The 144,179-nt window shown below is 47.5% G+C and overlaps 1 protein-coding gene, 1 long non-coding RNA gene and 1 pseudogene across 2 annotated transcripts; 2 read left to right on the top strand and 1 right to left on the bottom strand.

Moving 5' to 3' along the window:
- LOC149360122 (uncharacterized) overlaps nt 1-4,711 on the bottom strand; it is a 10,152-nt pseudogene extending 5,441 nt beyond the window's left edge.
- LOC149360123 (uncharacterized) lies at nt 2,798-3,873 on the top strand. Its single transcript, XR_016288309.1, has 2 exons — nt 2,798-2,961; nt 3,756-3,873. It is a non-coding gene; the product is annotated as an uncharacterized LOC149360123 (long non-coding RNA).
- A 19,979-nt stretch (nt 4,712-24,690) lies between the features above and the next one.
- On the top strand, nt 24,691-127,726 carry LOC149360121 (uncharacterized). The gene is made up of 5 exons (XM_089567790.1): nt 24,691-24,716; nt 26,163-26,301; nt 119,726-120,058; nt 122,187-122,283; nt 124,488-127,726. The coding sequence occupies exons 1-4, from the start codon at nt 24,691-24,693 to the stop codon at nt 122,253-122,255; spliced, it is 567 nt and encodes a 188-aa protein (XP_089423916.1). The 3' UTR covers nt 122,256-122,283; nt 124,488-127,726.
- The last annotated feature ends 16,453 nt before the right edge of the window (nt 127,727-144,179 follow it).

The raw sequence follows: 144,179 nt of genomic DNA, 5'->3' as shown, positions 1-144,179 counted from the left end.
ACGCAGTCCCTTTCAATCTCAGACATTGCAGCCACTTTGGCTTCCATTAAGGTTAGAATTTCTGTTAGCACACCAGGTAGGAAGGTTAAGTGTTGCAGTCTCCGGCACAGAGTCCTTCTAGATGGAAGCGGCTGCCCTTGTTCCAGTAAAAGGTTGTAGCCGGCCGAACCACATGCAAACTTAAGCTGTAGCGCCTTCTTGATCGTGTTGGCACCCCAGGAGCAATTCTTCCGGTTTTTCTTTTCTAAGGCAGCCTTTTGGTCCTGGTTTAGGAAGCTCAAATTTGAAGTCAACGTTGTAAGGTTGTCTTCGAGCTGCTTTGTTCTTTTTGCAGCTTTTTTCAGCTTTTTGTTTGCCTGCAACAAACTTCCTTCGAACTGGCTGCGTTTTCTTTTTTCGTCTTGCAGCTCTTTTCGCAGCTCACTTGTGGAAAGCGAGAAAATGTCGATTTGTTCTCCTGAATCTTCACGCGTGTTTTCAGGCATCGCTAGGGTCTCTTCCTGGTCAGGTGGCGTCTCAGGGGTTGGCGAAGAGCCTTTTGTAGCGTCAGGTGTAGAACTACCAGGAAAAAGCCGTGGTGCAGGCGGCTTTCTTCGCTTCGGCTGAGCTGTTCGCGCAGGAAAGAAAATAATTCATCAGTACCTAAATATATCCGAGGCTCTAGTGCTCCTCAGATTATCTGATGCGGATACTAGGCTATCAAGCCGAATGTGGGCAAACACTTACGTCTGAAATCAAACAACGTCGGGACAGCCGTTGACTTGAGGAGCCGCCGTCCATCCACTCTGTTGTCCTCAAACTCATCTTCCTCGAAGTGGCGCTAAAATGAGAGAGACGATAAAACTGTCATTTCGCGCCTCTGGTCGTGTGCACGCAAACAAATGAGGTAATAAAAAAGCGTTAAGGAAGCGGTATGATATTACAAGCACAGGATCACGAAGTATTTCTGTGGACGCCAACCAAGCGACAGCACTAATTCGGGTGTCGGACGGGCAAATTTAACTTCACTTAAATTTGGCTTAACCTCGGACCGGTATTTGCGCGTTTGACGACGGTGCACTTCGCCTCGCGATGTGTCATTGCATGGAGAAGAAAGAGCTGTATTCGGGATGAACTTCTGTACTGCGTAGGCACCTTGCTTCCTCGCGACCGCTTTCTTAAAGCGACGGCCAGTTCACAATAGAAGTTTCTTCGCGACTAGTCGAATTGCCAGCCATATACTGTAAACGACTTAATTTTCGCGAGGGCCTAACTTTCGCGTTCGTTGCGAATCGCAAATACCTCGAAAAATTATTCCCGTGAATAATTTGAGAAAAGGAAGGTGAAGGGGCCTATTATTTGTGCTGCGCAGAATTTAGCACTTGCGAAAAGACCACTTGCAAAATTCTAGGACGGCTAACTCATAGGCAGGTTTTTGCAACCAAAACTCCCTATTCATAACTGCATTTTCACTTCCTACTCTGGCCACAAAAGTGGGTAGGTAGCACGTGGGAGGTTCACCCGTCAGCCTCTATTATATTCTTTTTTGAAACGGAGAGAGGGGAATTCTCCTTAATCTGCGTGAACCGGAAGCCTCGACGGCTGCTACCAGCTTTCAAGATCGAGTGTAAAGGGCAGCTGTTGAGAGAGTACAATGGCGCATTCCTTCGACAAATACCGGGCTCCACCTGCTTCACGTGTTTTCACCGCGGCTCTGAACAAAAAAAATGTGCGATCGCGAGAGAGTAAAGATCATCGTGAGACACTCCGTGAATGATACGGAAGTTGAGTGTAGCTCACTGAAAGTGAAAAGACGCAATGATCCATATATTTAGCTTGTAAGCCTTCACATAACTGGTAATTCAAAATGTTCCGCCTCAAAAACAAAGCGCGCTACTTCGAATGCCAGGCAGTGCGATGCAACACGTGCTGTACCCAGACAACACCAAACATCCTGAGGACGTCCTCAAATGGTCCAAATGTCCTCAAGACTTCTAAAACATCCTCAATATGTCCTCATAATGTCCTAGGTTGGATTGTCCTGAAAACGTCCTCAAAACGATGTCCTCAGGTCATACGGGTGGGTTCGTGGTCCTCAAAATGTCCTCTCGAGGACATATCTGCGAACACGCATGCATGAAAATCACCAGCTAAATAATGCATGTAATCTGCATTCTACTATATAGCTCTATATGCTGTCCTAGTTTTCCAGATGCATTACTGCGCGGCGCTAGTCTTGAGTCTGAACAGTTTCTCTCCCTTTGACAACCTCATGCAGAAAAGGTTTGTTTGGGTAACGACAGCAAGCGTAGTCCGCAAATTTCTGAGCGCGGAAACGAGAGTAACCGCATTCAGAATGCTGCGCATTCATGCAGGCTTTTTAATGTAAATACGCTCTACTTGAACAAAGAGCATGTTTGCTGCGCACGAAGTGCAAACGACACAGACAAAAAAGTTTGGGCCGCTCCGGTTCGGGCACGGGTAATGCAACGTCGTACTGAACGTTATGCCACAACCCGCATCGCTGCTGGTTTCTGGCGTCTCGCAGTTACGAATGCCGTTCTTTTATGCGATGATGATATCGTGCTTATCATTTCTGCTAATCGTTTCCAGCCCTCCATGATGTAAACAGTGCCGCTAGCCATGCCGCTAGCTTTTCCTTCGGCGAAAGAGCCCGAGCCACAGGCTTGAATTCTGGTATGCCTGGGACCCATCTGTGTGTTGCTTGTAGACAAATTTCGATAAAAAGTTTGCATTCTCGCGATAAAAAATTGTTTTTCATAGAATCAAACGTTCCGTACCTCATAAAATCGCATACCGACCGCAAAATCATCATCATCATCATTATTGTGTGCGGCCAGTTTGAATTCAAGCCAAGCCTAGTCTGCATCCACAACATCGACTCACGCAAGACTAGCAAGACGCAAGTGACTCGCACGTGCGCGTTGTGGTGCGCAAATCATGGATACACGCAAAAAAAAAGTGAGTGATGCCTTTGTATATTTTCACGATGTGTGCCGATATTCATGCGCGGCAATTTTGCCGCACAAGGAAACGAATCGTTGACGCTAGCCTGTGCTCGCTGCGTGTGCCGAAGCTGATCCTGATCAACTGCCAAAACAGTGCAACCAGTTTGAGTGTGAATTCTGTGTGTAAGCAAACATTCTTTGCCAGACAGGACGTGTCGAGGCCTCGTTTCAGAAGCGAAGGCATTGAACCTGGGGCAGTATTGATTTTGTAGATGCAAGCGCTGATTGCAGTCAAGACCATTTTTCTCAGGTTGATGGCTAGGTTGGTTCTGAAGCGGATTTCGAACGCGATGACGAGGGCATAGCGACTTTTCGACGTAAGCTTCAAACGTGGCAGTAGAATCTGGGTCGTCGCATGCCGCTGCCACGTCGCTTTTGAAAGTGCTCCGTAGCCACAGGTGTTTTTCTGCGCTTCCTTCATCGGCGACAGCTTAGCGGCTTAGCTAAGCTCTCCGAGCTCTCTAAACTCCGAAAAAGTCGAGTGACCTTTCCGAAATGTCGGGAGAACAGTACCGTCGTTTAGGTGTAGAAGCAGGGATACATGTTGTAGTGATTAACTTTTATGGCAGTTGCTCATGCTGAAGGGCAGTGTTGCACTGTAAGTTGTAACTTGTATGTTCAAATATTAAAAGTCATATTTGCAGCACATTATTGTACTAGTAGCATTAAGAACTTCTTGCTTCCGTGCTTATGCTTGAACTGAATTACACATAATCAACTGCTGACTTTCCATTTATATTTCTTTAGGCAGCACAGAAGACAGCAGCTCAGAAGAGACGTAAAAAGACCGGCACAGCGCACAGGGATGGCGGCAAACAGCAGTGAAGCAACTGAAGAGCTCAGCAAATAAATGATTTTCATGAATTTTTCGCATTTTTTTCATGCAGCTTGACCAGCTATAACCTCCTCAGAATGTACTCAAAACATCATATAATACCCTTCTGAGGCTCTTCTGAGGATGTCCTGAGGCCGGACATGAGGACCTTTTCAGTACATTTTGAGGATCATTTGAGGACGTCCTCAGGATAAAGAATGTCCTCAGAAAAATATCCTCAGTATGTCCTCAGGATATTTCAGTGTTGTCTGGGTACTCACGTTTCTAACTAGGCTTCGAGCTGCAGCTTTGAAGGCACACAAAAATTCCTGTTGCGCACAGTGCGAGATTGGTGAACAAGGCAAAAAGACATATTCAAACCGCACAAAGTCAGTGCTTACAAGCGGATGGGCGAAGCTGTGTGGTATAATATTATTCCTACTGAAAGCGCATAACTGTGAGCGACATTTAGAAAAAGATCTAAAAGCTTTAGCGCAGACAACGACCACTAGAAAGACGGCACACAAACACAAGCGCTTGTGTTTGTGTGTGTCTCTCATCTTCCTCGTGGTCTGTGTCTGTTCGCGCTAAATTTTTTTTCATTATCTATATGAACAAACTAGCCAAAAAAAGAAGTTTTAATGATGCATAAAAACAGCACAGACATTGCGGCTTACCTCGCAGATCTTCGCGTTGTCATTCGCCTTCCAGTTCTCACGCTTCACTTTCGCCTCCCATATTTTTATCCGTCCCTCATCCCGTGGAAAACGAAAACATCGCGCTCCTTTCTTCGCCGAGCCGGCACACAATGGAACACAACACCCTGGCATGCTATTTTTCGTGAATTAAAGCGGTTCATCAGCTCAGCATCCAGCGCAAAACACAGCTTCGAACCCTCCACAGCAGCGGCACGAAAAGCGACTTGCCCCAAGATGGTAAGCGAGGAGAAGACGGCGGCGCGGCGCATGCCAAAGCGTGTCACCACCCAGGACGGCGGCGCTGGCATCGAGGCACCCTACGCATATCGTCTAATCGTCTATTCTCCTCGAACTACGGTATCTGCGGCCAGGCTCCGATTTATGTAACAATATATAACCGGTTGTAGGAATTAACCTCTCTGTTCTCTTGACGAAACAAAAACAACCTGTATTAAGCTGAATAAGATCTAAAATATCGTTTAGAAGCAGATGTTTCCTGTTTCGTAATTTGTTTTACGAAACCAGATTTATTTGCTGCTTTCACGAAACGGAACTCTTCTAGAAAAAACGCACTGCGCAGCTGTGCACCATTTTAGTTCATTGGATTTGTATCTCTGTGTTCATAAAGGTGGGAAAAAATCAGCCTTCTATCTTTTATTGTTTTTGTAATAATGAGTAAAATCTAACAAATGATTCCAATTGGGGCATTTAATGCCAGGAAAAACAAACACATATTAAATTAATCTTTTTTCAGAAAAACAGCATGCATTGCAGCATCTGTTTAGTATAGCCACTAGCCATGTAATCAGTACCAGCGTCAATTTTAGGCTTATTTACTTGACAGTTCACTTCTGTGGCCTCCTTTATGTCCGGCATCTCTCGCAATTAAGTACTTTCGAAGGCGGTAGACCTCGTTCATGCACCCCGGGATATCCAGAAGGCTTTCGGATATCTGGGGGCATCGGAGGATGCTCAGCCGCGACATACCTGTCACTGAATACGAGCGGAGCGTCCACCGGGAGATGTGCATCTGAAGGAAGGCAATCTTTGGTGTGCCTTCTCAAATATGGCTCAATGACTCGATGTAATCATGGGTGGTTCGTGACATATGTCACCTGTCACTGAGTGCGAGCGGTGCGTCCACCGGGAGATGTGCATCTGAAGGAGGGCAATCTTTAGTGTGCCTTCAAAGTATGGTTCAATGACTCGATGGAATCCTGGGCGGTTAACCTTTTAAAAAGTTCTTAGAAACTCTTGCTGAGCTAGTTGCTACGAAGCAAATTTCGTGATGCGAAAAGGTGTCTGGGGCGAGTATTTTTGCACGGAAGGCTTGGTCGTGGTCCCCTAGCTGCTCTATGCGTTCCAAGAGCTGGGACGTTTCGTACACAGCTCGGAACAGAGGTCGCATGAGGGCAGCCAACACTTCTTGGAAATACAAGGCCTAACAGCTTTACTCATGTTTTCTGCTGTTAAAAGACAAATATATCTTTTAAAGTAAGCTCACACAAGCGAAGAAATCATGGGCCTCGCATCAAGTAGGCGGTGCACAAAGTTAAACGTGCCACCGCTCTATATAGCATACCATGTACTTTTTAGACAGCTGCTCTTAAAGGGCACTGAAGACAACTCTATCAAATTATTTTTTAGCAAAATTTGATATTTCGACATTTCATGGTTTTGCAGTCGCTTGACCGGCGGAAAAGATGTAGTTATTACTAAGAGACTTGGATTCGAAGTCCGAAAACTTTTTCCCGCCGCTCTGATCCAAATTGGAACTCTCTGATGAGGAAATAGCCTAAATGTGACGAAAACTGACGAAAACGTGGACTCCGTGACTGCTGGTCTCAGACGGTGATGGCTAGCTGCGGTCGAAATGAAAACTACTGCCAGCCGTACGTTATAGTACTCTAGAATATTCTAGAGCACTGTACGTACGTTGAAGACGTCGCTAATGTTGTCAGCGTCGCTTGTTAGCACTAGCGTTACGATGAATCCCGTTCCCGGTTCCGAAAACGAAGTTCTTGCAAAGTACTGCAGCCTTCACTTGAGCGACCTTAACCCCACACAGCGTGCGATGCTTTTGAGGGCCAAGGCAATGGGTCTGGCAGGATAGTCCGAGCGCCGAGGAGTCGGCCGCGTCGGCAGCAAGGCAAGGTGCGGCAGTCATTACTGGTGATGACTACAAACTAGTACGTGCGAACATATTCAAATTCTGTAATAATATACCTCGTAGTGCTTCTTATGCAGCCGAGCGTCTTGGTACGTTGAGGAAGCGAATACACCGAGCGGTGCGTTTACTAACTTGGAGGCTCGTGCAACATTATAGCGAGCCACAGGTGTTTTCCTCGTCGTAGGGCATGCATGCCGCGACATGAACTTCGTCCGGGGAGCGCTTAGAGAGGCACTTGGAGTCTTATCTGCTGCTACGCACTTGTAAATTGAGGCGCGTCAAACACGAAACCGCACGGTCGCGCAAAGCGCATAGCCGCAAAGCACCAATACATACCGAAACAGCTGGCCGCTTGCTGCGTCGTCAAGTATGGGTCTTCCTTGGCTTTCAAGATCAGGCTGTCTTTTTTCCATCTTCCTCGTGTAATAAAAGAGCATTAGCGGTTCCAAACCAAAACTTATAAACTTTCGTATCCAAATGCGTACCCTTCATGCACCTTTTTCAGCCTCAGAGATCCGGTGTTTCTCGGCTATTTCGTGATCGCGCTTGTACTTGCAAGATTTGCCTGGGGCGGCGATACCTCTATTTCGGTTCTTACTGTTTTCTACCTTAAAGAACTTTGTTTTCAGAAAAGTAAGAGTGGTCTTTTTGTCTTTAGTAGCTGGTAATCTATCGATACAAGCCGACTAGAATTTCTCCTCAGCATCCCTTTAAGGGCCCGTTCCTGCATTGAGCGGCGTCGCCTTCGCCGTCGTCCCTCAGCTAAAGTACGCTTTACCTCGGCATATCCAAGCGAACGCACAGCGGAGAATGAAAGACAGCGATAGTGTGAAGATGGGCTCCGCTTCCGCGGCGGCAACCCGAGATAACGCTAGTGTAGCGTGCGCAGCCGTCCGTTCGCCCGAGGCGAGTCTCAGCGGCGGTGGATGGCTGAGCGCGCTGCCCAAACCGAAACCTAGAGCCGTCTTCGTTCGGCACTACGTGTTCCGTGTGCGATCACCTACGATCCAAGTGCCGCATCTGCTGCGCTAAAAAAGTCTCATTACTGGGAAGCGTAATCTAGGATGATTTTGTCGCTGTGCCTTACTGCTGTTAAAAGATAAGATGAGCCGGACGATATATACTGGATTCTCTGGGAATTCGCATACCCGCACACACTACAGACTTCATCTGTCTCCCTCGCGCCATACACACAGCGCTTATCCTCAAACCCCTTCCTAAGAATGTCCGCCCTGAATACCATAAATCCCGCCGAGTCGCGCGAGCCAAAGCTCGCCATAAAGAATATGGCACTTCAGAGGACGTGCGCTGGGTGGACTCCGCGAGTGGTCCAGACCGTTCAGTAGCTGTGGCTTACCATCCAGCAGCCCCCCCCCCCACTTACCCATTTTATAGACCCCCCTTGTACCCCGGAAGAAGCAGAGGAAGCAGCTATAACAATAGCCATTGCCGAAACCAATGCGGCTTATATAGTTAGCGATTCAAAAACAGCAATTCTTAACTTCGCCCGCGGACGCGTCCATCCCCCCGCGTGGCAGATATTGAGAATGTGCACCCTAAATTCCGATAGGCGTATTGAGCTCGTGTGGGTGCTGGCTCACTCTGGCAATCCTGGAAATGAGGCCGCCGATAACATAGCCCGAGGACTTATTTGCCGGGCAAATGGCGACCCCAGCCCGGATTTCTCGAGGGAGCGGGCACACACGTTCTCAGAACTGACTCAACAAGCACGCCTTGCCCGCCGACTCTATCCCCCTCCCCACCCCCGCCTATCACACTCCCAACAAATCCTCTGGAGGCGACTCCAGACCCGAACTCTTCCTACCCCTCAGCTTCTATCCTACTTCCGCCATGTTTCCCCAGAGTGCACTCTCTGCGGAGAATCGCACGCCACCCTGGACCGCATCCTCTTCGGCTGCCCTGCCGATCCTCCCCCGCAGGGACAGCCCGCCATCGGTACATAGGAGGAATGGGAGGCCCTCCTTGCGTCGCAGGACCCGGTCACGCAACTTCGCTGTGTGAACCGGGGTGCCAGTGCCATGGCCCTACGTGGCCTGGACACATGCGCGTAATGTGAGGGCTGTGGGGTGGCCCTGAGACCTTGCACGGTCCAAACTCGCTTGCGTAATAAAGTTTTTCATCCATCCCAGGAACATTACTACTTCTGCTTTCGACAGCGCTTTCTTACAGCACAAGTGCTCTTGAGTGGGCTAGGCTGCAGCGGCACCGGCATCATGTTTAACCGCTGCTTGCTCTTCATGCAGTTCATCGCTTGTTTTGCTGACTACGGCCCCTGCGGAATCGTCTCGTCGGGTTTGGTTTCTTCGCTCTTGAATGGGCACGTGGATACCACCGTGTGCTTGCCCTTGGACTTGCCAGCTGATACCCTGCGTGATAGCGTCGGGCTTCCCGCTTTCTTCAAATGTCTGCAATCCAGTCACCTCGCCAACTTCTCGTTGGACCAGCCAATCTCGCTGCACTGCTGGTCTATGACGTCACCTGCCAAGGATATAAAAGCCATGTGCATGGACCGACTCTTCAGTGGGCTAGGCTGCAGCGGCACCGGCATCATGTTTAACCGCTGCTTGCTCTTCATGCAGTTCATCGCTTGTTTTGCTGACTACGGCCCCTGCGGAATCGTCTCGTCGGGATTGGTTTCTTCGCTCCTGAATGGGCACGTGGATACCACCGTGTGCTTGCCCTTGGACTTGCCAGCTGATACCCTGCGTGATAGCGTCGGGCTTCCCGCTTTCTTCAAATGTCTGCAATCCAGTCACCTCGCCAACTTCTCGTTGGACCAGCCAATCTCGCTGCACTGCTGGTCTATGACGTCACCTGCCAAGGATATAAAAGCCATGTGCATGGACCGACTCTTCAGTGGGCTAGGCTGTAGCGGCACCGGCATCATGTTTAACCGCTGCTTGCTCTTCATGCAGGTATGTTACTATTCTGGCGCTGAGTGTATCCGATCTGATGATCGATATTTGCTGCTGTACCCTTGCCCACGTACTCTTGTGTCCTGGTGCATACACGCGTTTTATTGTGCAAGTCATCTCCTCCTGAGTGGTGACGTGGAACTCAATCCAGGCCCCCCATCAAAGCCAGCGAGCTCCAGTAAAAACAGTCAATCTGGTAGCAGACCTTTAACCCGGTCTGTGAGTGGTTCCAGTCTCACTCTCGGGGAGGTTGACGATACGAGTGCTTCCACTGTAAATCTTGACAGTGAAATCTCTTCAAATTCCTCAGTGTTTGACATGTTCTCTAGAATTCTGGCAGGGCGGGATCAGTTGGCCCGTGACATTGCGGACATTAAGCAATCTTTTGCCAGTCGCTTTGATGCTTTGGAGTCGCGTGTGGCTGCATTAGAATCTTCACCCACGCCCGAAAATACCAATCTAATTTGTGATTTACAGGCTGAAATTAACTCTTTAAATTCCAAAGTAACACAGCTGGTGCAAAAAAACGATGACCTAGAAAATCGCTCTCGGAGAAATAACATTATCATACACGGCATTTCAGAAGATCCGAACGAAACCGCTAACACATTGTTGACCAGCATCTCATCTGTATTTACTGATAAGTTGAAGATTAGCTGCCCCAGTATTGAGCGCTTCCACAGGCTCGGTGTAGCTCGCAAGGGTTATATTCGTCCAGTTATTCTAAATCTTTCTAGCTTCACCGACAGAAGTGTGGTTTTCAAAAACGTGTCTAAACTCAAGGGCTCTGCCTTCTTCATTACAGAGGATTTTTCTGCAAGGGTTAGGTCCATTCGGAAAAAGATATGGGACGCATCAGCGTCTTTTCGTGACAACGGTTCTGTAGTGAAGTTAAGTTTCGATCATGCCTTCATTGACAAGGTTCGTTATAATTGGGATGAAAGTTCTAATTCATTGGTAAAAGCGTATCATGATCCTCTTTGTTCTGGGCCTGCGTCCTTGACTGCCGCATCATCGTCTCCCTGACTTAACTCTGGCCGTCCTGATAAGCTTGTCGTCTTAAATATTAACGCTCGCAGCATTGTTAAAAAATTTCATGATTTACTTTCCCTTATCTCTATTCACTCTCCCCATATTATCGGCATAACGGAGACCTGGCTGCATAGTGGAATTTACGACTCCGAATTCACTCCACCAGGATTTGTTGCCGTGCGCGTAGACAGAAGTTGCAGTACTGGTGGAGGTAGGCATTGCTGATCAGATCGGATTTGCGATTCTCAGTGTTACCTTCTCCCCCTGACACAGAATCCTTGTGGTGTAAAGTTTATCTAAGCAATTATAGTATTATAATCAGTGTTATTTATCGTCCACCTGGCTCATCCGTTGATATCGTTCATGCTGTCGCAAATTTCATGAGCAAGATCGACATTGCTTCATCAAGATTTATCTGCATGGGAGACTTCAATACTCCTGGCATCCACTGGCCTTCGTTGTCTGCATTTGGTCGTGACATTGCAATTTATAGAGAACTAATAAACATCTCCTTATTGTTTGGACTAACTCAGGTTGTATCTAATGCTACTAGGCTGAATTCCATTCTCGACTTAGTTTTTCTAAGCGCTTCTTTGGCCCATAATTCCTTCTCCTGCGAAGTAATTGACGGGCTCTCAGACCATAAAGGCGTGTTAGTTTCGCTCCCTTGTCCAGTCTCCAAATCACCCTATTTGTTTACTACTTTTCCTGACTTCACTCGTGCTGACGACAATTCCATCATTGATGTTTTAGCTGATCATTTCGATACGTTCTTTGCTTTCTCAGCAAGCCAAGACGTAAATTTTCTTGTTAATTACTTTGAATGTCTTGTCAACGATTGTGTCCAACGCTTTGTTCCTTTTAAAACTAAGAAAAAAAATACTAATGTTCCTTGAATGACTCGAGACATCTTGCATTTATCTCGTCGCGTTCGTAGGCTAAGGCGTTCTTGAAGAAGCAACAATCCCATAACCTTGGAGAGATTTCACAAGGCAAAAGAGGAATTTAATCTTAAGTTACATACCGCCAAAGATTTCTTTTTTCGTGTCCACCTGCGCGATCTGTTAAGAACTAACCCCCGAAAATTTTGGTCATCCATCTTACCTCGCGATACGTCATCCACTTCGTTCAGATTAGATAATGACGTCATCAGTGAGCCGGCAGTAATATCAGATGCTTTCAACAAATATTTTCACTCAGTGTTCGTTCCCGATAACAATGTCATTCCACCGCTCACCAATATAATTTCTTTTTCAGCAATCAGTGATGTTGTGGTAAACCCTGATGGCATCCTAAATCTTGTACTAAACCTCGATGTTAAGAAATGTACCGGTCCAGATGGAATATACAATGCGTTCCTGGTTCGTTACTCCATGTGGTCATCGAAATACCTGTCCATCATATTCAATAAGTCTTTATCATCTGCTACTGTCCCTTCTTCATGGAAATTAGCCAAAGTGCTCCCTCTTTATAAATCCGGTGATAGGCAATGCTTGTCGAACTACAGACCGATTTCTTTGACATCACAATCATGCAAAATGTTGGAACACGTCATTCATAAACACATCATGCTTTTTCTTGAATCCAGTAATTTGCTATCTAACTTTCAGCATGGGTTTAGGCGCGGTTTTAGTACGGTAACACAATTATCAGAATTCACTCATGATATATTACTTAACCTCGATATCGGCAACCAAGTTGATGCCATTTTTATAGATTTCTCGAAAGCGTTCGATACTGTTCTACATTCCAAACTTCTTGCTAAACTAAATGCTGTACTAAACAATCCTCACTTGGTTGATTGGATTTCTAGCTTTCTCTCATCCCGTTCCCAGTTCGTATCTTATAATTCTTCTCATTCCGCTGCTGTTGATGTGACGTCAGGAGTGCCTCAGGGTTCCGTCCTTGGACCGCTACTCTTTTTAATATATATAAATGACTTGCCACATAACATTTCTTCTAACATTCGTCTTTACGCTGATGACTGCGTTTTATACGAAGTAATTAATGGCCCTAATGATCATCGTCACCTCCAAGAGTAATTTGCTATGTTTTGTAGTTGGTGTAGTACCTGGCAAATGAGAATTAATTTCGACAAAACCGTCCTCATGTCCTTTTGTAACAAATCTTCCGTTTCCCATTTTAGTTACTCGTTCAATGGCCGTGTGGTAGATAGGGTCTCTCAGTATAAATATCTTGGTGTCATATTCACGCATAACATGTCTTGGTCTAAACACATTGATTACGTATGTAATAAAGCACTAAAAAAACTAGGTTATCTACGACGCACGCTACCCAATTCACCAAAAGACACAAAGCTACTGTTGTATAAATCTCTAATCCGCCCTGTTCTTGATTACGCAGCTGTAGTGTGGAACCCGTACAAGCAGTTTGAAATTAACATGTTAGAAGCAGTCCAGAAAAAAGCTGTGCGTTTTATATGTCATCGTTATGATCGCGATTTCTCACCCTCTTCTACACTTCTCTCATTGAATTTAACCACGCCCTCCGCCCGTCGCCACACTGAATCACTAAAATTCTTACATTGTATCGTCAATTCATCGGTAAGGCTCTCAGTTAACCACTACATTAACTTTGCACCTTTATCATCTACAAGAAGTCATCACGAGCTAAATTTAATACCGTATTTTGCACGTACTAATTTGTTCAAATTCAGTTTTTTTCCCCGTTCAATAGAAGCCTGGAATTCTTTACCTGGATCCATTCGTTCATCTCCAGTTCAAAGTTTTATAACTGCCATGGAAGACACATAATACCTGAATATTCCGACCGTGCCATTAACAGTTCCTTTTTTTGTTTGTTACTTTTTGTGTGTTTTGAACTTCATTGTGCTCACTTTGTACATATTGTTGTATTTTGTTACCTTTAGTATTTTGCTTTTTGTTTTTTTTCCCACTCCTGCCATAGCGCATATAATTGCGCTGCAGTATGTATAAATAAATAAATAAAAATGCAAGTGAGAACAAGAGCGAAAGAAATCTAACTCGCCTGTTCATCACTTTGTTTTGCAAACCGCGCTGTTCTCGCTCTACTAACGTGCGGTAAGGCATCTGAGTCGTTCAGTGACGTCCAGAAACGTTTTGGCAATCCTTGACAGAAAACTAAAAATCTATACACATATATTGCAATTTCAGCCTAACTCAGAACCGTGTAAGACGTTTACAGTGACATATATTTTACAATGGGTTCCGTGGCGGGTGGCGGTGTGACGCTAAATCGTAGTTGGGCTTCGTTAAAATCACTGGAACAGGGACTCTGGGCTTCGTGGCCTTGTGTCGCCATCTGCCGGGAGGGTACGCATTTATTAAATAGAGCCGTAGCAAAACGGCGCGTCCGCGGCCTCAGCGCGTGTTTTGAAAACTGCGCTTGGCGTTCTCGTTTCGTCTAAAGCGCGACAAACTACTTCTCCGCTCAGTTTGGAATGAAAGAAACAAACAGCAGTACCGTAGCGCCTTCGCGCCGCTGCTCCTTAAGTTGCCACTTTATTCCGGCAGATACGGACATCCATTTTTCACGCAGTTCGGCACGCCGTGGACAAATCTCGGATAGCTGGTATTCCGTCCTGGGAAGCGAGTGTGTGACCTCCAGCGCTTGTTGCGTCTATCCAATTTAAGGAAAACCACAGCCACTTATGAAACATAGATTCGGCGCAGAAATAAACGCAAAAAATGGTCTTCTGGGTGGGTGCAGCAGCAACAAAATTTTGTCAAAATTTTTAGTTGACAATCAGCTTCGTCCTCGTTCTGAGTGTTTCTTTTTGCGTCCGCATTTTGTTCTACCTGACCATAACCCACATTCTTTGTGACTGCCCTGCCTACACCACCGAAAGGCAGTCTCTCAGCCGTGCGCTGGAGCGCCTAGATACACGCCCTTTCACGGAAATGAAGATTCTCGGCCCCTGGCCGCGGCGGTCGTCGGCGGAGAAGGCCTGCAAGGCACTGCTCCGCTTCTTGAGAACTTCTGGCCTGCACGATAGGCTGTGACTTTAACGAACAGTGACGTTTTATAGTGACTTCAATTTTCTGTTACTCTCCTTTCTCTTTCTTTTTTTTATCCCCTCACCCCCTTCCCTCCGTGTAGGGTAGCAAACCGATTATTATTTCGGTTAACCTCCCTGCCTTTCCTCTTCTATATCCTCCTCCTCCTCCTGCTGTACCCACCCAGAAGTATGAACCAACTAGCTCAGTTTTCTACTCATAAAAAAAACCGTCTTGAAAGAACGCAGCAGTGCTGTATAGCTAGCACAATATGTTATGTTTTTGCAAATGCCCAGTGGTCGTTTTTTAACGGCTTGGAATGGACACGCAGGAAGAGCATGTTATAAGTCTTCACCATCTAGAAAATTGAATATAAGTTATATTTTCTGCGCATGGGAGACCGGACGAAAGGCTCCAGCGAGAAACTCCAGCATCTCTTGGAAATTTACGCTTTTCTCAAAATTTACCTTGAGCTGCACAAGTCTAAGCGCAAGGAACGGGAATGAAATGCGGCTGGTGCACCTTCCTGATCTTGGAGAAATGAGTGAAGTTGGGGTCGACCAAGTTTAGTCTGGCATAAAACGCACTACGGTGAGGTTGGTTGCGGAGATATCGTTGGTGAGCAAAAAAAAACTATTAGTCGATTCTCGGTGGATTGTTTGAATGCGTTCACATTTTCGGTTTTATTTATTTATTTATTTATTTATTTATTTATTTATTTATTTATTTATTATTACCCTCAGGGTATAAACATTACATAGGGGAGTGGGTTGTAATCAATAAACAAACAAAAAATATGCACAGCAATAAGAACATACAAGTAACACTGTAAGTGACAGTTGAGGTTGGTTACAAAATGATCTAAACAAAGTCCCATAACACTTAATTAATATCACACAATGAAATTCGCGATAACGTTTGAGTGTACACAGTGGTAAAATTAAATAATATATGAACACCCAGGAAGAAGGGTAGGTTTTATACAATGTTAAGAAAAACTGGCATGGTCTATATTGCGCACGGCAGACTGAAATAACCAAAAATTATTGATTATTGCAACTGGAGAGGGAAGGCGGTTCCAGTCTTTAGATGTGCGGGGTATGAATGAATCGGAGAAACATTTAGTGTTGCATGAATTTACGCCAACCTTGTGAACGTGGTCAATGCGTGATGATACATATGAAGGCGCAATGATCAATTTACCGTGTAAGTCATCATGGTAAAATATCTTATGAAAGAGGCATAACCGTGCATGCTTTCGACGAGATGTGAGGGGTAGCAGATTGAGATTAGGCTTCATTGAGGATACACTAGCGGTGCGGTGATAATTAGAGAAGATGAAACGAGCTGCATTATTTTGAATCATTTCGAGCTGGTTAATGAGATCAGTAGTTCCCGGGTCCCAAACTGACGATGCGTATTCAAGTTGCGAACGAACTAACGTTTTGTAAAAGAGAAGCTTTGTACTAGAAGGGGCCGGTCGAAAGATCCGTTTTAAGTAGCCTAGCATGCGGTTAGCTTTGTTGACAATGAATTCTGTTGATTTCATTCTGTTGTGGGTTCGCCTTCAGGATGTACGAGATAGAGTTAATGGGCGAATACCCATCTGTGAGGAAATGGTCGTGCTCGATTTTGCGCTCATAAATCGCTGGGAGCGCTCATGTCACTGCCAGTGGTGCAGCGTTTAAGTCCGTGCCCCAGCAGGTGGGTGCTTAAAGCACAGCCGTGCACCGGTATGGCTTTTGAGACCCAGGTTGCTCTTCTCGAGCAACTTCTTGCGACCAATCATTAATTGAACTGCCATCTGCCACAGTGGGCAGTTTTCCCACAATCCGGCAGGCAAGTGTCCTCGTGCTACAGTGAGCAGGTTTATGCTGCAACGATGCAAGCCCGAATGGGGCTGCCAACTCATACCCGCAGACGGTCCTACATTGGCTACAGCGGGGCTAAAGCGGCCGGCGTGCTTGCATCGTATTATGCATGCATTTTTCCAGCTCATTAATCATTCATAACTTACTCTTATAGATAATTTCTAATATAATTCTCAGAATATTTACTCGATTACTTAAAATTACATGTTTTGGACTCTCGCACTAAAAAAAATAGTGTAAAATAATCGTACCATGCGCACGAATAACTTTGCCGAGTTTCCAGAGGCACTGGACTACCTGGCACGCTCGAATGTCATTATACTCGTAGTTCGGTACACAAACGTGGGCTGTCCGCACAATTCCCAACAATAAGGTGGGCTGCGTGGACAGGGTGCAGCATGGCCTCAGTGTGGGCATCCCATATGGCCCCCGTGTTTACAAACAAAATTTATTTGGGTTGCTTAGGTCCGGCTAGCATTAAAACAATTAGAGCATGATATTATGCCTTCAGAGTACAATGAGGGTATTTGCAGCTGGGTCTGCCCCAAAGTATCCACATCGGCCCTCACTAGGATTGCCCCTTCAGAACCCTGAGATGAAAACCTAATGTTCCACCTCAGGGGCTGCACACATCTAACGAAAATAGGACCGATGGGGGAGCTGGGTGCGCTACCCACATCATGGAATGCAGACCAAGTGGAGGTAACCCCGCATGGCTGACCTTCATCGGTTCCAAATGGGAGCGATTGAGGCTTCGTGGGCAGCTGACTTGGGGACCGACGAGGGCCCGCATTGCAGAACTCCCATTGGCCCCACTGGGGCTCACATGGGCTACCCACATTGAACCAACAGGGGTCCTCACTTCAAAGTCCTTTTTAGGCTACATGGGATATACCAGGTGATTGAGGAGAGCTGATCACTAATTTGAAATTGAATTTTATCCCTAATTGAAGTAAATAGAATCTTTTTGCAGCACAGTAGTACAAATGTTGGCGGACGTCAAAAAACAGGCGAATCATGTTAATTAGTAGTGTTTAACTAAATTCTAACAGTTAAGTTTTTAACTATTACCGATAAGCACCTGATTGCAATTAGATATTTGTAGCCTGCCGTTAGTAATAGCCATATCAGTTTCTAAAATTTGGAAAACGCTATTACCCTCGCCGATGTGGCTGTACAAGTTCTGGCTACATCGTGCCAAATATACAGGGTGTCCCAGCTAACTTGGGCCAAGATTTCTTAAAAAGCTAAGCGTTTTTCACAACTAAAACCGCGTGGATGTTGTTAGAGTTTATCGTAAGTTACAGTACCATTTTTTCTCGTCCTATTTGAATAATCAGTCGAGGTAAATAAATTAACTTTTAAAATATTGCTTGAAACGTTCAGGCGTCAATAGGAAAGTTGTGGAGCTCCACAAGTATTGTTCAACCCAGGCACTTCCAACGAGATAGACTTAGCGTGACCGTTTTGATTCGGGAAAAAACGAAAGCCCGCGGAGTTTAAAATATACCACGTGACAGCGCGCTCCGTGCGCCCAGATGCGCCGCGAATACAGCACACTCATCCGTGCTATGCAAAAAGCATCACTCGCTTCGCGCCTTTCGAGCTGCCAAAGACAGGGCTTCGCGATGTGCTTGGTTCCAAGATTAGCGCCAGTGGGTACGGGCGGCAACTGAAAGAAAGCACGGCTCCCGTTTCTGGGGCGATAATCGCGCTCCCACGTTAGTAGAATGCATGCGGAGGAAAGTTGACAATCTCATGAGTTTGAATTTGGAGCAAGATCCCAACAAGCAAAGAGGCATATAACAAGTCTGATAACTTCGTGTGAATTACGCTGAAAAACAGGAGCCGCGCTTTCTTTCAGTTGCCGCCCGAACCCACAGGCGCTTATCTTGGAACCAAGCACAACGCGAAGCCCTGTCTTGGGCAGCACGAAAGGCGCGAAGCGAGTTACGCTTTTTACAAAGCACGGATGAGAGCGCTGTAATCGCGGCGCATCCGGGCGCACGGAGCGCGCTGTCACGTGGTATTTTTTAAACTCCGCGGGCTTTCGTTTTTCCCGAATAAAAACGGCCACGCTAAGTCTATCTCGTTGGAAGTGCCTTTGTTGGACAATATTTGTGGAGCTCCACAACTTTCCAATTGACGCCTGAACGTTTCAAGCAATATTTAAAAAGTTAATTTATTTATCTCGACTAATTATTCAAATAGGACGAACGAAAAAATGGTACTGTAACTTAAGATAGACCCTAACAACATCCACGCGGTTTTAGTTGTGAAGAACGCTTAGTTTTTTAAGAAATCTTGGTCCAAGTTAGCTGGGACACCCTGTATATACGCTTTCGAAAAGCATGCAATCATAGCGACCCCTCCAGTGGACGCAACTAGTCGAAATAGCCAAATAGCCAAAGCCTTTCATGATTTGGTCTCTGAGAGAGCTTGCGGTATTTTGACTAATCACCCTATCGCCTTCTACTGTAAACTCTGTAGAGCTATGAGATTATCGTTTATTGCTCGAAAATTAAGATCGTCTTTCTCAGTTAAAGCCGAATATCTGACTGTTTTGAGTATCTGAATTTCAGTGACCGCGAGATTAATGAAATTAAAGCGTCTATTTAGAGAGAGGGAAGAGTTCCGTAGGAGCGGCTAATATTTCCTGCCGGCTGCTGAACGAGCCACGTCTGAAGCAGCAGCCTTCAGCGTGGATTTGGCTTGGTCTCCAGCTCAATAGTTCTGCCAAAGTCTATCCTGTGGTCAAATGCATGCCTTGCAGTGCTCGGCCCTTGCGCTTCGCTCATTCTGACGTCAGCTGTTTGTCAGCTACGAGTTTTGGGTGCGTGTTTTTTGGTTTGAGGTGATACTTGGAGGGAACAAAATGAGGTGCCATTTTCTTTGCTGGTCAGTGAAAAAAAGAGTCGCCATAATCTCTTTTACAACACAGCGGAAATCTGCAATCTGCACTCAATGCCCCGCCGTATCCATGTCGGCTGCTTCTCAAGTCGTCATTGTGTCGTCACGACATCTTCACCAATCAGAGGCGGCGGTGCGACCCACGGTGTGCCTCACGACGCTGGCTGCAGACTTCAGCTAAAAAAAATAATTCTTGATTGTTTTGGCTTAATCTGGATTGGATATGCGACTACGCAGCATGAAAAACTGTAGGACCCCGCTGAAAGACCGATCTTCATAAAAAGTGCAGAAAAGCCGGCATTGTCGTCGTCGTCGTCTGTGTCGTTCACCGTGAGCGTAAGGTCTACGAGAAATCCTCAGAGAAGCAGTCTAGGTGACAGGTGGGCCACTTTGGTCACGTGATCTTGTGGCGTCATCGCACCTTCCCATCGGATTGCGAGCAGACTTCCCACCGTGGCAAGAGACAGTTTATTTATTGGGGATGAGGCTGCTTGCGAAGAGCAACCTGGTTCGCACAAGCCGGTGGCAGCTCCTGCCGTCGCAGGGCAGTGGCGCATCGATTAACTGCTCGCCACTGTTGCACTGCACCAGGAGTGGTTTGAGGACTCCCAGGAATATATGAATGTGAAGTAGGGAATCACCAATTACGCGTATATGGGCAATAACCAATTAACGCTATTGAGTCATACCGTTAAGGCGGAGCTTGAATGCCCCCTTCAATTTTTATCCCGGTTTAGTTTATTAAACAGCAGTTCCAGTTTTCCGCCGCGTTCTTCACCAAACTGTATAAGCCCTCTCCTTAGAACTTAGACCGAGCAGACCTTGCTCAGAGCACAATCAGTATTCTTTAATTTGGCACCATTTGAAAGGACAGGTTCTTATCTTGAAAAGAGAAGAATTGAACAATCAGGGGCCTCTTGTATGGAGCATATCTCCCTAGTCTGTGCACCAGGGGGATCTCGCCGTACGTACAACCGCGTACAAAAGTAAACCGAACACGCTATTGGCTTCTAATACATTTCACGAATGGCTAATTGAAATTGGTTTGTTTCTGGTTTATGGGTGTTTAACGTCTCAAACAGATTGAGGCTATGAGGGACGCCGTAGTGGAGGGCTCCGGAAATTTCTACCGCCTGGGTTTCTCTAACGGGCACTGACATCGCACTGTACACGGGCCTCTAGAATTTCACCTCCATCGAAATTTAACCGCCGCGGCCGGGATCGAACCCGCGTCTTTCGGGCCAGCAGCCGAGTGCCATAACCACTCAGCAACCATGGCGGCTCTAACTGAAATTGTCAGATACTGTGTGTGCATGCTGATAGTGGAAGCTAATGCAGTTTATCATGGCCCAAAATGTTTATTTCCGATAGGGATCGTGTGATTGCACTTAGAACGGAAAGGCGTGCTCCGTTTAATTGGGACCGCACCCGATCGCCCCTCCCCTCGGCCCTGCTGGCGCGGTGAAAGGTAAAACAACGCGGCACGGGAAACACACATTTGTACACGGACGTGGGCTGATGAACAACCGGTGTCCACACTACTTTCTTGTGGGCTTTTAGTGATTGACCTCTGCATGGTGCGCTCGCACCGATCACGAGACAATCCCATCAACGGGCAACATCGTCATTCTGAGTCCCGAACTAGGGGAAGGCAGCTGTGTCGTTTTAAAGCGATAGCGTTAAAGGCCCCCTTCACCAGAAAAATTCGGTTTCGGCGTTGGCGCCGTTGGCACTGTGAGCGAAAAATCACGAGCAAGGCTTTGGCAGGTGGTCTGTAGAAAGCAACCTAGGAGACCGGTGGGCCACAGCACAATCTGAGATAGTGAACGAAGCTGCAAACCGCACAAGTGGCAGCTAAATTAATGATTGGTCGCTCGGAAGGAGCAACCTGAGTCGCACAAGGCGACTTCTGGGAGCACCTGCCATCGCTGGGCAGTGGCGCATCGCTTAACCGCTTTATCAGTGCCGCAGGAGGGTTATAAGGACTCCCAGGAATCCATGAGTGTAAAGCAGACAATGACCTTCTGCTTATATGGCAACTAACACATTACGCTATAGCGTCGTATACTCTTACGGCGGATCTTAAGTGCCGAAACCAATTTTTTCCGCTCAACACGTTTCTGAGATAATTGCCATTCACCGAAATTCTCTGATCACCCTCTATCTGCGAGACGGAGGACATTTTCTGCAATGTTTCGCCCTGGTTTCGATTCTATAAGACATGTGCATCTTCATCCATGCTGGCCATACACCGGAAGTCACGTGTGCACTTTCCCACACTGAGTGTCACACCGTTTCTGAATCCTTTTCCCGCGAAGCTTGACTTTGGAACATTATCTTAGATAGCTTCGCCGCCACCCTCTACTTGCTCACTGGCCACAATGCAGATTTTGAGTGTGGCTTTCTCAGTCATACTTTGTGACATTTTTTGTTTGCGTTCTTCGAAGTTACAATATCCTCCACAACCACAGCTTTCGATCAAAGCGATAGACGTGCACGTGCTTACCAAATGACGCTGTGTGCGTTTTCGCGTGTTGTGTGGTGTCGATCATGAACTGCCTGCCAGTAACTGCACACGACGTGCAGCACTCCTCACATTCGTCGTCTGTGAAAAAGCACCGGTTAAGCAACCTTGACGAAGTACTACTCTCGTAGTGCATGGAAGAAACCTGTACCGTCCTTGCTATATGTGCACGGTCCGCACCAGGGTGCGCTGTCGAGCCGGACAGTTGTACAAGGCACCCTTCAAGCTCCAGAGCACAGCATGGTTGAGGGCGACAACTCTGTTCTTTTTTTCCGGAGATCTGAGCTGCTGGGTTGCCGCAAGTGGCCGATACAGTGCTCCACAGTGAACCTTGAGAGCAGGACAGTTTCGAACAAATCTGCACCTTTGATGAGTGCGCTTTATCTCGCCGATCGCTAGCGAGTCTGGAGCGGTGCGTGAACGAGAATGCTTTTAAGCTCGGCTGCGACTCGCAAGAAAGCTGTCGGGTCCCCGGAACCCCGCGGAATAAAACTGCCTGCACTTCGCAACACGCACTTCACTCTCAGTGGCGGAGCTGGGTTAGAAGAAATCCGTCCCCGACCGCGAGGGGACCGGCTTTTTCACGCGTGCTGCCTCCGTGTTCCCCTCCGGCTGTGTTGGCCAACTGCGCCTGCCCCATTTTACCACGACTTCGCATGCCAACGAGTGAGTTCATTGCCACACAAGGCGCGTGGCCGGCTCAATTTGTAGCTGCCAGCGCAAGAATCAGTGCACTTGCCTTTACTCCGCTGTGGGGCCCTGGATCGTCAGAGTGGTCTAAGGTATCTCAGTGCTCAGCTTGGTCGTTTTAAGTAAAGACAACTACACGCAACTTAGGAGAAAGAAAAATGATGGGTGTAACGTTAAGGGATCGGAAGCGGGCGAAGTGGGTGAGGGAACATACGCGGGTTAATGACATCCTAGTCAAAATCAAGAGGAAGAAATGGGCTTGGGCAGGGAATGTTATGCGAAGGCAAGATAACCGCTGGTCCTTAAGGGTAACGGAGTGGATTCCAAGAGAAGGCAAGCGTAGCAGGGGCGGTAGACAGTTAGGTGGCCGGATGATATTAAGAAGTTTGCGGGGTTACCGTGGCCGCAGCTGGCGAAGGACAGGGTTAATTGGAGAGACATGGGAGAGGCATTTGCCCTGCAGTGGGCGTAGTCAGGCTGACGATGATGATGATGAGGAGCGCATCCATATTATTCCAATTTATAGCAATTTCGACCGCTTGGGCATAGAGTTAACACCACTTCTATGTATGCAAGCTTGATTTGATTAATAAATTTAGCAGTTCCATGTCCGCATCAGAGGTCTGCGCATTCATTTTAAACAAAATGGTATGTCCCGACTAAACAATGCTAACTTAACTAGTGGCGCTGGCATAAAGTAACTGTACATTGGTTTGACTTGTGACCGTACAGAAGCATCGGCTAATGACTGCTTCGCTTCACTTTACGGGAAATACGACGCGTGAAGTGTGAAGAACTGTTTGTGGAGGTTTAAATTTAAATCCGAAAGCGACTCAAGGTATGAGGGACGCCGTAGTGAAGGACTCCGGAAATTTCGATCACCTGAAAGTTCTTTAACGTGCATTGACATGGCACAGTACATGGGCCTTTAGCGCCTCCATCGAAATTCGACCGCCGCGACCGGGGTCGAACCACCTTCTTTCGGGTCAGCAGCCAAGTGCCACAAACCTTATCTACCGCGGCGGCTGAAGTATGCAGACCGTACAGCTTCTAGCTTACAGCTTTTCATTTAAATCAAACGACTTTTCGCCACCGTGTTTGTTAAACCTGACGACACGTTGGGTTCGAAGTTGGCAGAACCAGGCGCACGTTGCTGCGGCCATGCTAAAAAGCTAGTTTTGTGTGTTTTGGAGGGAGGGGGGAGGGCAGATAGAAAGAAACCTGCAAGTGGCGTATTATCACATCCATCCCGTCGCCTTTGGAAACAGCTAAAACTAATGTGAATGTCGTGAGTTTGCCGAGAATGACAAGGTTGCACAATTAAAAAATCCAGTCGTCCTAAAGGCCATTTAGATTTGACTGATCTTGGTGCAGAGTAAAAGTAATGTCAACCTCTTGAGACAACTTGTCGTTGCTATAAAGTTGAGTCACACTGGCAAAATTTTCGTCCATGTTTTAATTAGTCAGCATATATTTAACAGAAGCTGAAGCAATGAAAAAAGTTCGGTAAATACAAAAACATTTCGTAATCGGAAAGATAAAAAGAAAACAATCTGTCTTTTTGCTTCCACTGTTCGTACGTTGTTTGCTAAGTTCTCCCCTACTGCTGCCGTAAAATTACGAGGTGCAAACGTTGTGCGGCGCTCGCATTTTCTCAATTTATCGGCTACTGCATGGGACTTTACACCTACGAGCGTCGGTTGTTTTTTTTGCTCGCCCACAAGGGCACGTATTCTTCCAGTGCAACACAATGAATCCGCGAGATCCGTTGAATGATCCAATAAGAAAGAGAACGGTGCGGTTTTCGGTGAACGCGGCTGGCGCATCCCACGCGGCAAACCCCCTCAGCACGTACGGCACGTACTTCGAGTGTTGGAAAACCTCTCCCGCAGCAGCACGTACGCCCCGGTTGCGTGCCCGCTCAGACTGCACGGCGTAACCTGGAAAGAGGCGCTCTATCGAGCTTGAAGATCTGCAGCCGCCGAAGGTTCGACGTCGTCGTGGTGTCGCAATCCTCATGGCGCTGGCGGGGGATCGGGATGGCGGTGCCGGGGCCGGTTGGCGGGTATGTTGCGTGCACCAGTCGCTGAGTTCAGCGTCGTCGCCACAGCAGATCCGCATTTGAGAAAGAGGATATGTGTATTTGAAGGTTAAGACACACAGGGAAGACGCTTGTCAGCGTAACTCGTTCTGGCTGAGCGGTTGCCTAGTTCGAAGGTGTAGATCACGTTTAATGTCCCGGCGTACGGTGGTACGTGGCGCACTTCGTTGACTGTACGTGCTGTGCTGACCCAGAAGGTTAATGCCCTCTTCACGCTGTCGAACTTATGAGCGTGCTGCTCCAACTAGTTCGGGGTAAAGTTTTTCTGAATGATACCGAGGTATTATCGCCTAGGTATTATCCCCAAGTCATGAGGGATTGCGATGTGCTGTTCGCAGATTCTCCAGGCTTTGGTGTGCTTGTACCTCCTCGTTATATTTGATTTATACTGCCGGAAATTTTATGAGTTAGTAAAGTGCAAGGAATGAAATGCAAGCGCTGCCATGACTGGCCGATTTGCGAAGTAAATCCAGCGAATCCCAGAGTCTACGCTACACCGCCATTCTCTTCAGGACGGCAGTAAGCTGTTTTTTTTTTTCGGTAAGGATGTCAAGAATTTTAATCTGCTGGTGGGAGGATTTTAAAATCTAATTTTCCCAGCGATGAAGGCGCCTTTCGCTGCCGGACAAACATCACCGAAACCAGAAAGAGCCGCATAATCCATTCTTACTGACGACAATAATTGGATGGAGTTGTAGATATGTGCCCCTTTAATTTTGAGCTCAACCGAAGCCTAAGAAGTGATAGCTATATACGGCATGTGCGTAGCTTTCTTTGGGTGCCGTCCCTCACTTCGAGAGGGTCCACACTCTCCGCCATAATCGGAGGACCTGGATCGGAAACCTACAATGGTGCATTGTTACTGGTTTTTAGGAGAGGTCATTCTCATTGTTCAGGTGATGATGCCGGGCCCCAAAGTGGTGACATCACTGAAGTGGCTTTCATGCTCTGCCGCCGACTTCTCGGACACGGTTAAATCTATCCGGTGCTGGTCGCCAACTTTGTTAAAAACCGAAAAAAGGTCGGTTTCGGAAACGCAGCGAGAAGACCACTGTTTGCGTGGTAGGGACCAGCGCTCTCACTTTCCTGGGCGACAAAGAGCTCGAAGAGTGTCTGGACTTAAATTTTCAGCCTCAAGTTTTCCTCCCTCCCATTTACCAAACTCGCTGTCTCCTGTACTTAACGCGGGCTTAGTTTCACGTCTTGTGCGCTGCGCCCACTACATTTCATGGCAGAATTTTTTTCCGGTATCATTTATTTTCGTGTTAACAACTGCACATGTGCATCTTCGTTTCTAATATTGGTTGTATGGTTTGATTTTGGTTCTTGGTCTAGGATTACTCGGGAGCATTCCTACCGTGTGTTTGTTACTTGTGCATTGCCGATTTCGCTGCTTTTGTCTTTCTCTAGGTGCCAGCGCCAGAACCTTCCAGTCTGCCCGCCCTCCTCCGAGGTGACGATGTGGCAGGACAGTCTACACAACTCCCCTCCTTTCCACAGCCCCGTGAGGCCTGTGGAAGAGGGGAGCCTTCCTGGAGAGGAGGTTTCCGTGCGCTGGTATCTGGCAGGGACAAATCGGCCCATCTGCTCGTCATCGACGGCGCAGCGCTGCTGACCTGGCTTTTGCGCGGGTACGTTCCCTCAAGGGGAAGCCTTCTGAACAACCTTGATAAGGGGATACTAGAAAACCGTTACATGCAGACACTCGTAGCGGGTTTTTGGGCAAAATCAAACTTCACTCCCTGCGATAGCTTTATGTTCTCATTCGGTCCCCTTTTATTAACAATGCGCCCAATGGCATAGTCGTGGAATACAAAAATAAGTGTTGTAAGTTTCTCAATAAAAACAAACAAATTCTGGTTTGCCCAAGATTTTCGGGAGTGCGACCTCAGCGGGTTCACTTAAATTCGGAGTACTGGATTAAAGTATTCAGTCCACACTATCGCTCTACAATGATTCGGCAGACACTGCTATGGATGAATCATGTAGTATTCCCCTACAACCGCTAAAAAATTTATAATCGAAATTTTCTGTCACCCTGTTTCGGTTTCAACAAACGAAACGTAGCTGTAACGTCATGTGAGGTATGAAAAAACTTCGATATAATCGCTCCTTCATCGTTTTAATTCACTACAGTGCTGAAACCAGCCTTCCTCAAGAGCCCTCACTCCACCTGTAACCAAACTTCGACGTCACAGACATTGTTCGTATGAACCGAATTCGAAAGAGGATCGATGAGAAATAAATTCGGATATAAATTATTTAGCACTCGTAGGAGAATGCCACGTGGTTTTCCATGTATAATAATGCCTTACGCATTATTACAAAGAAGAAAACACGCACACAAAGGTTGTGTCTATACTCATTTAACAAGGGCACGGAAGACCGTAGGGGCTTAACGTAGTCAAACAGAGTAGACATGCGAAAGCAGGTGTTGCTTATTCGATCGGAGGGGGCACGTAAGCTCAGCCTTCAGGATATTGCGTGATTTTTTTACTGGTTTAATGCCCATGTATGCAGAATTTGCCATTCTCGACTTAGTACTCAAAGATGGCGGCGAGTCCTCATGCACCACCACCGGCGCAGTGGCTAAGAGATGCGGCACTGCAATGGCAGGTGGCTCTTCCTGTCACAGCCATCAGCCGGTATGGATTCTGCGACCCATGTTGCTCTTCCCGAACAACCTCTGGCGACAAATTATTAATTTGACTGCTAACTGCCAAGACAAACCGAGATGACAACATTCTTGCTCGGAGTCGGCACGTCTGTAGTAGTGCTGTCGCACCAATACGTATAAAGGTCGTTTGCCACTTCTACCACCTGCTTATATGCCCGCCTTCAAAGCTGGCTGCCAGTAACGATGTCGGTCTTAAATAACACCATATGCCGCACGAATAAAAAACTGCAGAACTCTGCGACCTTTCCCTGTTACTCATACACTTTCCAAATTCCACCGCAGTGGTTAAGTGGAGGCCAAATACAAAACTCCCTCCACTACAACGTCCATCATGGTCGATGTGTCGCTTCGGGACGGTAAACAACCGCCTATCGTCTTACTTGTTTTTTCATATATGGTCAAACAACTGGTGACGGTACATTTCAGGTGAAAGCCCACGAAGCCAGGGATGAGCGCTACTTGAGGCAAAAAAAAAAGAAAAACGCCATGATGATTGCCACTCAGTGAAAAAAATAATAAAGAGGAAACAAAATATCACCTCTCCCTGCAGCACGATAACCACAATATTGTTTAGATAACTATGAACCGCGGTACAGGCGTGCAGGTCGAGTCAGACGCAAACAGAACACGCTTCCGGCATCTGACTGCAGCGGCATATACACTGAGTAACGGGAATTTGGGGGGCGTTGCATGCTAGTCCAGAAATGAGACTCCGAAACACACACACATGAGGACAATACCAGGGCTGACGCAAACGTGTCACGGAATTTCGATCTCGGCGATCGTGTCAACTTACGTTAGACTCCGTTGGCACTCCGCCTAATGACCGCGGGGAAAAAAAAAACGCTTACAGTTACGCGGTTCTTTTCCACCCGTCACCCTTGCACTGCCCTTCTGCGGCGCCAGGAAAAGTGCGCTCTATTCTAATCAAGTGTACAGTACATTCGGACTGGTAGTTCAGTCCGAAGGAGAAAAAAATTTAAGCAAATAACTTCAAGCATAGACTTTGCCGACTGTGCTGAACATGAGTAGTAGCCTCTGCGACGGCTTTGAAAACCTTTCCACTTTAGGTCCACATCAGCCTTTCTTGCAGGCGCTTTTGTACGGAGCCATAAGTCCTAACAGGCGGCGCCAACCATGGACAGCAGGCACGAAGAGCCTCAGCTGTTTCGTGTGCGCCCATGTGACGTTCCCGCCTTTCCGGATCTCACCTTAACACAACCGACTCGGTTGCTCGAAGATGGGCAGTGCAGAAGTATGGAGAGACAAGCTAAGACAGCGTCCAGCGGGTCAAACATACATGAATGAGGGAAGCGGAAGGACAGCTCACCACTGGATGGACTGAAACCTAAATCTACATCTGGTGGACAGCGGTGTCACTTCTGGTCTCTGATCACAGCTGGCTGGGTGAAGGGTCCCGGTCATAGAAGTCCCGGTCCCGGCTGGGTCCCGGCTGGGTCCCGGTCATAGAAGTCTTCGTCACCTTCTGGGCGTTCGTCTGCACGTTTTTATGTATACTGAAAACGTGGTTGTGGCTCAACTCAGCTGAGCCAGGCAATACAGAGCGAATGCTGTGTTAAGCATGGTTAGACATGGTTTAGCTTTGGTTTATCTTTATTTTATTTTTTGAAGACTTCAGCGAGAGCAGATCACATGATGCATCACGTACCACAAGTTCAAGAGCGAGCGTCCAGAGCGGCGGTCGGCGCAGCAGCAGACGTGACTGCCAACCACGCTCAGCAATGGAGTCGATGGAGGAGGAGATCGAGGCACCTGCCACGCGTGATTTTGCGCATGTGGCGCGCCTCCCGTTAGAGGTCAAATCTAAGAGCCATATGACCTTCAGGCTCATCATAGGAGGAGTAGTCTTTTCGGTTTAGTTTGGTTTATGGGGTTTAACGTCCCAAAGCGACTAAGGCTATGAGAGACGCCGTAGTGGAGGGCTCCGGAAATTTCGACCACCTGGGGCTCTTTCACGTGCACTGAAATCGCACAGTACACGGGCCTCTAGAATTTCTCCTCTAGAAATTCAACCACCGCGGCCGGGATCGAACCCGCGTCTTTCGGGTCAGCAGCCGAGCACCATAACCACTGAGCCACCGCGGCGGCTCAGTAGAGCTTTTCTCTCTAAAACCAGCAACCCGCTGATCTCGCATGGCCAGTGTTGATTGATTCGTTTCGGTCGCTGACGACTGGCCTGTGATATCGCAAGCGTAACGGATCGATTAAAACCGGTCGCGCGACGTCCAGAACCCACCGGTGTTAACATGCCTTCACATGCGATGGAGGTTTGAGATTTTTGCTCTTTTGATGGTATCAATCATTTGATAAGCGCCACACTTTCGGCCATCGACCACATTGACAAAGTAAAGGGAACATCTGCAGGCATGTTCCTCACTCTCGCTTGCCCACCCCAATGTTTGAGGAAAACGCGTTATCCTCTAGTCCCAACAGGCTGTTTTGTCCGGAAGAACCATATTTGGACTAGCTCATTACACCACTGTACATGTCCGATCTATCAAAAAAAAGGAAGGGTGCTTTGCGTTTATTCTCAAAACGGCGTTCCTTCTTTCCCCGGTACCCTGGCCACCGCACTCTTTATCCACTACTCCTCTTGACTGGCGTGTTGGCCGAGCGTTATCACGTCTATTTACGACCCTACCCCACTTTATAGCGTGGAAATTAAGCACTGCAGTGCACACCGCTACTATTGACTAGCGCCCCAGGGTCACTGCAGAGCTCAACTGGAAACGTGCTTTTGCATGAATTCTTGCTTAATGAATGCAACCCACAGGGCGCTAAACCTCGTTGCTTCTTGGCGAATAAAGGCGAAAATGGCGTGTGCGTACCGTTACAAGTGTATGCTAATGAGTGTCATTAGAAAAGGAATCTTTAATGAACCTCGCAACAGAGATCCCGATGAGACAGTGTTTTCGCATTCAAAGCACGTTAAGTAGCCATAAGTGCCCTCAGTGATTTAATTTGTAGTTTCGTCATTGTGCTGGCAGAACGTATTTCGAGAAGCCCGAAGGCGCTAGCCACGTCAATGCGTGTACTTCACTGGCCATCTTGTAACTGTTGGAATTGTTGGCTCAAAGGCAGAGAGATGACATAAGGTTAGAAGAGTAGGCTGAAAATGTATTTAACGAAAATGGCAATTTTATAGACCGATTTATAGTGCCATTAAATAAATATAAAGAAAAAGTGGATGAAAAAGAAAAAAATGAAAAAAAAAGCTGAGCATGGTGACAACTGCCAACACACCGTTTCAAAGGGGAGGCGCCTGTCTTCCGTCCGTCCGTCCGTCCGTCCATCCATCCATCCATCCATCCATCCGTCCATCCGTCCATCCATCCATCCATCCATCCATCCATCCATCCATCCATCCATCCATCCATCCATCCATCCATCCATCCATCCATCCATCCATCCATCCATCCATCCGTCCATCCGTCCATCCATCCATCCGTCCATCCATCCATCCGTCCATCCGTCCATCCGTCCATCCGTCCATCCGTCCATCCGTCCATCCGTCCATCCGTCCATCCATCCGTCCATCCGTCGGTCCATACCTGTGACAGCCAATGGCCTGTCCTCGTAAGCAGCCACGTCTCGCAGAGAAAGCCCCGTACACGGACACCGCTGCAAAGCTTCGTAAACACGGGGCAAGCCGGAGGGCGGTTGAAGATGTTCTCTATTTCTTCCCGCACACTACCTCGCAGCCCTCTCTTTATTTACAAACGTGCTGTTTGTGTACAGGTACGATGAGTTTTTTAATGGCAAGCACGAGATACATGAGTTCTGATTACTAGTCTATACGCGCCTCTGACCGTAACGCCACTGTCCTGTTACGTCCTTGTGTCCAGGCCCTATCGGGTACTGCTCGCACCGAAGGCCGCTAGGAGTCTGACGCATAAGAAAAAGTTTCTTGGTTTTCGTTCCTGGTCAGAGACGCAAGACGTGAGTGCGAACGGACTCTTGCGTCTCCGCGAGAAGCACTGTCTCCTCAGACCCACAGCTTGGTTCATTGAGTCTTGCGTTATGCATAGCGCGTCATGGTTTATGGTTTACCGGAGTGGAACGTCCCAAAGCGACTCAGGTTACGAGGGAAGCCGTATAGTTAAGGGCTCCGGAAATTTCGACCACCTGGGGTTCTTTAACTTGCACTGACATCGCACAGTACACGGGCCTCTAGAATTTCGCATCCATCGAAATTTGACCACCGCGGCCGGGATCAAACCCGCGTCTTTCGGGTCTGCAGCTGAGTGTCATAACCAATGAGGCATCACGGCGGCTGTGTAGAGCATCATGTTCACACGGCGCAAAAAATAGATAAAAGGGTCATAGAGGCGTAATATCAGGACAAAAGTTTGCGAGACGCCAGGTCTTGAAAAAAGTTTATTGTAATTCCACCCCGATACCTAGTCGCCTGATATTGTGCGAAGGAATTAAAGGCTTAAATTATCCTTCCGCTGGTAACAATATCAGGTAGAGGTGGAGCTAGAATAAACGTTTTTCCAAAAACTGGAGTCGCGCGAACTTCTGGCCCCGATATAGTACACATCACGACGGCTACCAGGTGAAATTTTTATTCAGAGAACGACGAGATACACCGCATTTTCAGGACTACAGTCCGCACCCTGTGCATAATCTGCGGGGGCAAATTTCAGCTTCAAATAAAAAGTTTTTGCTTAGATACGCGCACGTGATGTACAGTTCGCAGAGACGAATTGCGCCTGAAAATAAGTTTTTTAGATTGTTCAAAGTCGTTTCAGGAAAGAAGCTCAGATTTCCTTCAGGCCTTTCAGCGTAGAGCCCACATTCGTGCATATTTTTCATCGCCGTAAAATTCTTTCTCCGCTGCTGGGTTCGACTTTACTGCTCGCGCACGCTCGACTACACTGAGATTGCATACTGGCTGCAAGGCTGTTCGCCTTTTCGGAGCAATCAGAAGAATTACGACTTCCCATATGGCGCTACTTCGGCGCTCCTGGCGCATTACGTAGAGGTTCTGCGCATGTGCTCACTAATTCAAGCACTCAAGAACAGCCACTCTAAGTACCGCCAGCGGCATTTACTTGCATATCGACGCTAGTAATGTTTTCGCATTATTAGCCTCATAACCTAGAAAATGCGGGTTTGCGTTGAAGCCTCGAAGTTAGTCACGTGATGCGAAAAATGAAATAAGATAGACTTTGAATGAGGGTGACCTTGGCCAACGTGGACAAATGAAACAAATATTGCCACGACTGGGTTTCGAACCCGCGACGACGCGAACAGATCAGCTTCGCTGGCCACTGCACAAGAGCACTATGCTATCGACGCAGCCGAACCATGTGTCGGTTCTTATCACAGCCACCGGTAGGGATCGTGAGGACCCATGTTGCTTTTCCCTAGCAACCTCTGGCGACAATTATTATTGTTATTATTATTATTATTATTAATTACGTCTGGAGTAGTGCTTTCGCACAAATACGTATAAAGGTCGTTCGCCACTTCTACCGCCTGCTTATATGCCCGCCTTCAAAGCTGGCTGCTAATCAAGGTGTCGATCTTACATACTGAAAAAATTGCGTGGAAAAACGAGGACGAAGCAAAGACAAGACGAGGACGAGCGCTTCGTCCTCGTTTTTTCTGCGCAATTTTTTCAGTATGCATATCAACCAACTTGCCCAACTTTCTGCTCTCCTAAGTGTCGATCTTAAATAACACCATATGCCACACGGATAAAAAAAACCCACAGAGCTCTGCGATCTTTCCCTGTTACTCATACACTATCCAAATTCCACCGCAGTGGCTAAGTGATTTTGGCTTTCGGTGCTGCTTCCAAGAGCGCGTCACGATACCGGCTGCGGCTGCTGCACTTCGGAGTGAAAATACAAAACTCCCTCCACCACACCGTCCATCATGGCTGCTGATCAGCAGATCAGCAGTTCGCTTCATATATAACCGGTACCGTCGACATGACTCCCCATCTGAATTAATGAGAATCAACAACATCAAACCCTTAGAGTACTGGAGAAAGCTAGCAAGAATTAAATTCCTCTTTAAACTCTACCATTCTCTGTTCCGTCTTGACCCTTCATTGTATGTGAAACCTTCAACAACTAGAGTAACAAGGCATTGCCATCCGCATAAATTATCTCCTTTGTTTGCCCGCACCAATAACTTTAAATATTCTTTCTTTCCTCGAACTATAGCAGAATGGAACAACCTACCCTCTCACTCATGTGTTTGTATCCGAAAATGTGCTTTCCGCCATTGAACAAGTACTTGACCGTTAACTATTGTCTCTTGTTTGTTGCGACTTGTTTTATTTCCATGCTCCGTATTTACTACATCGCTTCTGCTGAATTCTGCTGTTGGCGTCGTCTTCTGCGGGTCGTCGGAGTTCTCTGTATGTTTATCCCACTCCTGCTTGGGCCTTAACGGCCTGCAGTATTGTATAAATAAATAAATAAATAAATAAATAAATAAATAAATAAATAAATAAATAAATAAATAAATAAATAAATAAATAAATAAATAAATAAATAAATAAATAAATAAATAAATAAATAAATAAATAAATAAATAAAGTATGTGTCGCTTCGGGACGGTAAACAATCGCCAACCATCATAGCCCTTTTTTTTTATCTCAGATGGTCGAACAACTGCTGACGGTACATTCCAGGTAAAAGCACACGAAGCCAGGAATGAGAGCTAATTGAGGAAAAAAAAACAGGAAAAACACCATGATGACAGCAACTGAATGAAAAAATAATAAACAGGAAAAAAATATCACCTCTCCCTGCATCACGATAACATTGTGTCGAAAAATTTGACCCGCGGTACAGGCGTGCAGTTCGAGCCAGAGGCAAATAGAACACGCTTCCGGCATCTGACTGGAACGGCATATACACGCAGTAACGGGAATTGGAGGGGCGTCGTTCAACTGCAACACACTCTTGCTCTGTGCGTTGTATGTCGTCGTCTTCATCAACTTCCATCGGTGCGCAAGTCTCGAAATGAAAAGAAATGCGCTTTCAGCCAAGCTTTTAGGTACCTGGCGTTGGTATCCACCTGTCAAAATATGGCGTACATAGAGAGCCCCCCCCCAAAAAAAAAAAAAAAAATTGCAGTGGATGATGATGATAACAACTTTTATTTCCACCGATGTAGGAGGCCCCCTACTCCCCGTCCCTGGCACGCAGGCCTAGGGGACGGGGGACGGGACCTCCGCGACTAAAGACTGGCGAAGAAACATTGTCTCTTCGCGGCTTCAGCCGCCAGGCGGACAGCTCGTTTCTGGTCGGCGGGGACCTCGCTTCGCAGAAGGGCCTCCCAGGTTTCTCTACTCTTAATATTGTCCTCAGCACCCGGGGATCCAGGGCATTGCCAAACTATATGGTCAAGGGTCCCCCTCGCTCCGCAGGTCTTACATTTGTCATCTTTTTTATCATCTAACGTGGTTTGAAATAACCAGACGGGTTAACGAAATTTCCGGCCTGTAATCGCCGCCAGGCGATGGCCTCTGTATTGGTTAAGTTTGGATCTGGTGGTGGCATTAGACGCCTGCCTAACCTGTAGTGCACGGCGATTTCCGCGTACGTTTGCAAACGTTCGTCCATCCCATGGGGGTCGGGTGGCTCTACAGTTACCCGGAAGTAGAGATCTCGGGCTAACATGTGGGCAGTGGCTTAGCTCTGCTACGCCAGTATATACGTAGCGTGAGCAGTAGCGTCACGTGGCTCTGCGTCGGCGGCAGCAGCGGCAGCGGTGAACGCGCGCGGCTAGGGTGCCTCGATGCCAGCGCTGCTGGAATCGAGGCACCCTCGCATGGCGAGGCGCGCCAGCTGTGCGCAGTGACGTCACTCGCTCCTCGCGCATGCGCAGTATGGTCGATGAAGGGAGCGCGCGAAACAGCGAGACTGTGGTCAACGTAGCTCACGCTACAAAACGGCTTTGCCACAATGTTTCGGACCTCGCCGTGGTGGCTCAGTGGTTAGAGCGCTCGGCTACTGAGCCGGTGTTCCCGGGTTCGAACTCGGCGAGTCGGCCGCGATTCGATGAAGGCGAAACGCAAAAAGGCGCTCGTGTGCTGTGCGGTGCCAGTGCACGTTAAATATTCCCAGGTGGTCGAAATTATACCGGAGACCTACACTACGGCCCCTCTTTCTCTCTTTCTTCTTTCACTCCCACCTTCCTTCCTTCCCTTACAGTGCCATAGGATAGGATAGGAAAACTTTTATTGTCCAACAGAAAGAGGGTAGCCAGAGGGCTACCCGCCTAGACGACGGCCGAAAGGTCTTGACTCTCGGCGGCGGCTTCGGCCAGTCGTACGAGTTGTAACTGAGTCGCCGGGTCGGAGCTCAGTAGCAAGGTCTCCCATTGATCTTTTGTGTTTATACCTCGTCCCTCCCGGGGAGCATGAGGACATTCCCATAGTATGTGGTCCAAGGTGGCCCTAAGTTCGCAGTTTGCGCATGTTTCTGAAAATTGCCCTGGGTACATAAGACTCCAGAGGGCCGGGTTTGGAAAGGTGTAAGTTTGTAACCGGCGCCAGTTGATGGCTTGGTATCTGGACAAGGATCTATCCGCTGGAGGAAGTCCAGCTCGTTGGAAACGATAGTGTTGTGTAATTTCTCTATAGGTCACCATGCGATCCCTGTCCGTAAAGACCACCTCGCTCGGGTCCGCCCGGAAAGAAAAGCCTCGGGCGAACTCGTGGCTTACAAGGCAGGGATGCATGTGCTGGTGTCCAGACTAGTGTAATTTTCCGGTCTATTACATGACGGCTTAGAATTGTATTTGTTAGAGGGGAGACCCGGCCCCTGCTGAAATTTAGTATGGCGACTTTGGAGTCACTGATGATGTATCTCGCTTTTGTGCCTACACAGGCCAGTGCTATGGCAGCTTCCTCTGCAGTCTCTGGGTTACCCGAGAGTATGGAGGCACTTATTTTGAGGAGTTGTTTATTATTGACGACCGCGACGGTCATCGTGTTCTTACCATACTCAGCGGCATCCACGTAGACCACGTCCTCGTCTTTGTAGGAGCAGAAGCGTTTCTCTAGCGCCTCTGCCCTCTAGGCCCGGCGCACTGCGTGATGAATAGGATGCATATTCCTGGGTAATGGGGGTACAACTATATTGTCTCGAATTTTTCCGAGCATGTCAACTTTGGCGGTTGTTCTGTTATCTCGGCTCAGATTGAGTTTTTCTAGAATGGCCCCGCCGGTTGTGGTCCCGGTTAAGCGTTCGATTTGGGACGTTCTCACTGCTTCCGTAATTTCTTCCAGGGTATTATGCATTCCTAGCTCTAGGAGGCGGTGAGTGGATGTACGGATGGGCAATCCTAGAGCTTGTTTCGTGCATCGCCTGATAATTCCATTTATCTTTTCCTTTTCTGAAACTTTAAGATCAAGGAAGGGGGCAGCATACGAGATACGGCTTACTGCGAATGCCTGTACCAGCCGTAGGAGATTCTGCTCTTTCATGCCGTGTCTTCTGTTGGCAATCCGCTGTATGAGCCGCATAGTTTGTTGCGCGCAGTTTTCCATCTTAGTTATTGCATCACCGTTATACCCGTTGCTTTGTATAATCATTCCTAAAATTCTGATTTTTTCAACAAGAGGAATCTCCGCCCCTTGAGTTTGTAATTTGATGTTAGGGATGGTTCTAGTTTGTCTTTGATGCAGAGGTCGATAAAAAAGAAGTTCAGACTTCTGCGGCGAGCATTGCAAGCCCCTACGGCTGACATAGTTTTCGACCTCATTTACGGCCTTCTGTAGCGCACTTTCGATGTGCGCGTCGTGTCCACGGGTCATCCACATGGTGATATCGCCCGCATACATGCAGAAATTCAAGCCATCTATCCCCTCCAGTCTCTTCGGTAGCCGTATCATGGCCACGTTGAAGAGAAGAGGGGAAAGTACCGAACCCTGAGGGGTGCCTATGCTGCCCAAATGTATGTTTTGAGACTGACTTTCACCAAAGTGGATGCGCGCTATCCTGACCGAAAGGAAATTGGCAATGTAGTTGTATGTGCGCTCCCCGACGTTTAAAAGAGCCAGGTTTTCTAATATCGCCTCGTGTTTTACAATATCGAAAGCTTTAGTGAGATCAAGTCCCACTATTACTTTCGCATCCAGCGACTTACTGTCTAATATGTCATGTTTGAGCTGTATCATGACATCTTGCGTGGACAAATGCGATCTAAAACCTATCATCGAATGGGGGTATAAGTCGTTGTCTTCCACGAAATTGTTTAGCCATTCTGGTGTCCACCGAGATGTGAGACAATTACTGCACCATTTCCTTTCCTCAAAAGTTTTTTTCTCCTATTTCGTGGTTAGCAATTCAGAAGCAAACTGTCTTCATGGACGGTGCTAAAAGATACGAGCGGTTCCGAAATGGTGTCACACAGAAGGGTTCCGTCGCCTTCGTAGCTCAGGCAGCAAAAACGAAGCAAATAGAGGTGTGCAGCGGTTATCTCTCCTGAACAGCATATACTGTGGTCCTGCTTGTAGACAGAGCCATCCCCTCAGACTTCTGGCGGCGATGCCGGGGAGAGACCTGCGGACACAAGTAAGGAAAACTGAATCGTGAAGGCGCATTCTAGGCAGGCTTCACGGTGCCGTCTGCAAAACGTTGTTTTTATTCCTGAATGCACTTGTGACAGGGACCAAAGAACGCCGCCTCTGCCGCCGTGAACCTGCATGCTGCCGCGAACGATTCCTGCTGCTTTGAACCGACCTCCAATCTGAGGTCACTGTCACCGAGTTCTGTCATCGGACTCTTGGCACTGTACAAGCAGAGTCCGCGCAGACGCAGGCCAGCGCCTCTACCAGATGAAAGAGCGAGCGTCCGTTCGCGGCAGCGTCGGCCAACACGGTTGCATTGCTAAATATTTACTGCCCTCCTTGCAGGTTAGTGTGATGTTACGTAAAACTTCAATGCAGTTTTATTTCTGCCGCTGCTGCCATCCCAGTTGAAGTTCACTGTTCGTGACGGCGTGTTTTATGTAGAGTTTAAAGGTCAGATTCCGTGGAAAGAAATCTAGCACGTGTTCTTCTTGAGTTTCAACTATACCCGGAAACATGCCGCATGTGACCTGTAGTGAATGTCAATGCGCATACCATTTTGGCAAGTTTGCTGGAGTAAAAGAGAAATATTTTCGAGCAAAGCCTGCTGATTCAAAAAAACTTGGCGCTGTCGCACTTGCCGTGAAGGAGAGACTCCCGTGACGAGCCAAGAGGGCAATGTCTCTGAATATGGTGCTCGGCAGGCTCTTGTCGCTATTGTACAGAAACTGCGAATGTTGCCAGTACTAACAAAAAAGCGGAACAAATTAACAATCTATTTAACATATGTCAAAGGAATTTCATGGCTTCGAGAGACAGGTTTCTCGCGATGAGAACGAAATCAAGGCGCTGAAAAAAAAAAAGAGTAGCAGAATTAGAAGAGAAAGACGATATGACGCAGGTAGTGAAAGCACAATTACAGAAAGATGTTAATGACCTCGATGTACGCAGCAGAAGACTTAACCTAGAGATACACGGTATACCGGCTGCATCGGGTTAAAACCCGCTTTCCATGCAAAACAACCTTGCCCCCCAGCTTGAAGTCCTGCTTCTAACAGTAGCAAAAACATTCAGATCAGAGAGTGCACATATTGCCTGCCCGAAAAGATACGAAGCTGGAATAATCACTCGTTTTACCAGACAAACGACTGGTGGTTCTTGGCTGAAAGCCAAAAGAGGATAACCCGCCTATAGCCCTACTAGAAAATATGACTCGGTATAACAGACTTGCTTCGACATGTGAAGGACTGGTCAAAAGGAAGTGGTTATTCTTATGTCTGGCATGTAAATGGGAGAGTTCTTGTTGGCAAAAGTGAAGGATTGCATGGCTTTCACATCAAAGGAGACGACGATCTAGAACAGCTTAATTGGGCGCGGCGCTTGCTCAGTAGCTAAAAAAAAATGCCAACTCCATATCACTTTCCTACTGAATTAAACCGCATTGGTTCCTGCTTTTCGCTAACATTGCTTAAAGCTTTCTTTATCAATGCACGATCACTAATCAATAAAACACAGCCCCTAGAAAACACAGCCCCTAAATGTATCTTTCAGAGTTCTCTAACCCGCAAACTAGCGCGCAGAAACAGTCTCGTGTACTTCAAGTGCAGTGTGATAATGTTCAGTAAAACATGAAGCACCAGTGCAGATGATATTATCAGAATGACCAACTATAAAACATATTTCATGAGCAGGCCAGTTAGCCGTGGCGGTGTGTCTGGCATTGTGGTGCTAGATGTGAATGAAAATTGTGAAATGCTTGATTAATGCAGCTTAATTACACCTTACCACGAGGTCATATCAGTCTCTGGGAAAATTTATCTACGCCGTTTGTTATCGCCCACCCAAAAGGGGTGCCGCCGTGTTCTTGAAATTTTACGACCACATTTTATTGCTTGTAACTACTGAAATTTCGACCACCTGAGGTTCATTAACGCGCACTTACAACGCACAGTACACGGGCCTCTAGTATTTCGCCTCCATCGAAATGCTACCGCCGCGGCGGGAATCGAACCCGCGTCTTTCGGGTCAGCAGCCGATCGGCATAGCCGCTGAGCCACCGCGGCGGCTAAACTAAATTTATTATTATTGTCATTAAACCGCTAGCATTTTTTTTTTCCTTTGAGAGTCATGCTAGGCTTCTTCCGCTCTGAACAAAGATCTAAATATTGAACCATGCACCGTCTGCACCACGCTAAAGTTCGGCTTTTAAACATGCATAGTCCGCGGACTACAGTCTTGCAAATACGTATACGCTGCTGATAGAACCGAAACTGCAAAAGAACTCAGAATTCCTGCATGTGCCGAGAGAAGGACTTCTCATTTCTTTTGACAAGTTGCGAAACTCCTCTTACAAAGCTACCTTCCCATATCATGGAACGTAAAAAAAAAAATAGCAAGAAAAACAACTCATTCTCGTGCAGGCTAACGGAAGGTATTGCGATGCACGTGTCCGGCTCTTTTTTGATTATGCACGCTTCGACCAGCTCTCGACATTTCCAGGCGTACGCGATCTGAAAAGTTGAACGTGAATCACCACCAACTCGCCCAGTTTTCTATTCTTCTTATGCAGCACAGTTCATTAAACTATCTGCATGACTGAAATGACGCAAGTGACCGAGCTGGTAAGCGTACTGGTAAAAAAGTGATTTCAGTTCAATAGCGGCACACAGCAGTTATCTGCGAGTGTGAATGGGGTCGCTCCGATCCCGAAGTCCAGATTAAAGATGGCGTGACTGTAACGTCGTCGTTCTATGCGTTCGCTCTTTGCAGGAATCGAGAAATCACTAAGCCTCAATCGCTTTGTCTGTAAGGTGCTGACGGAGGACGCAGCCATTGCTTACATTCTTCAGATTTATTAGAAGGAAGCGAAGTGTTTCTTTGTTTGTTTACGTATCACTGCTGTGTTGGACATGGCCTCTGTTGACAAAAAGAACAAATAAATATATACTTCATTCCTGTGAAGCGAGGCATTACAAAGAACTGTCCAACAACTCTGCTCAAGAGCGTACAGAGAGCAATGGCGTCTTAATGCAGCCCTTGGCGATGAACGTTACGAAAAATCGGATAGAAGTCCTTTAATACAGTATCGCACCGAGGACAGCAGGAGCCCGCGTTATGGCAGCTAATGCAAAAAGAGGAAGACGAAAAATCGTGGACCCACTGCTGCTGAGGCAGGGGTGGGTTTACTTTCTTGCGGCAGACAGTGGACGGATGTTGCTAGAGGTGGCTTTGAAGCCATCCTTTGCCGTCTTTTATTATGCTTTCCGGTGCCGTTTTTAGCATAACGTATGTTATTATTGACAAAATATTTCGTACTAATACTTTGGACACTTCCATCTACTTTTACACGCAAAGCTTCAAATGGGACTCCTACAATGACAACTACATGAAAGCAAACAAGAGAAGGGGAATGAGGGGCTCGTTATAAATATGAGAGAAGCCAACAGCCACAGAAACCAAAGGACCGAGGGGATTTTTTTTAATTTATTTACTTTGTGCTGTTGTTCGATTTAGAATATTACTGAATGTGTTATCGCTTAAAGCTAATTGATTAGAAAAGCAGAAGAAAAAACAACCACATGCCGCCGGTGGGATCCGAACCCACGACCTCCGAATTACGCGTCCGGTGCTCTACCGCTGAGCTACGGCGACGGCTGTCAAATCTGCTTTCGGGGGTATTTATGTTTAGAAATAACCTAACCTTTAGTGTTCACCACTCCCTCGTGTCCCTTGGTTTCTGTGGCTGTTGGCTTCTCTCACAACTACATGAAAGACTGGTTGTGAGGGTGTGAAGATTGCAGGCTAAATTTACGTGTTACAATTCATGCATTAAAGGTAAGAAATAAACGAGGACGCATTTGGAGGAAACGAAACTCTAATTTAATTTAAGTATTGAGATGAAAAGAGGAAAGAGACAAGAGAATAAACAACAAGAGGAAAAAAAACGGAAAACAAAACAAAGCACTCGCGAAAGGTACGGAGGAGAGTTGCAAAGGAAAGGCACACTTAAGTTTCTTTCGTGTCCCAGTGATGAGCCTGGTGCGTCGAGGGAGGTGGTGTGGCTGGGCGTCGGCGCAGTCTTCAAGCAGGGGTCAGCGTCCCAGTGTTAATGCATGGTTGGCGGCGTTGTCCACGGAGGCCCTAACGCTGCCGCAGGAAATAGTCACGGCTGTGTGCTCCGGGCACGGCCCCCAGGTCAGGTATCCCGGGTACGCAGCGAAGGTGCCACAGGCGGCCCGTGTTGAGAAGCTGTCGGCTGGGAGGGGAGAGAGGCGCCTGGGTCTGGTGGCTGAGGCTCTCGACGACGGTTGTCCGGGTCTGGTGGCCCGGACGTCTGCGGCTAGGGCCCAAGCCTGGGAACTCGGGGAGCCAGCAGAGCTCGTCCACGTCGTCGCCGACCGTGCTCTTTCTCTTCTCCCCTCGCAAGCTCTCTACCACGTATTACTTTCCTTTTTTTTTTCTTCTTTGTTCGCCACGCCGTGCGTCTTATGTAGCCGCAGTGTGGCGCTGGCTCCTTACACTCGTTTAAACGGTCCCGGTCGGCGTCTCAAAGTTGCAACCCAAACGCAAGTGGTTTGGGTTGCATAAAAGACAAAATTGGCATGGAATAGATGGCCCTGGGAGTGTGTTTTCCTTCAGCACATATGACAGAGACCGACTCAGGATCGAATGCAGCTTCGAAAAAAAAAATGTAAGCAGGTTGGGGAAGGGGAGATGGCCCTGCAGTCACTGTTCAGTGCACCAATGAAGGCGCGTTAATCTGTATGTGAGTTTTCTAAATGCATCAAAAAACGCTTTTGAAGGGAGGGGCGATGCCTTCCAGAATAGGTTCAATGCCCCGTGATTCTTTGCGGGAGGTTAGCAACCGAACCGACAGTTGGGGTTGTCTGCTTCTACGAGCGCACCTATCAGCGGTGTACTAGGCCATCTGTGAGCTCAAGTCATGATTTAATATGGGTTCATCTTTTTTCGCTCCATACTTGAGCGCTCATGACATCATGTGAGCAGAATGACACTTCAATCAAACAATGTAATTATGGGCGTCACCTATGTCGGTAAAGAAAAGTACATGGAAGGATGGTGCTCGACGGGCCCTGTTGAAAGTTCAGAATTCAGAAAATAGAAAAGCTAGAGATAAAAGCGCACCCCTTAACATGCTTCCATATCAATTGCTGTCGGTTGAAAGGTGAAACAAAAAAGCGCGTTCCTTTTGTCCGTTCCTCATATCGTGCAAAATCTGAGGTTTCTTAACGCCCTCTTCCTTGATGCCAGCACAGGTTTTCATTTAGATGCTTTCCAGCGGACATGAAATGGGGTATGGAATGAGTGTGCTACAAGGTGCTACATTTTTATCCGTTGGGATGTGTTTAGAAATTAGCATATCGGTGGATCCAAAGTCAATATGGTGGCCCCGATTGTTTTTCGCTACACACGGTGCGAATACAAAAAGGGCAGTGCGCGATGGAACACATATATACGTTCCACCGCACAATGCTCCTCTGGTAAAATTCATTTGTTGATACATGTTGATGTCAACACATTAGGTTAAACAATAAAGGAAGGAAAACACCACTCAAGCAGCTTTTTCGCAATTACTCTTCCTATAGAAAAAGGTACTAAAATCCGAGACTGTACACTCTCTCTCAACAGCTGGAGTTGTTGGCTAAGCAGGGGCCGACTGTTCAAAGCTGATCGCGCTTAACCACGGTCCACGACTGCCAGCTGCTCGATTAAAGCATCAGTTGAATACGTCCAACCTGCAACTGTTTGCAGTTTAAACGAACTCCCTTATAGAAGCCTCTGATTTGTTTATGAATAATTTTGGCTTCCTCTATGGCGCGCAAATCTGATGATACGCAGTTCGCTCGCGTGGAATTTTTTTTATGTATTTTGTGTTCTCACATGGCCCCATGCGGCACCTTTTTCAGGCATGCAATCTTTTACCACGCACGATGGTACTGTTCAGTTATTGTGCTGGTCTGCGATGAAATGACTCCAGCGGAAAGGCTCTTCGGAAGCTGAAAAGCTGACGTCGGCGCCGCGAACCAGCGGGCGGCGGAACTCTTGCCGTCGCCTTGAACATCCGGAATTTCAGAACGCGTGCAATGACAGCGTTCCGTCGCATCGCGCCGTCAGAGAACAAGCCTTCCCGCCGGCGCCCGTAGTCAGCTGGTCGCATGCCTGTGGCAACGAACTCCAGGCTTAGCTGTCGGTGTGATCGAATGCACTGCACCGCACATTGTTGAATGCAGCGGCTGACGACCTTGTGCGTCAGGGGGCGAATGAACTCGTCTCAGGGCTGTCGCTGAGGGTGCGAAGACGATGAACTATGCAGAAAAACTAACGAATCCATGCAGTGTGAACCCGCGAGTATAGCACGACTCTTCCTCGGAAGTTACGATCGAGCTGCTTAAGTTTTGAAGTTACTGAATAATACATGGCCCTTCCAGCCATTTAGACTACCAGACGACCACTCCTGGCTACTCGTTCTCGTAGGTTACCGCGTCTATACTGCCTTGTCCCGTAAACCTGCCCATTCCACTGGTTTAATTGCATATTGTTAAAGACCCTTCTCTGTCTCTATGCCTCTCTTAATTTGGGTGCGTTTCGTGCGCAAGAATCGGCGGTCCAAATGCGTTTACGGACGTGAAACGTATCATAATGCTAGTTGAATTCTGTTTAGAGATAACTGAAGAATAAAAAGTAGAGAAGAAAAAGAAATTAGTTATGAGTTATGAAAAGTCAGAACACCAACTGTGAAATATGAATTCAAGCTGACGTCGAAAATTTGAGGTTTCGACGCGGACCACTTTGTACGAGTAAAGATTGGTTCGCGGGTAGGTTGTTCAGCATACTTTTCAAGTAAAACAGCGCAAACACAGAGGGCCACAGGAGTACGACAACAGGGCACTCAACGACACTTTAGCGTTGTTGATTCCCGTGCTTGTATCTGCCTTGTTTTGCTTCAAAACAGTTTTGCGGACCTGCGGTCGCAGATCTCGAACATCTATTTCGACATCAATGCTGTTTTTCCGACTCATGCTTATTTGTTACGAACACGTTTCCGAATTGATTAATGTGTGACATTTGGCGCAAATGTAGTACACTCAAGACGAGGTCCAGGGAGACGGAAAACACTACAAGTCCTGCATTCTTGGGCAAAAATTTTAAACATTCGAATACTGTTTGCTTTGTCATGAAAAAATTGAAGGTATTAACTCATTCTTCCAATACATAGCAAAATCTTTCTTTTGAAGTTTTTATATCGCTCTCATCGAGAAGTTAAGACTGCCATAGAAAACTAATCGGGAATGTTTTTGACGGTTGGAGAAGGAGGAGTAAGGAGTGCCAGCATTAATAGCAAAAAATGCGAGAAAGTGCGGCCCCACTACTCGAATTGAGTAAATGGCACACCAGACATTCACTGACCACCGGAATAGGTGGTAGTGTTCCCGGAGCCAGTGCAGATTCTGATCAGACCATTAGTGGGCGTTGAGTACATTGACTTCCCCATTACGGCATAAGTAGGCCTCGTCTGTCCACAGAACTTCCCTAAAAAAGTCTGAGTCTTCGCCACATTTCATCAACAGTTGCTGAATTCATACAGCTTTTTATAATCGTCTTCACTGAAATCCTGATGCAGTGATATGTGGTAAGAATAAAAGCTATGCTTCTTGAGCACTCGATTCAGCGGCATCGACGATTTGACGGATGCTGGCTTCGGGGTATGCACGAACGTAGGCGAGAACATCTATCTCGAATTCTTCACTCAGGATAACTCCCTTTGCCTTCCTTGAATTAAGCACAAATCCTGTGGTCCCGAAGAGTTCGTGCATTTTAGCATCGTATCTGACGGAACCGGCCGGCCGGCATTCTCGGAGGCGTAGAGTCTTCAGGAGCGGCGAGCGTTGCCATTCGTTTATACACAGACGTCAACCATCTGCACCTTCTCAATCAACGAGTAACGCGGTTGCAGCTGCCCTGCCATTCCAACGCGCATTAAGAGTTCATAAGTATAGTATTGTAGCAGCCCTGTTCGTTCCCTTAACAGAACTGACAACCGGCTGCGGGCCAGTGAAGATTCCGGTGAAAACTAATAAATGGTAAGCCGGTTAGCCACCGTTCCTTTTTTGGCCGAGCCAGAGCGGGAAGAGAAATCTCGCGCGTTATCACCGTGCTGCTTTTTCGGAGCCACTGACGGCAGGAAACATGCCTCCAAGTTCAATGCCAATGACGAAAAAAGAGCGCGTGCTGCTCACGGATGGATGGATGGAAAACTTTATTAAGCAAGCGAGTTTGGACCGTGCAAGGTCTCAGGGCCACCTAACAGCCCTCACATTACGCGCATGTGTCCAGGCCACGTAGGGCCATGGCACTGGCACCCCGGTTCACACAGCGAAGTTGCGCGTCCGGGTCCTGCGACACAAGGAGGGCCTCCCATTCCTCTTATGTACCGATGGCGGACTGTCCCTGCGGGGGGGGGGGGGGGGGGGGGATCGGCAGGGCATCCGAAGAGGTTGTGGTCCAGGGTGGCGTGCGATTCTCCGCAGAGAGTGCACTCTGAGGAGGAAGTGTCTATCCGCTCTTCTCTTCTCAAGCGTCAGCCTGCCGCAGTGGCAGCTACAGCCTTGGTGCCGTCGGTTGTCGTCATCATTTCGTCAGTCCCTCACGTAGTATCGTGGGCGGGTTTTCCGGTGCACTGTCAGCCTTCAGTTCCCGAAGCGGATCCGTAAAGGCTGAAAATTCAATCACGAATATCTCAATATATGTTGCACTTAGGGACATGGTGCAAATTGTATTAGCTCTGAATCTTTACAGCCTTCAATATTGCGATTGCAATATGCGGCGCAAGGTGAACAGTTAAAAAGATAATTAACGAACTTTGGCTAATTAATGAAATCAATAGGACCGATATGTCCTTATCTTCTGTCCGCTGAGCCGGATATACATTCCGTGAAGGCGGCATTCACGATGCTGTCAGAGCCTTTTTTTTTAATCTGTAAACGGTTAAAAAGAAACACCCTGTACGAAAAGAACTACCTTAATAAACTCTTTTTCCTTTCAAAAGTGTTTTTGTCCAGAATTGCTGGGTACGAGGGCACTTTAAAAATTTTGCTATTTCTATGGGAACTACCGCATTTATCTTTGATTTACATGCAGAGCTACATTTAATTTTATTAATGTGTAAACATTGTGCGGCTATGAAGGCGGTTTCGACGCGGTCTATAGATAATCTCGGTTCTATAACAGATGAACTAGTTCCTATATAAAAAAAAATGGTATCATCGGATAGAACATCGAAAGAAGGTGTGCAATTAAAGAAATGTTTAAGGTGGGTTAATTAGGTAATTAATTAGAACCATTAAGGTCAAAAACCCTTCTGTGGACACCCGAACGGCGTGGACGGGAACTTGTCCGCGCTGTAAAAGTGGAAAATAGCATCAAAAAGCCGGAACCAGAAACAAAATGGTCGATGTGGGTTAATTAGGTAAGCAATTAGAGCCAACTAAGTGTGTAATTTTGATCCAACATTGCCGCCAGCCGACATCCAGTTTCGGTTTGAGACTTCCGGTCCCGTGATTTGTGGACGTGAAATGAAAAAAAAAATGAAAAAGAGTGTTATGTCGACATGGTGTGACGTCATAAGGTGCGACGTGACGTCATGGAAAATTCTGGCGGGGGGAATATAGGCGCTTACGCATTTCTCCAATGCGGGTGCCGTAGTGATCTCGAACGTTTTTTTTATTATTTATATATTTACATGTACCTTAGAGGCCTCACGAGAGGCATTACGTAAGGGGGGGGGGGGGGGGGGGCTCTAGTACAAAAGTCGGTGCTGTGTAGGTAAGAAATTAAAAACATAAAGGTGAGTACAGCAAAACAGACCGAAAAGTAGTGAGCTCAGATGACAGGTTATCGCAGTTCACAGCAAGTAATATTAAGTAGAAGACATTAACTGTCAGTCTTGGAACCCAATAGATGAAATGCGCTAAGTATGATACATATGCAAAAAAAGAAAACGATTGCAGGCATACGCGAGGACAATCGCGCATAAACAGAACCTAATGAAGCAGTAGTCTCAAGTGGCTGTAAACAAAGTTATATGAATTATCAGTACAGATACGGCTTGCAAAGCGTTATCAACGGTTTGGGTAGATGCTCGAAAAGGTGTCTTGAATCAGTTGCGGGGCGTTGCAATCCAGAAGATCGTTTCACAGCGGGCGGGAGTGAAGAGAAATCATTGTTTTGTTGTTGAGTTCTACGGCGACGGAAACCTAAAAGCATACGCACTGGTAAATTCGGCTGTACTACTAAATGAAGGCGCCCACATAGCTGGTCATAATGAATTCAAGACCACCATCGAAAATCATCTCTAACCGTTACCGTCGTTTTTGACGCCCACCCCTCATGCAATGCTACTTAACAGGGCCTTTGACGAATGAATAAATAAGTAATTAAAAATTATGCAATCTATGTGATAAGTTGGTTGAACAAAGTAAATGTTCTATGGATGAACGAGTGGCAAGGGACATATTTATGAAAGAGAGACTAAAGGACACCTTCTCGACGAAATTTTAACGGATGTAATGAAAGTTCGAGCTTTAGTTTCGCTATGCTGAACTAGTAAATACAATTTCGCGAATTTTTTTCAGGTGTACTGTCAAGTCGTACCATGTAAGGATAATCAGAAATTAGCATACAAGGTATGTTGCAATTATCTATTTTGGTGAAAACGCAAGAAAAATTGAGTTGGATGCCTGTGGGCAGTCAGCATCGGAGTAGGTGGCGTTGTTGACGTCATGTATTGAAATACATTTACTCACCCTGATCCACTGCTTTCCAGAACCTGCTTGCATTATTCTTTAGCGGTGCAGGAAGCCTGAAATATATTTATCCTATGCGGCACAAGAGCACAACAATACAATTTTAGGTATTTTCTGTATTTATCCTACGCTCATGGTGTATGAGGAGTAGACAATAAGGCTTTCAAAGCACACAAGACGAAGAAAGGCGGTGGAAAAGGCGATGGCGACGAGACCGGTAGAGCAAGGTCGTTCGAGGAAAGTACTTTCGCGTAAAATGTTGTGGCTGTCGTGTCAGCCATAAGCGTGGTGACGTTTTCATCAAAATTAAAAGCCATGAATAAGCCCGTCTTCTTGATTTTGATCTATTCACACTTCAAGAGCTAGAATCTACAATAAAGAGATAAACATATACAAAAAACTGGTGGGGACACTTAAGCTCCTTCTTAATGGTATGATGCGATAGAGTAGTGGGTTAATGCCCATAGATACTGAATTTGTCATTCTCTACGTTACATTCATAGATCACTAGGAGACCTCATGCCGCTTCCTGCGGATGGCAGGTGGTGACACCGGTGGGCCTTGTGCGACCCGGGTTGCTCTACCCGAGCAGCCGATCATCACTTTAACTGCCACCTGCCACGCGGTGGGCAGTTTCATCCCAATCCGGTGGGCAGGTTGGGATGCCGCCGCAATGTCACGTGACCTAGGTGGCTCAATGTCTCTTGGGTTGCTTCTCAGGGGATTTTTCGGGGATTTTTCGCTCGCGGTCGCCGACGACGCCTACAACGACGCCGCATATTCTGCGACACGACCTCCTTAACGTTATCGCGTTAGAACCGATGGCTACTAATGAACGACAACAGACATCGACACCGGTCATTATTCCGGGCGTTGTCGATGCCGTTGACACCACGAAGCGTGTACGCTTCAACGCCTACACTAAGGCTGGCCGCGGTTGCTAGGCTTGGCAGCAACGAGTGCCAAGTATGTCGGCTCTTCGATGGAAGCTGACGGGTATGTCGTGCTGACGCGACGATTTCCCGCACCTGTCATTTCGCAGGTGCACGGAGTCCCCCTCCCCTCCTTTCAACACCCCAGGAACTATAACCCGGCGGTCTACAACAGTTATACAAACACGATAGACGACCGGCTAAACATACGAGGGGCTTTGTCAATTGCGCCGCTTGTTGCGTACATCATTACGTCGTCCTGGGCGACAAATAATATCAGACGAGCGCATGTGCCGGCTAAGAGATGCGGAAGCACAAGCACAATATGCGGAACAGTCAATCTGTAGAGAAAAACAGGTTCCCACAGAAAAGACTCCAACGGATAACCGCTGTTTGGAAAGGGCGTTATGTTGGCCGTGCATGCCCCCCACTTGTGTTAGCTGCGAAATCACGCGGTTGAAAGAAAGGGACGTCCGCGCACCATCCGACCCGGTGTCTCTTCGATAAGCAGTTTCATTGCCTAGAGCAATCACTCTGGCAGTCAGCCGAGTACTGCAGGGCAACAGCCATATGCCCTGAAAGCACCAGACGTTTATAGCTCTCTTTTCTGTTGTACCTTCCTTGTTTGGTTTGGCGTCCATTTGTTTCAGTTCGTGACGACAGCCTGTGCATTGCCGACAATAAAGCCTTAGTCATAAGTTCCTCGCTTGTCGCTTTCCTGGATGTCCTTGTGCCAGTGTGCTCAGCACCCGTCATTTCACCGTACCACATTGAAGGCTTACAGTTTGGGCGATGTGAGCGCTCGATAAACAAGGCTGCAGTGCATAGTGTCAGCAGCAGTAAAGATAATTATTGCTCATTAAATGGACATACTATACCGTTCCGTACAAGAAAGAAAGACAGAAAGAAAGAAAGAAAGAAAGAAAGAAAGAAAGAAAGAAAGGAAGAAAGAATGAAAGAAAGGAAGAAAGGAAGAAAGAAAGAAAGGAAGAAAGAAAGAAAGGAAGGAAGAAAGAAAGAAAGAAAGGAAGAAAGAAAGAAGGAAAGAAAGAGAGAAAGAAGGAAAGAAAGGAAGGAAGGAAGGAAGAAAGAAAGAAATAAAGAAAGGAAGAAAGAAATAAAGAAAGAAAGAAAGGAAGAAAGAAAGAAAGAAAGAAAGGAAGAATGAAAGAAAGAAAGAAGGAAAAAAAGAAAGAAATGAAGAAAGAAAGAAAGAAAGAAAGAAAGAAAGAAAGGAAGAAAGAACGAAAGAAAGAAAGAAAGAAAGAAAGAAAGGAAGAAAGAAAGAAAGAAAGAAAGAAAGAAAGAAAGAAAGAAAGAAAGAAAGAAAGAAAGAAAGAAAGAAAGAAAGAAAGAAAGAAAGAAAGAAGTAAATAAAGAAAGAAGATCACCTCTCTGTTCAAACAAGCGCCTCTTATCATCAGTGGGCGCTGCTCTGGAGTCGCGGCCTGGTGACTGTTAACATCGTGCTAGACGAGCGTTGCTCCATTTTCCTTATTGACCGTACATTGAGGGCAGAGAAAATGTTGAGAACACAAATGAACAAGGGGCAGGAGAAGACCCTCAGCCCTCTAGCCAATGTTTAGACAAGAGCACTTGTCCCCCCCACATTTTCCATTTGATTGTATTTTACGTGACGGCGTTAGGCTGCCGTGCAGAGGAGGCACCGCCGTAGTTGGCGTTGGCGTTGGGATGTCGAAAAATGCTAATTGGTCGAAAAGGTTGTGACGTCGTACGAAAAAATGAGGAATGAAAATGAATAAAACGTGTTAATTGTGATTACGAGGTCGCAGCATGCCTCCAATGTTGTGATGACATGTAAGGATGTAAAGTAAATTAAATACGTTTAACTGGAAATTGGCATACTTAGTTCAGAATCGAACTCATGACACTCGGGTTGCGAGGCATGCTACCCAGGCTATTGAGACACGTTCATCTGACTGAGTGAAAGGGAGACTTTGTGTGTATTGTGCTGTATCACGTGGTGTAGTACGCCAACTGATGTATGCTAATGAGTGTGGGTAATTATAAAACGGTACTGGTTAAGAAGAATAGTAGAAAATAACTATTAACCCTGTCACGTGATATCCTTCAGATGGAGCTTAAGCATTCCCATAATTTTTTATTGTCATATTTGAGGCACGTGATCACCTGAATATGTTTTCCATTGTGATTATTAGTTTCATGACGTCCTATGCCTCACCATGTACAGCCGCAAGCGGTGACTTCTTGGTTATCGAATGTACAAAGTTATTTAAGCAGAAACTAACTGAAAGAAAGAGGATTTGGGCGGGCACGTGATTCGGCGAATAGATCAGAGATATTTTGTTGGGGTAACAAGACGTACTCCAAGCAACTGAAAACATTGCCGAGAGCAGCTACGGGTCACGTGAGGGAACCAGAGTAGGAACTTTGGCGGGATTGGTCACTGCGGATGATACAGGACGGGGAATACACGGAGAGCAATGGAAGAGACCGAGGACACTACCAGACTAATTATGATGATGATGATGATGATGAAATAGCTGGGACAAAGGCGTACATGATTTGATTCCTCAGCTGCCGCACTAACTGCGCACTAGTCTCACTTAATCAAAAACAGAGGAATAAAAAGAGTGCCTCAGCAGTACAGGTACCACAACCGCACATGTTGGCTCCCTACTTCCTCGGTGCGTGCAAGCGATAAGGGGAACACGAAACAAAAGGGAAGTCACGGCCGGTTTTTATCACCTCACCTGACATTTATGACACCGAGTAAAGTTCGGCTGTGATTCCCGGTGACGCCAGGGCAGAGAAGTGAAAGGCAAACTGTTGTTCCTCATCCGAGCGGGAGAGCTATGGAGCACTTATATCTCAAAGTGCGACGCCACATAAACTAAAACACTCCCAGTATTATCGTTCTTTTCCGGGTCAAACAGGCAGCAGTGCTAGAAGGAGTCGCAAATTGCATTGCTTTCCTTACGGGCTCTCCTGGGCCGGGTCCATTTCAATCACGTGACTACAAAGGCCACATTCTTGAGGGTGTCAGTGTAAACGCCTCACTCAATGTGCCAGTGTTTGACACCTAATTCAGGGCAAAAGAAGACTATGACGTTTGCCTTGAGGGAGATGCCATATACGAGGGGGTACCGAAAAGTATCCGGACTAAATTTTTTGGTCGGCAAAGCTTCTGTGGTACCGCGTTTTGCCACTAGGAGCGCATAGAACGAACATCCCAGAGTCAGTAAGCCGAGTGCCGTCGCTGAAGGAGGTCAGACTAGTTTAGGCAGAGTTTTAGAGTGACGGCTGTTTTGTGTGAATGTCGTTTCTGCAATGGATGATTTTCGTGAACAGCGTGCGCTGGTGAAATTCTGATTTTTGCTCTGAAAAAGTTGAATGGAAACTCTTGAAATATTAAGAAAGACGTACAAGGACGATGCTGTGGGGACAACTCAAGTGTTCCTGAATCAAATCCTGAATCAAAGCAAAATCATACCAATGGTAAACTTCAAATTCACCTCGCCTCAAGAAAGCTCGTCAGGGGAATCCAAACCTCAAAACAATGCTGATTTGTTTTTTCGTGAGAGGAGTCGTGCATTCAGAATTTGTTCCGCAGGGTCAGACAGTTAGCCAGGCTTTCTACTTGGATGTTTTGAAAAGATTGGGCAACAGTGTGGAGGTGGAAGCGGCCTGATTTGTGGCGGTTGGGTGACTGGTTTTTCCATCATGGCAATGCCCCTGCTCACACAGCCCTGTCTCTACAACAATTTTAGACCAAAAATGGCATGACCCCTATTCCTCAACCCTCATACTCTCCCGACCTTGCCCCGTGCTACTTTCTTTGTTTCCTAGAAAGAAAAAATAGGTGAATGGAAAGCGTTTCGCTGATGTTGCTGAGGTCAAGAAAAAAACAACGGAAGCACTGTCAAGCATCACAAAAGATGAATTTAAACAATGTAATGAAAAATGGAATGAAAGATTGGACAAGCGTATCATTGCAAGTGGGGAATACTTTGAAGGAGATTGAAGGTCTATGCTTAAAATGTGAACAAATAAGTACAAACAAAAATAAGTTCGGTTTCTTTTGTGTACCCCCTCGTACTACTATCGCTGGAATACTAACAATTTTGGATTGCGCTTGGCTGAGCCTCTGGTCCACGTCCTACGCGCTAGGTAGGATGAGGGACGTATGACAACCAATCATTTATTTTGAATGTGGTTTCAGCTCGTGTCAGACGGAACCCGCGCAAAACCTTTCCCACTCCTGGCCTAATCTCTCTGAGTCGTCCTTATTATCTACTAGGATTATATTCCTCACAGGCCCACTCTTTGCGTATAACAATGGCAAAAAGTCGGATATATAATTCGGGACAGTGCTGTGAGATTCGCAGACAGCTTATCCTGGTTGCTGCCAGGACGTGTCCCGCACAGTAGGGAATATATTGCTAGGAAGTGCGCCAAGTATCTAAGCTAGAATAATGACTAATTGCCCCTTTTCGGCCTATTGTAGCCAACATAGCCGTAAAGCTGATTGAGAGGGACACGTGTGCCCTAGAAACACATTCCGCACAAAATACGCAGCACTATGCGCCTGATCCTCCGGAGGCCTTCGCCATCAAAAGAAAAGCCATCATAATTAGTAGCAGTTTGTAAAAGCCCCTGACTTTTCTTGATAACTGATCAGCACATTTAGTTAGTGACGGCAGAGTTCTAACAAGCCACAAACATACGTAACTAGCGCCTTGAGATAACCTAATCGTACAGAGGGCAAAACATATGTCTAGAACGACCAAACTGTGTGTTCCGCAGCTCCTAAAGCCACTGCGACTAGGAAGGCAAAATATGACGATGAAACCTTATATAAGTTTAACTGCACGTGCTTACACCCAGACCATTTTTAACCAAATGTTATCGCTAGACATCATGTGTTCAGCCCTAATCGCGCTCACAACGTGATTTAGGCAAGCATTTCTCCCTCTGTACATATAAATGATGCTTTGTACTGAAAGAAATATGTCTCATGGTCGTCAGAAGTAAGGTATCGGTACTGTGAGAGATCGAACAGAATTAATGGCCTTTGGACACTATTGTTATAGTTGCGATTACTCTGCGCGCACGCACGCACGCGCACGCACACACATACACACACACACACACCTAACTTTCTGCCGCCCACTGCTACGCTTGCCTTCTCTTGAAATCCACTCCGTTACCCTTAAGGACCAGCGGTTATCTCGCCTTCGCATTACATGCCCTGCCCAAGCCCACTTCTTCCTCTTGATTTCAACTATGATGTCATCAACCCGCGTTTGTTCTCTCACCCACTCTGCCCGCTTCCGATCTCTTAACGTTACTTCTATAATTTTTCTTTCCATAGCTCGCAGCGTTGTCCTTAACTTAAGCTGAACCCTCTTCGTTAGCCTCCACGTTTCTGCCCCATAGGTGAGTACCGGTAAGATACAGCTCTTGTATACTTTTCACTTGAAGGAATATTGGTAAACTGCCATTCATGATCTGAGAGAACCTGCCATATGCGCTCCACCCCATTCTTATACTTCTACCTATTTCCCTCTCATCATCCGGATCAGCGGTCACTACCTGCCCTAAGTAGACACATTCTCTTACTACTTCCAGCACCGCGTCATCAATTGCGAACTGCTGTTCTCTTGCTAGAGTGTTGAATATTACTTTGGTTTTCGGCATGTTGATTTTTAGCCCCACCGTTCTGCTCTGCTATCTAATTAATTGGTCATGCTTTGCAGTTCATGTCCTGAGTGACTTAGCAAGGCAATGTCATCAGCGAATCGCAGATTGCTTAGGTATTCTCCATTAACTATTATCCCCAATTGTTCCTATTTCAGGCCCCTGAATACCTCCTGTAAACAGGTGGTGAATAGCAAAGGCGAGATTGCGCCTCCCTGCCGGACACCTTTCCTTACTGGAATTTTATTGCTGACTTTATGGAGAACTATGGTAGCTGTGCAACCGTTATAAATATCTTCCAATATTTTTACATAACACTCTTCTACACCCTGATTCCGCAATGCCTGCATGACTGCTGAGGTTTCTACTGAGTCGATGTTTTCTCGTAATCAATTTATTATCGCCAATTCAATTTATTGTAACATTATTGTATTATCAATTTATTGTAACAATTTATTGTCGCCAGGATTGAGGCTCCAGCTCGGCAAATTGTTGTCAGGGCTGTAAAAACACCTGAAAAGTAAGGACGGTTCCTGGCTTGGACCCAGTACTTCAGCAGTTGTGAAAGCGCTGTTTAGGATGAACGAATCACCAAAGGTATACCAATGAACCAAAGAAATACGTGGAGAACGATATAGCTGGTATCAGTTGTGTGCTTGCTACTTCACTACCAGTATGTGAATACAGTATGTGACGAACTACCGAAATGTAACCGGCACACGTAATTTTGGCTACAGGAGTTTGCTGTCAGTAATGACAGTTAACTGGGGTCCTTCTTGGCGCGGCATTGAGACAATAAATACTAGTGTGTTTCACTGCCTACAGAATGTGAAATCGCAAAGCAGGCCGATTTTTTTTTTTTTGCATGAATTCTACACTATCCGCACTTATTCCAGCGATTTTCGATGTTGTGAAATTAGTTGATGGCATTTATCTCCTGATTATTTGTCGCAAGCAGGGACTAACGCAATGAGCCGTTCGAAAGTGGATCTTGGTTTCTATGGCGACGCGTTGCTTTTCACAGGGAATGAATTCTTATTGCAGTGTCTGAGAAGGCTGCAAAATTATTCCTTACTCCTGGCTGTTCAAGGCGGCCAACAGATGTGTGCTGTCCAGAGTGCTCGCAGTCGGCCATGTTCTTGTGCACGGCACTATTCCCGCCCGTGGAGAGAGTAGTGATAAATTTCTTCGGCTTGGGTGTGGCACAAAGTCTGGTCATTCCTTATTCCAGAAGGCTACGATCTGAAACTGGGTCAGAATGCGCAAGTAAAACGGACAGTCTATTCTTAGAACTACTGAAAAAAATATTTTTGGTTTGTATAAATTCCGCTTCCTGCGATCCACGGAACCAGCCTACCGTTACATGCGGCCGCCTGGAATTCTCTCCTACTGTAATGAGCTTCCGCAAGCAACTTATTGAGATGTAAATATCGTCACTTGTTCTAGCAATACAGTGCCTGCTTTGCCCGAACATGTCGGAACTGCTCTTGGCCCGTTGTACCTTTAATATTTAGCTGTTCGCTCAATGTCCCGCAACCATCCATTCAGCCCTGAAGTGTGTATCACGAATTTATTCTGTGTGTCGAGCTCGTCAGACAAAACATGTCTTTTTTTGTGGTTAAAATACTTAAATACAGACTTCTAGCGTTCGGCACACAAAATATTATATGTCCTTTTTCTGCGGCAAATATAAACCACCTGAGTTTGAGACGAGCTATAAGACGCTATGCCTTGTATGGGTGAACGTAGAATAAATGTTAATAATTTCCATGAAAAAAAAATGAACCATTGCCTAAATCTTCCTGGTTTTTGATGAAAGCGTAAAGAATTCAGCTTTCGGTGAGGTCACATGAACCACATCTTAGGTGTTCTTCTCTTAAGGGCGTTGCCCTTTAAAGTCGTACCTCATTAACGTAGGATCAGTAAAAGAATCAATAACAGAGCAAGCAAACAGCGGTGACAGGTAAGGTGTTGTGGTAATATGAAAAAGTAGCAGAATGACATACACCGCACGCCGTTATGTTCAACCACATATACATGCACCAAGGCGCGAAAGGACGGGACTTTTAGGAGCGCTTTTCGAGGTTCCTTTCGAGTTAGGGCAGCTACTTCAGTTGAAACTACCCCAGCGAAGTGCTTATGTTTAATGTGCTGTCAAGGCGACGACGTCAGTCGTGAACGAGACTCTGTAGACGAGTTATAACGTATGGTTATGCATAACGGAGTTTCCGAACCAGTCTTCCGTACAGCGCCATCCACGAGAAAAAAGAAAGCGAACATCGTCGCACCGCCATTTATAGGTCGCGAGCAAAACACGTACACGAGCCGTATGGTGATGTTACGCGCTTGGCTTAGCCAACAGGGTGGAACTAAACTGGCGGCTGCCATTCGTGCGGCAATACAGCTCATTCCGTATTCCGAAAAGAAACAAAATGCAGAGGTGGTGCGGGAATACCGCAGCGGTGCGAATTGCGCACGTCGGAAAAAAACTGTCGCTCACGCGCATAAACGAACACAGAAAAAAAAAGTGAATGGCTCCTGAGATGTCTCTCCCATTTCCAGTGGAATTCCACTCCTCGAAGTCGGCGCACATCGTACGTCAATGAATTGCACCTGTGGAGGTTTATTCGCCTTTCATTACCTATTCGCGATACTTCTGCGGAGAGTTCAGTAACGTAGTTTCAAGTTCCATGTACCTGCACTTACCAACGTATACATGCCTGACAGTTAGGAAGGACTGGTACAGGACTTCCGTAGTGTGTGGAACATTTCGGGATCTTTCACTTTTTTGTGTTATTTCTATGTGGTATGAGGACTCCCAGGGATCTATGAATGTTAAGTAGAAAATGGCTAATTCTGAATATATAGGCATTAACTCATTAGCTTCGCGTTATACCCTTAAAGCGGAGTTTAAGCATCCCCTCAATTTTTTTTGTTTTTAATCTCCATCAGACGCCAGTCGCCTCGGTAGGCTGTGAAACGTAGGCAGTCAGGCAAAGTAACAGAACCACGGAAACGTCTATTATCACAGTTCAGTTTAACACTGAAGTAACGTTGTGACGAGCGTGGCGAGCTTGGCGTACCGTGACACCGAATGGCATCGATAAAATAGATACTTGCTGCTATGCAGGTTTCAAGAAATAAAATTTAAATGTCATTTCCCTAGTCTGCTTACTTTTCCAGCAGATAGTGCGTCCTTGCGCTAAGCAGCGGCGCGCCATGTCCGCTCCTCAAATGTGGCGGGTATTTTGGTGAGCATTTAGTAAATCCGAAACCAAGACCTTTAATGTTCGGATCCGCATAATATCTGCAAAGCTTTAGGGGCCCACGGAATAGACTTCTCAGTATCGTTCTTATGCTTCTATGAAACTATGACATCTTCCTTGACTCCTGCCTGCCTGCGTAACGTCACTGATAGTGGAATTCCACCTTAGGCCGATTTCCTTGCACGGTTGTGAAGTTACCTGAGAAGACACGCCCTTTTACGCACACCTGGTAGACGACTGTACGCGCTCCCCGTTCTAAATGGAGGAGTTTAAGTCTCATCGTAGGGAAAACGTTAATGCCCGCACCTGTCGCTTATAGTTCAGCACTCCGATGCAATCCCGAAACCAGAGGAAAATGCTCAGATCCACCAAAAGTTCATAACGAAATAGCTGTCTTAGGGCCTCTTGGACGCTCTAAGGGAGCGCAAAAGTTGCCCCTTATAAAAAATGCGCCAGGCACGGCCGACAAAAAAAAATAAAACGATGCTGTAGACATAGCACTTCATACAGAAGGCGTTGCGTAACAGCGTAAAAACGTTTTGTAGCGTCGTAAGCCACATTCCTAGGGCGCTTTAGCCTGCAGCGGAACACACACTTCCCTGTGTTACACCTCTATGGGCTTCGTTGCACGCAACTGGGAAGTCGTCGGCGCGCGTGGTCGCCCGCGTAAAACGGCGAACCCAGATATTGGAATCTCGGCGTGCCGATAGCAGCGGTGGCGGCGGCGCTGCCGGTCTGGCGAGGGGCCGGCGGTCGACGCGTTAACGGTGCGCGGGCGCCTCGTCGTAACCGTTACGACATGACGTCGGCGCAGTCACGTGGTCGCCGCGGGCCAACAAGAGGCTTCTGCGCCAACGCGAAGCAGACGACGCGGCAGCGGCAGACGGCTAGCAGACGACGCCGAGTGAGCGCGACGCCACTAACGATCGAAGGCTTCGAGCGCCGGTACAACACCTGCACCAGCACTGCGTTTTGCTGCGCTCGACTCTTTTTGGGTTCGCTTCGAGACGAGCCACTTTGTGCGGTACTCGTGCAGCGATTTCCGGGCCCGCCCTTCCTTTTCCCGCCGCTGCTCGCCTTCGTCGACGCAGGTGCGTTCGCGCCGTCGTCTAACCGGGCTTCGCGTCAGTGCTGCCCCCGGCCTCGTGGTCCGTGCAGTGCCGTAAGTCTCCTCTCCGAGTTCAGCTGCTGCCCACATCTCTCAACCGCCATGAATACAGCAAAGATGTCTGCAGTTCTACTGCTGCTGGTTTGTGCTGTCTTAACGCGTCCAGCCGGGCTTGCCTTCGCCGAAGGCGACGCGGGGGCAGAAGCATCTTCGACGACGACGACGAATGTAAGCCGACGCGCCACTTTGTGACGCTGATTTCTCTGCTAATTACCCCCTCCCCCTTCCTTTTTTTTGCACTGCATGCGTGCGTTGTTCCAGTGTTATTCCGGAAACATTTTTTTAACGAATGAAAGTCGCTGTTGTGGACCGCAAAGCAATAATACCAAACCAAAAAACAAAATTTTGGAAAAATAGACACCCCGTTATCTAGCAGAGCAGTGACTACACTTCTGCAAATTACTCAAAGCCCGTGGCAAATCCGTGGTGCTAAAGCTCTTTGCCTAGACAGTCTCATCCGCTCGTGGTCCTACAGTCGCCGCAAAGTTCTACTCTCTCCTGGGTAAATGTTTAGGCAAAGTTACCTTTGATTGACCCCTTTACCACGGGGAAGAGTGTTTAGCACATTTAAGGCAGCGGCATTTTTGACCACATACGCCTACTGTCTGGCGCTACAATTTGGTTATACTCTTCCCGGCCTTATTCACCAAAACCGGGGCTTACCAATTGCGATGAAAAACGTCGCAGAGTTGCAGCTTGGTAGTCATTACCTGAAGAATGAAAAAGCGGTTAACCGCGGTAATTCACACTGCGGGAGGTATTAGGCAAACAAATAAACGAGCAAGCCACTCTGCGCATTTGTGCCTTGATGCTTCAAAGACGGAGTTCATTAGTCTTGCTCTGGACAAGCCAGCGTAGAGAAGATAAAGCAGTTTCGGCGCCGGCCAGTTTCGGCTTTCGGACTGGAATCGTGACCTGGTTTAGCGACCTGAGTGCGCCAACTTTGTGAATCGTTGGTCAGCGCGGGGTTGGAGCTCGCGAAACGAACGAAAGGCTACTAGGCCGCATTCTCCGCCAGAGTCGATTTTCTCTTAGCAGAGACTATCGATATGTCGCAGACTCGCTGAAATTACTTTTTTGCAAAAGCGGGGAGGACCTTGGGGCTATGCTGCGGTTACATACATCAAGTTGCGTCAGACGCGGACTGAGCCAGAAAAGACGAGAACAAGAAAACGCGCAGTTTCAAAGCTTGCGCGGCAGGATCCGGATAGGTGCCCTCGTGTGCGGTAGCGGTGCGAGACACGAATAAATTAAGCGGAGTCTGGAACGCGCGCCTGGAGGACCAGCTGCACGCTGTCTGCGAAGCGAGAGAGATTAAGGCTCTCTTCAAAGGAAACATAATGAGAAGTCAAGTGGCATTTGTAATTAAATGTATATAGCGAACGCACCCAAATACGTACCACAAACAAGAAAAAGGGAGAATTAACATAAGTAGCGTCTTTGTCAGAAGTAACCAGGCTGCATGGTTTGCTTCTAGCTTGTATAGTGGAGCCCTTGTGGCTTTCTTAAAGACCAAAAGGTGTTGGAAGGTAAGAAGACCCCCAGTCCATACTTTTAACTACCATTTCAGATTCAGATCATCTGTAAGGACTCCGATGTACGAGGTTGAAGCAAACCATACAGCCTGGTTACTTTTGCCAAAAACTGTACATTCCAGAAAACGTGTACGGGTGGCAAAGAAACTGCTAACTTTCGTACCTATCTGCTATAACTTATTTCGTGTTCTCTATCTCTTTGTTTTGTCGTTCCGAACACCGTAAGAAGGTGACAGAGAATAGTGAAGTCGCTCCGTTAATTAAACACTCTGTTGATAAACACTTCTCTCAACAGAACCTAGACGTTGCTTTGGTTAGTAGTGCGACTGGATTAAGGGTATGTGGCTTGATTCATAGCTTGCCTGGGACATAAACGAACAAAAATTCAAGCAGTTCACTGACGCAACTTTCAAAATCTGCACGGCCCCAACGTTACCAATGGGGCGATGAACATAGTGGATATACTTGCTATGACGCAGTAGACAGATCAGTATTCTCTGCGGAAAATCATTACACGTAGTCAGCGCCTGTGCGACTGTGGGTCTACGACAACGAGAGCAACCAAGTGAGCTGAACTGTGTTCGGTTGTTCAATGTATTGCAGTCACGACGGAAATCATATCCTTGGGATTTGCCAGTGTATCTTGCTCGTAGCAGTGTCGTCGGTGTGGTTTCATGGCTGCTAAGCCTTGTCGGTCTGGCTCGTACAAGCTGCCACAAATTGTTTGACACTTCGCCGGCGATGCTCGATGCAGCATCAGGCGGCGCCACTTGGCACATTTTCCCTGAAAGTGTGATAAAGGGACGGCTGAGATCGAGTAAAACAGCGAAGCTTTCGCTACAGCACACTGCTAAGGTGTTAGGTAATCGCAGCTGACGGATGCGCTCATGGAGGAGGACTTTTGCTATTGAAGTAGAAGCTTTTATACACCATTGTTTCCGGCTTGGGAAACTCGTTCGTACCATACTGCGTCAAGGCGTAAGTGCACGTCTGAGCAAGAAGCGACATTAGGGTTAGGGAAAGAAAAAAAACGCATTACACGCACTAGAACATAAGAACACATGCACAGAGATTTTTTGTTTTCAGCGCCGTACGCGGTCTGGTTACTTCGTTATGTCGTTTTTTCGCTTTGTATTCAAGGTGCCGAATGTACAAACCAGCAGACGGCGTGTAATCCTGAGTGATCTCTGGGTTTGGTCTGTGAATACGTGCAGACAAAAAGTAAAAGAAGAAATTGTGAAGTGTTGCCCAGTGCAATACCCGGCATGCATGAGAGTTCTAAAGGACTTCTTTGAAGGCAGTGCGCCTATGCCTCCCGGGTTCTAGTTGCTTCCATGCAGTTCCGACCTTTCCGCCACCAGGATTAGTCAAGGAGATCGATACCGTACACTTTGGACACCTGTCAAACTTAACTCGGTAATTTTCGAATTCTCTAGGAAAGAAAAATAGAAGGATCGCTTGGTTGCTGCGGGTGGGCAAAAGAAGTGACCACACCCTGTCACTCTACTTGCAAAGGGCACTGCTACCTGCCTGCATTGTATTGCTCTCGAGAAGAGCCGAGGATAAGCCCAGAGGCTGAAAAGGCACAAGTGGGATGGACCGAGTGTGTGCGGAAAGCACTGTTTGTTCGGCAGGCAGTATCGAACTTTCGATCAACTGCAGAAACCTCAATAATAATGAACTGTTTCTTTTTTATTTTTGAGAGTATGCCACTTCTACGATCATGGAACTTCGTCCCATTCTACCACGTTAACTAGGCCATGTATGATAGAGTTTTTACTTATACTCGCCATGTCTAAGCTCTTCAACCTACGACGCTCATCCTACGGCAAGGCTCACACAGTCAGCTTCCTTGTGGTTGCTGAACTTTGAATGTTTCGTTTTAACATTTCCCTTCCTGGTACTACTTCGGTGCTGGCAAGGGACATATTACGAGCTAACAATGATTCAGTAGGTGCGAACACAGATGACGGCATCGCTATTCCAAAATAAAGAATGTATCGTCTTTGCTAAAACTAACCAGGCCATGGGGTTTATTCCTTATCTGTGTAGCGAAGCACTTATGCCACCACTTAAGCTATAAATGTGTGTAAGGTAAGGAGAGCTCTTGTCCTCACCTTTCGAGACCTTTTGGCCTCTAGAGGTGCCGCGAAGGCTCCGCTTTACAGCTGCGAATCAAACACCGTTTTATGGTTATTTTTGGCAAGGACTGCATACTCGATCTTTTTTATCACAAGAGCGAAGATCTGCTGCGTACGATGGTGAGTTGGTTTAGTTAGTGACAGTTTATTTTGGGTCGTACAGCTAGAGGACAGGCGTTCTTTCTTCACCTTTCGTCCGTGCTCACACTATTCTGTGCAATATAAAATGAATGTGTTTTTCTAATCATGCAAATGGCATCGTGAAATACTCAAATGCGTCTGAATCTCGAAGCACAATTAAATTAGTTGGCTAGAAGTTGAAGTGACGTTATTCAATTACGCACATTACCCAGTGATGCGGCTGAAGGACGCGCGTTACTTACAAATCTGGGACTAGAAGTGGCCACTATATTTACTGCAATTTGAATGCCAGCATGCCATTATCGTCCGCATTGATGATAACCATTTGAAAAGGCGTACATGAAGGCGTACATTTTCGCTGTTTAAAAACTGTGATAATAGCAATAATAAGCAGTATATGTAATGCTGCAACCTTTATTTATTTTATTTATTTATTTGAACATACTGCAGGCCCTTTTCGGGCCCATGCAGGAGTGTTTACAATGTATCATTGATCAAACAGAGTAAAAACAAAAATTGAAATATACAGAGATGTTCTCTGACCCAAACACAAAAAGATTAGGAGAGAATTAAACAGAAAAGTCAATTTTTTCGATATAATTAAGAAATAGTTCCACGGACGTACACTTCACCGCATCTTCAGGCAATTTATTCCAATATGAAATAGCATCTGGAAACAGGGAGTACTTGTGGATATTTACACGGCTGACTGGTTGACGAAGTGTTTTACTATGGTTTGTTCTAGACGAGTGTTTGAATGGCGGGTGTAAGTATTGTGAATTGGCTATTTTGAAGTGACCGTGAAGAAGTTGGAACAAAAACTTTAATCTTGAAATGATTCTTCTCTGTGACAGGCTTTGTAAATTTGACTGAACTATTAGACGGGTAGCGCTAGTTGGGCGTGAATACTTTGAGTAGACAAACCTCACTGCTAGTTTTTGTATGCGCTCTAATTTGTTGATTAAACTTTTTTGATGGGGGCTCCAGACTATATCCGCATATTCTAGGGTAGGTCTTATAAGAGTTTTATAGGCACTGAGTTTAATATGGGCCGGCGTGTTACGGAGCTTTCTCCTTAAATAATGTAATTTAGCTTCAGCTTTAGAACAAATGGATTTGATGTAGGGCGCCCAACGCAGGTTAGATGTTAGGATGAGCCCCAGATACTTCAATTGATCATCTTTTTTACCTGTGTGTCACCAAGTGTGTATTTAAAACTTAGAGGATGCTTCTTATTAGTGAATGTGATACTTTTGGTCTTATCTGCGTTAAGTTTCATTCCCCAGGTCATACACCAAGCGTGGATTGATTCTAGGGAATTGTTGAGGAGAATTTGATCGTCAGATTTTTTTACAGCTATATATACGAGACAATCGTCTGCAAAAAGGCGAAGCTGGATCGATGAACTAACACAGGAATGAATATCATTTATATAAATGAGGAACAAAAGAGGCGCAAGTACTGATCCCTGGGGTACACCCGAATACACATCCAGGTTTTGCGAAACGTATTCACCTATTTTAACATATTGTTTTCTGTTCTGCAAATAGCAGGAAATCCATGACACAATGTTGCTATCAATGCCAAAAGATAGTAATTTTGTTACAAGGTCATCATGAGGAACAACATCAAACGCTTTAGAGAAGTCTAAGAATATAGCATCTATCTGGTAGCCTTCATCACCTTTTGTCCACGTTTCATCACCTTAAAGCAGTGTATCGCGGTAAGGTGCTGCCTCAAACATATTCATACGCGAGAGTTAGTGTAATGTCTTGCTGTATTAAAGCGGGGAAAAACTAAAAGTACAAAGTTATGTTACATTAGCTACCCCCCCCCCCCCCCCCCCCCCCATCTTGTTTGTTCAAGTGACTCGTAAACCGCCGAGGGTAGACACTGGTAATGCATAGCGTATCGAAACTTCCTTCGCGTTCCCGTTTGCGAGGCCTTCGGAAGTCTCCCCCACGTCAAACGGGCACAGGCAGTAGTGATACGTGTTCGGAGCTTCTTGCAGATCTCGGCCATCGTTCGCGCGGCTGCCGCCGGGTGACCTTTGAGTAGCAGCAGCTGCTGCTGTCTCGAAGCTCCATGGGTGGGGCAGTCTACGCTGCGTCTGCGTGCAATGCGCGCAAATCTTTTTCAGCACGCACAGTCTGTCACGATACGTGTACCCCCTCCTGGTAATCACGCGTGCACATAAACTAGACGAAGGCCAGCCTGGTCTCAGTGAGATCCCCTTCGCGTACTCGCCGTTGCTCGTACTAGGTGCATTCAATTTCGAAACCGCTAAAGACAAAAGACGGTGAAAGCGAAAGGCTCCAAGAGGAAATGAACTCCAGTGGTATGATTGGTGGGCTGCCTCAAAACCTGCACTTTTAAACGAGCTGGAAAAGTTAAAAGGATCAGCGTCGATGAATTTTATCGCCGGCTGTGTTTTTCTCTGCGTCTTGCTTCCGATTTGAAATAGACAGGCATGAAATATATTGGATTCTTTGTGCTTTTTACGGAATGTGTTTTGTGTTTGCACAGAAGGTTTGGTACTGGCGGTTTGTGCAAGAAATCCTCTGTTTTAGTTTTTGTTCACACTCACTCACCGAAGAGCTTTCGTGTTTAGTCGCTTAAACTTCCTTTCGTGGCAGACAGCAGCAACGGCTGCCTGAAACAGTGACGTGGTTGTACTCGTAGAAAACTCATACTTGCTTTTGGTCAAACATACTGTAATGTAAAACAGGTGCTCGATTGAGCTTTAAATAGTTAAGAGGGGGCACGGATTTTAGCAAAACTCTTTTTTATTTCTTGATGCATTTGCATGAATTTTTTCAAGCATATTGGATATAATTTCATCTCTAATATCACAGGATTTCACTGGTATATATCCAGAAAATTATCTTCTAGCATATATTTTACCTCCGAATCTTGTGAAAAGGCTGCAGACTTAAGAAAATATTGCAGAAGGTTGGTTCAGCATTCGTTGAGTTTTTACTGGCGTGCTACAAGTCAAGCCATTCTTAGAAATGTTTTTTTTTTCGCAAAGCGCAAATTATGCTTAGGAATTTTTGGGTTGCAGTGTCCGTTGGCATATCTGGAGTGGGAAGGAAATTTCCTACAAGAAATTTCAAATTCAGAACTGTGAAAAGCAAACAAATTCTTGACCTGCATTATAGATCTAGCAGTGCAACAAAACAATCAGGGTCAAAACAGATAAAACAGTTGTGACGAAACCTCCTCCACAAGGTGAATATCTAGGCAGAACATCGTAACGGAGTAAAACGCCCATTGTTCGAGCGTATACCGCAATTCCGCTCAGCCGCCGCGGTTCACGAACGTACATCCCGGTCTATTACAGCGATGAAGCTTCGCTACAGCATAAGAAACGAGGCGTGCTAGCGGATGCAACTATTGTCCAAAACATTTTTGGTCCTTTTTTCGGATTTCAAAGCTGCGTCCCCCCTCTGCACTAAGATGTTTGTGAGGTATATGAAAGACTTCTCTTTCAAAGTACAGTGCTTCACAAATAATATCACGCTGCCCGTTTCTAAAAAAAACTGTGATTAACACTTCGGATGTATTGTCTTGCGGCAACCGCACGGCAGAAAAGGGTTGTATGGGCGTGTGCATATATACGTGTCGCAACACGGGTGGCTGACAGAACCGCTGTTATTGAATGCGTACCATCTATTTAAAGAACAAGAACCACTGCTTGAAAATATCAAAGCTTTGTGGAAACAATAGGCTATGGTGCGTCGCCGAGGAAAAAAATTCTTCTATGATCAGGTTACCATAAAATGTATTGCGTCACTAGTGCGTGGAAGTGACAATCACATCTTCATTGCAAGCGACAGCTTTACCCATCGCAACAGAATATTTGCGAGCGGCAAATAGCGCCTTCTTGTAGAAATTGCCTTGATCTTCCAGCATTGTCTACGCTGTAGGGTCTAGAACGTCCGGCCTTGTGTATTGTAACGTCTGAAACAAATCTACGCACTGAAATCATACACACATTTTTCATTCGTCTGATAGTTGTCTCCTCAAAGCTATATTCCTAAGCTTTCATGTTTTCGATCAGATGGTAACATTTGGTACACACCAGGCTGAGCCAAACCCCAGCGACCCCCTGTGATGTAGCTAGAGATTAAATGCACTCAGCTTAATCCATCTCAACGAGCGCCATGCGATCACAATCTTGAGTGGCCCAATGTTACATCGGTGAACAGCAATAGCTAAGCAAATGAATTACAGTGCTGTAATGGTTCCAGCTTTAACTGCGGGCAACGATCAGCAATGGTTCCTCCTCCCTGCCATCTGCTCCATTAGTCAATGGTTACGTAATCTGTTTCATGACATGGGCAAAGTATACTCATCCCGTCTTCGATTTTCTATGCCCTTTGGGTGCACTGGAATATCGGCAAGAGGCGAGCTAATTGGTAGCAAACGTCCAATACCCGCGCAGTATGTTGCAATGAGCAGCGAAGTTGCTTCTGTTTCTTGTGTGCTTCCATAGCCGGATTTGTTACTCCCACCATGTGCAATCGGCATAAATCGAAGCTTCTTTCTCGTCGGTCGTGTGCTTGGAAGCACCAAGGAGCGAGAGAGACAATGGGAAGCTTGCAACGATTTCGCAATCTGTTTAACGCCTTGAAAAACACAATTTCTTCTTGCCTTCTGTCTTCTCTCACAGCCAGATAAGTCACGTAGGTTGTTGCCCAGACTTGGTGCAATTGTTGAATGTAGTTTTAAACTGTTTCTTTGGTCGGTGTACTGGTAGATGTCAGGATGCCAGTGCAATGGCGACGAATCTGCATTTCTCCAATGTGTAGGGTAGATGTAACCAGCATCAGGAGACAGTAGCTGCCTCCATCCTCTTTTCTTTTTCTTTTCCGGGCAGATTGAAAAAAGCACAGTTTGGAGTATTCTAGAATGGACAGCGGCACGTATTAGAGGACACGCCTTTAAACAAATCGGCATGCACGAAACGATACTCTAAAGAGTGGCAAACAAAAAAAGCTTTAACATGATTCACACCATTAGGTGTTCATGCAGAGGGCGCGACCATCGTTTCACATCTTTCACCAAGGTCAACGATTGCCTAGTTATCATTGGATCAAATTGCTGTTTGCACACGTATGTACGCTAATTAGGACGGCCGCTGCTATTTACACACGGTCTCAAACATCTGGATACACGTCTCGGTTGTGACATCTTGCTATGGACTTCAATTTCTCTACCTCAGCGCCATAACCACGTGGTTCTTATCGTGCATCATTGCCCCAAGGCCACCGCAGACGGGTCCTTTGCGACAGATGTTGGCGTTGCGCGTGCGTCGATATCGTTACTTCTCGGTCGGCCGCACCGTTGCGTTCGATTCTTGAGTTACGTGAAGAAGGATCGACCTCTGCGCGCACGACGTTCCGCAAACAGAGCCAAGCCCCCTGAGACATTCTTTGCGCGTCGTGTCTGATGAGCTCCCGACCGAGGCCACGCACGACCGGTGACGGTCACACTGTCGTCTCAATGCTTGACGAATGTTATTGCGCGGCGAGACGGCAGACGACGCTGGGACGCCTACGCGGCCCTGAAAGCGTCTGGGGTCGCGGTCGTATAGGAGAATCAGCGATCGACAGACGTCCGGGTTCCATAGGAGTCATGTGACTTGTTGTCAGCTTTGATAGGTGTAGACATTACTTTGAGAAAATCGTTAAGGTGAAAATCTTATTTTGTTGGCAACCAGTGAGACGGTGCCATTTTTATAAGCTTTGTTGACCGCTAATCAGTTGCTCATACTATGAGGCCCAATTTTTTCCTGTGACGCGGCCATTGGTAACGAGCGGTCCCTGCTTCTAATACGCTGTTACGTCATAGCAAACCTTGTCAAGGTGTGCAGGCTGTAGTGACGTGGGCCGGCAGACCTCTGCCTTGCCGCCTCCCCGCCGTTGTCGTGGGTCAGCGATCAAGGACAAATCAACCCTTGGCGTCAGCAGTCCTTGCTGAACGTCACAAAAGCTCAGCAGACGCTTCATTGCGTTTCGGTAAACTAGTTTCGTCATACGTAATAAAATACCCCATAGTTATACTTGGGGTGGATGCGTGCTACAATATCCAAAAGATATTCTGTGTTTTGTTCGCTGTTGGTATTTTCTGGACGGGAACTTAGCATGGACGCAAGTCTAACTACCAAAACTATGCGGTCTCTTATATTCTAGACCAACCGTAATTGGAGCCGCGGGACTGAAGAGGTGGCTAAGAGCTCTTAAGACCTTAACTATAGATTCTTGACTGGTTTGAGGGCGTACTACCGGAAACATTAGCCTCCAAGACGCGTGAGTGGCAAGCGCATCCCGTAGTTCCGTTATTAGCTGGTAGCTCAAGACGGACTTTTTGAGATGAATGTCGCGGTCACATGCCGTAAGGTATGGTAGTTTAGTGAGCTTATATTTAGCAGTTTTGGGCGCCAATGCTCTTAGATCATTTCTCGCATGTCCTAACGACAGTTGTCCCAGATAGTACGTGCCCGTGCAGTTAAAAACGTACAGTGGTAAGCAGCCTTGTCTAGAGCGCTCGGGCGGTGCACTTCCTTGCAAACAAATCCAGATTTTGTGGCAGCCTCTAGGGTCCAGCTGCAACGCTTGCACGGAAGTAGCGCCAGATAGCCTCGTAAACAAAGCAGGCACGAAAACTTTGCCCTGTAATGAGGGGCTGCTCTCTAATTTCGGTTTTTGTTACCAAGTGCGCACTGCTCAAGCGCTCTAGACAAGGCTGCTCACCACTGTACAAGCCGATCCCGAAGCTTGTGCGCTACTCTACATCGTAGGATCTAGTGAAGGCCAGTCGTTCATACCACGGATTTTCGTTTGTTGGCGACTATGTTAAGTGATTCGCGCAGCGATTTGAGGGCTGGTATGCTGGAAATTGTGCTTGAGATGTCTGACATTGGATTTGGTGGGAAGGCGAGCGCAAAAGACATAGAAACTTTTAAAACCTAATGAAACTTTGTGTTTCGTGAGCTCAGAGACAGAAAAAGAGTAGCACTTGTCAAATACCGATATTAGGAACGCCAGAGAGAGGAGAACAATTGACTATCCTGTTCTTTTTTAGTACAAAGCAGTGACACGAACAGAGGTGTCATGACTAAACCCTATGTCCACTACGCGAGAGCGCCCACTTCGATGAGCTAGGCCCACATAAACCACGTGATCACTCAAGACACAGTCTTGCGAGCACCACGTGGGTAATGTTTTTAGTGGCCTACAAAAAACGCGGGACTTTTCGCTTGCGACATACCTCGATGACGGCGCTGGTGACACATACGGCACTGCCGAATGCGTATATCTCGAAGATACCTTTACGCGTATCGTGATGACATATGTGGTTGTGGCTGTCACGAAGTGTTGGGCTCGTTCCATCAGCGGGGTACACGTTTTCATATCACATGCCGAAATGTCAGTTGTTCGTTGCTAGTTTTAACGTGAGTATTTCGCAAGCTGTCTAACCGCGTTCTATGCAGATGCCATCGGTTTGACGCAAAGTTCCTAAGATACGGGCTCGTACATATATAAGGAATTGTTCGCTTCAACATGCAAACATGGCGCTTTTCGTATTTCAGACATCAAAGCTTAACTCAGGCTCCGTAGATGCGTATTTCTAGAAAGTCTGCATGATTGATTTGCTGCGCCGCTCTGACGTCCAGTAAAGGCCACCGTGACACAATAGCAGGATGTACTCTCGGACCCCGAGCTGCACGTCGCCACGCAGTGGCCACAGCTCAGATGCCAAGGTTGCGAAGAACACTCAGCTGGAAGAGAAATGTCGAGCAGCTGGAAAGAGACACTTGGCGATTGTTAGCACGTGCCGTACTGCACTCATGAGTCACGGCTCAACGCAGTTCGCTGACGATGGCTTCAGCACCTGCCGTTAGCGCTATGCCACAGAATCGCGAGAAACTCAGGGACCTTAGCTGCGAACTTACGCCAATTAAAACTGCTTAGCGCGGTTCCAGAGAAACCGTTCGGGAGACTGTCCTTGATGATGAATTACTGAAAACGCCTTGAAACTGAGACAGGTCACAGAACTCTTACTTATTATGGTCGTGAAAGCTTACTGCGTGGGTCATGTGTAACGCACTCATGAATTCCGACTTAGATTATACAAATGCTTCGGACACACTTCACTGCGCTGGAATACTCCGTATTGCACTTCCGCGGGTAATGGCGGTGAATCGTTAATGATAACGATGATGACGACTGTGAGAATGAATCCATGGACTCAAGAAAGCCTGCTGTGTTAACGGAATTTATATGCAGTCCGCAGCACGAACAGACAAAAATCTAATCATATGATTACCTCTGAATGAAATGTCACAATCAGTAATGGCTGAAATGAGGCTAAACGTAAAGGAGAGACAGATACAGTTAGGCTCCAGTTGAAGGACATATTTGTTTTTAGAGTTTGGCTTCGGCGAAATTTGAATCTTGGAAGCTTTATTGCTCGTTGTAAACTTAGCGCGAAGGAAAGATTTTGCGCATAATTGTGGCACATGAGCTGTTAAACCTCGTCACCATCATCAACAACACCATCAAGCAGGTAACGTCTGCTGTGAGACAGTAGCCTCTTCCGTTCATCTACAATTTTAGTGTCCTGCGGCAGCTGCAGCCACTTTACGCCGGCAGATTTTCCAATCTGCTGTCCCAAGCTGACTCTCTGCCTCCCCGGCTACGTTCCCCCTTGGCTTGGAATCAACTCGGAAACCCTAAAGACCCGTAGGCTAGCTCTTCTACACATTGCATGTCCTGTCCATGGTCATTCGGTTCTCTTAATTTACGCTAGGATGTAAACAACTCTAGTTTGTTGCCTTACTTTCGTTGCTACTTTTCTGTCTCTTAAAGTTATCCATTTGAGACTATACCACCTTATAGAAACCTGATGGCGACTTTTAGAGCCGCTAAGAAGTCCCCGCTGATCGGGGAAAACCACACGAGGAACATAAACTGAAACCCAAAATTTATTCTATTGAGAAGTTCTCTTCCCTGGGCTTCAAGCACCGATTCCCTTGGCCTTTCGATTTCGGAGAATGTAGCATTGACAGTCCAGCCAAACTTGAACAATATCGTAATCGCGTTTTCCACTCTGGCACGACTGGCTTACCGAGCCGTCCTTTGTACAAAACAACCTCATCTTCGACCGTCATCTGTCACGAGTAGTGTGGGTTGGGATGTTTTATATGTCTGCGCTCTGAACCATACTATAGCAGTAAACCCGACCGGCATGCCAGCTCAATTAGAAGCCACCCCTTCCACCTCTTTGCTCTCTCCATGGTGAGTTATGCTCCAGATTACTCTCTCGTAACCAACATGGCCTCGGCTCGCCGTGAGGCCGTGATTGACACAGTCATTGCCTCAAACGTGCCCGGAAATTAGTAGGGCAGACGGCCCATTTCCATTTGTAGAATGAAAACCATTCCGCAGGCCGACTACTAATAACTTTGAGTAGATGCAGGCGACCTGTCTGCTTTCTCCTCTTGTTCCGGCGACGGAATGGCCGTCCTGTTACGGTAGCCTATACCAGGGTGATTACCGGTGATGTTGCATGATTTATTCCATGCCAGCTATTCTGCTGAGTTCGTGCATTCCCGAGTGGATTCTTCCCATCGGCCTGTACTCTTATACTACTACACGTATGCCTGTATACTATACCCCTCTAAACACGAAATAAGCCTATATGGGATTAAAGAGGGACCTAGCTGTCCTCTAGCGCAATCCCTTTTAAGGGAAGAGTATGCTCTCCAAGCCCGGAGTAGATTTCTATCACTAAATAAACAGAATTCTTACTCTTTGCAACTGAGGCATATTCCGATTGCAAAACATGGTAACATGATGCCGCTACAGCTATGAAACGGCTTTTAAACGCGGTATTGGAGTTCATATTGTTAGCAAATAGAGGAGGGCGAAACCTCCGTTAACAATCTTCCTAACTGCTAAAGCTTCGCATGTTCTGGAGAAAGAATCTGATACCCTTTCCAACCGTAACTGCATACTCTGCCCCTAAGAGGGAGTGCCCTTGAGGATTCCTGACTGTCATTTTACTCCTGTTGAGGTTAATTTGTATTCATCATCATCATCATTTATTAACCATTGGAGGTCCCATTAGGGACATTACATAAGGGGTTGGAGGGGAGGTGGCACAGCGGTGTTCAGCAGTGTAGTAGAGTTTAGTAGCGATAATCATACTTATGCTGGGTTGTAAAAGTATATGAGAGCGCCTGTTAGAAAGATCAGTGCTGATCTGCCTTGCGCACCGAGTGGAAGCCCGGTGAATCCACTCGCCCAGAAGGAGCGCCGGGAACAATGGCCGCCGTGGCACTTAAGAGTGTGGGGGCCGCGGCGCACAGATGTTTTTGCCGCCGCCGCCTCTGTGCCCCGGTCGCATCTTTGCGAGCCGTGGGCGGGGCGGCAGAACAATGAGGGGCGCACCAAGATGCGCCAAGAAAAGAGCAGCTGCACTGCGTGAAGCCACGGCGGCGGCAAACTGCTCGCTTTCGCGCCGCAGCGACCGCACCGGGATCTCGTAAACAGCGCCTCCAGGGTCAGCGCGCCGGGTCTCCGCCGCACTCCTTGTTCGGCATCTGCAGCCGGCGCCGGTGCGTCGGCCTTCTCGATCTGCAAATAACACTCGAGGGAAGCCAAGTGGAAAAACAAGGCCACGGCGACGAGACGGGATTCGCGGAATCGAGAGCGAAATGCGAAATTCTTTTCTGTCCTTTTTTTCATTATTATCATGTCCCTGTCTTTCTCCGCGCGTGTTCCGGACTGTCAAGAACAGGTGGCTTCGGACCGCGGTTGCGGGGATATTTAGAGCAGCGCAGTAGGCCAACAATCGTCGGGCCAGGGAGTGTGGATTCTTGTGCTAAGTCAGGTGCTCGTTACCGGGAATTCGGGATAATTCCCATCCAGTATCGCTAAGCCTAGTGGCCTATCACTCTCTGCTCGGCAGCTATTCGGTCATTATCTTCCTTTCTTACGTCATGTATGAAGTCAACGCGTTATTTTTTAATGTTCAAAGTCAAGAGCCACACGGTAGCAGATAATGACACTAGAAGCACTTGTCCCGTTTTCCTGGTAATGCTAACACCCGTGGACGGTGGTACCCCAAAGATCGTAGATGCGTCATCATTGAACAATACGCGTGGGGTAGCCAACCTTCAGAAAGAAGAGAGAAGTAAAGGGAGATTAAAGGACATGCGGAGGACACAAATTAGTAATTGAGCCACTAGTAAAACCAAATTGTCATAATTGTTCCAGGAAAGACAGGTGGGTGGTAGCTGCCACCGGCCCGACCTTACGCTGCAGCTGCTAATCAACCATCTATCAAGACAGGCTTCTATCTTGCTTGCGCATCCCTGCGTTCATTTGAATATATGATAGTTCTTCGGGGCTTATGCATTACTTCAGAAAGGTTAAAAGGTGTCATCGGTCCGTTTCGCACCACGTGACCACAGCAAAAAAGAGCACAATCAGTGTTCAATCCTCTTTTGATAGGATGAAAATGACGCAGTGCAGTGACGCATGATTGGCCAAGGATGACGAGCGTTGTATGTGCTGCGTCGCCCTGTCCATGGTGCCTCTGAGGAAGCTAACAGTGTCCAGAGGTGAACAGAAGTCTTTTCAGGGCCCATTTCAGATCAATCTATAGCGCTTGCCCAACAACGACCATTACCCGCTCGGATCGAAGAAAGCGGTTGCAACAGGACGGCTCTGATGTAGTACGTTTGGCTCCGAATGGGTGGATAACGGTAAGAAGGTTCTGAAAAACTCTAGATGTTTGTTAAAAGAACGCAGAGCCTTTGACCTCCTGGTAAAAATCGACGGAATCTCATGGCATGCATATGCCTCTGGTGCGGCTAGCCTGAGTGAATGTTCGCGTGTGTCTTTACATAAGTGACTGCTGCGATGTCTGTGCTAACAGTGATTGCGATGGTGATTAGAAGATGAACACAGTTAATGGCATTTTAGCTGAAATCAAGAACGATAAATGAACTTGAAATGCGGAGCCGAAGTAATCGATGGTCCCTATGGTAGCAGAGCGGCTTCAAAGAACTAGCGTGAGGTGGGGTGATGAGATTCAATGGGATGCAGCGGAGGCAGCTGGCTTGGGACGAAACTAATAAGAGACCAACGGGAGTGGCCTTTGTCCAAGAGTGGACCTAACTGTGGCCGACAATGACGTTGCTGTTGTTTATGAGGATGATGCTGACAACATCCAGGAAATGTCTGCGCACTGACTTAAACTGTGCTTCGTTGCACCAGGCTTACGGCATACTGAATTTCACCCGTGGATCATACCTTGGCATCCGGGTCAGATACCACTAAACAGTGTCATATGCATGTGACCGCGGAGCCTGTCACATGTTTGCAGCTTTACCTATTAAAAAAGGGGGAGGCTGTAGTCAGGAAAACGGTGCATATTCGTGAGCAGCTTTACACAACCAGTCAGGATATCCTGAGTCAGGTATTGCGGAGATCTGAAAGCGCCTGTTTCTTCTAACACACTTCACATCCATTTCGTCTAACGCGGTACTCAACAAAACGTGTTTTACTTGAAAAGTTGCCACCTAACACAGACACTACAAGACATGTGTGTCCCTTTTGTCTGTCCTAGTTTCTTACAACTTCTGACAGTGCACGCTCTCGTAAGATTGCTTACATCATCGTCAGACACAACTTCCTTGTTAGACGCCCACCAACGACGACATCCGTCGTTAAAACGCCTGCAGGAGCTCAGCCTGAACGGAGGTAGTGAACACGCGTTGAAAGCGAAGATGCAGCGGCTGCGTGACAGAACACCCAGCCTCGTCTTTTTCGGCTGTCAGTTGCTACTCGTTCCAGGTGACTCACTCCAAGCATTGTCCTGTCGACACTGTTTAGCCGGGCTCCAAGTAAGAAAGCAGATCCAGACGATACCTTGAAGGCGTCGCCTAAATCCCACAAACGATGAAACCACCGGACATCCTTGCAAAATACTCCGCAATCACATTCGGAACACATGTACTAAAATTTAAGGCGCGTGCTAAAATTAGCGCTTTCACGGTCATGAGATTGCCGCTTGCGCTGTGCAGTCGCAACATCAACTCATTGTTGTTCAGGCAAAGCAAATATTGCTTCATGTGCAGCATCACTTTTTGAATCACGTGTTAAATAGTTGTCGAGCTTCATAAACGCGCCAGTGATTAGGTGACGAGACGACAAAAAGATATTGTGTTTCTTTCGTTGACTTCAAATTCAGGATATCTTGCCTCAAAACACATAAAAAAACTCGCAGATATCATCTTCGCGTTAGATCAGAGAAACGAAATCCACCTCTGGTGTCTTCGCACTACGAAAGCAAGCGGTGGACAGCACATTCGCACTATACCAGCGAAATATGGTCGCAATGGCGGCCATTATTTTTGTTTAGCTTGATCTTTAACTCTGTGCTTTACGACAGCAAATTAAGCGTTCTAACACACCAAGGGTTTACTCGATGTTGTTATGAGACGCCCGCAGCAACGACTGAAGGGCCGGTTCCGGTACTGGAGTGCGTTTTCCTCCGTGGTCAGCTCCGCTGAGCGCGAACGCAAGAAAGCTGCACCTCTTCATCTTATCGTGAAGCACAGGTGTTTGCGGTCGTATGACACTGCGTGCAGCTGCGAGAGAACCGCTTCGAAGAAAAAAAAACCATCGACACTGCAGATGGAGCTGCTGCGAGCACAAGCGGCGTAGCCGTGCATGAGGCAGCGCATGCGCATTGGCCTCACTGCGTACCAGGCACGTCATCCTCGCTCTTTCCATTCTTAAGCCGGAGTTTATGGCACTTGTAGTGACCTAAGAGCACGCTCCTCCTAACGCATGTCTTCGCCTCGGCGCACTGCAGTGGAAAAAGCAGGTGGCGCCAACAAAGCACGGGCCGAGCATTCGAAGATGCTCTACCGGCAGAAGGGTGCTTGTTTGGTTGGCGCTTCCAAGGTTGATGACGTCACGAGAATCAGCGAGTTACGAACCGTTCGTAGGCGAGGGATGCCTCGAACATTCGCCGCCAATATTCTCTGCGGCCAGCCGTAGGTACCTGCACGTCGTCAAGCAGTGCGTAGGGGATACTGCGAGGTGACCTATACATGCCTGAGCGGTTTCCACTTAAACTTCTGGAATCTGTGGCCATATTCTGAACATTGGCTGTCCTCAATGAAGAAGCCAAATGACAGATAGCGATGAGGTTCTTGGAATTCACATTCTTGGAAAACGTGTATTTGCTCTATTTTACAGTGCTTTTTGCGGCTTCAGATGGAGTCTTCCATCTTCTCTTCGGGGTCGGTTCCCCTAGTCCAGGGCTCCGCCGAGGGTAGCTGCCATACGTGCACGCCTTACTAGTCCTTTTTTGAACTTTCAGGATGTCGCTGGATAGCATCCTCTCCCACTGTTCCGTACTCGGGTTTTCTATTATTCCTAGCTCGTCTATTTTCTGGCAAGCCCGTGTGCTATGGTATAGGGTTGGTTTGTCTCCACACCACGGGCACTCGCTCTCGTACTACGTGGGGTAGATTTTGCTTAGCATGTTTAGGCACGGGAATGTTCCCGTTTGTAACTGTCGCCATGCTACGCCGTCTTCTCTATTTAGCTGGTTGTGTGGGGGCGGGTATTTTCGTCTGGTCCCTCTTGTCTGTACGCAAACAGCCAGGCAGCCGAGTCAGCGGAGACCTGCAGCCAGCGCTATAGGGTGAGCAGATGCAAATATCTATCTCCGATGATATTATAGTACACACGGATAGAATCTGCTGTCAAGTAAAAGACAAGCATCGCGTCAAGGGCTGAGTCACAGTCAGAATGCGCATTGAAAATTCAGTACAGAAGTGATCCATTAATGAGAGCGCCCTGTTTAGACGCGCTAGCCTTCTGACACAAAGTGAAGGCTCAGTGGACGTTAAGCTGGGTGCGGAGCTTTGTCAAGAACCCTAAGTTGCGAGCGTGGTCCTGCGACGTTGTTTTGTGCGCTGTTGCTCGCTATGGCTTCTTTAAGTCCTCCGCATAATTACCTCTGCAGGAGATTACACATTCCTGTGCACGCATAAGCTCGAGGCAGAGAGGCATTATATTTGTTGATTAGCAGACAACATTAATCATTAAATGCGACAATATTTGACCCCGGCTTCTAGTGAATATTAGTTTGCATCAAATGAAATTGGAGTAATTTTAATGTCTGGGAGTATCTCCGAAAAAAAAAGTTATCTTTGCGGCGCTCAGTGGTGGCTGGTCTCCTGTAGGAGTCCTCAGCCTACACAACGCACTAATCGCGCCAGGTGGGCAGACATGAACTTCTTCCCGAGTTCAGTGACTGGGAAAAAGGCGACTGGGAAAAGCGGGGACCTCAGCTCGTGAACGAATCGTTAAAGTTCGCTGCGAGCCTTGTAGCAAATGATTTTCAAAGCACGAAAGTACAGCATCGGCATATGGCAGCCAAGGCAGCATGAAAATCTTGAGTTCAATGGTCATTCTCAAATCTCTCGGGCTGGCGTGACTTCTCATATAGCTATTGTTGTAAAAAAACGTATGGGTATAGTTTTGGTGACGGTTAAGAACAAATTAAGGCACAACCGGGTGCGTGGTGATGTTGTGTGCGGGTGATTGAGGGTCGCGGATGAGCGTGCCGTTGTCCTATGAAGGCCCAATTCCGGGGCAGAGGATGGCGATGGTAAACAAGGGCGGCAATCGAAAGGCTTCCATGCAAAGACCTTCTGTCCCCCCTTCCTCCCCCTGCTGCTTCTCTCTCCCCCGTGTCTTCTCCTCTTTTCACCCACAGCAGCGGTCCATGTATAGCGTGACGCCGGTATATTCAGGGCGGCTGCCCGCGGCCGCGCAAAAAGAAATCTGTTGTTTACATTCTGCAGTGCGCTGATAGCAGCTCTTCTCATATGGAGCCTATATGGAGCAGTACCGTGCGTGCCTAGCGGTGTTATTGTTAGGCCCGCAGGGCTGGGTTATTGCTCTAACCTCTTTTACCACGGGGGCAAGGTGGCGTGCTCCAAAATGGCCGTGGTCTATTCCTCCCCGAGGAGTTTGTTGCTGAGGTTGAGGGAAGAGATACGAGAGGAGAAATAAGCATTGAACGAGCTGTTTTTATGACGGGGGCTCAGGACGGGAGACAGCCGGGGTCGAGATCGCATGCGGCACAACGAAAACAAGGTTTATTTCTTGGCCGGCCCGCCGTTACTGCTTACGCAAGAGGTGTCACGGCCTTTACGGCAGCATCTACCCCTAGTTAAGGCCGCCGCCTGGGGGCTGTTTAGGTGAGAACCGCCGACCGGTAGAGTGACAGTTGTAGCACCGAATCGGCAAGGATATATAAGAAGCCGGTAGAAAAAAATGGCAGCATATATTTCCTTCATGATGCCATCCTCGGGTCAACGCCACCCTCAGTCCTCCCCGATCCCTACCCTATACCGCTTTCGATACACCTTTATAAAGCGATGTTCCCAGAGGAATGACGCCGCTGACTGACTCGCTTTTGGCGTGTCCAACCCAGGTTCCCGTCGCAACTCCGGCCATATATTTCTCAGCGACCCCTGAGATAGGTCTTCCGGCTTGCCCGAAGAAGACTATAGCCGGAGCCCGTATTTGCATTCTGCGACGTGTCCCTCCATATTCAAAGCGCTGTGCGATAAGAAGACGGTAACGGCATGCTATTATTTCCGTAAATCGATCCAGCGGTAGCAGGAGCTCTGAGAGTCTGATAACCCGCAGCTGTTCCTCTTCTCACGTCCCTTCTCCTTGCGCACAGACACAAGAAGTGAAGGCACAGAGGTGTTCGCTTTCACTCGAAAATCGTATACCGTCAGGTCGCCATGGAACGGGCGTCCATTAGTGAGCGATCGGGCTAAGAGGAAGCCGCATTTTGGGAGAGGGTGTCTTGCACTTCCCAATGGCTACACCCTCTCTTCCATCGCAATGGTACGTGAAAGACACAGGCGTATATATATACACACACACAAGCACCTAGCAGTGCCCATCGTGCAAGAGACGGCCAGGGAGCGGACACGCGCTCTGGCCCGCGGCTGTTCCACCCGTGTGGCCCCGCGCGGCACGGCACCATTGATTCCCGCAGCGCCCTTGACGGGTCGCGGGGCTTGCTGACGACCTGACGCCGGTCGGCCCGATAGACCCGCATATTCCGCGCAGCGCTGGGGAAAGCAGCGGTGAGATGGGGCAGTCTGTCGCGGCCGCTCCAACTCGCTAAATAATAATGCCAGGGTATGAAAGCCAGGGTTCATATCGGCTAAGTGCGAGGTCATCTGCTGGATTGCCTAGTGCGAAATTGGCAAGCACAGAGGACTTCTTAGAAACCTCTCGATGGTAGGCGATGTGGAAGCGGTCGCTAAAAAGAGCGCGAAGAGAGGCGGTAAGCGCAATTGGTCACGGGCCGAATTCTGGAAAGGAAGAAAGAACATTTCATGCCCTTCGGCTTGTTGAGGAGCATCGTTGGGTGATCGTACGTTGAGACTGTACGTAGAATCAGCATTCACGTATTAATTCCTGATATATCAAATCTAACGAAACCTTTTTAAGTTGATCGGGAAGTGAATGGCGCAAATAATGTTAGAATTTCCAAACCTTCAGAGTAGGAAGTTAGAGCCTGGAGTCGCAGCGCTGTGAACCCCGTCAAGCCCAGCTAGAGGCTTTTTGTTCACGGTCCTCAGCATCTGTAATGTTGATGTTGGAATAAAATGATGATGATGATGATGATGATGTGATATCGCCCAGAGTCATGGACGAATCAAGGACAGCTTACCGCCCTGGCAGTCAGTTTGTAGAGAAAACTCACGATGTTCTAAGCACACTAAGCGAAGGTGTGTTGGACCACTTGGACTTAGTGTAGATGGCCTGGAGGCGCTGGGACGAGACGCAGGTCGCCAATATACTGCTTCGTTGGTGTGAATCGAGGCACTCTGATCACTCAAGAAAAGCGAAGAATGCGCTAGACGACCCACTGTTGCAGGAAACCGTTAGCAATATAGGAAAAAAAAAATCGCACAAGATAAACTTGTCTTTAAAAAGCGGGCTGTTTCCTACTGCTGCTGTCCTGCTGTCCTTAAGTTGCTGTCCTGAAGCGAGAAATGGAACGTACCCACTTCGGCGGATTTTCACTCTGTGTTATGAAAGCTGCCAGCTCTTGTTTTTTTAACTAGATTTACCAAATCAAGAGTTGTCGTTCGCACTCCTCCTGTGTTTCATTCACCAATCGTGCCCCTAGCCGGCGTCACCAGGGACCATGCGCCAACTGGACGACGAGGTTCGGTCACTTCCGCAGTGTCCCGAATTACGGCACCCGGTGCACGCAATTAGCGCCAGGGAGCGCCAGCGTCGGCACCGGCGGACGGCCCCCCGGCACGTCACGCGCCGATGGCTGATTGAAAGCCGCCCCGGCGGGACGATCCAGCCCGGGCAGGAACGCTTCAAACGAGGGGCGGGGGAGGGCCGCAGGACGTGTCCCTTTTGCTTTCATTTCCCGCCCTCGCCTTGACTGCTGCCCGCGGTGCGGTTCAGTGCGCGCGCCGACGCGGGAGGAGAGGCTGCTGGGAGGGTATGCAGTACGAAAACCCTTGCTCTCCCCCTTTTTTCTCCCTTTTCCCGCATTGACGGGCGTTCGATACGCGGGGGCGCCTTTGCATTGTTTCCGCTTCTGCAGTTGCTTAGCCGATAGGGGCCTATAATTATGCCAATTTCTCCTTTAAAGCGCCGCCGCTATTAATGGAATCGCTGCCGGCACGTGGAGTCAATTTTTTCAGTTAAGGCCGGACATATGCGTTTTGTTGAGCTCCTGGCAGTTGTGGGACTGCAGCAAAGTTGATATGCAAATGCACTGTCTTGGTGGCCCCCTGTCTGTTTAAAGGTTAACTAAGGTGTTCTCTATGCACGCCTTGTTCTTGTCTCACTGTAATGCTAGGTGCAGGTATTGACCCATCTTGTTTTCCTCGCAGTCTACCTTGTTTCTGAAGTATTTTCGGAATTATCAGTGTGGGCAATCGACTTGAGCGAGGAAAGCGTGCGTGTGGTGCCAGAGTACCTCGCAGTAAATTTTTAAGCATTGCAGCGGTACAAGCAACTGGTTCAGTTGAGAGACCCCGGTGGTACTGCCCGCTTCAAAACTAGCTCAAAGTGTGATTTATCACATCTTGGAGTGCAGCGAAACACCACCAGGCTCCCAAAGGTCACGTCCATACTCTACAGACCCATGCGAAGCAAAGCAGGCTGTGAAGTCAATGTAGATTGTTTTGAGCGAAAAAGGGTCCACCGGCGGACGTTATTTCCCTGCCCGTCTAATGGATTTTAAGTCGCACGAGAGTAGTAGCGCCGGTTCATCGAGTTCAATGAAATTACTTGTGTGATGGTACTAAAGGAACAAAAATCTACGACGAAACATTTGGTCGCCTATATTAAGTTGTACCTTTGAATCATGCCTCGGAGACCAGTTTGGCATATATGTGCCCCTTGCGCTGAGCGAGAGAAGAATTGCAAGGCTCTTTGTTATCTGCACTGTCCTTGCTGAAGTCATCGTGGAAACGAATAGGTTATCAAAAAAAAAACGAAAAAAAAAAGAGTTTCATTCCGCTTGGTGGCTAGAATATCAATGTAACAGAAAAAGAGCTTTACAAGAAGCGGCAATTGAACCCACATCGGTTAGGTGCGAAATTAAACAAAGCTAACGAAAACAGAGCTGCGTACTGACGTGCAGCCACCTGTTGCATAGAGTGTCTTGCCTATTGTCTCCATAGTCTTATCAAAAGGGATTCAAAGCGCCACTGCAAATAACTGCGTAATACGCTTTGGATGCGTAAAAGAATGTGTTGGCGTCAATAAGAAGCCGTGGAAGTATCAGCGTCTCGCTAACACGCGCAGAAACACTGTTCAAAGCAGGCACGCAAACAGGAATTTTTTTCGGATGGGCCTAAGGTGATTTTTTACGTCGAGAAAAAGAGAGGGTGGGGGGGGATACGTATGGATACGTGCCTAGTTTAAAGGCTGCTGCGAACTAGTCTCCTAAGAAGGGCCGCCACCAAGAACATTGCAGCTGCAAGTTAAAGCAGAAAGTTTGGGGGAAGCGGTTTTCAATGCCGCATCTCTTGAACTTCGGACAGCGGTAAATCCAGTTCGCATTGTGAGCGGCTTACGTCAATACCTCATGCAAAGTGAAGCATACTGGCGTGCGCTTCTTTCGAGGCTTTTCATCTGAGTAATAATCAGGTCTTATAATGACTATGAAAGCATTTATCACTTTTCAATGACGGTTAGATTTCGTTACTATATCTGGAATGCTGCTCGAATGCAACAGCAACACTAAGAAAATGTTTGAACACTTCTGGGGACCTGCACCTGATTTGGAGAACGTAGCACCTCTCGTGAGAGCCGAAGTAAAGTGGACAGGATGGAAGTGTGAACTTTTTCACAATGTATAGCCTTATAATTGAAGAAACTCAAGATGTCCGGTAACCCGTGCCATGAGAATGTTGTTGCAGTTAAAGGTGCACTGAAGAGGAATCTGAACTTGTCTTTTTGCCGCGTGAACTCGATCTAGACGGTCCGAGCTTTCTTAGAAACTGCGATTTACTGCCCTGTGTGGCCGATTTCCCCAATTAAATCGAATTAACGTCCGGCTCCCGCCTTTTTTTTTTAATTCTGCCTCGTACGATGGGCGGAGTCGACCAACGCGTGGAGATCCTTTCACCCAGTCCCGTGGCGGCTTGCCGCGCTGCCATCGGCGGTGTACCGTATTTTTCGGTGTATAAGACGCGGCTTTTTTTCGAAAATCTTGCTGGTGCGTCCTATACAAGGGTGCGTCTTATATGCGAATTTTTCATCTTTTTTTTGCGAGTTCATCCATTACTCCGGTTCATGCTCAAGCTTTTTTCACCTAAAAATATCACTGCCAATAACGCGGTTGTAACACGGTTAATACTTCAATACCGGGACCGCCGTGCGCGACATTCTAGGTGATCTTTATCATGAAACGGCGGGGATGACGACTTCCGGGATCACAAACGCGCGGCTGTTTCGGAGGCCCCAAGCAAAAGTAATGAGAAGCGCCAAAAGATGGTGACAATCGCGCTTCTCGCCATTGTCAACAAGCCGGCGTTCTTTTTTAGTCACCCTTTGCAACGTTTTTTGCTCCGTGTACGTAGTGCATGTTTCAGCCGAGTCGCTTCCAGAAATGGGTGAACCTTTTGATAGCGCATCTGGAGATGAACACTTCGAAGGTTTCAAGTAGAAATAAAATGTTGTTATGGACATATGGGGAGCTGTATCGTTTTTTCTTTCTGTTTTGCTAAAACGTGGGCGGGTATGGCGTGAGTGTTGCCTTTCTCGATCACTTGGCGTTTCTTAAGAATTGCTCACAGGTACGGTGCATTTCGCGACAGTCGCGCAAGCGTCTTTAATTAAGCATCACTAGCCAAACTGGGTAAACTGGGGTGCGTCTTATACACGTGTGCGTCTTATATACGAACTTTTTCATTGACAGCTTGCATATATGGCAGGTGCGTCTTATACAAGGGTGCGTCTTATACACCGGAAAATACGGTAATACGTAGTAGTCCGTAGTAGCAAATAGTCCGCGCGTATTTTTATTTCTTCGGGCTTATTTTGCGGCTATATTATCTGCGAATGAAACTATTTATTCATGTAAACCTAAAAAACAAAATAAAGCGAAAGCAAAGACTCCAGGAGACTGAGTGAAAGGCGCTCCACGCGTTGGTCGACTCCGCCCACCGTACGAGGCAGAATTCAAAAAAAAAAAGGCGGGAGCCGGACGTTAATTCGTTTTAATTGGGGAAATCGGCCACACAGGGCAATAAGTCACTGTTTCTAAGAATGCTAGGAACGTGTGGATCGAGTTCCCGCGGCAAAAAGACATGTTCAGAATCCTCTTCAGTGCACCTTTAACAATGGCGCCCCGGAGGCGGTTCTTCAATGTTGGGCGTACTCAGCGGCACAACACTGAAAAAAAAACAAGGAAAAATAACGTCTCGAATCACGTGTGGGACTATTGCAAGCTTCTACAAAGCTCACTCTACCCTTCCTCACCAAAGCGGTAGTGGTTATTTAGGTATTGCGCTCTTCACCGAGAGCCTAGCAGGCAGGCAAAACATTTCTTTTTCGCCCATAAGTACATGTGCGAGTGACATCAACAATGAAAAGCAACACTATTCAACAAAATGCGAACGATAAAGCATCCAAAATGGGATAAAAAAAGGCAGAAGAAAATTAATAAAAGCGCGGGCTCATCGTAGACGAAACATAAGAGGAAATGTTATGCAACAGCAAGTGTTTTAATTTCAGTTCTACGTATTGTCCGTGTTACATAAAAGAGATCTAGTTCTTTAGATCTAGAGGCCTAAAGAGTTCTAGTTGTGAAACAAACTGTGATAATGAATCTGTCTTTATTATTGACAAGCTCGGTTCATTCCATTGTCCTAATACCCACGGAGTCCTTACCCGAGCTCGTGGTTTCCTGGAGTCCTTTGAAATCTGGGTCTTGATAACCATGCATGTGGTAACTTCGAGAATTATCTCAAAAGGAAGTCCGTACTGCTGCGTGCACTGCTTAGTTTTAAGTGAAATTTTATGTTGCAGCGAAGACTGCACTAACTCGCACGTCGTTATGCAATTTTGACTTGTCCCCAGTAAAAGAATGAATTATATGCTTCAAGTCACTACAGCAGCTCAGCTCCGGCCATGGTGATGGCTTGCTCTGCTGGCATGGAGCATTTTTCTTGTATTAGCGACGGCTTTTATTCTCATAGAGGGTCGTTATATCCTCTTCGACTCTCCGCATGGAAGTTGCGACACGTGTACCGTGCTTAACTGCCCGCAACTTCTTTCCTCGCGTAGGCTGTTGACCTAAACCTACGTCAGTGATCAGGAAGACAACAAGCTAGAATCTCGCAAGGCTGCACGGAAGTGTCTCGCATTACCGGTCTCACAGACGGGTTATAATTTTCATCCTTGGGTTGCTGAAATAGCGTGAAAAATAACAACAGTTCCAGTGCAACTAGTCTAACCAGTTTGCTTATTCCACCTTGTTGACTGTGTACGCAGAACATGCCTTTGAGAAATCAGTTCTACGCTTGCTTCTTCATGCTGTTTATGCGAGGCGTTTTATTGCATTTTCTTTCTACGTGCTTCCTCCAAAACTAATGTCTACGCTGCCCGAAATAATATGCGCTCTTGCAGCAATTACGCCTTTCCGATTTGGTCACTTGCTCTGGTAACAGCTGCAGAAACTCATCTCTGTGCAATGCAACTGGGAGTGTCTGGAATCAATATGCTTGGGGCTGGGATTTCAAGGCTCTACTCCAGATGTCTCGTTCCTATGTTAGCAGAGCTCGGCTTCTCACAACTTAGGAACTCCTGCACACTGAAGAAAGATCACGTACACCTTTCACATACATCTGCTGGAAAAAAAAAAAACAGCGCTGAGACAAGGGACAAAAAAAGAAAACAACAGGACCGGAGCTGTTTTTTTAGACAACAGGACCGGCGCTAACCCTCGTCTCAGCGCTGTTTTTTTTTTTTTCAGCAGTATGCACCAACTAGCTCAACTCTCCATTTTATTGAAGTTTCACGTACATTCTTAGCGCGCATGCAATAGTAACTAGAACCTACATCGTCCTTCACTTCGCTCGTTCTCATCGAATCTGCCTTCGAAAGAAGCGTTTACACGCATCAATTGGCTTCCGTTAACGCAGCTGTAAGAAGGTCGATTCCGTCGACGCTCCTCTAGACGCTGAAAGCTTCCCCCGCGGCGAGCTCGAATCAGCCAAGCCGGCGGAGTCCCAAGCGAAGCAGGCTATCATCGGGTGGAAAAAGAGCGACAGAGAGGAGACAGCGCCAACTGGTTCCGAGAAGAATCGGAGAGCGTGCAGAGTGAAAGCGAGACGGAGAGGGGTGGGCTAACCGGAGGAAAGGACGGAAGACGAGTGCGGCGGCAGAGAAGAGCAGCAGCCTGTTTCGCATGCAAAGCGAGCCCGCGAAAATAGATCAGTTGGGCGGCCCGCACCGGGACGCCAGACACGCAGCCACCGCTGCTGCTTCCCGGTCCGCCGCCGCCGCCGCGACGCGCAAGGTCGACGGGCCACGCGACTTGGCAGCTGGAGCCAGGAACGGGGCCTCTTCGTACTGTTTCCGATACGCCATTACGAAGGCATTATTATTACAGACTAAGAATTTGCTAACACGCTAACGCTGGACTAGGCAACTGCGGGTGGTGTTTAATGATTTGGCATAAATGCGTTCAACAGATTGACCTTGTTTCTAGGCGAAAGCCTTTAATGGCTCATACTGTCGTCCGTTAACACAGCGTGTCACACGCGTTTAAATCGGGAACTAAAAAAGACAGAAAGATAGATATAGAAAGAAAAAATGAAACTAGAAGGCAAGTTTGATGACTGTAGATTAATTAGTTAACTAATTGTAGGCAAAAATGTCGAAATTCTTTCTAAATAGCGCGGTCGTCGACATAGCCACATGAACGGTGTGACATCAGAACCGGAAGTCGTCCTGCGTTTTCTCGTTAACTCCTGCTTCTTGTAAACGTAACACTTGTTGTTTTTTTGCCAGAGCGCCGATAAATTTGCGAAGTGCATTCCACACTCGAGAACTTTGTAAGTGTATGAGCGCCATAAAATCAAGCTCAAGCACGTGTTAGTGTCATTCTTCTACTGTTAAACTGAATGTGCAGCTGGCTCATAAAGTTCTGTTTGCAGCCTTGATCCCTTTCTTCCTAGTGTTAAATTTATAGTAATCACTAACTCACCTAGTTTTGTTGTTGTATACTATTCCTAAGGCGAAAAGAATGTCTTCACAAGAGTGCAATTGTGTACCGCCTGTAAGGCCTCGGAGACAGCGGGTTTGAGCGTAGCTTCCAACTCAGATACAGAATTCTGAAAAGCCACAGAACACAGGAACAAAGTTCAGATTGGGGTAGGAACGCGATGTTCGAGAATACCTGGTGGCTGTTTCAATCTGCTCAGCTTTCACATTCAAAGCCAGAGCTGCGCCGCTCTGTGTCGACGAAGCGATGGGCTCTTCTGGCTATGGTTCGAATAACGCCGTAACCCTGCCGCATGTTCCTGTTCAGCGTTTTCAGCTATTTCATCGCATCCTCCAATATAAACTGATGGCAAGAAACGGTTGAATATTTCCCCGCCAGCTAACCTAATCACCATCATCAGTGACATGATCGTCCCCAGTACTACATTATACAAGAATGCGCAATGCGACGCGCTTCAGAGGTTACGCAATTCGAAGCATGACCTCTCCAGTCCCAAACGAAGCGACAGCGTTGGAGTCGCCCACTCTTGGACACCACACATTGCCGAGTTGGGATCTGCAAACGATCTGCATCCCCAGTACTACATTATACAAGAATGTGCAATGCGACGCGCGGCAGAGGTTCGAAGCATGACCTCTCCAGTCCCAAACGAAGCGACAGCGTTGGACTCGCCCACTCTTGGACACCACACGTTGCCGAGTTGGGATCTGCAAACGAAATGGCAACTGCCGTTTCGCCGCGTGTCTGGTGCCTAAAAAACCGAAATATTTGTTTTCGATTACGCATCTAGTGGTCCTACGGTGATTTAGGCGAAAAAGTGCCCCTGGTAGCGAATGCTCGAACGCCGCGGTGAAACGGCTCCTTTCTGGTGGCGCTGCGATCGAAAACTATTTAGAGCAGGCTTCTACTGGCAGCGCGGCTGGGGTCACGTAGACCCCGCCCGCTGCACTGTCTATTCTAGTTCACTATACTAACACCATCGCTAAAATCACACCGCTTCCAGTACCAGACAGCATACTCTCACTTTACCAAGAAGCGAGGACCATACTATCTCGCTGAATTTCACAATCTCATCTGCCCACCTGAGACTGTCTGCCGCCCCCGGCCACATTTTGCTTCCCTCGGAAGCAGCTCTATTAATCTAACGGGCCATCGGTTATCTCATGTGTGCATCACATATACACCGCCCAACTCCGTTTCCGTCTCTTTATTTAAACTAAGAGCATAATTAACTCGTTCTTGTTGTCTATTGCACTCTCTTACCATCACCGCTATCACTTTCCTTAACGTAGCTCGTTGCTCTGTTGTCAGTTTAATTTCAAGCCATTCGTTAACACCCGCGTTTTTGCCCCCAGGCAAGCACTGCCGCGATAAATCTCACGCAGTTATATTCTGAGAAATACCAGCATGTTAGGAGTCCATAAGCCGTTAGTACCACGGCTGTTTATCTTCTCTGCCCCTTCTTGGACCTGTGTTTCCTTCTACAAACGTTTCCATAAGCGTCAACGCGACCAGGTCAGAGCGTACAAGATCTCCGGCGAAGAAAACAGCACGCGTCTCGCAGACAGGAAGACTCGGAGATCACTTCCTGCTCTCCGCCTCCTCCACTTCCCCTCTTTTTGCGCGCCGATAAGTATGCAGCCCGTACAGCGTTGCGGAATCGTTGCGAGGCGCCTTGAGGAGTTGCCTGGCGAGGCAGCGAGGAGGCTAAGAAAGCGCATAGGAATACGGCGCTGCCCTAAGAGGGCATAACGAGAACAGCAGGTTTGGAATCCTCCACTGGCATCGGCGAAAGTTGCGCGGCGAGCTCACGCGACCGCTGGCACGCTACCAGCAACCTGTTTCGTTTTCAGCCCGCCTTGCAGCCCGCTTGCGTTGTTTCTACTGCGATACCATGCGTGCTCTACATTTTCTTAGCATGTCCAACATTTCTAACAAAACTTTTGAAGATTGAAAAATTGTAAGGTACTGTTATGTAAATATTTAAGGTAATTGTCCAATCTTGCGTTATTTTGCAAAGTCTTTCTTTTAGAGTGTTTCCATCAATCGCATCGAGCAGTTAAAACAGCCATAGAAAACCAATGGGGGAAGCTTTTGACGAAAGCAGAAACCTTAATAGCAACAAGATGCAATCCTGCCGACGAAAGATCTGCGGATATAATGATTGTTGTGCTGAAATCCTACAATATGTGAAAAAATAGCGTTCAGAAACTCTTTATCGTTCAAAAATGATTTGTTCAGCATTGTTGGGTATGAACCTATTTCAGTTCGAAAGGTGGTTCTCAAAAGGTGTAGGATTGGTCCGAAGTTCTCAGCCGCAGTGTCTACTTTTGAACTTTCTATTGGGGTGTTCGCTACTACTCCGGATCTCAAAACTTGCGAGGTTGGTGTGAGGGGGAGGGAGGAGAAGTCCCTTCCTCACCATCGAAGACCTTGGTAACTTCATGGGCGCCTTAAGTGCTCGGCTGTAGCAATTGAAAGGAGACAGTTTGGCCTCCAGACTTTTGATCAATCCTGTGCTTTTACAGGTTTGTTCTGTTATCTATTTTCTGCATAAGAAATGGTTTATTAGCCCGCATCTTGCCGCAGCCTACTCAGCAGACCTCACTTTCGGTTTCATAAACACGCTACGTGCCACAAATTGATTTCGAGTACAAATATCACGCCAACGCTGCCATGGACTTGACTATATGTTTGATTTCTAGAACCCTGGTTTGCGGTGTGCCTGCGTTCCTTGCTACATTCCGCCAAATTCTGCGAACGACCTGATTTGTTATTTGTACTTCACTGCAGCAAAATGCGTTGGCTGTTTGGTTTCGGTGATTTCACACCACTGCGCAATCTATGGACGCCCATTGGCCAGCAAAACTTTCCAGCTTCTATACATTCTGAAGAAGGCAACGCAACCGCATCGGATCCCGCACATGTCTATGGATTCAAATTGCACCCGAGCTGTCAACATATATCCTCTCTTCGATGGCCTCCGTATTTTTTGCATTAAATGAGTGTGACAGGTGTGCTGACTCAAGGGCGAAGCACGTCGCACGCTATCGCTATAAATGTTAACAGCGCTTTTGTTTCTCACAAATGTAGAAATGTTCTGGATTGTTTCCTGCAATTCTGTTCCGAGTAGCGCAAGGTTTGCGTATCCTCCGTGCGGGTGAAAACAATGGACCATTCTTTTCGTCCCCGCCAGGTGCGCTAGGGCCCACGTGGCGCTATGCTTAGAGCCCTGTAGCAACAAGAGCAGGGCGCGCAGTAGTCGTCAGAAACGTCGATTGCGATGCTGCCACGCTGGTGTGAACCAGAGTTCTTTGGTAATACCTGCTGCCAAACTTCCCATGTGGCCGATTTCGAAAACCAGTGTAGTCATCATCATCATCAGACTGACTGCGCCTACTGCAGGGCAGAGCCCTCTCCCATGTCTCTCCAATTAACCCTGTCCTTCGCCAGCTGCGGCCACCGTATCCCCGCAAACTTCTTAATCTCATCCATCCACCTAACTCTCTTCCGCCCCATGCGGTAGCAGTCTGCAGCAACCAGTGCAGTCTGGTTAGGCCAAAATTCCCAGGTTAACCGACTGTCACGCCCCTTGCGGCGTTCAGATGAACTGTTCCCCGCTCCACAAAATGTAAATATCGCCGAGAAAAAAATCACGGGGACACTTAATTTCATTCTGTGCTGGCAGTGCGATATCACTACCAGCTTTTCAGATCTTTGCCGGTAATGACGTCATTTCATGTCGGGTGGCGTCACTTTCCATCAGCCAATGGGCGAATTTTATCACAGACGGCACATTTAGGCCCCGTAGGGCTTCTAACGCTCATAAGTTTTTCACGGCGCCGCAGGCAGCTAACCGCCAAGCTTATAGAGGGCACCACCATCCGCTGACCTCTACATAGTGGCTGCGTGGAATAGTCGCGTTTTGAAGGGCAATTTTGTAACTTTATGATCAAAGTATTCAGGTTTCAACGTCAGTTTAGGTCACTTAATGAGGAAGGCATTTTGCAAATGAATAGATTGCTGTAGTAATAAAAAGGCTGCTGAAGAAGAAAAAACTAACACTGCGTTTCAAGGGAGAGGGGGAGAGGTAGGCGGTGTGATCGAGGTATTGGGAAGGGTCGAACGACATTCATCTGCCCGGTTATGTATACGCATTATATTTTTGCTTTCGTTATTGACTTTTCTTGCATTAAAAAATAAATATCCGTAGGTGCGTGCCTGATATGCTTTGTTGTTTTTAGTGACTTTACTGGATGAGTTTATAGATCGAGTGAGTGTAAGATTGCAGGAAATCTGTGACGGTTACGGAAAGCGTAGACGTAAGAGCGGCCTGAATAAAATACTTCTCAATAACTTTCTTTTTTACATCACGAATAAGCGGTAGCTAAAGAAAAAAAAAACAAGCTTTCCACATAACACAAGCGGCTAGAAACCGAGTAGCGATATGGGTAAATGATAATAACCTTACTTCTGAGTCGTGAAGTTGTTCAAGTTAGCCACCCAACTAGTGGCCACAGTGAGGAAGAGATGAAGAGAAGAATAATGAGAAAAAAAAACATGAAGCGATGTAGTTGTTGGTAAAAACGCTGTTCCCGGCGTATAGCCCAATGATTCAGGGAAACCTTTTGGCAAGGCTTCAGTTATTCCACGTGCACTGAAAAGGTGACGTAGCGTGCACATTGAAATTCACAGTGTATCACATCATAGACAAAGAAAGAGAACCTTTTTTTTTATTTTTGCGCTGCTCGGCAAGTTCCAATGCCAAAAGTATAACGGGATTTCCAAACTTTCAGCAAGAATTGGTCAAATGTTGAAGGGGAATCCCCTAGGGCGAGCGGATTTGTAATAAGGGAGCAATTACTGATTGGCGTTATTCCAAGTACAGCCATTCGGCTACAAAGAAAGTCTATACAGCTTCTACAGACATCTCGTAGCTAAAGAAAATTCGTTTGGAAGCTGTATAGCTTTCCTTTGTATCCGCATCGCTGTGCTTGGGTGGATACCAACGAGTAATTAGTCCCTTAATTTTTCAGCCATAATGTACGTCACTCGCCGTTTTCCATTACGTGTGAGATGAACACTGAATCAGAACGAGTAATTGGGCAGTTCAGAAGCTAACTACACTAGAAAGAAATTTCACAGCGCTCCTTTCTAGCCTGCTGCCATAGGAGGTAATTGCCGTGAAAGTTATCCAACCAAGATTCTGAAACTTAGACATTAGTTACGAGGTCACTCCAAACGTTATTAGTTATACATTACTGCAGAAAACTAAAGTCGGAATAGGTTCGAACGTAAGCACCGGAGGTAGCAGGGAAGAAAATTTGTTAATAGAGAAGGCCGAAATGCCTCCTGAGCGGACAACCTCAGATTTCGTTTATGGGCTGAGACCTACTTGAACCCTCAGCGGTGGAACGCTCAGGAGAGAGTGGAAGGCAATGTTTGGCATCGTGTGGCTTGTCCATGATTGCGTAAAGGGCCCGTCCGGCCTGTCCACGTAGTTTTCTACGCTCCAGCAGCGTAGAGACACGGACGAAATCATCGGAAGCGTAGCAACTGCACCGTTCACGAATGGCGTACTTCATTTCTATTCTACACTTTTGCAAGCAAGTTTAAGTTGAAGCATACGTTTGCATTTTTTTCACCCTTAGAGAAGAAAAAAACGTTCTCCTGATCGATTTAGGTGAGGAATGTGACTCTGTAATTTGAAAATCGTCGTAGGCAGCGTAGTGGAGCCGCTCACGCAAAATAATATCTAACACAGAAACAGAGAAAACAACAAACCCCTAAAGGGAGAACGATTAGAAGGCAGCAAAGAGGGACGTTGATAGAGCGCAAGCAACCAGCGCCATCTTCTGTTGACTTGCGTCTCTGTGTTTGCCCTTTTATACCCAGTTCCGATTGGTCGTTTCAAATATTCACTGCAAGTGCCCTTGCACTACTTGCACTGGTAAGGTGATACGTTGCCAGGAAAGGTGCTAATGGCAGCGGTTCTTGAGTCAGAAGCGCCAAAAACCGGTCTAGAGTACACGTGCGGACAAAGATACGGATTTCTAGACCCGCGTTTACATGAATGCGACAGAAAGCGTCTTGAGTCGATTTTTCGAGAGAAAGAGAAGGTCTTGAGAAGGAAAGGCATGACTCGTCCTGCACTCTTTTTCTCGACATTTTTGCACTTTCTCTCAAAAACTGGACTGGAGTCGACTTCTGTCGCATTCATGTAAACGGGGCTCATGTGCGTGTCTATGCATTCTTGATGTGTACCGTTTGCCTTTTGGCACTTCTGCTTGAAGGCCATGCGGAACCAACTAGCCCGACAGCACGCGTTATCCCAACATCTGTCGCGCCTTCCCGCGTCATTGTCGTGGCCACGTTGTTGTTCGGCTGCGGCGTCTTTTCGACCCCGTGTCGTTCGTGGCGTAATCTTTTTCTGCACCTGCGTCCCGAGTTTGAGCGGCGCATTTTCCCACCGATAACAAAGGGAAGCGGGATCAATATTTTATCCGCCTTTCCTCGTCTCCGTTGCTTTGTGAATCGTCCACAGCACGCGCTCGGAAAGAGACGCTCCGCAGCTCGGCGACCTTTGGGACGAGGCACAGCACGCTGCAGCTGCGACGTTCTTGGCTCGAGGTTCCGGCTGCTTTGTCGTGCTTTGTCGCCACGTATTGCGTCGCCGACAGAGGGCGCCGGCTCACTGTGAGGATAACTTGGAAGGAATAATAAGAAAGGTTATGGGCGTGAGCGGCGATAAAACAGCGCACGAGTTCGAGGGAACTCTTCGGAGAGATAGGAAAAGCATGCACTGCGCAAGGATGCGACGGAGGTGGTGCGTTTGCTCAGCAGTAATACCGGCTCTTACGGCGAGCTTTCTCCGTAGCTCATATCTCTGCGGGCGTTTTCTTTCCAGTGCAATACGCCGTAGTCAAAAACTTCCGCGTGCACCTTACTGCCGGCCTCTGAGAATGTGACTGATGAGCCACATACTGTGACGTTGGTTTCCCGGAATCATTATCTATCCTTTCTCTCATCGCTCAGATCCGCCAAAGATACCGGAGCCAAAGAATGACAATGCAGGTTAGCTAAGAGTCCTGACGTCACAAGCGGCACCGAGCAAAGGTAGAATAGGGAAAAAATCCTGGGCCATAAGTGCAGTGAGCTGTAGACATGAACTTCACACCGAGAATGGCAAAGAAGTCCGGTGTCTTCTTGCTTCCGATCTTGCGTTCCTATAGCACTGTACCAAGTGATGCGGTAGGCGGTCCTATTTTATTATTGTTTCAATTTTGTGCAGCCTGAATTAGAATGGTATACTGGACCACACTGCTTTCGTTCAAGGCTTAAGCGGTTATATCGAACAATATAAATAACATACCTCTACTAATAATTCTTTATATATACGATATATGCGTTTCCTAAGTTACATTTCCTAAGTTACATACCTAACTGAATATAAATTGGTGATTGCATAAAATCAGGCGCAAATTTATTATCGCTCCTGTGATGATAGTTTGCAGAAAGCCTGAAAAAGTATTTTGCTTGACTTGTGACAGCAGACTCGTGTACGTTATCCCTACTTGACGATTAACGTGACTGTGAAGTAAGCATAAATATGCATACGATAAACATCTCTTTGCACCACTAAACGTCACTACTACGCCGGCGCTAACGTCAGGGTGGTATGCAGTCGCCTGCAGTGCATTGGCCAGGGCTTTGCCATACACCGCCACCCGCTGCTACAGCCTCGCACGGATCAATGACTTCAGTGGCGGCGGCATGTTCTCGAAAGAAGTCATCGCACAGCGTCGAAACCTCTATAGCCGTTGTAGAGTCAGGAACCTAGCCGTCGAAAGAATAAAACCATTCCGAACCGTACAATGACACTTTGCCTTAAGACAGGAATGAAAGCTGCATTATGGAGGAGAACATACGGCAATAAACAGCGCCAGAGGCAATAAACCGGGCATTCGCGCCAAAGTTTCGTGTTTTTTTTTTCTCCAGCGCTACCTCCAAGTGCAATAATAACGGTACACATCAACTTTAACCTGAACATACGTACTACAGGGGAAAAAAGCGGCATACTCAACGCAGCGGGAGCCGGAGCAACGGAAAACTGCGGCATTTTGGCGAACTAAAGCATGAAAAATTAAAACGAGCCAAGCGACATGCCTGCTGATAACAAAGATCACGCATTGGCTGTCTTGATCCCAGATGGCGCCTGTAGATGGCGTTGCAACGCAGTTTTCCGTTGCTCCGGCTCCCGCCGCGTCTGAAATTGCTGCGCATGGGCGCGATAAACCACAATTGAGTGTGTTTGTTGGAACGAGAGCAGAAAATGACTCTGCTGGGCTATTACATGACCTGCACTCGTAATCAGTCATCACATACGCACAAGGAGTTGAAAAAAAGGCGGGGGGGGGGGGAAGGCTTGTCCACGGAAGTAATGAAAATATCAACGGCTCAAAAAAGCTGAAATGGACTGGCGGATAAAGGGTCATCTGGACGCCACTTATCTCGGTTTGTGACAATGACAACATGAAGAGTATGGCGATAACGTAGGTCAAGAGGCCGATAAGCGCGGCGACAACACAGTGTTATTTGTATGGGGGACGCTGCCAGTTTTGGAAGCATCCAGATGACGAAGACGCGTGCGAAGAGAAGACGTAGGTTTGAGTTAGTCGGTGCGTTGCGTAGCAGTGACGAAACGGTAATCAACGGCGACAGGAACATATGCCATCGACCACTGAACGTCACCGAAGAGTGCGCTGTATAGAGTTTAGTAAACTACCTCAGCGTAAATGTTATGCCTTCATATAGGCGGATTACTGATGTACCCCCATGAAATTAAGAACACGTAAAGGGCGGCGACGCAGTTACGTGCACGTGTAAGGTGTCTGAGAGAACTTCTCAAGTTTGTTTTGTTGGCCTACAAGCACGCGAGACAATCGTAACACGTTCACTGCGGATTTTCGTTACCCCTAATACTTCTGCAGCGTGACCCCCCAGTGAGCCTCCGGCGAAGTCAACTTATTGGAACCGACAACAGACGGCAATAGCAACCTGACATGTGTGTTTTTCGCAGGATCCTTTAAAAATCTGAGCTGTCCCAAGGCTTCATATCGCCATTCAGCATTCTTGCCGCACAGCAATACACGACATGACCCACCGATGACCAACGAAGCAGTGAACGTTTAAGGTGCTCTGCTCAGTTCCATCCCTCGCCAAAAGATACAGCGCTAAAGACACGTTCCGCCGCGGTGGCTCAGTGGTTATGGTGCTCGGCTGCTGACCCGAAAGACGCGGATTCGATCCCGGCCGTGACGGTCGTATTTCGATGGAAGCGAAATGCTAGAAGCCAGTGAACTGTGCGACCTAAGTTCACGGTAAATAAGCCCAGGGAGTCGAAATTATCCGGATCCTTCCACTACGGTTTCCCTCATAGCCTGAGTCGCTTTAGGGTGTTAAAGCCCTTAAAATCAAGCTAACGACAAAGGACACTGTGAGATAGATGGACGTGTCTCTGTGTCCCGTCTCTCCTGTGCGGCATGTCTTCACTATTTCACATCGTCTAGCCAAAGCGCCACCTAAGAGAATCCCATCCTTCGCCATCTTAAGAGTTGTATCAGGACGATGAAAGTATGATGCAACAACGACTGATTTTTCTTCCGCAGGAGATGAATGGGTGAAGCTGTTCACAATCTTATTAAGGGAAAAAAGTAGCAAAGACACAATGCGTAGACACATGATACTAGTGCCTAAGCACTAATCCGATGGGTACCAACACCGAGCAAAATTGTCCGTTGTCTGACCCGTTGTTTGATAACGATGATATCCTCAGGTTTAAGGGCACATACCCGCAATAGTGATTGGCCATAACCAGGCGGTGACTCCGTGTATAGCAAATTGCATGCGACAAACATAGGATGATCTAAAAAAAATTGGGCAACTCAGTTTCCGTGGCAGAGATGGTTGAGGATGGTAAAGGGGGCCCACTAAGCTTAAATTTATGAGCTGGCCTAGCGCGAGCGCACCTTCCCGCGGCACTGCCCTCTCATCGTTGTCTTCTACATAGCAGAAACCCGTGCTTTCGCACTGATTCGAATGTAGTAAACATTCTCTGTGGCTTTTTTTTTTATATAAATCACCGATGGACATGCCTGTTGTCCGTGCTTTGGTAGACCTGTGGGTGTAGTTTCGAGCACGCTATAAGCACCACCGAGAACAGAGAGGTACAAAGAGTCAGACAGAGAAAGGAATCGTGCATGAAACGAGGGTGATTCATGGTCTTCTTTAAAGTGCGCGCGAGATTCATTCTGGCCGACCTTCAGCCGGACAGCAACCAGCGTCTCGAAATAGGCCGATGGTTGGGAGTGTCGGCGGTTATTTCTCTAGAAGCCAGTGATGGCCATCGGTGCAGAACTGCGCCTTATCAGCCGGTCACGGAGGCTCGCTCCGCCAACAAAAGGCAACGCATGCGAAGAGAGTAGAATGGTGGAGATGTTCTACTCCACAGGGCTTCTTCCAGGGCGCCTGCAGGCCGGTGCTTCGGTGCTTGCGACGGTCATCGAAAGTGCCAGAAGGACTTACCCAGCTCCTCCATTTTTGGTCTCCCCGTCGGCAGTCCATCCAGGCTTCGAGAAAAAGCATCGCGAGAATTCCGTTAGGCTTTATTCGCTGTTTAGCTTCATTTCTGTTCTTTTTAAAGAAGTAATGACTTTATGGCACGGTCACCGTTTAAAATAAAGCTTTGTTATCTTTGCTGTCTTCTCCAGCTTTCCTTTTATTTTTCGTTTACTGAACTTAAAAATGCAGAGACTAGGTTACTAAGCAAGCAAAGCACTTTTTTTACGCAGCCGTGTAGAAGGTCTGAGCATTCTGCGGCCCCAGCACCGGCACCGTTGACGCGGCCATCCGGCTGAAACCGCGTCTATTCACCAAGGTATAAACAGCTCGGACAGGGTTAGTGCGTTGAATAGGCAGCTACGGCAAACCAGCGCTTTCTATTTTGGATCGCAGTGACATGCAGCTTGGGTAACCGAATCCCCGTCGTTTAGCCGAAGACGCAGGGCTCTGTGTCATCGAATATTCAGAAGCTCAATGATCGTGCGTGCCGAGTGAATTCCGAGTTCGACATGAAGGAGACGATAGACTTATTCGTAAGGCGATCTCTAATTGTCTTGTGTCGGCTGCGTGGACACGCTCTGGATTTTTATCAAATTCCGCAGTGGGGCAAGTATCTGTTCAGCGCACTTTCAAGGAAACATTACCCCATTCTGTGCCACGACTTACAGCCGGCCAACCAGAACCACCATAATGGCTATGCACTGCGTTCCTATGCTTCAGACGGTCGTGAGGAATAAAACTCAATCAACTGCGTTAATAGGAAGTAGTTAGGTTATTCCGTGTTTTGAAAGCTTCATAAATCAAAAGCGTCAAGGACAAAACGGTCAATCGCCTCTCAGCGCTATTTCTCTCGGCTGCTGTCTCACCCACTTGAATTCCCCTCGAAGCTTCCACTAGTGTCAACAGGTTACGAGATGTAGTCACTTTTCGAGTTCTTGCTTCCTACTAACCTTGTGTTCTATTCCTATAGCCGTTCAAATTCGACATTCCACAGAGACGTGGAGAGCCGCCGCGGTGGCTTAGTGGTTATGGTGCTCGGCTGCTGACCCAAAAGACGCGGGTTCGATCCCGGCCGCGGCGGTTGAATTTCTTTGGAGGAGAAATTCTAGAGGCCCGTGTACTGTGCGATGTCAGTGCACGTTAAAGAACCCCAGGTGGTCGAAATTTCCGGAGCCTTCCACTACGGCGTCTCTCATAGCCTTAGTCGCTTTGGGACGCTAAACCCCATAAACCAATCCAAACCAAACAGAGACGTGGAGAATAGGGCGCTTTGTGATCAGGGTAACAAGATTGAACGCAGAAGATTTGCACGCCCTTGACTCTGAAATGCTAGCATGCGACACTATTTAGCAGACTTGGGCAGAGACATGAGAACGGAGAAACGAGCTCGGAAGGTTGCTCGGGGACTCTGCAATTGTCGCACCATTTTGCGCGCTGTAATTGAACCGGGCGCCGGCGGACAAGAGTGCACTGATGTTGATGTTGACGACGACCAACAAGAGGCGCGCGCGTCCCCGGAAGTCAGCACGTGCAACTAGCCAGTGCGTTCAGCTCGCCACAGCTGCGCGCTTGTACGCCTGTCACGACCGCGTACTACATCGCCGAAGCCAGCGCCTAAACATTACACGAACCCCTTCCCACGCCCAAACCACCTTTCCACTTGCCCTAAACTGCCATTGTTGTCCCTGCCAGTGTCAAGAGCACGTCACTGTCGCGACCTGCAGCTACTTGCCATGCAGTTCAATGCACTGTCTATGATACCGCCTGGCCAGACGTTGGCGGCTGCGAGCGAAGCGTAGATCATTCCGCAGCTGAGCGAGTGATCAGTACGCTGAGCAAGCGAGGAGCAAAAACGGCGCCGTGTTCTTATGCCCTTTCGATTCTGAATGTCATTATTTTGAAGACAGCGCCGCATGTGAAGGTTGCTCCTCACAGTGCACCACAAGCTTTGTAGAATTCAGTGATCCACTCCGAAAAAGAAAAAAGAAAGTGAGGGCCGTAATTCGGAAATGTGCCGTAGCATTGGGATATGTAATAGTATGTTTCCAAAAGTATTTCGCAAGGTGGCTGTACTGACTCTTGTAGTTCAAAGCTGTTTCCTTTTCTAATCAGAATGTTCCAGCGTTTACTGCCACACCGGCATCAAAATTCACTCATTTCGAGGCCCCGTGTTCACTGCAAACCAAGAGAGGGGAGGTGGTTACTCTGTTATGGGGTAAGTTTTAACCTGTATGAGATTCCACATGATGGAGGGGTACAGAAAACAGCGCAATTTAAAGAAACAATCAAATGCAGAATTATTTAGAAAGCTGTCTCACAGGTATAGGTTTATTTTGAATTTGGTTAGGTGAAGCCCACATTAACAGCAGATTACTTCTCTTAACTGCCACTCTATGTAAAAATCGCCTTTTTAAAATACGACTAAGCAACACTTCAAGCCTCCAACTACTGGCTTTTTTCAAGCCACAACCCTACTACGAATTGCATTTTTAAGGCGTCAGCAGCGCTTTTTACGATGGTTCGCTAGCCCGAAATACAGTTGAAATATGCAACATAATTATACAATGGTATTTCCTTGTCATACGAATGGCATGCTCATGTCAAGGATAGTTAATTTTCTCCGCAATCACAGCTACCCATGCTAAATTCAGTTGGGTGACATTGGGCTGTTGGTTCAGTTGGGCTTAACGGTTTATAGAAACCCCTGAGCATTATCACAAGCATGTTGCCCTCTTCAGACACATTATGAACTCCACAAAAAGTAAAAGGCCGAGGTGCGATTGATAAGTAGCGGCCATGTCAGTTTGGCGTCCTTACTGAAGAAGGCATCAATACCACGCTATCTCAGTTTTTCCCATCAAACCTCTGCGGACTGCATAGAAAGCTCCATCACCCACTCTGTGAAACCCTTCCATAACATGTACAGTCTAATACAAGAGCTCTTCACTTCGGCGCTGTGAAGTACTGCTTCGTTATTGCTAAATTTCCAGCCATGATAAATACTTTTTCTTCCTATTAGCACGATCTATCCTATTTTTTTCGACGTGGTTTGTTTTCGGTTTCGTTTGGTTTATTAGTGCTTAACTTCCCAAAGTAGCTAAGACTATGAGGGACGCCGTAGTGAAGGGCTCCGGAAATTTCGACCACCTGGGGTTCTTTAACGTGCACTGACATCGCACAGTACACGGGCCTCTAGAATTTCGCCTCCATCGAATTTCAGCCGCCCCGGCCAGGATCGAACCCGCGGCTCTCGAGACAGCAGCCGAGCACCATAACCACTGAGCCACTGCGGCAGGGCGTGGTTTGTTTTCAGGATGCCAATTATTTGTTTAGGTCTGCATGCAGCGCACATTTTTAAACGCTATGTAGCCTTGCGTGCCAGAGATACGCCCATGCCGAGAAGCAGGTTGCATAAACGATTGCTCTGCATTGGATCTATCTGTATGAAAGTTTGTCAAACTGCACCTAAATCTCGGTATTTGGGTGTTTTTGCGGCTTCCTTCCATGGATATGGATATGCGGCCTCCGTGGAAAAGAATCGAACGCATGATCTCGCGTTGCCAGGAGAGCTCGACAGTTGCTGATGGGGTTTATACGTGGTGCACTTTACTACGCATGAATCACAGTCACCACGCGTGACCCACACGTATTATATTTAATAGATCGGAAAAAATCAATCCCATTCATTGATGCACATCTCCATGCTCCTCTGGCCAGGTATGCAGGGTACGTCAGTGTATTCAGCATTTAGTATCCTACGTCGCGAAAACATGGTATACGTTCTGCAGGTTCAATGAATGGTTGCTGCAAGTAACCGAACGGTGAGGCCAAGAAAGGGCCCGGGAGAGAAGAGAGGCATAGATGTTAATTATTGCTATTTGTAAGCCGCCTGTTAGATCTTCGCTAATGACGTCTGCCAATCAACCCCAGCATTTTTTAAGCCTTGCGACCCTAAGTGCCGCCTAGGAAACCCTTCCGTAAGTGCTGTAGAACACGAAGTAACCTTTATTTATTGATGTCACAGTTGGGAACGTTATCTCTAGCATAACTGTGGTTAGAGTGTCGGCCGGGCACTGCTATTCGCATCGGACGAATAGGAAAAGTGACAAAGTGACAAGATTCCTGCGCCGCAAAAATGCCCTCACTGCGAAGCACCCGCTTCCGACACCAATGTCCACCACCTTCTGTGGACATGTCCAGGAACTTTACTGGTGCGCGCTCGAGTTCTTCAAGAGGCAGGCCTGTCTGCCAACAATGACTCTACTTTGCACGTGTGAATAACGAAAAACATTTACGCCTGAAGCTTATGTGACTTTTTACACGCAACCGGACTTCATGCGTTTTTGTAACATATTCTACCGTTAGTCACTAACACCACGTTTTATGCCGCGCGGCACACTCAGCGTCACAAATAAATAAATAAATAAATAAATAGGGAATATCACACTGTACTTCAAAAACCAGGGGAAGAGCAGTCGGAGTAAATAGGCTAAACACTACGCACTCTGCAACTGCTGTTTACTCTTTGGACAAAGGTCTTTCCTTTGTTTTCATGTCCTTACAGGCATTTAAGCAACACGAAGGGACGGACTTCTACCAGCCAAGCTGATTGGAATGCTACCCCACCCCTGGTCGTGCCTGAGAATCAGTGTGCAGCCTTGTCACTTAAAATAACTTTGTATCATATTCTTCACCTCGCCTGCTGGCTTGCTATGTACACATTGTTATCTCGTGGTTCAAGGCTAGCTTATAACCCCTGTTGAAATGTCTGGAACTAAAATAAGCTGAAGAACAGCCTTATCTGAGCATAAGAGAAAGAACGGCGGAGGGGAAGGGCTTTTTTTTTTGTGGGCAGCTAAATGTACTAGTGCCAAAGCGCAAGCAACGGAACCTTAATCACTATTGAGTTGTAGGCCTTGCATCTTGCATAGGAATTCGGTCAGTAAATATTTGGCTTGAAATTTAGTCCATTGAACGAGATGTCATTCTTAAAAATTGCTCTTACGATGTTCCTAACAAGACTTCCACAGAGAAGCGATGTGTTATAAAGAGTGGTAATTACATTGTACATTCACTGCTTGCAGGTACTTAGCCACGTTAATGAGCTTGTATTTGAACAAAAGGAGAACAAAAGAGTGAGTGGAAAAGCGAACGGCGAGAAATAAAGGTCACAGAAAGAATGACGTCAGGTCTCTGTAAGCTGACGCACATGCATGAAGAGAAACAGGCGTGAGCCGTTTCTGTCGGTGCTTGTTTAATGTGGCTAAAGGTAGCGGATCGTAACGTGGAAACAGCAGTGGAGCCGAGCATAAGGGGAATAAGGTAGCATGCCACAAGCGAGGATCTCGGTGGCCACTCGTAAATGGCACGCACGCCACGCGTTGCGTGCTACCTCGGTCAGGGCGAGGACCCGGTGGCATTGCACCTCAGCTTTCGACACCCGTTCTGTCATTGTCACTCGGATCGACCCTCTGAAGCTGGGCTGGCTGCGGAACGAGGCCTTTTCGTCCGTCCACGTGCTGTGGTTCTGGCAAGGAAAGTTTGCGGCCATCATTCACTCTTTGACGCAGGGTCCACGCACTACGTTTGTCAGTGTGTGCGCAGTAAACCCGATCAGCGTTGTACACGTGTTCGCACGACACGTATAACACACTCATTCGAGCGCCGTGCTGCCTTTCGGCACTTTGTTTGTTGGGAAGCCGCTTTTATTCTTCACCCGATAAAGCACTCATTCACGGTAATAACGAAAGAGTGTTAAAACAGCCGGCTTCGTGAGGCGGCGTAAACCCATTGATCCCTGATATAAATGTTCTTTTCTCTCTACCCTTCTTTCTCCGCTCTTGCCCTTTAAGAACTTTTGTAATGACAAAAAGGTCCCCTTGAACTTATCATTACTCCAAAACAACACGCAATATCTGTACCCATGTCCTAATCGAAACCTCTTAAATGTACCAGTTCGGCAGACTTTCCAGACATGCAGGCTCAAAACACATGATTCTGGTCGTGTTGGGCAACTGAACATTGAGGCATTTTGAGAGCCTTGATCGGTTGCAAGCCTAAAGCCTAGCGAAATAGTCTTACCACACGCAGCGATATTGGCACTTGTGAACACACACTATGACCTCTCTTATGCAACTCTGAAATGGTCTAAGTAAATCCAAGCGTTACGCTCACAGGCAGGAGCAGAACATACTGAGCCTTACCGACATGCGTAGAGCTTCGTACTCCTTTAAGATAGGGAGCCCCAGTGACGTTTTATATCAAGTGTTTTTCATTAAACGACCCTCTGTTAGGCAGGCGAGCTGGCTGGGAGCTGTGGTTGTTACCCAAGTGGAGTGCGCACCGAGAGAAACCCGTGTATTAATTCGAAGCTATCTTCACCGTCATCAACTACACCTTTTTTCCACGTCACGTTTTTCTCCCAAGCGGGTAGATCGATAACCTACGCGACCATTTGCACAGTGTCCGCTTACAAAGACTCGGATGTCACTTATTGTTGTCCACGTCTTTTTACTGCATGCTTGAGAAATGACATTTCAGATTGTGCTGCACCGGAACGTAGCTGCCAATTCTCAGCATATGCTACTGCGACCGGTGGTGGCACTCTTCCAGACAAAGGGCAGGCCATGTTTGAGCATGAAAGAGAAACCCTGGCTACGAATGTTGACACTTTGAATGGGTGACGCGCTCAAAGGACTCGGCCTTTTGCATGTCCCGAAAAATTCGATTGGAGAGCACAGCAGTCCGCGTTCATGTTTGTTGAGCGAAGTGCAATCGATCGGCTCTGAAATTTGTACTTGTGCAAGCAGTGCAAGTGCAGGTCTCTGCTGCCGGTTAATGTGACTCTCAAGTGGAATTTACTCTTCAAAATTGGTTGCGAAGCTTCCGTGTGTTGTAAAACTGCGACCAGACCGTTGTCATTTTATGTCATGTAGTGTTTATATAATAAAATTTTAGTGGGCGTAATCCTGAGAAATGGGTACTTATAGTTGCACCTACAAACATTACAAAATAATAGTGTGTGGCATGACAACCTTAAAGCGCCTTTGATCTGTTGCAGTTTTCACATTTTCAAAGTTTTTGTCTCGCCTCAACAGTGCCAAAATAATGTTTCCAAATAGGCGGCCAAGAAAAACGAATCAGCCAATTTGTCAGAGGTTCCTATACCGTTTCGGGAAATCATTTAGGCTCATCTAGAGAGTCTGAAGCAGCAACATCTATGCGAAGTGGCTCACTGTGGCCGTAAGTTATACACGCTGGATGCGTACGCAGTTGGGAAGGCTCTAACACCAACATTTCATGCATGTTCTGGAGTACTTCAGGTTTCATCATCATCATCAGCCTGACTACACCCACTGCAGGGCAAAGGCCTCTCCCATGTCTCTCCAATTAACCCTGTCCTTTGCCAGTTGCGGCCACTGTATCCCCGCAAACTTCTTTATCTCATCAGCCCACCTAACTTTCTGCCGTCCCCTGCTACGTTTGCCTTCTCTTGGAATCCACTCCGTTACCCTTAAGGACCAGCGATGTGCTGGAAGCAGTCAGAGAATATGTCTTCTTAGGGCAGGTAGTCACCGCAGATCCGGATCATGAGAGGGAAATAACTAGAAGAATAAGAATGGGGTGGAGCGCATATGGCAGGTTCTCTCAGATCATGAATGGCAGTTTGCCAATATCCCTCAAGAGAAAAGTATACAACAGCTGTATCTTGCCGGTACTCACCTATGGGGCAGTAACGTGGAGGCTAACAAAAAGGGTCCATCTTAAGGACAACGCAGCGAGCTATGGAAAGAAAAATTATAGGTGTAACTTCAGGTGTGCCATGGCTCTAATGAAAGTCCTCCTAGTGGGTTGGTTTCAGGGTCTCTTTCACGTAGTGTTTCCGAGAACTTCACATTGTCAGAGAAGCACTCGGCACATGACAACTGATAAACAAATCCTTCAACATTTTGTTTTGTGAGCCACTCTTTTGTACGCAGCTGTGAGTGCGAATCAGTCTCCAAACATCGGGATTCTCTTCACTTACAAAGTGTGGTCGAGTCGCATTTGCGTTCATCGTTTTCTGCCTACTCAAGCAGATTTCTGCTCAAAATGTCTGCTTTTAAACAAGTTTTTGTACTGCCACTACTGAAACTGCTCATCTTGACCACTTGACCAAATAACAGGGGAAATTATGCCCATTGTTATGATGACACAGTACAAAAGCACATAGCACAGTGGCACATCTCTGCTTACAGACCTTTTCAAGAAGAGGTCAATGGGCGCCGCTTTATTGAGCAGGGGGCTGTGCTCGTAGTAAAGAAAAGAGATGAGGATTAAGCTCCCACACTTTCTCCCCACAACCTAGAAAACCTGTTTTTCCGAGGGTCGTGAAAGGGTCTTAGCTCCGTGCTTTCTTTTAATTCCAAAGCAACTCGTTCTCTCTCATTGGTTCATACAGGAGAGAAGAAAAGTGGAGTCCTCTCTATATTTTTCTATGTATTTCGCTTTTCTTGCGCCATGTTTAACGAACGGGGCATGGTGGTGAGCTCCACACAGCGTAAGCAAGGCTGGTGCGCTACAGGTAGCATTCTATCTCTTGAAAGGAGGATGTGAACTCTTGCAGCAGGGGCGAAGTATACTTGGCTGTTCGTGCGAAAATAGAGAACGAAACACGAAGGGTCATTTTTACATGGTCTCTACATAGTCTGAGTTTGCAGCAGAAAAAGTCCCCATTCAGTGCGCCGGTTATCGCGTCTTCATCACGTCTGACTATGTAGCCAATGACTTCATCATGACAGATAGAACACTGTGTAGGCTCTGCGGCAGTGCGGTGGTTCTGGGAACTGTCATGATTCCGTGCTGAGGGCTAACTTTGAACTTCGTTCATGCTAAGGATTTGCACATGCCTTTTTTTATAGCTTTCGTGCCGCGAGCTCAGATGGCAGGAGTACTACGTGCTCTTGGTGTCGGGAGGTCATGTGCAGGCACAAGTTCGCCCCTTTGGACGCAGAAGGCGTGTATAGAAACTTCGCGTAAATTGCAACTGAGCCGCGTTTGTCTGAAGCTGAGCACAGCGCGACGCTGAAGTGATGATGCTCGGGCTTGTGTTTCCCTTATTCAGTGTTCGTGTTTCACTTATTCCAGAAGCGGAAAAGAGAGAAATAGAAGATTGCTCAGTTTTATAGCAACGACGCGCAAGCATGTGATGATACAGCGGCGCTGTCTCCGAGCTAAAAAGTGCTGCCATGGCGCAGTAAAAACCCGTCTCCGTGCGCATTTTTCTGCTGAGTACACAAAAGGATGCATATACCGGTGTCTGCGCTGACGCGCCGACCGCAGCAGAAGTTTCGACAGCGGGTGTGCTTACGGCGACCGAGATACATGCCAGCCTGCGTCTCGTATTCATAGTAGGCAATCACCACTCGCGGAGGTCGCAACACGTAGAAGGCATCCGTGCTCGCAGAACGCGGATGTGTACAGCCATTCACGCATGCCTATCTTATCGCGAAGCGGAGCGGCCGTTCTTATCAGGCAACAGCGCCTTTACGACGCCGTTCCAGTCCGGCGTTTCGGCAATGCGACCGCGAAACTATTGCGTCCAAATTTTTGGTGCCTCCGTCTTCAGCGCGCTCTTCTTTGCTGGCCCTAAAATATGTCTGCCGCAAACAAATGACCACTCCCTCGAGCAGCTCAAATGGTCGGGATGCCCAGTCTTGTGTTTTGGCCGACATTCTTGAACAGGGTTAAGGGCAGGATTCAACAGCGCACAGTGGACAAGGACACAAGGAAAGAAACGACAGCGCTCGTGCGCCTAGTGGTTTCTTTCCTTATCTCCTCGTCTACTGTGCGCTGTTCAGTCCTGTAATGCAATACCAGCATGCCCAAACTACCAAGTTAGGACAAGGAGCGCATTTATTGCAGCGGGAAGTGGTATGCAGTGCTGGACAGGAAAGCGTTTTGCTGGGCACCGCCGAACTGCAATTAGACAAAGGCCACACAGGCTTCGCCCAACACTGCCAGCGTAAGCCATGCTGAGAGAAGCGAGTAGCAGCAGCAGCGGCGTTGTATCGGCAGTGTCCAGCTCGTGCCCCAGACATGTCCTCGCACATCGGAAATCAATGAGTGAAGCCAACACCGGGAAATGCGAGACGGTGGGGGGACACGTCTCGCCAAAGGGTGGGGGCGAATGGGGGCTGGTGCCGCGTCAATAAGCGGAGCTCCAGCGAGAAACCCAATGAAGGGAGCGCGCGATGTGGAAAGAAGCGTGTAGCTTTATCGGGAGGCCATTTATGGAAGGTCAGGTGACTGCACTTCTGCACAGAATTGTCGGGCGGCGTCGATCGAGGTGCCGCGGCAGCAGTGATTTGCTCGGACCAGGAGCGGATCGTCCGGACAGTTGCGACATGCCGGGTGACGCCGCCCTGCCAATTTTGAAGGGCTGTACAGGGGGACAATCGAATTATACCCTCGAGTGAATAAATGGACATTCGAGAGGACGAATAGTGAATGGCTGAGTAGATAAGCTGTGGTCCGTCACAGTAAAAATAACAGGGGAGAGTGAAATACCTTATTCTGGTGCGGCAGACAATAAAATTAATGCTGAGTTAAATTAGGAAATGTGCCTTTGTGGACTTCGGTAGGGATGATTGCGACTGCGGTGACTACAGCCATGTGCGACTCCGTTGTCCTGCACTGCAGTGACGTAAGTGCTAGTTGGTGGGCATTGTGATAATGAGAATAAGGAGTTAGTTTACCGGTAGGACGCAGATTGTAGAAAGGCCTTTCGGTTGCCCGCCATCCTAATGTACGGTAGAGCTGCTAATTTGGGCCGCCTAGTAAGTATCTCAATACTAAGCGGACATGGTGCTGCTGACTAACAACCGTATATGTTATCGTCAGTAACAGCATGCATTGTATGGGCCACACGGTTACGAAACAATGAAATGCCAAGAAACAAAGAAACTGATATTTAGCTTTCAGGAGACATCTGATATGTCTTTTTCGCAAGGGCAGACACTTGGGCTAGTCGACGTGGGTAGGGTCTTTTTCTGAGAGCGTAGCCTATCAATGGCTGACAAAAACATCCCTTTTGCGTATTATAAAAACGAGGGGACGCTGTACAGTTCTTTCACTTCGCTCCGGAGCAGAGCGGAAAGTCTGTGATCAAGTGTGGAATACAGTCTGAAGGTCACTAAGGGTCCCCAAGCAGAGCTTATTGGAAGACGGTGATGTCTTGCATCCTTAACGTTTATTAGGGTCAAGCTGGCGACATTCGCGCAGCTAGTGTGGCACCTGGAAGACTTCTAAACACGCTCACTGGTCATAAATCACATCGGTTAAAGGGACTTCAGCTACATGCCTACCGGGTCAGGTCTGCTTCCCATGATACCATTTAATTTCACTGGTCCCTTCGCTTGTGTGAGGCACCAGGAAAGCAAACAAGTTGAAAACAATGATGTCGGAGTCTCAACGGAATAACCAAGCAGTATTTGTGTCCTCATGTATTACACTTACTAGACACTACCAGCATCAGAGGAGTTTTGAAAAGACGAATGTCCGCTGTGCCCGTCAGTTACAGCAAGCGGTCTTTGTAAGAACATCCCCAGGAGCCGAGTCCGGTGACCAGAACACACCTTATCAGCTTCTCCAGCTCGCCTTGATACCAAAGTCCTCGGGAAACTATTTTACGCTGCATGCTACGGTTCGCAACTATGGCGTCAGTGCTAGCAGAGTGATTCACTAGACGTGCACATTTCGGGCGAAGCCGAGATAGCGCAAGTGTTGTTCCTCGCAAGGCTATAAAGCTGTGACTGGGCCCATCTTTCAGTTCACGTGTACAGCGGTGGCCGCCAAGCTTTCGCGGAAAACAGGGGAGCGATGCATGTTTACGTTGGACGGGAGTCGTGCAAACACGTGGCGCACCTACTCCCCCCCCCCCCCCCTCTTCTCAACAACCGCCAAGCGTCCATGACCGGTCACGACTGGCTGGGCCTAGCCATTTATGCTTCGCAAGCTGCATGGAACAGGTACTGGAGGAACGAGACTAACGAAAGAGGCGGGGAGGAAAGAGAGAGGTCGGTTTTCCAGCGAAGGCAAGGAGGTTGAAGAGGGCGAATAGGACGAGAGGCGAGTGGTCGACCTCGTGGGCACTGATTCCGAGTAGACACAGGGTTTGCAGCCACGCTTGGCGTACCAAGCGCGTCCGGACGGCTCGCGCATGTTGAGCGCGCAGCCACGGCTCGGATGGCCGCGGATCTGTTTGGATGCCTCGCCGGTAGCGATACGGGGTTGTGGCCGCGGTGCAACACGGGGCCCTTCTCCACTGGGCTCGCCGAAATCGGGTCGCGGCGTCCCCATGGCGACGGGGCTTTTTCCCGCGGCGAACACCCGACTGGCCCGAGGCGCTCGCTGGAGCCTATCGGCCATCTCACGTTTGCTTCGATGGCCGATAGGCCAGGTGGCAGTGGCCGGGGGCAGAAGGGTAGATTGTTGGGCTAGTTAGTGACAAATTGTTAGAAAGGACCTGCGCGGAAACACATGATGAACAATGGAGCGCACAACACGAGGGTAGCTGCTGCTAAAGAAAGGCTGAAAGTGCAAGCTTTCTGAGGCCAGCCAATACAGCCCATACCAGGAGGTTGGCATAAGATTCCCAAGCGCATTCCCAGTTCACATTCCCGCGGCCGTCACTAAATAACAAGACCAGTACAAACATGCACAATGCTGAGTTATGATTGCAGCCGTGCGCCTCTCTGCGCATTTTTTTCAGAAAGCCTGTCCTTACTGCCCGAAGGCCGTTGGCAGTATATATGTGTATGCGTATTTTCGGTTGTATTTCTATAACTATCGCTGCAAGTGACGTAAAAAAGTACAGAAAGCAACTGCGAAGGAACAATTTTTTGAATGCTCAGAAACGCGTCCCCGGAGCATCAAAGAGGTTGCGGCTTAGGGATTTTTTTTTTATTTGTGGTTTAATTAACGTTTCCACCACACTTAAGAGGCTAAGTCAAGTCAAGTCAAGTCAACTTTATTTCAGACATGTAAAGAAAATCACATGGCTGGGGAGGAGGGAAAAAAAGCCGCAATATTGTGGCTTGACAACGTTCCCTTCCCCCACACTACATCGGCGGCAGGGATAATGAAAGCGTGTAAAGCATACATACAAACATACAAAGCACTTAGTTCACAATTTGAACATAACAAAAAAGAAATCGAAAAAAATAAGAATGTACGGTTTATCCGCAACCGGAAAAGCAATCAACATAATATATCTTACATCACATACAAAAAGAAAAGGCATATCAAAGCAAACACATTCCAACACAAAGAGAAATCAAGGCATCGCAAAGTCTAGCTTGCCTCTGTATATTTTTTGCATTTTTTTTTATTCACAGGGCCCTGAAGCACGGCATCTAGTCTATTCCTAAGTTTAAACTGTTTCCAATATCCATCGCGGCTTGTAATCATTGCTTCTGTTATTTCAATAAGAATGACCTGTCTCTATCGGCTGGTTTCCAATAGTTTCCAAGTATAACAGAAAGAGAGAGAAGCACGTTTACGAGCGCGAGCATGAGGGAGAAGATGGGTTCACTTCATTCTGAAAATTACCAGCCCGGCTTGCTGTTTTGGATTATTTCCAATGCCTGATTCTATTTCGCGCCCATTGTTGCCATTGTAGTACACTACACTACAATGGCAGCACCGTAGTGGACTACACGCGGCGAGTATCATTACCTCCATCACGCGCCTCCACGAGGCATTGTAGCGAGTATCGAATGGGCCTCCACTCTCTGGTGTCGGCTGCCTGATACAAAGAGTGTATCTCGTATTGCAACTACGGGTTCCTGCAGCCAGCTCAAGCCTACTGGATTTACTGAATGAAGGCCGGTCGATAACGCAGAGTATGTTCAATGTGTTCTTACGTGTATTATACGGTCCAAAAACAAATATCAAAGGACGTTGACTCAATTGAATGCTATCATTCCTTGCTTCCCGCGTTCATTAACTTTTACAACCGCCGCCGAGGTACGGAGCGCAAGTGAAGTACGTGAAGTAGGTCTGTGATCGAGGTTATGTAACAGCACCACGACTGTCGTACTAAACGGCGACGTACACGCGAAAATAAATCGGGAAGCACTTTTTGGCGAAGAAAGTGGACACATTCATGCTATGATCTACATATCAAGGACTGTAACGATACAAATGTTATCAAGCACTGAAAGACAGACTGGTCATCCCAAGGCTTAAAAAATATCTTTCTTTTCTGTGTTTGAGCTTTACATTGATCAGAACGTAGATGGCTGAAATCATTTTTAATTTTTTTAATCAAAGAGATGTTCTTAAATCATGAGACTGTTTACTTTGAAATGCAATTTGCTCTCTTCACAATGTGCCTTCCGAGATTTCGCTTGTCGTACTGCACACTTTCTTCACGTCTCCAGTATTCGTGGAAACCTCATAACAAGGCCGAGAGCGTCGCTGTTCTGATCTTTCCATTCAGCTCCCAAAAGGTTTCCGCTACGCAAAGAAAAAAGGGGGAAAGCATAAAAGGACAAAACGTCCAGGTTTAGCCAGCCAGCCATGAACGGGCCACGTCACGTCAAAGCAAAGGTTTCACGCGCAATGCGTCTGAACAGAAAGAGATGAACAACAGAAAATAAATCAGACTAGGAACCAACGAAAAACCCGAGCGGGGCATTAACATTAGCGGACATTAAGTCAAAGCGCAGTCTGTTTTCAGCGCTTTGGTATATGTTTTCCTTGCGCGCTGCCCCCCTTGGCTCCCACTATTCTTTCACCGCGCTGATGGTGTGGCGAAGTAGGTGTATACATTCAGAATAACAAAAAAAGATATATGCGATAGCACAACTAAAATGAGGACGGTAAACCCCTGTGCGCAATTTAATTTTCCCTGCTCGGCAAATACATGTCCTGGTACGTCATTGTCCACTGCGCATAACTACTTTTGATGGTCTTTTCATAACGGCCAATTAATTATTAAGTTTTGTTTGTGAAATTCATTGTACACGGGCCATGAGCCATGGTGTAGTGGATGGAGGAGGAATACTTTCGACCACCTGGCGCTCTTTGATTCACAACTCTCGATTTAACAAGGTCTGTGCCAAAATCTCGGTACATTGATGGTTTTGCATTTCGCCCCTACAGTAATGCGGCAGCCACAACTGGGTTGGCATCAGAAACCTCATGTTGACCAGCAGAATCCCATATTCATTCAGCGTCTTAACTATTCTTTTCCACAGCAGGACAATGGAGTTTAGTATCAACACCATGATACACGAGTGCCTCGCGGAAACAGATCTCTTAGGAGCCAGAAAATTTCAGCAAGAAAACCACTCTGATTTCTATTACACCTTTTCTTATTTTGACGCAGGAACTTCAAGAAATTAAATGTGCGAATACGGCTGGTTTCACTGTTATTTCAGGGCGTATTGTTCTTTTCTTGCCCAAACTATATAGGATTGACGATGGTACATTTATTACTTTATATGCACGTTATCTCTTTGCGGCAGCTGTATTAGCCAAAAGTTCCCCCGGGTTCGCGTCGTCTTCGTTGTTCTCGTTGCCGCTCCGTCCGCATGCGCCATCCCGTAGCAAAAAGATAGACAAATACTCGCTACTATAGCAAGAACCTGCTCAATTTTTTGGATGAAAATAGTCTCCGCGATATTCTTAGGCCTACTGATAGCCACATCGCATGCCGCAAGAAGGTGCTCAAAACGAAAAAAGAAACTATACGCTCATTTACATAGCTGCCCGAGCAGGAGCACGGTCACTCTTACGTGGTGTTCACCCTCCGGCAAAGGCCAGCTTGGGCTACTGAATTCGAACCGAAGGCCTTATACCAAACCTTAATGCAGAGTACACTTCCCGTCAGCCAAGTATCGGCACAATCATTATTAGGCTACTGCGGCTGCTTGTGTTCGGTCACTGGCAGTGGCAGGTGAGCTGTGTGTTCAATTGCATTCGTGCGAGGCGTCGCCATTGTGGTAATAATTTCTTGAAGCAGCCACTGTTGATCACTCGTCGTCGTGCCTGGAGGGCAAGCGAGCGCAATTTTTGGAATTCTTTGTTGCATGAATTTAAAATATGGTGCACGTACATCAATATCTCATCAAAAAATTCGCGGGGGCTTAGCTTTGGTTAAGCCTGGTAGGTTGCGAAAGCAGGTGTTTTATACTGCATATGCAGCGCCTCTAGTGGGAAGAGCGCGGCGCGCCGTGCCAAGCGGCCGCCGTTACCCGACGAGCCGAGTTGGTAGCCCGTCTCTCGCTCCTGGTATGACGTCACGCTATAACGTCACTGGCGCCTCTAGCGGGAGGAGCGCGGCGCGCCGTGCCAAGCGGCCGCCGTTACCCGACGAGCCGAGTTGGTAGCCCGTCTCTCGCTCCTGGTATGACGTCACGCTATAACGTCACTGGCGCCTCTAGCGGGAGGAGCGCGGCGCGCCGTGCCAAGCGGCCGCCGTTACCCGACGAGCCGAGTTGGTAGCCCGTCTCTCGATCCTGGTATGACGTCACGCTATAACGTCACTGGCGCCTCTAGCGGGAGGAGCGCGGCGCGCCGTGCCAAGCGGCCGCCGTTACCCGACGAGCCGAGTTGGTAGCCCGTCTCTCGCTCCTGGTATGACGTCACGCTATAACGTCACTGGCGCCTCTAGCGGGAGGAGCGCGGCGCGCCGTGCCAAGCGGCCGCCGTTACCCGACGAGCCGAGTTGGTATATGCTTGGGCTTGTTGGTTCATAACTGCAAGGTGAAAAACGTAGCGCAAAGAGACGAGGACACAGAAAGACGGACAACACACGGCGCTACTGGTATGACGAGTTGGTAGCCCGTCTCTCGCTCCTGGTATGACGTCACGCTATAACGTCACTGGCGCCTCTAGCGGGAGGAGCGCGGCGCGCCGTGAAAAGCGGACGCCGTTACCCGACGAGCCGAGTTGGTAGCCCGTCTCTCGCTCCTGGTATGACGTCACGCTATAACGTCACTGGCGCCTCTAGCGGGAGGAGCGCGGCGCGCCGTGCCAAGCGGCCGCCGTTACCCGACGAGCCGAGTTGGTAGCCCGTCTCTCGCTCCTGGTATGACGTCACGCTATAACGTCACTGGCGCCTCTAGCGGGAGGAGCGCGGCGCGCCGTGAAAAGCGGACGCCGTTACCCGACGAGCCGAGTTGCTAGCCCGTCTCTCGCTCCTGGTATGACGTCACGCTATAACGTCACTGGCGCCTCTAGCGGGAGGAGCGCGGCGCGCCGTGAAAAGCGGACGCCGTTACCCGACGAGCCGAGTTGGTAGCCCGTCTCTCGCTCCTGGTATGACGTCACGCTATAACGTCACTGGCGCCTCTAGCGGGAGGAGCGCGGCGCGCCGTGAAAAGCGGACGCCGTTACCCGACGAGCCGAGTTGGTAGCCCGTCTCTCGCTCCTGGTATGACGTCACGCTATAACGTCACTGGCGCCTCTAGCGGGAGGAGCGCGGCGCGCCGTGCCAAGCGGCCGCCGTTACCCGACGAGCCGAGTTGGTAGCCCGTCTCTCGCTCCTGGTATGACGTCACGCTATAACGTCACTGGCGCCTCTAACGGGAGGAGCGCGGCGCGCCGTGCCAAGCGGCCGCCGTTACCCGACGAGCCGAGTTGGTAGCCCGTCTCTCGCTCCTGATATGACGTCACGCTATAACGTCACTGGCGCCTCTAGCGGGAGGAGCGCGGCGCGCCGTGCCAAGCGGCCGCCGTTACCCGACGAGCCGAGTTGGTAGCCCGTCTCTCGCTCCTGGTATGACGTCACGCTATAACGTCACTGGCGCCTCTAGCGGGAGGAGCGCGGCGCGCCGTGCCAAGCGGCCGCCGTTACCCGACGAGCCGAGTTGGTATATGCTTGGGCTTGTTGGTTCATAACTGCAAGGTGAAAAACGTAGCGCAAAGAGACGAGGACACAGAAAGACGGACAACACACGGCGCTACTGGTATGACGAGTTGGTAGCCCGTCTCTCGCTCCTGGTATGACGTCACGCTATAACGTCACTGGCGCCTCTAGCGGGAGGAGCGCGGCGCGCCGTGAAAAGCGGACGCCGTTACCCGACGAGCCGAGTTGGTAGCCCGTCTCTCGCTCCTGGTATGACGTCACGCTATAACGTCACTGGCGCCTCTAGCGGGAGGAGCGCGGCGCGCCGTGCCAAGCGGCCGCCGTTACCCGACGAGCCGAGTTGGTAGCCCGTCTCTCGCTCCTGGTATGACGTCACGCTATAACGTCACTGGCGCCTCTAGCGGGAGGAGCGCGGCGCGCCGTGAAAAGCGGACGCCGTTACCCGACGAGCCGAGTTGGTAGCCCGTCTCTCGCTCCTGGTATGACGTCACGCTATAACGTCACTGGCGCCTCTAGCGGGAGGAGCGCGGCGCGCCGTGAAAAGCGGACGCCGTTACCCGACGAGCCGAGTTGGTAGCCCGTCTCTCGCTCCTGGTATGACGTCACGCTAAACGTCACTGGCGCCTCTAGCGGGAGGAGCGCGGCGCGCCGTGAAAAGCGGACGCCGTTACCCGACGAGCCGAGTTGGTAGCCCGTCTCTCGCTCCTGGTATGACGTCACGCTATAACGTCACTGGCGCCTCTAGCGGGAGGAGCGCGGCGCGCCGTGAAAAGCGGACGCCGTTACCCGACGAGCCGATGTGGTAGCCCGTCTCTTGCTCCTGGCATGACGTCGCGATGTGACGTCACTAGGCATGGTATGACGTCAGGGGTCTTTCTAAAGGTCAAACGTGCCAATTGGCCGCCGCTATGCGAAATGCAGTTATTGAGATTAGTATTGTTTTCGCAATAAAGTACTTAATCGACGCAATGAAAGCTTGAAATGCCGGGGCCTGACTTTTTAAGCTTTATTAGCCTCTCGCTTTGGTTCCTCCCTGGTACTCATTATATTTCACAATTTTGAAAATTTTCCTTTAGTTTCATCACTACTTATTTATGCCCAATATTACTATATTTTTGTTTGTAATGTAGCTGTGATGTACTGCTTCCTATTTGCTTCTTTATTGCAATTTTATGTTATACTCTAAAAGGTTTTGCGGCAGTTCACTACCTTAGGACCTCTTCCTGTAACATTTTTCTTTTGGTGCTTGCCCTTAGTGTCGCATAATAATAAATATGAACTGGTAATCGAAAATAAGGAAAGAGAAAAGCTTGCATAGAGTAAATAAAAGAGAACATGCGCTCTGTTCATAAGTGGTCGCTTATAGCTGTAGGTTTCAAAAACGACTGGAGAAGTCATGTAGCTTTCTGCGTCCTTGGTTCATGAGGCCACAGTCGCGAGATCTTTACAGCGGATAATTCTTAAACTCACACCTGACTGAAAATAGCCTTTTCTTCCAGGCTGTCGATGTCGAACAGAACGCAGGCACAGCGGAGACTCATTTATTTATTTTTATTTCATGCGCTCATGGGGACATTGGGGATGAGAGAAAAGCCTGACAAGGCCCTCATCGCATTACAACAAGAGCAGCAGTGGTAGACAGCGAAATTATTTGTGGACATCGTGATAGTGAAAAAAAAGAAGAAACAGGAGAGAGGAAAACATTATAAATCATGCGCTACTTTAAGCAAATAATAAATTCTGCAGCATAGTAATCAATAAAAAATCTTACAAAGTGCAAATAAATTGTACATAAATCTCCGCAAAAAGATGTCTGAGCACTCCGTGAAAGCACGGAAATCACTACCACAGCATATTATCAACCAGAAAAAATGCGACACAGTGTAAAAACCAAGTGGGATAAATCAAAGAACAGATGACACGCGCAACTCTGCAGAAAGCACTGCGGAGTGAAAGAAGCCCACATGGAAGAAAACGTTAACCATGGTTCTACATAAACATAACACAAACATAAAGCACTAAGTAAACAGCTTTTTAGTTCTGCAAACATAAGGGGTTCTGTACTGATATCTCTTTCATCGAACACATTCAAGAGTTTAGGAATGAGACAGCATAGCCTCAGTTTCCCATAATTGGTCTCGCTGAAACGTACTATATGCTCTGTAGTCGGAGACAGGTTTCCTTGGCAATGGAGGGAAGGCTACAGATGCGGAGCATACGTAACAGAGTCTTCCCGCCAAACTGTTCGCCGCACGACGGTGCGCCTGGCCGCCTGGCACATTGCTCTCTGCGTGGTAACTTCTTCCAGTGATGCAGCTAGCGTCATCTATGGAATCTTGTAACAAGACTTGCCCAAGAAACTTTCAACTACCAACATCCAAAGTTGCCAGTCGTATTAGAAATATGCCTCAAATAACGAGCATTGACAATATACTATGATTTAAGAGAAAGTTAATAACTCCATGTGGGGCTATATTCTCCTGCGTAAGAAGAGAGGGCGTGTTTCGGCTGCGTAGCGTCTGCTCCATTGCCTGAAAAAACATGCGAAAGAAATATGAATGAATCACCCGAAAAGTCCTTAGTGCCGCAATGGGCTCATCTGAGATGATTATGATGATGAGCTTTGCACACGGCTCACACCATTCAAGTTATCCGTCTAGATTAAAAAGTGGGCTACTTGGCAATGCTTGGTTCTGTGCTTAAACGAGTAACTTCAAATCTGCGCAGGTGGAAAATACTGAGTCCCCGGCAGCGACAGTGGGAGCGGAAGTGTCGCAGTCTACTAGCGCCGCGGAAGCGGCGACCACGGCTTCACAGACCACTTCCACCGCTGCATCGGTGGAAACCTCCTCGAGCACGACTACCCAGGCCACGACGACAACCTCCAAGGCGACCGAAGCGTCGACGGAAGCGACGCCCGCGAGTAAGGCAACCAACCCCGGTTCCTATGATCAAGTGCAAGAGCAAGCGGCAAACATCAGCACCACCCCTAAGCCAACCACCAGCACGCCTATGCCAACCTCCAGCACCCCTGTGCCAACCACCACCCGCAAGCCCAACGTGAGTGTTCCTTCCTCGCCGTAAACCCTAGGCGTTGCACACCAAGAGCTAGTTTAGATGCATGTACAGACGCGATTACGCCGCCACGAGTAATTTGCTATGGGTATTCTACGCGCATACACTTGCGCCTCTGGATTGAAAATGGTTACTGCTCAGCTTCAAGGGAGATCAGTGTTTAGAGGCGCTTGCATAAGCGACAACGAACGTTGTAATCATAGACTTGAGAATAATCTTGCCTCTGCTCGCCTTCGTACTGCGTGCTCATGTGCTAGTTGACGAAGTATGTTTTTGTATTAGGCGCTTATGGCGACGAGTGCATACTTCGTGAAAGCAACGCGAAGAAAGAGAGGAAGGACGTGGTCGCATGCTCTCGCCCTTAGTGCCTAACTAGTGGCCCACTTTTCCCAGTTGTCCAGATGGATGTTTCTATCGCATAGGAATTTCAGCAGTGGCGACACTCCTTATGATGAAGACACACTGCCCGCTCTTAATCGTAATAACCGTGGTGGTGGCAGACACTAAGCGGCAGGCAGGTAACGCCTAAACATTGAAAGAAGGCGACGCATCGCTCTTCAGCATCACTGCACGATATTTGACCAGCAAAAAAGATCATTAAGCCTGTGATGTCACGCATCTATGTAACCTTACTTTGTACCCCGGTGCTGGATGCCATCGATCAAGTAAGGCACAATATGTTGTTGTGTAAGCTCTAATTATCAGTGGGAGGACTGACGCCAAAATTAGAGGCAGGATCGTTTTCGCACAGCTTATGCGCCCCGGGCGCTTTATTCCATGCATATACAGCGCTAGCCCACTTTGCGGAGTTTATGAAGTCGTGTTATTAATATAACACTGACTGAAGAACACTCGTTGGTTAGCCCTAAATAATGAACGCGAATATCCAGCTCCGCAATATACCCGTTCATAACTCTCGCCGATAAGCCGCCAGGGTGGCTCAGTGGTTATGGCGCTCGGCTACTGACCCGAAAGACGCGGGTTCGATGCCGGCCGCGGCGGTCGCATTTCGTTTGAGGCGAAATGATAAGAGGCCCGTGTACTGTGCGGTGTCCCTGAAAGAACCCCAAGTGGTCGAAATTAACCGGGGCCCTCCACTGCAGCGTTCATCATAGCTTGAGTCGCTTTGGGACTTGACACAGATGAAACCAATCTCTCGCCAGTTAGAATAATTCCTTTGAGTCGACCATGGGAGCCTGAGATAGGACTCTTATAAAGCAGGAGTCAGGAGGACTGTGGAAGGGGGGAGAGGGGTGCTGATGGTGTAATGTTTTCGCACAGAGTGAGGACGGAAGTTCTCGCAGATTTTGTGCATGTTGGCCTTGTCACCTTGTTCATAGCGGAGAGACAGAGGCCCGAGATAAGCTGCACAGGATAATATTAATGTAACACAGCTGCTATTCGGCACTTTCGCAGGGCGCGCCAGGTGCGACCCCAAGAGTGACGAAGTTCTTGATGCAGCGACATGAGTGAAAACAGCGCGAAAGAAGCCCGAAGGCGAAACGAAGGGACAGGAAAGAGCGCTGAACTGACAACTGTCCCTTCCTGTCCCTTCTTCGTTTCGCCTTCGGGCTTCTTTCGCGCTGTTTTCACTCTTATCACAATGAACCAACTAGCCCAGCAAATTCAGCGCTCTTTCCTGTCCCTTCTTCGTTTCGCCTTCGGACGTCTTTCACGCTGTTTTCATTCATGTCACAATGAACCACCTAGCCCAGCAAAAATTTATGCTTGATTACCTTTCTTGATGCAGTCCTGGCCAGTCTAGAGGCGTTGGATATAAGCTGTCCAAGCTCTCTGCTCTTGTTCTTCATGCACTGTGAAGGCTTCGGAATGTTATTGTTACTGTCTAAAAACCTTTCGGGCGCCAGTAGTCCCAGAGAATCACACAGCTAATTTTGCAGCCATATAAAATATATAGTAACTAAGCGGCGCGCTGAGAACTACCGAAAAATTGCATATCATTTTGGATAAGAGTGGCTCTATTTTGATGGTCAGTGGAGAGCGACCTTTTCTGGTCGCTCTCCACTTGCTTCCTTGGACTGCGGCTTGCTTCCTTGGACTGCGTTCTTTGTTGCTTGCTTGCTTGTTTATTCTCGTTCTCATTTCTAACCAGGATGCCAGCCTTGGTGCGACGCTGTCGGTGGCAACGTTGGTCATTGGGCTCTGCATCACCTACCTGTAGTTCAAGGGAGAGAAGAGGCGCTTGGCCGGTTAGTGTGCTCACTTGCCACAGATTTCTTCTTTAATTTGAGAAGCAATAGATCCTCGTGAAATACACTATTTTCAAATGCGTTCTCTGCTTTTTCTTTTTAAAATTTTTTTTCCAGAGAAATTACGATGAACGGACAAAACAAAGGCAATAAATGAAATGAAATCTTATTTATTAAGAAGCAAATGGTTACATGCAGTTGTGGTAAATACTAGAAGTGCAAGCCGAAAAGTACCCCAAGTTGTGTCCGCCGATCACTTGCAGCTATAGAGAACGTACAGTCTTGGACAAAAGTCTTAAGGCCAGAGCGTTTAGCGGCAGCGAACGGAATGTTTCTTGGATGCTCTGTGTAGCGGATCATTCAAAACACACGTCAAGCAGGAAGCTTCTCTACCTCAAGAAGAAACCTACTGCTAGCATTTCAAGCTCCTCCGGACGTATTAGTGCCGTCATGGATCTCTTACGCCACTGAAGCGAAGAGCCTTTGGCCTTACCGCTATTGACCAATACTGTACATAGCTGTGCTCATACGGGCTAAAAACGACTATTTTGTTGTCAGAAGGACTCATGTGTGATTCGTTAAAATGAGGTCAACTTTTGGTTTGACTTAAATGATGAAAAAAATTAGGTTTTATGTTTGAGCTTCAGGAGTACTCTGTGATGCAAGAAGCGCATGCAAACAGAATTTGCTTAAATTTATAACCAATGACGTGTTTAACGACTCATATGTTTAGTTGTTTGCTAGTGATTTGTCACCTGGGTTATGCACGCTTGAGACGATAATTAAGTTCCCTTAGAAGACGTAAATAACGCACACACATGGTGCTGGCTCCACCCACCACCCGCCGAAGTGAAATTTAGTAGACTCCTGTTTGAAACTGATCAGCTGAATCCACAGATATGGAACCGGCGTCCATAGATATAGAGCTTTCTTGAGCTTCGTTCTTTTCATATAATAAGGGTGGTCAGGTGAAAAAGAAAGAAGCAGTTCAAGGAAACCGGTTATAAAGTAGCAACGGACAAAAATACAATGCCTAAAACACGCGCTGTTGTTTTGGAGCGAAAGCTCTACTCCTCCCGTACAAAGCTGAAGGTCATGTGGCTATGAAATTTGACCTTCAAACCAGGAGGAGCGGAGGCTTGGCTCTGACGACATGCCACGTGACTCGCCACGCCTCGCCACAGCTGCGCGCGTTGAGCCAAAGCACGCTTGCTCGCCTCGCAACTGTCGAATCACGTGATTCGCTGCGTCTCGCCACAGCTTCGTATGCGGAGCCGACGGCACTCTCGCAACTTCAGGAAATCACGTGTCGCGCCATTCGCTCTATACAGGCGCGTGGCGTGTGCTAACCTTCACACAAAGCCATGGATGAGCAACGTGCCGGAACTGGTGCTTCGGAAATGTGTCTAGCGTCAAGCCAAATTTGATTATATTTACGATATGGAAATACGTCAGATTGGATAACCATGCTTAACAGAGCTTTTAGTTCGTTTTACTAGGTTCAGCCAGATTGAACGACGGCTGATTTGTCCGCCAAGCACATAGCAACATCAGTTATGAAACTCAGCGTGACTTACTCTAAACACGCTCCCAACTGTGGGGAAGATATTCAAAAGCGCCCGGATTACGCGGCCGGTCTTCATGAATCGAATGAATGGCGCATACAGGGTTGTAGCTGCTGCAGCCATTACCTACCTCCGTAAGCATACAGTGCCAAAGTGCAGAAAAATAAATGACAATATCTCAAAACGTCATACTTTAATTAATAGGAAGGTAAGGTGCAGCACGCGCTGGTTGAATATGAGAACCATCACAAAAAAAATATTTCCTTTCATGCGCAAAGCTCCTGATGGTCAAAATTGATCCGCAGCTTTCCACTTCTGTCCCTAGTGTTGCTTTGACACGTGAAAGTTAATAAACCGATTTACAAATTCTTCAATGCCTCAAAGTGTGTTTAAAGCAGAGGCGTCACTATTTTTCGGGGGGACCCTGCAATACTGCAAAACTTAATTTGCAATAATTTGCGCTGAATATCCTTAACAAAATACAGCAACTGCAAAACAGTACTCGCCTTTCAGCATACTCGGAAAACCGACAAGAGGTCAGACCTAGAAGAAAACACGCTCTTTTTAAGTCTTTTAGCATGGTAATCGAGAGCTAAAAGTAATTCCTTTCGATGAGCAAGCAAACACTTCCTTTTCCAGTTGCTGTTGGCGGTGGTGTCCGACCCATGTCATCGACTCAAACCGGGTTCCAAGATGTCCGACCAGCCAGCAGCAAGAGCCGAGCCCTTCACGAATTCCGCCCAGTTCTACGGGCGACACAACACGCTGCACAGGGAAAACAACGGGACCAAACAACAGACGCGCGCGTGTACAAGATGTGGGCGCGTCAGCAAACGGTGCTACATGGCGTGAGGCGCTTGAGCCTCGTCTGGCCACCATTTGTATGCGCCCGCACTATTTCGCGAGGTGGTAAGGGTGTACACACCTCCTGGATCAAGCCAGACGCAGCAGTGGCGCACGGCGGCCAACAATGGGCTGTCGGAACCGTTGTTTAGTTCACATTTTCTTCAAATGGTGGCGCAACAAGTTCCATTTTCGTTAGTTTTGCGCCAGCTTCCGTTTGCTCATGTGCTCCAGCTTTCGAGACAAAAAAAAATGCATTGAAATAGCGTTTGCTCAATGGCGTCCAGATACCTTCGTCACTTTCAGGCAGCATAGCCTTGCTGCAGCACTTACCTCAGTTTTTTTCACGCGGGGAACAAGAGTGACACCAGTCACTAAAAATTTTCTTCTCACAATAATTACTTTTCGTAAGTAAATAGCTTCGCACAAACGTTACTTGCCTCGGCGATTGGAGCCAGGTAGCAGATAGAGCTCAGCGGCGCCAAGACTGTCCTAAGTACTACTCCATCACTGCGGCGCCAATGCATGCGGATGCTCTCTCCTTAGCCTGATATCGCGGTCACTACTGTCGAGTCCGTCCAACGATTGCGCTGCATGAGCACAGCGTCCGAGACCTATGCAACCAAGTCACGGACAGAAAGGTACCCGGTGATTTCGAGGGGCCGGCGCTCTGAGTCTATGATCGCACTGGTCGCAGTGAAATGTAATTAGAACCGAAACAAAATTAAGTCCCGTGTGATACTCTACTTTCAGTGCAGACGCTTACATATGTCGGCTCTGAGGCACTGAATTTATTTGGAGGAGAAATTCTAGAGGCCCGTGTACTGTGCGATGTCAGTGCACGATAAAGAACCCCAGGGGGTCGAAATTTCCGGAGCCCTTCACTACGGCGTCCCCCTTGCCTTAGTCGCTTTGGGACGTTAAACCCCATAAACCAAACCATCATTTACTACTCTGCCCAGGATTGTTGTGCCTGTTTAATTGCTACCTGCGCCTTTTCCAGGCTGTGTACTAGGGCCTCGAAGGCATTCCCGCCTCATAGAGCTCACTGTAAGCGCACTGCGGGCGCAGTCAGCTTTAAGAGAACTTCCACCACACACCGCGTGGTTCAATGGTCCTTGTATCGCTTAGGCACGGTACGCGTCAAGACTGCCGGTGAACGAACTAAGTTAAAATTGTTCTTAACCCAGGAAGCTCTTCCTGCATGAATCCATTTCTGGCGACGTAGCCATCAAACACATCCCTTCGAAATGAGCCCTCTTCCATGTTTGGAAAGCTGGAAGCAGCAGTTACGAAAGGTAGCCTAAGAATTTTTCAGCAGGAGTCTGCTCGCTTAATTTTTAAAGTACGTAATACTGAATCTTAAGGTGCAAAGACAGCGCAAATACTTACTTACCGTGTAACTGAAAGCAATGATACTTCAGCGATCTAAAATAGTTTGTTGGACCTGAACCCTAAAAAGAACACTACCTTCGCGCTTCCGCAAACGGTATGTCCTTTCGCTACCAGCCCTATTAAGCTTCGATGTTCATTCTTAACTGACTGACTACTAAAGCCTTAAGGGTATTCATTTCTGACTGACTCGAAAAAACCATTTCCGTGCACCTCATACTGAGAGCAGGAAACTAGCAGTAACAATGTTTAAAGTACAGACATGCCATGTCCTGCCGGCAATTTTAATGTTCACTGAAAGTAACCCGACTTAACTTCCATTCTGCTTGTCATTTGATTTTAAAGACTAACGTGAAAAACGAAAGGTTTGAATAGGGGACGGCTTGTGTGATCTGTCGAACATAACGAGTCTTGTATAACTTCCTCGAAACCGTTCGTGTCCTTTCAGCATCGGTTCCACGGAAGGCTTGGTTGCTTAGGTCAGCACTCTTGTACACCTTGCGTCGCGGTAAATCCTTACACAGCTCTGCCATATACATATACAAACTGCGCGTTGTGCCCGTAGGTGTGTTAAGTTTTCTTTTTTTATTTTCCTAGTCAAATGTATACACCTGATGCTGCAGGCACGTTTGACCTTTTCGGTTGCGGTTTCTTACAGAGTGTCCGTCTTGCGTGTCAGCCCGATTTGTTGTCGTTGTTTCTTTGCAGACATATCACTGTGGAAAAGAGGCATGATGAATGATGGAGATGTCGATTTCTCACTGTGCGATTTAGGTGTAATGCGCATACACTATGTCTAATACGATTTATGTGTAATTCTGTGCCTTTTTCGGCGCGAGCGGTGCAGAACATCGCAGGGAACGAATGGAAATGGTAGGAACTTAGGGTTCCAAGTGCCGACGGAAGATATTCTCGATAGTAGGAAACCAACATTGTTGTTAACACGTTCCCTTCGATCACGATCGTGATTACACCCAAGTGCAGTTGGAACTTGACATGCTTGAGAAATAGTTATAGCCTGTAGAAGTTAATGTTTCAGATACTAATCGCGGCAGCACTGTTATATATGGTTCATGACTTTTTTTTCTGTGAGTCGAATGAAATCAATCAGTATCACATGCTTACAGGTAGGCTTTTGACGTGTTTGTTTTTCTGTGCGCTAGCAAATAACACTTCCCACCTCTGCTTTCATAGACAGCAGATGGTTGACGCTAATAAGAGATTCAATAAGACCTGTAATTTCTCTCATGCGTTGCATTAAGATGCAATTCGCACATGATTTATTACTTGTCCTTTCGAAATTGCTTGCACAATGCTTTTTACACCTTAAACTATGAGGCTGCAACAGCGCCAAGTGTCGGATAGCTGTATTATCAGCCTACTATTTTTGAATGGTTGGTGTGTGCTTATTTCACTTTTTTCTTTTGTGTGCATGTGTATAGAGAAACCTTTCGGAATATTTGCCAACTTATTTTCTGCTTCGGGACCACGTAACCGCTGTGCCGTGTATACCTTGTGTGCTGTCTTCAAATGAACTTCCACACTGCACCTCCCCAACAGCAGCAACGGCTCTTGGGGGCTGCTGCGGGAACTTTTTTGACAATTGCTGTCGATTGTTGAGCAAATAAAATAACTTTACCTGATTTTACTTGTCCCACAAACCTGAGTGTGACAAGATTCTTTTCGTCGAAGGTCTAAAAATTGGTTTATGTAGTTGTCAGCATGTAGATGATTATTGCGGTCACCGTAGTTACGAGCCCCAGTGAAGTCCACGCTGGACAACGACGCCAGACGGTGATCTCAACCTACGCTTGCTCTCTGCCAGCAGCGCATACCACGCTCCCGGTAATTCTAGATCTCATCATTTTGTATAATCCTCGGCAGTTACCAAGTACGTGTAGGTTCCCTTAGCGTCCCCTAGTCTACTCAGCAGACTTAAAATTGCAGATCAAAAGTTTACTTGTGCGTGTGAATTTGAGTCCCAGTGCCAGAAACTGGCTCTTGCATCTGAGTCCACACTACGACCCTCTGGGAAGGCGGTCGTGGTCGACATTGTCCTCTTAATATTCCGCCCATCGCCATCCTTCTTGTCTCAACTCGCGCTGTGATCAGTTTCACTTCAAGACTTCTCGCTGTTCTCAGACTTTACCTCTCATAGGTGAGTACCAACGTTACACATTCACCCTGCATTTTTTCTCCCAAAATATGTGCTAGCTGATGCTCATCACTTCTATATCAGTACACGTTAAAAACCCCAGGTGGTCGAAATTTCCGGAGACCCCCACTACGGCGTCCCTCATAGCCTGAGTCGCTTTGGGATGTTAAAATCCCCATAAAAAAAAAACAACTTCCTGAGCGTCATCAAAATACTCTCCAACCCGTTTTTGTCCTCACCTTAATTTCTCTGCAAAGATCTCACTACCGGCGAAGGGCTTGTTCTTCGCTATTAGTGCTATATCTTGTTTCAGTTTTCGGCGCATAGATTCGCAAGTTTGCCATTGCATATCATCGCAACCGTCGGTCATCAGCAGGCGACCGGACCTGACCACTGGCTGCCAATGGCTGCGATGTGCAGCCGAAGCGTCCGTATTATTGTCGGCGCGACTGTACTTTGAACTCTCCGAACGAACCACCACAACCATTGCTTCTAGATACCTGCCTGAAGCATCTTGCCACACTGTCTGACGAGCCTGATCGAGCATACTAGTGCTCTACAGTGAGAAATAGCTTCGCGCTGGGCTTTCAATTCTTGGTCTCCGGATTACGTGCACGCTAACGTGACTGCGCCCTTTCTGGGTTGCTCGGAACACCAAGGACCTGTATCGCAAGGTCTGGAATTCAAAAAAGAGCAATGGACAAACTTGAAAACAGATAAAAAGTAGACAAGTTGCATCACAGATGTGAAAAGTACCCAAAAAACCTTCACCACAAGAAAGAAACTAGCGTTCGTAAATCTTTGCAGAATGCAGCAATTTAAAGTACAAGAGAGTGCTGCTGATAAAAGAGCATGAGTGACAAGAAGCGCACAAACGCACAAAAAATTGTTGATAAAGGTGGAAATCCCGCTAGCCAAGTTTACTTCTTCCCCGCCACGAAACAAAGTATTTTCTAAATAAATCTGCTGCAGGAGTAACGTAGTTTTTCCTAATGCAAGCTCAAAAACGCCGTACGCATATTTTTGGCCGCCATAAATATCAGATCAGTGTGTCGTTACCAGAGCTTACCCGAGTTACTCCGGTAACCTTGGGCAGCAATTCGGGTTCTAGGCAATGGCACAAGATCGCACGGGAGCGTACGTACAGTGACAAGATTCTTGGTCGGTGTTGGTGAGCGTATAAGTGATTTAGCACTAAAAAAAAAATCAGGAGCTGGCACTTGAGCTCCGCCTTAAGGGTATGATTAATGCAGAATTGAGCTTCTGTGGAAGTTGTATAGTTTTCCTTTGTAGAAGCCGTATGACTGCGCCTGAGGAGACGCCAATGAGTAATTACTCACTCATAGAAATTTACTCCACCTTGGGTTACTCCCCTAAACATCTGACCGGCACCCACTTCGAGTTATTGATCAATTCGCAATCGCCCTACCATACGCTAGTCGTCTCGGTTAGCTCAGCTGGTGAAGGGACTGCTCCGGTGAAGCGGTGGTCCCGGGTTCGAACCCTGGACCAGGAAGAAGCGTCATGGTGGTGGTGGTGGTGAAAACATTTATTAAATCATAGGAAGAGGTGTTGGGGGTCGTGACCTGCAGGGTCACGCCCTTACAACCACTAGGTGGGATGCCTAGACAGGTACCCCATTGGCGTTCGCCGCAGCCCGGGCGCGCTGCGTTAAGGCCCTTTGGGCCTCGAGGGTGCAGCAACCGGACAGGGTCGCCTCCCAGTCCTCTTGGGTGGGGTTTGGGATAGGGGGTAGGGATGGGTTCTGCTGGCAGGCCCACACCATGTGGTAAGTGTCAGACACCTCCCCACAGTGTGAGCACCGCCCGTCGAATTGAGGATCGAAATGTTGCAGAGTTGCCGGGCACAACATATCGTGTTGGTGAGCAGGCGCAGGCTGCTCACCAATAAGCGTCATGACGAAGCTTCCGCAGGCAAAGTGTCTGCTGTGTAGCTTTCCTTTGTAGCCGTATGGCTGCGCTTGGGTAGATGCCAATGAGTAATTACTCCCTTATTATAAGAACATCTCGTAAATTCAGGGGGCACTTTGACTGTCTAAAGTGCGTAGAGGCGAAAGCGTTTTCCGAACCACTTTCGCTGCTTCTGTGGCACTGGTGGCGTCACACATAATTGAGTACTAATTACTAAGTGATGACAAATCATTAATCAATGGTTAATGACTGATTAATGCCTGAATACTAATTAACTGCTAATTAAGGACGCTTAAGCTTCGCCTTTAGGAGTGGAACGCGACAGAGTGTTGTAGCGCTGCCAGGGAGTCCACGGAACGCCACCACCCGTTCGGCGCTATGCCTTGCCCTTTGACCTTCCACATGGTTTGGGCGTGTCAGTCAAACCCATCTATCCCCCCCAACCCGAACCCCACCAGAGAGGACTGGGAGGCGGCCCTGCTCGGCTGTCAGGACCTGAAGACCCAAAAGGCCTTGGTTCACCGGACGCGGGCGGCGTTGCTTGCCAATGGGGCCCCGGAATAGGGGCTCCACCTAGTATTGTTAGGGGAAAGGGCCAATAGGGCCTACCCCAATCACCTCTCTGTAAATATTTATTGCGTTATAAATGTTTTTCACCACCACCACCACCCTTTGAACGCAACGCTTTTTGAGGAAAGGAAATGGCGCAGTAATTCTCTGTCATCTCGGTGGACACCTGAACCGCACCATAGAGGAAGGGAGGAAGTGGGAGTGAAAGAAGACAAAGAGGGCCCGTACTGAAAGTAATGAAAATTGCATTTGAGGAAAGGAAATTGCGCAGTAACTGTCTCACATATCTCGGTGAACACCCGTCAAAATTCAGGGGGCTACTTTTTTGACCTAAAGTGTGATCGCTGATGTGTGGTTAAGATGATAAGCTTCGCCTCTAAGAGTGGAACCCGACAGCATCTTGCAACGCTGCCAGAGAGTCCATAGAACGCTATTGCCCATTCGGTTCTACGCCTCGCTCGTCGGTAAATTGGTTTTTGAGGAAAGGAAATGTATCTGTCTCTCATATCTCGCCGAAGACCGGGGTTCGATTCCCGAGCTCGACCTATCTCCTACTCGGTTTTATTTGTTTATATGGCCTGACTAGAAAAGTTAATTAGGCTAATTGGGTAATTAAGAATTAACTAAGCTCAGTCCCACTTGGAGCATCCCTATACGGTCCCTTCAATTGGTTGCATGGTTACTAGCCAAAGTACAATTGGCCCTGTTTGAAATTCGCGCACTGTGACGTCATGGCCGTTTCGACCAATTGAAAAGCGTGACATTTCTGTCGACAACTGCTGCTTACAACGATGAGACATTAAAGGCTTTCGCCTTAATAAATTTGTTAAGAAACTTACGGACCGCACCTTTTATGCACCCATTTCTGCGTTCCTCGTCGTCGTCGGCGTTGTCGGCGTAACCGGTTGTCCAAGTAGCAGAGCGAAGCGCCTCCTGAAATGCGGCTGCCACGGGAAGATCCCCCAAGGTGGCTAACAGCACAACAAGCAACCGCGGGCGGCATGTGAAGACCTGCGCTCAAACTTCGCTTTAACGACTTATGTAATTGTCTGTCAATTTTCGTAACGAAGATTGAATGCAGTGGTGAACAGGCTTCTTCCTTTATTTGCCGTTATTAGCAATTACACGTGAAAGGGAACCTTTTGCTGCTTCGAGAAAGAGAAGAAGAAGAAGAATGGATACCCCGCGGCGTAAGGACATTCATTGATCTCTTTGCACGCTTGCTCGCTATAAAATGGGTAAGCTTCTCTTAATCGGACCTCGATATAGGCTCGCTATACTAAACGCGTTCACGGTCTTCCGAAGGAAAATGGCTGCTAGTGCACCCAAATGACTAATACGGTCTCGCTGACAATTCGTCGCACGAGTATGACCTTGACAGCGGTTTACGTAGCAGGCCAAGCTCTCCATGTGTGGTCCGGGAAGCAGAATATCAAGGGGTGACAGGAGTAATTAGGCCACTCGGTGTTACTCCCATGCGTCATCTGAGCTTTGTGGAACTTATGGGGCTCATTAGCGAATGGAAGCCAGAACTCCAAAGGACCCTGCATTTATATAGTTTAGGCAATGGTTCCACTTGCATCGCTGTGCGTGGGTGAAGATTAACGAAGCCGAACATTTTTGCAGTAGACTGACAAGCTAGGCTAGGTGGTGCAGGTGCAGAGTCGGAATATGTACTGCGCTAAAGGACGCACAGAAGAACACGGAAGCAATCCACTTCCGTCGTCTTCTTCTTGTCCGCGTCATTTAGAGCAGTACACTTATTTCGACGAACCGTTATGCTCGTGCCTATCAGTATACCCTACACTCGATCACTGTATTCGTCATTAAGAAATGCGCGATTGTGTGTCTTGTGATGCGCAGCATGGAAGTTGATGCTGTCTTGTCTATAATCTTATACAACACAAGACCGAAGCGGCATATGCCTCTAAAGGAAGTAGTCCAGCAAATGGCGTCGACTGATTTTCATGACGCTGCGGTTGATCGATCAAGCCACGGTTATTCCCCATTCTTCTCCACCCCCTGCGATTTCATACGCTAGCCGGCCTAAGGAAATCGGTGGCGGGGAGAGGGGAGAATCAGTCGAGAAGGAAAATCGGTCAACGCCATTTGGCTGGAGGAGCTCCTTTGAGGGGCATCTGCAGCTTCGTTTTTGAGCTGTATCTGACTATAGACCAGCGTTGATCTAGACAGCGTGCCTTTCCCCCCAGTCCAGTTTCCAGCATAAAATACTTTCAGGCAAATTTTGCTGCGCTTCGTTCGAAGAAATGCATGTTTCTTCGGTTCCGCTGCTTTAAGCAGGCATGGGCTAATGTCAGAATTCAACTATATTTGTCAGCTTGCGAATGCTTAATTCAGTGCTCTTTTTACGAGCTGCATGCGCATTGTGAAACGAAGAGATGGTTTGGTTTGGTTTGGTTTGGTTTATGGGGTTTAACGTCCCAAAGCGACTAAGGCTATGAGAGACGCCGTAGTGGAGGGATCCGGAAATTTCGACCACCTGGGGTTCTTTAACGTGCACTGACATCGCACAGTACACCGGCCTCTAGAATTTCTCCTCCAAAGAAATTCAACCGCCGCGGCCGGGATCGAACCCGCGTCTTTCGGGTCAGCAGCCGAAAGACGATGGTTCGATCCCGGCCGCGGCGGTCGAATTTCGATGGAGGTGAAATTCTAGAAGCCCGTGTACTGTGCGATGTCAGTGCACGTTAAAGAACCCCAGGAAAACGAAGATTGTGGAGCACGAAAGTAGGTCGCTCACGCATGCTTTAAGCATTCAGATTATAAGCTGTGCAGCCGCCCTCAAATCTGTGCGTGATAAACACGCCTGTCTTACGTAAGAGCGAGATTCAATGGTGAATGCTTCAGTGTTGAGTCGTGGACCATCTCATCTGCTGCAACCAGAAGTGATAGATGCGCGTGTTCTTAGGTCTTGCTATTTCTTTCAGGCGCTTCTCAGAGAGCGCTGTAAGTACCCGAATATTTATTTGCAGACTGTTTATTAAGAACGTTGGCGAATCATTCCGTAAGACGAAATGATAACACAACGTTCGAAAGCTTAAACTAAGCACTAAAGATGCTTTTTTTTTCTGCTGAGAAAAGCTGAAGGCTATTGCTACCTGTGATTCTTGTTTGAGAAATATTAAAGCATCCTGTTGTAACGCTAACTGGCATTGCGGGCGAAACTTCCCTATGGCAAAGCCATGGTAGAGAGAGGGTGTGGTAGATGGTCCTTGGCGATCGCAAAATGAACAAGGGAGGGGAAAACCTCAGGTTGCTTGAGCCAACGTTTCGACAAGAGGTCTTGTATTCGTCTGGGCAAAGCGTTCATCATTGGCAGGGATTAAATAGGGCCTTCGCTCCGAGGAGGTAGGCCCCGGGTGGGGGAAGGAAAGTGGTGTGAGAGGGGATGCGTGTCAGGAAGGGGAGGGAGGTGAATCTTGATTCGTTAAGCTGCTATAGTGGAAAAACTTATATCCGGGGGGTGTGTAATGAACAAAGGCTTTGAAGGGGCTGCGACGGGGGGGAGGCGCTGGGTGGACCTATAAAACTCAGATAAGAGGATTAGTCAGCGTGGCACAGGGAAATGAGAACAAGGCAAACAAAATAGGCTGGCACTGGAAGGAGAAAGAAAGGGGGGCCATTTCTAATGATAGCATGATAGCAACCTGTCAGTGAGTATTTGAGTACAATGGTATGAACCGGGTTCGCTTTTTATTGTCATGAGTCCTTCACTCCTGAGGTACCTTTCTCATATTGTTTACTGGAAGTTCCGAGGTGGCGAATTCGTTGCTGATGTTACATCAAAGTCACACCCAAAGATGTCAACGTATCTATCAAACATGCGTGGAATTTTAAGCCCTGGCAGCATAAACCTGCGCTTGGCGTTTGTATAGACTGCCGCTGACGTGTGGTTTAGTTAAGTAGCAGTCATGGCGTACAGGTAGAGCATCCGGAGTTCGAATCCTCGTGCCGCACAATTTTTCATCGGATAAAAAAAAACCACGTGTCGATGGATTTGCATAATCAGGCCTAGGGTTCTTTGATATCGGTGAGCAGGACCGACAATGCACTCCATGACCAGAACAGGATTTCGCCTCCCTGGTGTAGTATCTGGCCCCAACCTCATATACGAATACATCGGTTAGCCTTCGGCCCCCAGTCCTCAGCGGCTGCCGAGCAACTAACCTAGGCGGCGGGTGTGGTTAGAGCTGCCGCAGCTGTCACAAGACAGTGTTAATTGGAGAGATATTGGAGAGGCTTTTGTCCCGCAGTGGGCGCAGTCAGGCTGATGATGATGCCGTGTGTCTTGCCGAAGATACCGCCGTGACCCTTAGACGTATCGAAAAGCTTAAGCCTGTGTGTTTCGAGCCGTAGTACTGCTCTGTTATCCTGTGTCCAAAAGAACAATGGCTCCTAAAAACATATGACCACTCGTTCGTTAATCTCATCTTTTCTTGCTCTATCCATATCATCGGTACTGCGATGTCAGTGGCTCCCATTGTGTTACGGACCACGAGGTCTTCTTCACCTTTGAGAGTTCCATTGTTATGCAGTGCGGAACCATGAGTCACCTCAGCCTTCTCAGCTGACTTTGGCGAGGGTGTCATGCGAGTGCAATTGACATAATAACTCTTTGCTGGTTACTTGTGAAAGAGGGCACATTTTGCTTGACTTTCAAGTGAAGGTTCCCCTATAACCAACAGTCATCACTAAGTAGCGATTCCTGGCAGAAACGTCCACCGCTTAGGCAGAAACCGTAAGATTGCACGGTCATCATCGTCACCCTCATCATAAGCCTAACTACAACCACTGAAGGGCAGCCGCCTCTCCCATAGCCTTCCAATGAACTCTGTCCTGTGCGGTTGCGGCCACTTAATCCCCGCACACTTCCTAATCTCATCCGCCCACCTAACTTTCAGCCGCCTATGCTACACTTGCCTTCTCTTGGAATCTATTCCGTTACCCTTAGGGCCCACCGATTATTCTGCCTTCGCATTAGATACCCTACCAATGCCCATTTCGCAGGGACTCCGGAACTTCTTTTGTTATTTACGAAGTGCTGAAGTGCGGGAGACGGGAATATTGGCAAGACTTCGAGTTTGTTTTCTTATTTATTTATTGAACGTTTTTCGTTAAATATTTTTTTTTCAATACTTCTTTTCTTTCGGTTCTGAACTCTTAATTTGCGCAGTTTAAAAGTGTATTTTTTAATGCATATAGAACTTAAAATTAAACGTACCGCTTTACGACACCTCGGCGTTCAGGGTTTCCACCCCAGCCAACCCCCAGACACTTGAATCTTGACCCGTGGGCCCCAATAGCGGGCCTTGCTGGCATTTGTAGCCGCCACCGGTTTGCACATGTATATATGACTCTCTTATGCCGCAGGGCCTATTTGCGCTATTAAAAAAAACGCACCACTTTATAAAGATGTGCCATCAGCGTCAAATGAAACTCGAACACGATAACTGAAACGTGAACAATAGAACACAAAATTATTAAGGTTGCAGTAGGCACACAGGCCGGGTTCATTGAAACTTCCACGCTAAGGTCATTGCGTCGTCCTAGTGAAAATTAACCACCGCAGTGGCTCAGTGGTTACGGCGCTCAGCTGCTGACCCGAAAGACGTGAGTTCGATCCCGGCCTCGGCGGTCGAATTTCGATGGAGGCGGAATTGTTGAGGGCCGTGTACTGTGTGATGCCAGTGCACGTTAAAGAACCCCAGGTGGTCGAAATTTCCAGAGCCCTTCACTACGGCTTCCCTCATAGCCTGAGTCGCTTTGGAACGTTAAACCCCCATAAACCATACAATGAAAATTGGGCGCAATAGTTTTACTTCTCTTCCTGTTAAAATCTTCTCGTTTTGCTATTACCATATTCATCATCGTCTTCGCATTTCATCTGCCGCTGACTGCACATAAACGCGAAAAGCGATCCGGTGCGTTAAAAAAGGTTCCGCATAGACTATTTCAATTCTGCAAATCGTGCCCATGGACCGAGGCCAGTCAGTCAACGACGTTGGGACGTAGTTGGCATAGGTTCTTCACAGGCACGGTTCACCCAGTTAATCATACCCTTTCACATCAGACTACTTTTTCATACTTTGGATTGTCCTCGAATGATCATAAACTACCGCGAAAATAAAAGAGGTTTTTTTTAAGCGCCTGTACGCCTGGCCACCGTTTCAAATGATTGGGGTAGAAGTTTTGACAAATTCCATTCGTCCGCAGTTGCTGACTTTATTGTAGAGCAGAAGCTTCTGTGCTGTTGTGTATTATGTGAATATATTTTAAATAGTCGCGATTTTTGGTACGAAATTTTTGTGACAAAAAGTATTCTTTGCGACTGAAGTACTGGAAGTCCGGCGTGCACTCGTATTTTTCTGCAGATATTACAGTGAACAAAACAACTAACCCATCAGCTTTATTAAAGCAGGAAAATGACCAAGGTGCTGTTTGGGCGCAGTCTCTTTTTCTTTTTTACCGGCGGTGTATAACGCCTCTTGGAAAATATTTCTGGCTACGTCACTGATTCACAATATCGAAGCGGCTGAACGAAAGGTATGGAGATGTCACAACGAATGGGGTGATGAAAAAAGGTTTACCCTGGCTCAGGGCTAGGCCATCCAGACCTTGGCAGCTATTATGCCAACCAAGCTACCAAGGGCGCCTCATTTCCGAATCGGTCGCCATCTCAAAGTGGAAGCCAGGCTGTAGCTCAGTGGGTTTTGAAGGATTGCAATTTATCTATTGTGTACAATACAGTCCTATATACAAGGGGGATTCCCTCAAGATCACTGACTTAGTCCAGAAATTTCCTCGTGCCTCTGAAGTGCGCCTTCGGTGCTTGATCCCTGCGTGTTCGAAGGAACGACGATGAAGCCGAGCGCGAGGCGCACCACGCGATCCTGTCGACCATCATCGTCACGATGCCGCTCCTCGTCATTCTCGCGGTCGGCGTCTGGCTCTACTTCACTCTCCCCAGCTCCGGTGAGTTCCGGTGACCACTGCTCGCTATTCTCATCTGCGATGTCGCACATAACGCTGAGCAAGCCTCTTGCAGTAGAAACAAAGGGGGGCACTTGAGCTCCCCTGAAAAGTCGCACGCGATAGCGTTCCTTAGTGGCGCAGAGGTAGCGTGTCTGTTTCCTGACCCAAGGGAACAGACGTTCTCTTCCAGAATTTGATTAACCGATTTCTCTTTTAAACTTTGACGAGTAGAGCAAAACTGCAGCGTTTGAAATTTCTCTATCTTCTTCTTCACAACTGATTCCAACTAAATTTTTCAGACTTTCTAGATCTAAGACATACGCGCCAAACCAGACACATACACTCAAATATGATACAGGAATTTTCTTGCAATAACAACTCGTTCTGGTATTCTTATTTTCCGATGTCCGTACGCGAATGGAACGCTTTGCAACCATGTATTACCGCGCAGCCAACATTGGAAAAATTTATTGCGCTCGCTGAAAAGGCAGTTCTTTCTTATACGCATTGTTGACCCTGTTTCATCATGTATATTTGTATTCTATTTTTTTTCTCCTTTTTTTATCTTTTTTTTTCATCCCACTCCTGTAATGACCCCTCTGGGGTTGGCAGTATTCCAAATAAATAAATAAATAAAAAAACGAAATTGCTTGGCTCTTTGTCACGTCCCCCTCGACCAACCAAGATTTTCCTGTCAGAACTATCCGACTCTCGTCGGGTTTTCCAGTCAGCGGAGCCCTTAGCGCCATGACCCTAAATGCAATGCGGGGTATCCGTTTCAGATCCAACCACTACTCTACCACCTTACCTGGACACTGAAACAAGCACATCGACGAGTAAGTTTTCCGGGCAGCGATCACTGCACCGCTTGTTATGTGAGAAAATGATGCGTGCGAACTCCACTGCCCGTATGGCGGCGAGAACTTCCATCGTTTTAAGTGCCATATCAACGGGGTTTTTTATTATTATTTTCAGAGTGCACCTTGTGAGGAGAGGATTTAAGAGGTGTGGAGGTGGGCTTCTCTTGATCGTAGTTCTTTAAAGTCACATGGGGGCGGGGGGTCGCTTATATGGTGCGAGTTTTCCGAAATATGATTGATGACATGTATTCGATCAGTGTCGTCGAGTGATGATTCTCGAAGCCTGCCTGTTGCTTGGCTTGTGGCTGATTCTATTAGCAACTTGTAATAAAACAGCGCATAGAGACAGGACAAGAACGGAAAGAAAACACACACGGCGCTGTGTGTTCAGCGGTGTTTCAGCGCCGTGTGTGTTTTCTCTCCGTTCTTGTCCTGTGTCCATGCGCTCTTTTATTACAAGATGCGTAACCAACTCGCCCAAACTGCCTTTTTACTACAGTCTATTAGCAACTGCCTATTAAAAACTCGTATGCACAGCAAACATTAAAATAATGGTTTCGCATTTTTCAGACCTTTGACATCATCTTTGAACTAATTGTGTATGATGTTTGCGGTACACCGTGTTCCTGGTTCCTCTGAGGTCATAAGACGCCATGCATGCAAGATAGCCAACTTTTTAAGCACTATTCCCCGCCACCTTTCAGGGTCTCTGCAGAAACTTCATCCAAGACAGCTTCTTTCCCCTTTATTAATCCTAAGGCTTCCCTTCAGTTTTCTTTAATAGGATTCTGAATTTCTGTACCTACAGGGCTAGGGCTTCCAGTGAAATCTTTCCGAACGGTTTGAATGATGCGTAGTTGAGTGAAAAACTTTTACTCTGCATTAATGTCTTGTGTAGTTTCATAAAAAAACAGTGCAATATGCTTGTGTAAAGCTTTAATCCTGTTTTCTCTGAGTACCGAATTGGATATTTGTTTTTTTCAGGCTTCCTTCAATGCATTAATGCTCCCTTATTCGTCTGTCTGTAATCATCTTAATATCCTGAATGTCTATTACAGCTTCCGTTCATTGACTCATTGTAGTAGTTTTCCTTGCTTTATACTACTCCTGCTACTGAAGAGCCATGTTTCGATCCCGGCCGCGGCGGCTGAATTTCTTTGGAGGAGAAATTCGAGGCCCGTGTACTGTGCGATGTCAGTGCACGTTAAAGAACCCCAGGTGGTCGAAATTTCCGGAGCCCTCCACTACGGCGTCTCTCATAGCCTTAGTCGCTTTGGGACGTTAAACCCCATAAACCAACCAACCTGAAGAGCCATGTTTACAAGTTTCTTCATAAAATGCTTTTCTACGATAGATTTCCAAGACCTTGCTAGCATCTTACCTCCCATAGCATTATACACACTAATTTCTTTGGCCAAGCATTTGTCCGCTGTGTCTATAATAAGCTTGTCTTTCTCGGCTAAACAAGAGTGTTCTCGAAGAAGATCCTCAATGAATTTCTGAGCCTTTCTTCGCACTGGAAAATTATTAACCTGCTTCATCTTAGCAACTTCTCGTTCTGAGTTCAAATCTAGGCTGATTCTTTGGTGAATGCAGTTTACCTTTATATAACATCTCCGGGCCTTTTATGATGCTGGAATAGGTGCTCAGTGGGAAGCCGATATAATATTGTCTCTAAATTCTGGGATTTCCGTGTCTGCTTGTTGTTCTTGCTTATGCAGAAGGTATTCGGGTTTTTGTGGATAATCGTTTTCCTAGAATTCTACCGGTAACTAGTCTTTTTCGGCCATTCCTGGACGCTGAGCTGCAGTTTCCAACTTCAGTAGCCCAGCTCTTTTCTGCTCTATTATTTAAGACAACCAATGAAGCAGTGCACTCCGTTTTTAGTTTCTTCGTAGGCACACTGAGGTTTTCAGAACCGTCGGACTGTTTCGCCGTCGTCGAGGCGGGCAATTTTCTTTTTAACTGCCCTTTCTACTCTTTGTTTCTTCATCGTTGTTGGACATTGTCCCCAGGCCACTACAATGTCCAGTATGCACCTTTCTATAATAAAGCATCGGAGGGGGCCATAAACACAGTACAGCTCGCAGTGCATAGCCGAGAGACAATACCTTGCACAAACGGTGCCTCTTTTGCGCATTCATGAACAAAATTTTATCCTGTTGGTAGCTTCCTTACAGCGCAATATATACAGCGTTGTCACATAGCGTGCATATGAACATACAAGGGAAGGGAGAAGAGAGGCTCGCTACGACGTGCATGGCTGTTGTCTTCCGGGATGTTGCCTTGCGGGATCCGGGGTGTGGGAGTCTGCACATGTAATTCAAAATGTGGAGAAAAGAGAATTCGAAAGATAATACTAAGCGAATACCGGTCCACTTCAGCACTTAGGGTATTTTCGTGCGCCCTCTCTGCTCAGTCTTTCACAGTCTCCACGAAGACCTACGCTCAGGATTTTAGTGAGTGACAAACATTGTAAAGTAAAGGCCGCCTATAGTTGCTAAAAAAACTATTTAGCAGCAATAGATGAACCGACTTAGCTGCTGTTGCTGCGACAGTAGACTCTAAGTCATTGCTAATGCCGTGAAAAAAAAAATGGAATTCGAATTTGAAAACTACGCAGTGCCAGTCGCGCTGTGCTGCAACAAGGTGTCGTAATAACATGGAGATGGAACTAGCCATCAAGTTTACGCGATAAAGCTCTCTTGTTGACTCATTGTAACTCTGTGTGCCTTCTTTCTAGTCGACACGAACCTCACTGGTAAGTAAATATTGATGGCAAAATAAAATCGATGACCAATACGTTTTCCACTGGCCCTCTCCGTCATTCACCATTGGTAACGCGTGAAGAGCTTCTTAAGCCCCGACTCCAAGGGCTCTTTGAGGTGCACGCGCTACGCGCCTGCGCGCACTTGAGTATGCCAGAGCCGTTCTGCGCATGCGCATGCACGCGGTGCGAGACGCGAGTAGACGCGTCTCAAATTCTTCATGGTCTGAAGTTCTTTCAGTCAGCGCGGCAGGGAGAGCGAGCCAGCAGCATTAGAGCCCTTCAAAGCACCATGGAACATGGAGATACATGCCCCTCTTTTCAACGCATGGCGCAGGGTGGCCCTGGGCGCACAAGCGGGTGCGCATGCGCCTTGGGCAGTGAAGTCACCGCTTTATGCGTCAACAGCGCAATGCTAGGTTACATAAACTCAGTGTGCATTGAAAAATACTTGCTGAATGTTGAAGCTATTGACTAAAGACTTGAAGCTATACTTAAAGGTGCACTAAACAGGAATCTGAACTCATGTTTTTACCGCGGGAACTAGATCAACACGCTCCGAGCATTCTTAGAAACCTCGAATTATTGTCCTGTGCCGCCAATTTCTTTGATATAAATCGAATTAAACGTTCCGCCCCCGCCTTTTTTGAACTCACCGCTGACGGTAGAAGTCAACCAACCTTTCAACCAGTCCCGCGGTGGCGGCTTTCCGCTCTTCCATCGGCTGAGTGACACGTAGCGAACGGCGAAAGCAAAGAGTCCACGCGTATTTTTATTTCCATGGGCCTAATTAGCAGCTATGGCTTCTCTGACTGGGTCTATTTATTCGCAGGAAACCTAAAAAAAATAAAAGCGAAAGCGAAGCCGCCATGCGACTGCTTGGAAGGCACTCCATGCGTTAGTTGACTCCTCCTACCGTCTGCGGGGAGTTCAAAAAAAAAAAAAAAAAAGGCGAGAGCTGGGACGTTTAAATAAAATGAATCGGACGCACAGGATGATAATTCGAAGTTTCTAAGAATGCTGGGAACGCGTAGATCGAGTTCCCGAGGTAAAAATACTAGTTCACATTCCTCTTTAGTACACCTTTAACAAAGCGTCAGTGCACAGACACCCGCGAGGCGTACTCGCCGCACGCCCAGCGCCACCCTGTTCCAGGCGTAGAAAGGGGGCATGTATCTCCGTGTGTCTGGGGCTGGCTCGCTCCCCCTATCGCGCCCACGCTCTTGTTTAGGGAATTTCACGCCGTAAACAAAAAGCAGAGCAGCTAGTACTCGTCCAGGCAGTTGCGGGAGCCGCCATGTCCTCCGATTGTTGTAAACCGGTACGCCGTTTCCATTCTGTTCGCGTCTCGTGCTGCGCGCGCAAAACGGTTCCGGTATACGCGCGAGCGCGCAGGCGCGCACGCCTGCAGGCATGCAGTATCCTTGGAGTCGAGGCTTAAATAAAACACTGAGGACAAACTGAAGTTGGCCTGTATCAATAGCGTACCTTGTTCTAATCCTAAAGAGGCCGCTCTCACCGAAAACGGAGCTTCGATAAGCTGGTAAGAAATACAGTATGGAATACAGGTGTTGCCATCACCGGCCGACTTCGCAAGTAGAATGCGTGCGTCGACACCGATTATTGCGCGCTAATCACAGAGGTTACGCTACACCGCCATTAACTTCAAAATGATGGCCATCCATTCTTTCCGGTAATGACGTCCCGAGTTTGAATCGCCTGGCGGGAATATTTTGAAATTTAATATTCTCATCGAGAAAGGCGCATTTTGCTGCCCAAGAAACGTCACCATTCCCAGAAAGAGCCAGGGAATCTATTTTCACCAAAAACAATCATTGCATAGAGTTTCCCTGAATGGTCCTTTAAGAGACATGAACATGGGTACGCGAGAACATGGAGCATGTGTTCCAGTGTGCCAAACAATAAATTTTATGCGATGATGCATTCCTCTTGATGGCCTTCTTTCCAGTCGGCCCGATCGTCACTGGTAAGTAAATATGCCTGATGAAAAAAAAATTAGGCAGTTCACTTAATACTCCGTTCGTGCTTTGAAGACGAAAGATTTTTTTTAATTTATATTCCTCCGTTCCTTTCTAATGACACACCCACTCATTAGCATACGGTCGTAAGGCAACGCATGTGCTAAGTTAACTTTTTGTTTGCCAAGAATCAACGCTGTTTTGTAGCCGATGGGTCGCGTGCCCACCTCGCAATCTGAAAAGCCTTGCTTGGTTAACTACCGCGCCCACCTTCCGAAGAAATTTTTTTCTTTTCCGATGACATCATTGGGGGTTTTGTTGGCCACTTATCCTGGACGGCGGCGACGACGCAGGGTTTCGTTTCTAATGGGCGATATGCTTTCGCCTTAAAAATGGTAACCATTGTAGTTTTCACGGGTCCATTAATTCATTAATGCTAAATGCGTGCAGACTTTCTTATACGTCAGAAACGCAATATGAGCGTTCATAAAACCCGTGTGCATTGCAGAATAGTTGGAGCCGTTGATTCACTGAGTAGAAACAGCGCGAACTGAGACTGGCATGAAGGGAGACATACAAGGACGAGCGCTGGTCATTGCTCTCGTCCTTGTGTGGCTTCACCGCACTGTACGTCTTCACAAGACATACAGGGTCCAGTTTCGTCCCAGCCTCAATTCGCAATGTTCCTGCGCAGTGGATTACCGATTCTCCCAAGCTTCTGCTTAGCCTGTTGATTCGAAGCAAACAGCAAAGCTAGCGGACAGCCGGAGGGGTTGTGCATAAGAAACGTTCGCAAGACAGACAAGATGCTAGGAGCACAAGCTTGCACCATCATCATCAT

The sequence above is a fragment of the Amblyomma mixtum genome, chromosome 2, assembly GCF_055824585.1.
Source record: "Amblyomma mixtum isolate Tamu chromosome 2, ASM5582458v1, whole genome shotgun sequence".
NCBI classification, from domain to species: domain Eukaryota; kingdom Metazoa; phylum Arthropoda; class Arachnida; order Ixodida; family Ixodidae; genus Amblyomma; species Amblyomma mixtum.
The sequence above is the reverse complement of the archived record's forward strand: the minus strand, read 5'-3'. Positions and strand labels throughout refer to the sequence as shown.

Excerpts from the sequence above, each read along its gene's own strand:
- LOC149360121 (XM_089567790.1), top strand. The coding sequence starts at position 24,691 with ATGGCGGTGCCGGGGCCGGTTGGCGG. Across the intron at positions 24,717-26,162 it reads GTGCCGGGGCCGGTTGGCGG|GTGCCAGCGCCAGAACCTTC; the intron begins GTATGTTGCGTG and ends GTCTTTCTCTAG. Across the intron at positions 26,302-119,725 it reads TTCCTGGAGAGGAGGTTTCC|GTGGAAAATACTGAGTCCCC; the intron begins GTGCGCTGGTAT and ends AAATCTGCGCAG.